General features: G+C 41.0%; 1 long non-coding RNA gene and 6 gene segments (V, D, J or C); 1 reads left to right on the top strand and 6 right to left on the bottom strand.

Annotated features, from left to right (window-relative positions):
- Positions 1 to 27,554: 27,554 nt before the first annotated feature.
- On the bottom strand, positions 27,555 to 28,298 carry LOC117084350. The segment is given in 2 exon segments: positions 27,555 to 27,976; positions 28,138 to 28,298. Coding segments are annotated over 2 exon segments (456 nt in total).
- A 10,175-nt stretch (positions 28,299 to 38,473) lies between these two features.
- On the bottom strand, positions 38,474 to 39,167 carry LOC117084329. The segment is given in 2 exon segments: positions 38,474 to 38,811; positions 38,937 to 39,167. Coding segments are annotated over 2 exon segments (378 nt in total).
- On the top strand, positions 39,095 to 80,158 carry LOC117084344. 2 transcript variants are annotated; one of them, XR_004437408.1, is made up of 3 exons: positions 40,394 to 40,467; positions 71,827 to 71,887; positions 78,770 to 80,158. It is a non-coding gene; the product is annotated as an uncharacterized LOC117084344 (long non-coding RNA). The 2 variants fall into 2 exon arrangements; XR_004437411.1 differs by lacking the exons at positions 40,394 to 40,467; positions 71,827 to 71,887 and adding an exon at positions 39,095 to 39,174.
- LOC117084336 lies at positions 58,248 to 58,786 on the bottom strand. The segment is given in 2 exon segments: positions 58,248 to 58,585; positions 58,711 to 58,786. Coding segments are annotated over 2 exon segments (372 nt in total).
- Positions 64,641 to 65,211, bottom strand: LOC117084330. The segment is given in 2 exon segments: positions 64,641 to 64,978; positions 65,095 to 65,211. Coding segments are annotated over 2 exon segments (378 nt in total).
- On the bottom strand, positions 79,895 to 80,430 carry LOC117084331. The segment is given in 2 exon segments: positions 79,895 to 80,226; positions 80,347 to 80,430. Coding segments are annotated over 2 exon segments (372 nt in total).
- Positions 80,431 to 96,129: 15,699 nt separating this feature from the next.
- LOC117084342 lies at positions 96,130 to 96,721 on the bottom strand. The segment is given in 2 exon segments: positions 96,130 to 96,455; positions 96,664 to 96,721. Coding segments are annotated over 2 exon segments (360 nt in total).
- Between the last annotated feature and the right edge of the window lie 4,963 nt (positions 96,722 to 101,684).

The following is a 101,684-nucleotide window of genomic DNA, read 5'->3' as shown; positions in this document are numbered from 1 at the left end:
TTGCTCACACAAAGCCAGTTTGGTCTCTTCACACAGACATGCGTGAAAGATTTCAGCCCTACTGCATTAGCTCTGTGAGACTTTAACATTAGCTCTGTGAGACTTCTGACCTCCAGAACTACAGGGTAATACATATATGTCATGTGAAATCAATAAGACTGTGACAATTTAAACAGAAATATTGGAAACTAATGCAAGGAGAAGAGACATCTTTCACCTCACTGAGAGCATGGTTGTCCTCTGTTCTTGGAAATATTTCCACCTTCTTATCTGGTGTCAATTATGACACATTTTCTACTATTTAAAGAAAAGATCTGCTACCCTAAAATTCTACGTCCAGTAAAAGTATTATTTAGAAATGAAAAAGTTGAGAAGTCCTTAGTTGTAGAAAAACTAAGAGTATTTACTGCTAGTGGATCCACTTTAAACATAGCCAAAATAAGCCCCAGAAAGGTAAAACTAAGGATAAAGAGGGGATATTAAATAATGTTAGGGACAAAAGGCTACAAAAATGAGAAGGTAGATGGATATAATGCATTGCTAAATCATGTGTGATAGTTGTGTATCAAAGTTATAATACTGTTTTGTTCCTAGTATGTTCAGAGAAATTACTTTAAAAAACAATCTATTTATAATGGAGAGGAAAAATGACATAAAAAAGGTAAAATTCTGTATTTATTTTAAATGGTAATGTATTGATGCCAACATACTGTGGGAAGCTATGTATATAAAGGAAATACCATGACAACCAATTAAAAATCACTACAAAAAAGAGATACCACAAAATTTGGTAAAATTAAAATGAAATTGTAAAAATGTTCAAGTAACCCAAAGGAAGGCAGCAAAAAGAGAAACAAAAAAAAAAGATACAGCAAAAACGTAGAGTACAGACTTAATATTTAATAATTATCAATATAATAAATATGTAAAGTATGAAATTTTAAAAAAGAACAATGGATGAATCAAAAAGAAATGTCCCAACTCTATGTTGTCTATAAGACACTCACATCAGCTCTAACAGTACAAGTAGATTGAATATAAAAGGAAGGAAAATGGTATACTATGCAAATATTAATAGAAAGAACCAGTAGCAAATACTAATAGCAGATAAAGTAGACTACAGAGCCAAAGATGTTACCAGGGACAGAAAAGTACATTACATAATGAAGAAAGTCATTTTGGAAAGAAGACAGAGCAGTTCTAAGTGCATAGACACCAAACAAGAGAGCAATGTAGTGCATGTGGCAGAAACTAACAAAACAATTACACTTGGAGACTTCAAAACTCCCTCTTAATTTTTAATAGGACAATTCATAAAAAATTGGCAAGGATATAGAAGAACTCAACAATATCACCAACCCAAGGCATCTAACTGACATTTATAGAATACTCTAATCCATAACAATAGAAATGCACATATTTTTCTTCCACGTGCCCACAGAACACATACCAAGATAGGACATATTCTGCCCACTTAATGTCTCAACACATTTGCAGTAATTAAAATCATAGTAAATGTGTGCTCTGACCATGGAGGGATCAAACTAGAAATCAATATTGAAACTGTAACCCCCAAATTTTCAAATACATGGGAACTAAACAACATTGTTCTTTCCAAAGAACCAGTCTTTGGTTTGCTTGGTGTTTAGTGTCGCTTTTTCTGTTTGCAGTTTTATGGATTTCTGCCCTAATATTTATTAATTTTCCTCATATTCTACTTCAGATTTAAATTGCTTGTCTTTATGTAGTTTCATAAGGTGGAAGCTGAGATTATTGATTTTACCCCTTTTTTTTTTGAAAAACACTCATATGCATATGTTCATATACGTGCATACACATGCATAAATATGTGCAGATGCATATGCATACATGAGGGTTTAATACCATTAATTACCCTGTAAGCACTGCTGAATACCTATGTGTATTTTCTTTCCTCTGAGCTCACACTCCACTCACTTGCAAACATGCCACTTAATCTGCATGTTCACTGGCATCTCAATCTAGAACTAAGCAAAAATAACAAACTCCTTTCATTTTATCTCGATTTTCTTGACTGCTAATACGTTTAACATCAGTAAATCCGAATCTATCTAATAGATTAAGGCTAAAGCTTCTGGGTCGCTCCTAATGTTACTCTTCTCACAGCAAGGAGTGTAATTGACATTGATTTAAAAATATGTTATCATCTGCTTATGTCTCCAGTACTCTTTACTGCTGCAAGACTAATTTATGCAAGGATTCACTTTGTCCAGATAAGTATCTCTTCTGCTTCTCATAGCCCAACTAGAGTCATTACTCTGTTAAAAAAGAAATAGGACCACGGAGGTACTTTGCTTAAAAAAATTCCCAGAATGTCCTGCTGTGCTTAGAAAGCATTTGCTCCCCAAACAGAAAATGAAAGCTTCCTCAATTTCACACCAGTCATATGTGGTGATCTTTAAGACACTGAGAGAAAATGGCTCTGACCTGCCTCCTCACAGACTTTCTCTTTTTTCCCTTGGTTAAGTCACTCTCCTCATGGTACTTTTCTTTGTCATTCACATGTTCATACTGTGTTCCTTCTAAGAGCCTTGATTGTCATGAACTTCTATGCCCTTCAGAAACTTCTGTTCAGGACAGTTGTTCTTATCCTCCAGGTCAGTCACCTCCTCAGAAAAAGTAGCCTCTGCCTCCCCAACTAACTGACTCCATTTCCTCATTAACCACTTCCTCTTCCCTTGTCATTTTTTTCCTTTATGACCCTTAACTTTTTCTAGAATCTTTTTGTTGATTTATTTTTAATTAAACATGGCCTTTTTTTCACCAGAAAAGATATAGGTAAAGGAGAGTCAGACAGTGACTTTCTCAGGGGTGCAGCCTAGATATATTCCTGGTCCAGCATAGTTGCTCAATTAACACTTTATTGAATGAATGAATGAATGAATGAATGAAAAGTTAATGGGCAAGAAACTCCAAGACATAATCAACACTCGTGATCTATACACACTGAAAACAACCCATTGAATGTAAAACATGGATTATTCTGAGTAGTGAGAAGTATGAATAGCAGTGTGCTGCTCTTCATAGTCAGAAAGAATGAGAGGAAATAGAGGGAAGAAATTGTTTTCCCAGCTGCATTTTGCATTTGCCGGGGAGATAAGGAAGATATCCAAAGTCCATGATAATCAGGTATGAGTTTTCTTATCTTTTTTAAAAAAACAAGCAAATAGGCTTTGCAATCACAAAATTTTGAATAAATAGGACTACATTGTCACTTAACTCTATTGCCTCCTGTTCACAAAAACAGGTTGTATTAGTTAGCTCTTCTTGGAAAACAAACCAGCTCCAAAGAAAATACCATAAAATGAGCACTACAGTCCTCCCTCAGTATCCATGGGAAATAGTTTCCAGGACACCCTGCAGATATTCTAATTTTTGGAGACTCAAAACCTTTATGTAAAATGTACAATATTTGTGTATAACCTACACATATCCCCCATACCCTTCACACCACCTCTAGCCTACTTATAATACTTAGTACGATGTCTACACATGATTTAATTTGTGTGGATTCATCCAAGTGGATTCATCAGCATATGAATCCACTGTGGACTCATTAGCATATGGCAAAGTCAAGTTTTCCTTTTTGGAATTTTGTGGACATTTTTTCTAAATATTTTTGATCCAGGATTAGTTGAATCCATGGGTGCAGGCCCCATGGATAGAGGGTTAACTGTACAGTTCCTTATAATTCTGAGGGTCAGCTCTGTGGTTCTTCCATTCTGGGCTGGCTCTACTGATCTCTGCTGAGTCCGCTCATGTGTCTGCAGTTACCCTGTGGTTCAGTTGTGACTGGATGGTCTGATGTGACTTCTTTAACCTATCTGGAAGCTGGTTTGATGTGAAGGTTGGACAACATTTGGCATCACTTTACGTGGGTCAGGGAGATGGGTCCTATTCCCCAGCCTCTGTTAGATTTGTTCCCAGATCAACTCTGGGGTTCAAGTCTATTCATTGTGGGTTGTTTGGGAGAAATTGTACATAGACCATTGTTAGTGAAGAAGCTGAACTGCTGTCATTTATTGCTGTTAGCAGTTATTGTTATCCTCTGAAATGCATCTTATATAACCAAGATCTCCCAGGGTGACCCAACAATGCAGCTCAGCTCAGCCCATCCAGTCACTTCCCTGGATGCCTGCAGGTGTGAGAAAGGCAATGTGCTCAGTCACAGGAAAGGCAGGGGCCCACCCTGGTGCTGGAACCTGCAGACACAGCTTTCATGCCGTTTCGTTGCAAAATACAAAGACTTCATTTTCTTTATACTTAAGATAGTCAAACATTTTTTTCTATAATATCCCCATGCTTTTTAACTAATTTGAATTTTCAGAACTGGATGTATTTATTATTTATGTGTTAGGTGCTCTTAGTCACTTCTGGCGAGGGTGAGTTAATAGAGACAAGATATGAATTAGTCATGGAACAATAGAGAAGTGTGTGGATTCAGATAGGATAAAGAGCAAAGGGGTGAAAAATACATTATTTTGCAGAAGCAGATTCTCATAGATCACCAGCAGTCAAGGTCCACATTCAAGGTGCAGTGGCGTGTCAGCCACATTTTGCAAATGGTCAGCTCTGCACAGTAAACTTGGCTACCACATTATAGGACCAAAATTACCTAAAAAGATATGGGGAAAATAAACCATTGTGGAAATAATAATTTGAAGGAATTCTCAGTTATTTATACTTGGGTATAAAGCAGAACACTACAATGAATTAAGCTACAACCTAAAAACCTTAAGCCTTTTAAAGAGATTTATTTTTCTCAGGGTATTTATCAGCAAATAATGATAAAAATTTATGAATAAACTACTTGCACAATTAGCCGCAATAAATCCCTTCCCTGCACTCATGCTTGGTTGGCCTCATTCTAAATGGATGCAGGTGTTGCCTATGTGTCTTGCTCAGGCCATTAGGATATAGCAGATGTGACACAATTGGAATGTTGGAAAGGGCTCGCACATCAAAGTTTTCCTGTCTCTCACAGTGCTTGAAAACCCTAAGGTCATAATGAGAATAAGCCTGTGCCCATCTATAGTCAATGTCAGTGGCATGGCTGCTCTTAGGTCTACTATTTGTTCTTAAAATGTGTGTTAAGTTTGTTATGGCCATGTAATAAATTACCACAAATTTATCAGCTTAAGACTATACCCATTTATCATCTCTCAATTTCTGAGTCAGCAGTCGGGACATGGCTTTGTTTGTTCCTGCCCATCCATTGGGTTTCACAAGACTGTGCCGCAGTGTAGACTGGGCTTCATTCTCCCCTGAGACTTCCTGAGAACACACATGCTTCAGAGCTCTTTCAGGTAGTTGCAGAGCTCATTCCTTAGCACTTCCATGACTCAGGGCTTCAATTTCTAACTGACTCTTGGCTCAAGGCTGATCTCAGGTCCTAGAGGTTGTGGACAATTCCCTGCCATGTGATGCTCACACAGGCAATGTCCACATGGCTGTTTGCTTGTTCAAGGGCAGCAAAATGTTTCATAGAGTGTCTCTTTCCAGTCTGCTGTGACAGAGGCTTATAGAATACAATACACTCATTGGGAAGACATCTCATAACTTATGACATACCATATGGGTTAGAAGCAAGTCTAGGTTCCGCCTATTCTCTGTGGAGGTAGATTACACAATTCTGTGCTTCACTGGGGAGAGGGTTCTGCTAGGGTGTTCTCACATCTTTAGTTTCCTCAAATAACAGGTACCTGTACTGCGTGTGAAATCTGTCCTGCATTTCCTGGCATTGACTAGTCCTGTGACCCCTAGGAACGTCTTGGGAGGCATACTTTATATGTTTCAGGATAACCTAGCTTCTACTGGTGAAGCAGAATATTTGCAAAATATCCTAGTCTTTGTGAGTTCTAACATGTCCTCAAGGTTCCTTAATAGCAATTATCATAAGCCAATTATCTAAATATCCTCAAAATTTATATTTAATAGTGGAAAAATGAATTATTAAGGAGTCTGTTAAACAAGACTCAGGGAAATGATGTCAATACCCAATTGCTGCTGCCCACTGCTAGACCATGTGAGACAATTTTCATGAACAATAGAACAGATACTGCATGCTAGAAATTGCTGTGGGCACCACTGGCTTGCTGTCTCTAGAAATGTGTGCAGAATGAGGACAATTGGTATGAGTCTCAAACGAGAAACTTTTTTGATTATACTTTAAGTTCTAGGGTACATGTGCACAAGGTGCAGGTTTGATATGTAGGGATACACGTTCTATGTTGGTTTGCTGCACCCATCAATTCATCATTTACATTAGGTATTTCTCCTAATGCTATCCTTCCCATAACTCCCCACTCCCCTACAGACCCCAGTGTGTGATGTTCCCCACCCTGTGTCCAGTTGTTTTCATTGTTCAGTTCCCACCTATGAGTGAGAACATGCAGTGTTTGGTTTCCTGTCTTTGTGATAGGTTACTGAGGATGATGGTTTCCAGCTTCATCCATGTTCCTGCAAAGGACATGAACTCATCCTTTTTTATGGCTGCATAGTATTCCATGGTGTATTTGTGCCATATTTTCTTAATCCATTCTATTATTGATGGACATTTGGGTTGGTTCCAAGTCTTGCTATTGGGAATAGTGCTACAATAAACATATGTGTGCATGCGTCTTCATAGTAGCATGATTTATAATTCTTTGGGTAAATACCCAGTAATGGGATTGCTGGGTCAAATGGTATTTCTAGTTCTAGATCCTTGAGGAATCGCCACACTGTCTTCCACAATGGTTGAACTAATTTATGCTTCCACCAAGAGTGTAAAAGCGTTCCTATTTCTCCACATCCTCTCTAGCATCTGCTGTTTCCTGATCACCCTTCTAACTGGCATGAGATGGTATCTCATTGTGGTTTTGATTTGCATTTCTCTGATGACCAGTGATGAAGAGTATTTTTTCATGTCTCCGTTGACTGCATAAATGTCTTCTTTTGCGAAATGTCTGTTCATATCCCTTGCTCACTTTTTGATGGGGTTGTTTGTTTTTTTCTTGTAAATTTGTTTGAGTTCTTTGTAGATTCTAGATATTAGCCTTTTGTCAAATGGGTAGATTGCAAAAATTTTCTCCCATACTGTAGGTTGCCTGATCACTCTGATGGTAGTTTCTTTCACCATGCAGAAACTCTTTAGTTTAATTAGATCCCATTTGTCTGTGTTGGCTTTTGTTACCATTGCTTTGGTGTTTTAGTCATGAAGTCCTTGCCCATGCAAGTAATCTGTAAATTACTTAGGGTATTATGGCCTGAATGGTATTGCCTAGGTTTTTTTCTAGGATTTTTATGGTTTTATGTCTAACATTTAAGTCTTTAATCCATCTTGAATTAATTTTTGTATAAGATGTAAGGAAGGGATCCAGTTTCAGCTTTCTACATACGGCTAGCCAGTTTTCCCAGCACAATTTATTAAATAGAGAATCCTTTCCCCATTTCTTGTTTTTGTCAGGTTTGTCAATGATCAGATGGTTGTAGATGTGTGGTGTTAATTCTGAGGCGTCTGTTCTGTTCCATTGGTCTATATTTCTGTTTTGGTACCAGTATCATACTGCTTTCGTTACTGTAGCTGTGTAGTACAGTTTGAAGTTAGGTAGTATGATACCTCCAGCTTTGTTCTTTTTGCTTAGGATTGTCTTGGCAATGCGCCCTCTTTTTTTGGTTCCATATGAACTTTAAAGTAGTTTTTTCCAATTCTGTGAAGAAAGTCATTGGTAGCTTTATGGGGATGGCATTTAATCCGTAAATTACTTAGGGCAGTATGGCCATTTTCACAATATTGATTCTTCCTATCCGTGAGCATGGAATGTTCTTCCATTTGTTTTGTGTCCTCTTTTATTTCATTGAGCAGAGGTTTGTAGTTCTCCTTGAAGAGGTCCTTCACATCCCTTGTATGTTGGATTCCTAGGTATTTTATTCATTTTGATTAATCTATGAAGTGTATTTAAATTCTCATTCTATAGAAATAAAATCCAAAGTACCTGGAAAAGAGAAATCTTGCCATGAGATACACAGTTCTTCAGTTTCAAAACAGAGATTATCTCTCAGATATTCTGGCTCATACAATTTCAGTACACTGCAAGACAGAAGATATGAAGACAACACTACCCAATTGGCCTTGCACTTGCTTTGCTCACTGTTAACTACATCCATTACAAAAAACAAAACAAAGCAAAAAAGATTACAATAAAACACATTGTCAATGAACTGTAACAAATAAATACATCTTTAGAAGCACATGTAAAGTCTGTACATAGAACATTACTATAATTCCAAAACATTTTAACCCACTCTTTTGGAATCAACTTGCTTTCCACCACACAGATCAGGGAATTTTGATCTGCTTATTGTCAGTACAGATTCCATTTTCTTTTTAAGAGTTTCACGTAAAAGAAATATAGGATGCGCTCTTTTGCATCTGGTGACTTTTGTGCAGCCTAACTGTTTCTCTGATTCATTCAGATGTCCTGTGTTCTAATTATGTGCTCCTCTTTATTTTTTAGTATTATTTAACTGTTCAGTAATTTTATAATGAATCCCTTCATCTGTTGATGGCCATGTGTGTTGTTTCCACTTTGGGCTATTATGGAAAAAACTGCTATGAATGTTCTTGAACAAGACTTTGCATGAACAGATGTCTTCATTTCTTTTAAGCTAATACCTAGGCATGTAGTTGCTGTGTCATACAGTAAGTGTTTAATACTCCGTCCGACTTTTCCCAAAGTGGTTGTAACATTTTACATGTCCACCAATAACTTATTATAGCTCAACACACTCCAAAATCTGTTTCAATTTTTTTTTAAGATTTCATCTAATTGTCACTCAACAGTAACCAGAATAGCAAGCAATTATTAAGTTATGTTTTTCTTACCATTTTCTTGTCAATTTTGAGAACTGGTGTGTTACAGGATGTTGAGAACAGAATCAGTACTGTCCTAGTTCCCTCTCAAACACTTTTATCAAGACATAATATTTAGGATGGTAACATGACATATAAAGGGAGTATTGTAGTAGTAATAAGTATTTTCAATATTTATTATTATTATCCTCCATAAGGCAATATATCTTCAATGAAATGGCATTTAACTAGACTTATGGTAGAAAGGTCCTCATCTCAAACCTAGTGTTCAATATTAGCAACAGTTTGAGGGAAAAAGTATTCATATAAGCCAGAGAGTGTTTTGCTGGTCAAGTAACACTGCAGCACTGATGCTTTTCTAATGCCAGGTCTTCACAATAATTTCCACTCAGAACATTTGGTTACCTCCTTGCCTTGTTCTCCTTATGGGACTTCATGCTGAGGGCATGTGGCATCACAGAGGGAGCAGTGCACTTGGGTGAAGAAATATAGCTTAGGAGATTGTTTTACCTTAGAGGTGGCTGCAATGGAATACACATTTTCAAGGAAGTTCCCTGTTAAACCTCCTGGTAAACTGTTAGTTAAGACCAGGTGCAGGGGCTTATCCCTGTTATCCTAGATGTTTGCAAGGTCAAGTAGGGAGGATAGCAGAAATCCAGGAGTTCAAGACCAGCATGGAAAACATAGGGAGACCCCCCCATCTCTAGAAAACATACCACTGTTTGTGAAGATGTGGTGTGAACAATGGCATCTCTAAGTGACTATTAACATATGCTCAGAAAATTAGAAAATAAAATGACGTCTTCTGATCCAATAATATCATAATAAAAATGTCAAGTTTTTGAACAATGGTAAATATAGTTGCCCATCTTAGCCGTTTTTACATGTATAGGGCAATGGCATTAAGTATAGTCACATTGTTGTGCTAGCATCAATAATATCCATCTCCAGGACTCTTTCCATCTTCTAGAATGGAAACTCCATAGCCATTAAATGAAAACCCCCTCCCCATTTTCCCTGCTGCCAGTCCCTGGCAACCTGCAATCAAATTCTGTCTCTATAACAGTGACTACTGTGAAGCAGGTTCACTGTGCACTGGTTATCAACTTATCAGAGTCCAGGGAGATAATCATATATAACAAACTACAAGAATCTGGTTTAGTGTTTACTGGTGGCCAGCAAGGGACTGCAGAAGCCTAGGATTTATTGTGAGTCTTTACCCTGAGGCACAGGTATGTGGGGCTGATGGAATCTTGACTGTGTGTGCCCCACTTGAATCAGAGCTAAGGAACCCTGGAAAGAAGATGCTCTGGGTTTTAAACCCTGGTGTCACAAGACACATGGAGTTAAAGTACTGGAGGACTTAAGTACAGGAGGACAGTAGTAGAGGGAGCTAGAACAGAGACTAGGCTCTTCTGACCAGTCCCTCACTATTTCAGAATACTACATTTCCAGCACATTCTACAATTATTCTCGAGAAGTGTAAGAAAGAGAGTAGGGAAAACTAAGTGAGTCCAGGACCATCGGAGGACTGTAGTGAAGTCATCTCCCAACCCAGACATCCACCTTAGACAGTTATTCCATTTTATATGCCCACCAACCACCCTGAACTGGAGGTGAAGGTGTGCCTTTCCAGACTGATGAAGCACCTTGACTAACACAATCTCAAAACAACATCATTGAGCCAGAGTCAGAATGCATTTCACTGGGTCAATGAAAAATACTACCAGAGGCAGGATGATCAGACCCACCTGAAGCAGTTATGTTGCCCAGGATCCCATGATGGACAGAAGAATTAGCTAAAAGGGTGGAAGAAGAATCCATCAGGTGGTCCCATTTTCTGCAATTCTGAGCCTGTTTCCAGATCTCCTCTACTTGAATTTCTAGGATAGCTGAGGTGTTTATGCAGGTACAGCTGGAGGTGTTGGAAATTGTATACAATCCTCCCAGTTGGGATTTTTAAAAGTCTAGAGCAACACCGTTATCTTAAACATCCTTCCTGAAGGACTTAAGGGATGTCTGCTGGGCTACCAAGGCAGTGTCTATAGAGGAGGAGCAATATCTGCCACAGTCAGGGACAAGTTACTTATCATTTCGCTTTTTTTTCATGAGCACCGACTCCTATATGTAGTACCAAAAATATCATAGAAGACATAAAGCTATCATCTGTTATACCTTCTGGAAGATCCTTTGTAAGTCTGAGGTACAGCTTTGGGCTGCAGGCTCAATGATTCACCTAATTGTAAGGAGTAATATCCAGAGACAACTCCAGCATTCGCAACATGCAGAACCTCACCATCCCATAATCATCCAGAGATGGCATCAACATCCTGCATTTTGGTCACTCCCAGACCATTCACAAAGAAAAATGTAGCCCTTGGGTACATACAGCCCCCTTTCTCCCATTTTTGTTCAATCACCCAGTCATGGTTATGCTGGTATCGGTGTGTTCATTAGCCAAGTCTCACTGATGGCAGAGTTGCATGAGCAAAGTTTGCTCATACAATATTGTCTGTAGACAGAGGGTAGCATTAGTCCAGTCCTTGTTTTGTCATTGCCATTGGGACATTTCTCATCCATGCAATCAAAAAAATATGGTGCATCAAAATACTAGTCCACCAATGCTTTTTTAATTGTGGTCATGACATTTGACAGAGGCAATTAAGTTAAACAGGGGACCTCTAGTTTCCTCCCATGTGGTAGGTGTCAGATCCTGACTTCGTGGGCCAGTGCTGGGGTACTTTTGATGTACACCGTAGTATTAGGAATGTTGGTGTAATTCACCCTTGGTAGAATGAAAGGGAACCTCTTGTTAATGACAGAATGAGGTCAAAAAAGGAAGATTCACTATTTGGAAAGATTACCCTTGGTGACGTAAAATAAGCTAACAAAGACGTTATGCTTCTAGGCCTTTGCTGCCTCATCCTTGCGAAAATGCAGCCTGACAGGTTAGTGCATCATCTCTCACCCATCTCAGGGTCTCAGGTGTCCCATACCGATCTAGAAGGATTGAGCTGTGTTGGTGTAGGAACCCAGTCTGGCTGTCCTTGCTCTGTGAACAATCCATTGCCTTTGTCACTTGAGCCAGACATTTCAGTCCTGATTGTCCACTCCAGGAAGGGAGATTATGCCCTGTAAAAACTTGACATATTTCATGATACCACCAATACTAAAGGAAGGATAAGATGTCCCTGGCACCAGAAAAGGGTCCCTTGCTTCCTCATATTTCTTAGTCTTGTTATGCATCATTGTGGGATCTCGTATAAAGGAACACCCAGAGGAAACATAATCCTCATACTAGAGTTAGGGTGCCTGTCTGGGGTATTGTAAGGGCCTGAATAGCAAAGCACCCTAGGGCATACATTCTAAAGGAAAAGAAGGAAAAAATGGCTAGGAACACTGAAATGGCTTTCACAGGTCCAGACTAATAAAATGTCTACCTGGTGTACCTTCACTTCCACCCATCTCTGTGTTTCTCAGCATGTACTATTTCCCTTTTTCTGGAGTATGATCTTTAATGTCCATATTTCTCTAGTCAGATGGGGTACCACCCCATTAACAGACTTTCTAGATGTGCTTTCTAGATGTTGCTGGATGAGTCCACTGATCTACCATTCACTAGATTCATTGGCCTGTGGATGCAGGGTGCATGGAAAATTCATCGTGTTCCATGAGAGGGTGCCTATTATCAGATTGCTTGGACAGCAAAAGATGCTCCTTTGCGAGTGAGAAGTCTCATGGGGTATCCAAAAATACGACATAAATTGCTCTCAAGGATTAGCTAAGTAGTCCCAGCATCCAATTAGTAAACCTGATCAAGAATGTGCCATTTCCATGTGATAACATGGTGGCTGTGTTCAGATTGTTCACTTTTACTAATGGTGTTTGTAAGTATCCAAGTGAGAATGGACATCTAAGGGAGCAGTGTCACAGTCACACATGGTGCTGAAGCCTTAATATATTCAGTCTCCATCAGTGCCTAAGAGCAAGCAAGGAGTTGCCATTCAATAGAAGCACATTTGTTGGCTGCTTCAGGCAACTTATGTGACCTAAAATTGAGAGGCTGGTGCACTCAGTGACAATTGTCTGTGGCCATATGCTCCACTGAGTATGCAGAGAGGTTGTGGATACCTGGACTTCCATCGGGTTAGCAGTCTATAAACATCTTAAGTAAGTGACTGGGCTAGGCCTTGTTGAACAGATTCCAAGGCTACTGTTGCAAAATGCCTCTTTCAACGTTGGCAACTTTGTTCATGATTTTGACTAAGGGAACCAAAAGAACACCCAGGTGAGGTTTATGCTGTCTCCCATTCGCAAAGGGGCCTACCAGCCATTGAGTCTCCTTTTATTCAGTGGGTGTCACAGAGATCAATGTTTCCAGCTGCTCAGTTGGCATAATAATTAACTATGAGTACACAGCTCACTTTCAAGATACGTATATTCCTTGATGGAAGTAATAGCATCATACATGATTAGTGTGTCAGAACCTTCACCACATCTAATAAGATACCAATTCAATTACCTAGGGTTTGTGTGTCAGTTTTGCTTGACTGAGAATATGTTTTCTCCTTTCTATAGAGACAGCTGCACCTGTGCAGGTGATAAGATCATGAATGCACACTTTGCCTTACTTTCTTTGTTGTAAATAAGTTGCCTGATTCAATGCCATATTATGGAAGAATTTCTTAACTGTGATGAAAGCACTTAGAAAGTCCTCAAATAATTTTTCATGTAGAAATGTAACTGACAAGAAAGACAAATGCATATACGGGAAAACATCCGCTGCTCTCCTCTTGTTGGATTAGGACTGCTAAACACACCCGACACCAGCTGTTAGTCTGATCCTTGATGTCTGGTACAATCTTGGGTTATTCTACTTGGAAAGGTGGATGCTCAGAAGTGCCGGTATCCCTGTGAGTCCCAGTTAACTGAAATTCATATTGTGGAGCCCATGCATGGATAGTTATGACATCAGTTCATGAGACCCCCTGGGAAAGCTGGGAAAGGTAACTGACTGAAGTCAGTGTTTTGAATTATTTTAATTATTTTGAGCTCCTTCTTCTAATAGCCTTTAGATAAGTATTCACTTAGAAAGCATTTATTTTTCCTAATGGTCCTTTTTCGGAAGGTCCAGTCATACCTCCTCCAGAATGACTTTGCGTCTAATCCTTCAGATGTGTTTCCTCTAAGGGCTGATGATCTGTCAAAACCACTGGTCAATATTGTGATATTGTTTGCAATATCCAGAGGAGGGAGAGGACAATAGTACTCCCAATATCGCGGGAGGTGTCCACCCCTCCTAGTGTTATTGTTCGTAATATCCAGGGTGAAACAGGATGACATTACTAGCAATATCGCGGGGGGTTTACATGTCCCCCCGCTTGTGAGATTCTTCCTAATATCTGAGGGGAGACTATATTATTCCCAATATATATCTTTGGGGGTATACACCCCCCTTGTGATATTATTCATAATATTCAGGGGGTGAGATGACAATATTACTCCCAATATTGTGGGGGATGTACACCTCTTATTTTGATATTGTTCATAAAATCCAGGGGCAGAGAAGACGCCATTACCCCCAATATCGCAGGGAGTGTACAACACCGTTATGATGTTGTTCATAATATCCAGGGAGAGAGGACGATATTACTCCCAATATCATGGGGAGTGTACACCCCCCAGTTGTGATATCGTTCATAATGTCCAGGAGGGGAGAGGATGATATTACTCCTAACATCGCCCGGGCTGTAGACGCCCCCATGTTCATTATAGCCATGGGGGAAGGGGAGATTATACTACTTCCAAAATCGTAAATACGTTGTGTGTAAACCCCCCAGTGATATTGTTCGTAATATTCGGTGGGGGGAGAGGAAGATATTATTTTCAATATCGTGAACGCTTTGTGTGTACACCCCCTGTGATATTGTTCCTAATATCCGGGGGAGAGAGGTGATGTATTACTTTCAATATCGTAAACAACTTCTGTGTACACCCCCTGTGATATTGTCCATAATATCCATGGTGGGAGAGGATGATATTACTTGCAATATCACAGTGGCTTTCCACAACCTGTAATATTGTTCATAATATCCAGGGCTTAAGAGAAGGATATTACTCCAGTATCGCGGGGGGCGTGCACAGCCCCCTGTGACATTGTTCACAATATCCAGCGGGAAATAGGATGACATTACTCCCAATGTCGTGCGGGATGTTCACCCCACTGTAATAGTTTTCTTAATATTTAGAGTGGAGAGGATGAGATTAATCATAATACCGCAGGGGGTGTACACCCTACTGTGATATTATTTGTAATATCCAGGATGGTTGGAGATGATACTAGCTTAAATATCGTAAATACCTTTTGTGTACACTTCCCTGTGTTAATGTTCGTAATATCCGGGGCCGGGGGCGGGGGGGGAGGATGATATTACTCCCAAAATCGCGGGGAGTGTACATGCCCCTGTGACATTTTTCATAATATCCGGGGGAGAAGATGATATTACTACTCATACTGCGGGGATGTACACATCCCTGTGATATTGTTCCTAATATCCAGGGGAAGAGGAGATGATATTACTCCCAATATCTCAGGAGGTGTACACTCCCTGTGATATTGTTCCTTATATACATGGGGGGATTGGAGATGATATTACTTTCAATAACGTTAACATCCTGTTTGAACATCCCCGTTTGATATGGTTTGTAATATCCAGGGGGGTAGAGGATATTACTCCTTGTATCGTGGGACAATTACACCTCCCTGTGATATTGTTAGTAATATTCAGGGAAAGAGAGGATGTTATTACTCCTAACATTGCAGGGGATTTACACCTCCCTGTGGTATTGTTAGTAATATCCAGGGGTGAGAGGATGATATTACTCCCAACATTGCAGGGGATTTACACCCCCCTGTGATATTGTACGTAATATCCAGGGGTGAGAGGATGATACTACTCTCAGTATTGCGGCAGGGGATACACCCCTGCGATATTGTTTGTAATATTCAGAAGGGGAGAAAATGATATTACCCCTAATATCATGGAGGGGGGGTGTTGTACACACCCCTATGATATTGTTTGTAATATCCTGGGAGGGAGAGGATGGTATTACTTCCAATATCGCTGGGGCTTTACACACCCCTGTGATTTTGTTCATAATATCCAGGGGTGAGAGGATATTATGCCCAATATCACGGGGAGTGTACACTACTGTGTGATATTGTTCATAATATCCGGGGGAAGGGTGGGAAAAGGATGATATTACTCACAATATCGTTCCATGTGTACACCACAATGTGATATTTTTTGTAATATCCAGAGTTGTAGAGGATGACATTACTCTCAATATTGCAGATGCTGTAAATCTCCCTGTGATATTGTTCGTAATATCCAGGAGGGAGAGGATGATATTACTTCCAATATCACTGTTGGTGTACACCCCCATCTGATATTGTTTGTAAACTTCAGGGGGAGAGACGTTGATATTACTCCCAATATCGCAAGGGGTGTACAGCCTTCTGTGATACTATTCATAATATCGAGGGGTGATTGGAGATGATATTAGTTTCAATATCATAAACTTTTTGTGTATACACGCCCCTGTCCTATTGTTTGTAATGTACAGGAGGGGAGAGTATGATATTATTCCCAATACTGTGTGTGTGGGGGGGTGTACAACATCTTGTGATCCTTTTTGTAATATCTGGGAGGGAGAGGATGATCTTACTCCCAGTATCACAGGCAGTGTACTCCCCGCCATGATATTGTTTCTAATACCCTGTGGTGGAGCCACCCACGTGACATTGTTCATAATACTCAGGGCAAGTCTTTCCCATGTTTGTCTCATGATAGGGAATAACTGTCTTGAGGTCTGATGGTTTTATAAAGAGGAGTTCTGCACAAACTCTCTCTCTTTGCCTTCTGCCATCCATGTAAGTTGTATCTTGCTACTTTTTGCCTTCTGCCATGACTGTGAGGCCTCCCCAGCCATGTGGAAGTGTAGCTTAATTAAACATCTTTTTTTTTTTTTTTTTTTTTTTGTAAATTGCCCAGTCTTGGATATGTCTTTATGAGCAGTATGAAAATGGACTAATACAGTCAATTGGTACCAGGAGATTGGGGCGCTATTGAAAAGACACCCAAAAATATGGAAATGACTTTGGAGCTGAGTAACAGGCAGAGGTGGGAACAGTTTGGAGGACTCACAAGAAGACAGGAAAATGTGGGAAAGTTTGAAACTCCCTAAAGACTTGTTGAATGGCTTTGATCAAAATGCTGATAATGACATGGACAATGAAATCCAGGCTGAGGTTGGCTCAGATGAAGATATTGTTGGAAGCTGGAGCAAAGGTTATTCTTGTTATGTTTTAGCAAAGAGATTGGTGGCATTTTGCCCCTACCCTAGAGATCTGTGGAACTTTGAATTTGAGAAAGATGATTTAGGGTATCTGGTGGGAGAAAGTTCTAAGCAGCAAAACATTCAAGAAATGACTCAGGTGCTTTTAAAGGCATTCAGTGTATAAATGTCCAGAAAATTTGCAGCCTGACAATGTGATAGAAAAGAAAATCCCATTTTCTGAGGAGAAATTCAAGCCTGCAGCAGAAATTTAAATAAGTAATGAGGAGTCTAGTGTTGTTAATACCCAAAACAATGGGAAAAAAATGTCTCCAGGGCATGTCAGAGGTCTTCATGGCTGCCCCTCCCATCACAGGCCCAGAGGTCTAGGAGGAGAAATAGATTTTGTGGGCCAGGCCCAGTGCCGTCATGCTGTGTGCAGTGTAAGGACTTGTTCTGCATCCCAGCTCTTCCAGCCATGGCCGAAAGGGGCCAATATAGAGCTCAGGCTGTGGCTTCAGAGGCCCCAAGCCTTGGCAGCTTCCACATGGTATTGAGCCTGCAAGCACACAGAAGTCAAGAATTGGAGTTGGGAAACCTTTGCCTAGATTTCAGAGGATGTGTGGAAACACCTGGATGCCCAGGCAAGAAGTTTGCTGCAGGGGAGGGGTGCTCATGGAGACCATCTGCTAGGCCAGTGCAGAAGGGAAATGTGGGGTTGGAGCCCCCACACCGAGCCCCTACTGGGGCACTGCTTAGTGGAGCTGTGAGAAGAGGGGCACTGTCCTCCAGATCCCAGAATGGTAGATCCACTGGCAGCTCACACTGTTCACCTGGAAAAGTCGCAGACACTCAATGCCAGCCCTAGCAAGCAGCCAGGAGGGGGGCTGTACTCTGCAAAGCCACAGGGACAGAGTTAGTCAAGACCATGGAAACCCAACTCTTGCATCAGCGTGACCTGAATATGAGACATGGAGTCAAAGGAGACCATTTTGGAAGTTTAGATTTAACTGCCCTCCTGGATTTCAGACTTGCCTGGGGAATGTAGCCCGTTTGTTTTGGCCAAGTTCTCCCATTTGGAATGGCTGTATTTACCCAATGCCTGTACCCCTAGTTGGGCCTAGGAAGTAACTATCATGATTTTGGTTTTACAGGCTCATAGGTGGAAGGGACTTTCCTTTTCTCAGATAAGACTTTGGACTGTGAACTTTTGAGTTAATGTTGAGATGAGTTGAGACTGTGAGAGACATCTGGAAAGGCATGATTAGTTTTGAAATGTGAGGACATGATATTTGTGAGTGGCCAGGGGCAGAAAGATATGGTTTGGCTGTGTCCCCACCCAAATCTCATCTTGAATTCTCACAGGTTGTGGGAGGTACCTGGTGGTTGGTAATTGAATCATGGGGTCAGGTCTTCTCCATGCTGTTCTCATGATAGTGAATAAGTCTCATGAGATCTGATGGTCTTATAAAGAGGAGTTACCCTGCATAAGTTCTCTCTCTTTGCCTGCTGCCATCCATGTAAGATGTGACTTGCTACTCCTTCTGCCATGGTTGTGAAGCCCTCTAGCCATATGGAACTGTAAGTCCTTTAAACCTCTTTTTTTTTTTTTTTTTTTTTTTTTTTTTGGTGAATTTCCTAGTCTCAGGTATGTCGTTATCAGCAGGGTGAAAATGGACTAATGCAGGATGCAGACAGATTTAGAATTTTAATAGCTTCTTGATGGATTTGCCCATTTATAATTACAGAATGTCCATTTTTATCTCTTGCAATTAAGTCACGACCTATTTTCTTTTGCTCAGTTGTGCATGATATGTACTTTTCATTCTTTCATTTTCAAAGCCATTCTATATTCTTCCTATAGTGTGTATTTAATAATTAACACACATCTTTGATTTTAATCCTGTCCAATAATTTTGTGATTTACTTGGAAAATTTGTTTATTTATGATGCAATTATTATAAAGTTAGGGTTAAACCTACCATCTTTTTCCCTCCGATTTTCTTGACTCAAGCTTTCATTTGAATTCGTTAGTTTAGTTACAGCTTTTTTCTTGTATTAACTTGCTAAATATGTAAGATTATTATACACCACACATCCTCAACTTATTACTCCCTAATACACATATAGTGTATTATAATTTCTCTTTCAAATTATTTCTAGGTAAATCATGGAAGCAGAATCAACCCTTGGAAGCTCATCTATGTCCTGCTGTGTTGACCTGGAATGTGTGATACGACCTAAGGTAACTTTGAGCCACTAATGACCTAGAACTCTGTATGGTGCAGTACTTCCTCTGGAGCTTGCAGTGGCATCAGGGCCCCGCCTTGAACACCAGGCAGGAATCTCTCAACTCTGTGATTCTTCCTAGGAAATACATAAGAACTTCCATCTGGGTTCATATCTCAAACACAACCCACCAGTCTCTCATGTACTGCCCTCTGCTCAAAGTCTTCAGATGGTTATTTTCTCACTGGGTAAAAAGTTGGCTTATATATTGTCTTGTAATGATCCAAATTCTGTTTAAGATGCCATACATATGTTCCTTTATTCTCTCAGACTTGGTCCTTATTGTTGAAACCAGCTTTGGAGTTCAGAAAACTACTTTTTTACTTCAATATGCTGTTTTTGAGACTGTGCAAAGACTTTTGGCACTAGGTCTTTATTTTTGCATACATTTGCTGCAACATATCTAGTAATTAAAAAATCTAGACTGTGAAGAATATTATTTGGGTACTCCCTGAAAAAAGTAGGATAAAGTATAGTGCCTGCTGCTGTCCTGGTCAGGGGTCTGCCTTACGAAAAGTCATGGGTGGAGGTGGAGAAGGGGAGATAAACTGTTTTAATATCACTAAACTTATCAATATGTATGTATTCTAGTAACTGCTAAACCAAAGAATACCAAAAGAATGTATTAGATTTGTGTTGCCAGCAATCAGTCTCAATTAGGTGCCTGTTATGCAGAATGAATTTACTTGATGAATGAATGTAGGGAAGGAAGAGAGAATTAGAATGAGCTCTCATTGAGCTTTCTCTTCTCTCATGTCTCATTGCTTGAAGGGCACGGGTACCTCCTCCATTTTACAGACTCTGTTATGCAAAGGCTGCTGTAGCTGATGGGAACTTAAAATGTGGTGCCTGAGGTGTAGCTGAGAAATGTATGGTCAAGAGCCCTTAGCTACACCAAATCCTCTGAGTTCTCCAACATCTTCCTCTTTAGGCATCTAAGAGAATCCTCAGTGCATTCTCTCCACAGAAACAACACATCTGGCCAGCTGGGCCACAGCAAGTAGGGAGATTTGTGTTCAGGACTGTACCATTGTGGGACAATAATGTGTACTTTGCTGGCAGCAATAGACCTCAACATCCTCAGCATCCATCCTCCTAATTTTAAGCCTGAAATTTATCACTGACTCACTGCCACTGAACCTTTCTGGGATTCCAGGTTCCCTGTTGGAAACCAAATGAATCGGGAGCCGTGAAGGCTGGCCTGGCTTCTGTAGGTCCCAATACAAATAAGTGTATCCATTACTGTGAAGGGGGCTGTGACTAGGCCTGCAGGAGATGGAGGTTGGCTCTTCAGGGTTGACGGGCAGGGAGAGGGGAGGCTGGGTCATCACAGCAGCTCCATTGGATCCTGAAATAATGAGAGAGAAGTGCAAGGTTATGTACAAATATTGTGAGTCGTTTTAATAACTTTCTGTCTGTTCTTTACGTTTTGCTCAATTATTTTTTGTGTGTGATTTTGGTTAATACTCCCAAACATACAGGTTTAAAAAGGACCAAGATTTGCAAAGTACAAAGGGGCCCCTAGGAATCACCTACCCCATCCCCCTCTTTCTGTGTCACAGCTTTCACTAAAAGTACATGTCCTTGCTCCTTCTGGAATCTTCCTCATTCTCACGGATCTAGACATCACATGCCCCATCCTGGAGGACAAGACACATGTAACACAAGGACAGGAAACACATGAGAGGTGGCAGGGCCCACAGAACTCAAGCCCTGACCCCATTGTCCTCCTTCATCTCCCTTTTGCCCTTACCATGGACCCAGAGTATTAGCTCCAGGAGCTGAGCAGGGAGCCTTATTGTGGGAAGGTGAACTAAGGAGTCCTGATCAGTGAAGGCAAGGTTAGTTCTGAGCCTTTATCTCAGACTCAAAAGGGAAGATCCTCCCTAGGGGACAGTATGCAAATACCCTGGTGGGTGCAGTGGGGTGGAAACAGCCAAGGAGAAGGTGGAGGGCCTCTCTTGTGAGCAAAATGACATAAATATATTTTATATTTTTATGGAAATTAAGAGAGATAAAATCTGTGTTGCCTGAGTGGCAGAAGGGACACATTTGGATTTTTCCTGCTCTTTTCTCTACCAGATTTCTAGTTCTTTAGGACTTTCTCAGGCATGTTTTACACTTCTCTTTAATAAGGTTGAGCTTTCATAAATATTTGGTGATTCTTATTTTTGGTTCACATTTATTTGAAAGAGCCTAGGTTTGTTTTATTTTATTGTATTTAAGGTAAAACACACCATGCAAAGGGTTCAAATCTTACGGATACAAATGAGTGTCAAGATCCAGATCATTTCATGTCATGATCCATATCAAAACATGGAAGGTTTCCAATTCTCTCACTGCCTTCTTTATGCACCTTCCCAGTCAGCAACTGAACCTCAAAACACAATCAATATAACTGATATTGTGACATTTATTATAATTGTTTTTTTTTTTCCTGGACTTAATCTTTATATCAGGTAAACATTATTTGTAGCTTCCTTCTTATTTCTTTCATTTTAAGGGCTTGCTTTCCTTCTCTTCAATTTGAATTGCTGTCTGCTGTCATTCCCTGTTATTCTGAAGAATTTTCTCTTGAATTTTCCACAAGGCATGTATACTATTAATGAATTAGTCTTTGTGTATGAAGGAACATTTCTACCTTGCTTTTATGTTTAAATGATTGTTATGCTGGATATAGAATTTGTGGCTGACTTTTCTCCCCCAGCATTTAAATATATCATTCCACTGTCTTCCCACCTCCATTAGTAATTATGAAAATTTAGCCAATTGCTTTACTATTGCTTCCTAGTATAGAGTAAGTCGGTATTTTAGTGATGCCTTCCAAATTCTGTGTCTTTGTCTTTCAATATTGGTACTATAATGTGTATAGTTATGAATTGCATTGTGATTATCCTAAAAGGGTTTCACTGAGCTACTTTCTGGTATAGATTAATGTGTTTCATCACTGTGAGAAATGTTTTTCATTATTTCTCCATTTTTTTCTTTTTCAATTTTTATTTTAGAATCAGAGCATACATGTACAGATATGTTACAAAGTTATTTTACATGATGCTGAGGTTTGGAGTATGAATGAAATTATTAACTAGGTAGTGAACATTGTACCCATAGGTAGTTTTTCAGCCCCTGCCGTTTTTCCCTTTGTGTTCCCTCTAGTAGTCCCCAATGTCTATTGTGCCCATCAGCTGTGGATTTGATAAAGAAACGGTGGTATATATGCACCATGGGATACTATGCAGCCCCAAATAAGAACAAAATCATGTCCTTGCAGAAACTTGGATGCAGATGTAGGCCATTTTCCTAAGTGAACAGATGCAGAAACAAAAAATAAAAAAACATATGTTGTCACTTACAAGTGGGAGTTAAACATGGAGTATTTATGGGCATAAAGATAAGAACACATGTTTAGCTTCTTCTATCTTCTCCTTTGTGATTCCTAATACAAATGTGTTGGTATTCTACACATGGACTTACAATGTCTGAGGTTTTATTCATTCTTCTTTATAATTTTTTCCTTCTTTATATGAGATCATTTCTACTGACTAATTTTTCAGTTCACTGATTCTTGTGTCATGTTAAATTGTTGTTGAGTCTATCTAATACATTTTCCAATTGAGTTGTTGTACTTTTCATTTCTAAATTTCCCAGTAAGTCTGTTTTCATAGTTTAGTCTCTGTTTGAGAGCCTCTATTTGCTGAATTGTTGTCTTTATAAATTCCTTTTTAAGTCTTTTATTATAGGTTAAAATAATTCTTTGAACATATATTTGATAAGGGTGGAGCACATAGACACCATGGAAATGGAACATAAGGCAGGCAGCTCAGAATTAGATTAGGTGAATTTGGAGTTTCTGACTATATGATGCTCTTGTGGGCTTTAATTATTTCCCATGTTTTATGTTTCTCATATTACAAATAGCTTTTACTTTTAAGATAGTAACTATGTATACAAATTCAGTTTATTAATCCCTGGAAATTTCTAGCCGAAAAAATTGATGAAAAGATGGTTTTTCTTAGGCCCCCACAGCAGCCTCTGCCTGGAACCTGACTTTGCCTCTGAGCCAGTGGAATCTGTGATGAGGTTTTGAGTTGGGCAGTGAAACTGCGTCAGGGCAGGCTGTGCTCTGGCTGCTGTGGAGGACAGGAGGACACTCCTTCAGGGTCAGTGATGCTGAGGGTTCGAGAGGAGACTCAGCATGGAGCTGCCTGTGAGTTGCCGCATTAATCCTGTTTGGAGAGTGATCATCTCACAGGTGTACTCAGATGCCAGTGGATGGCCCAAACGTGGGCTCAGGTTGGAGAAGGACAAAGCCACAGGGATGAATATATAAGATTCATTTGATACTGTGAAATGTCAGCACAACCTTTATGAATTATACGGGAAGATAAAGGAGTCACAAGGTTGTGATTTTTTATTTGATATTAAAATATATCCCCTCTGCTCATTTTTTTCCTCCAGGATGTACCTACTGATATACATTAACAAAAGTCACTGTTTTTAGTTGTTGTTTTAGTAACTGACAGCCTGTGTGCAGAGTTCCTAAGTAACTGGGAAGCCAGACTATCATTCCTATGGGTGAAGCCAGGAAGTAACAGTGGATGTGAACAAATATGAGTTTCATATGCACTTCTCCAGATCCACGGGCCACTGATCTGGGGAGAACCCACAGTCATTTCACTTTCCCATACCCAGATGAGAGGACACCTTGATCTGTGTTCATCTGATGAACTCTAAACACTGGACCATATTCTGAAGGTGTAGTTCACGCTTCTTTTCTGTGCTGAAGGGACTCTCTCACTGACACGTATTGTATCCTCTGCATAGGACAGTCTGTGTTATAACTTGTTAGCTGGTAAATACTAATCAATCATGTCATTTATAAGTCTTCCATAGGTGTTACCTGACCTATGGCTATGGGGTCTTCCAAAAGAATGGGCCAGAGGTAGAGCTGTCAAACTGTAGCTGGATAAAAAGTGTAAATGTCAAGAAAGGGTAATTAAAGTAATATTCCAAATTAGTCTGGGCTCTTGGCTGTGATTACTGGTTAGTGTGAAAGAGTCTAGGTTTGGTTTTTATTAGTTTTATTTCAATTGATAAAGTAGCCAAAGTGCGTAAATCTTGAATGTGCAACTGAATAAAATTTATGTGTAATTCATTGTCCCAGTGGAATGAGAGAGTATTTCACATTCCCTTGTGCTTCCCTCATGGACAATTTGTCGGTTGTCACCCCTCCCACCCAGCAAAAGTAACTGTCTTTCTGACATCTACGCAATCATTTAGGTTTTCCTGTCTTGAACTTTGTATAAATAACATTAAGTGTATTTTTATCCTTTTAGACTTATTGTTCCTTACAACTTTTGAGGCCATCATTTCTTCCAGAGGAGCAAAGTTCCTGTCTCATGTCATTTCCTGTGCTTCTGAAGGATTTTCTCTCAAATGTCTTGCAAGACAAAGCTGCTATGAATGAATGTATTTTGTTTATCAAATAATTTTTTTGCTTTTTTCTTTAGATTTGAAGGGTATTTTCACTGGATATAGACTTCCTGTTTGTCTTCTTTTTTTTCCTTTCAGCATTTAAATATGGCATTTCACTCCTTCTACCCTCTATTGGTCCTGATGAAAACTCAGCCAATGGCTATGTTGTTGTTTCTCTGTATAAAGTATCTGCTTTCATTCTTGATGCAATGAAGATTCTCTTTGTCTTTCAACATTTTAATATAATGTGTTCAGTTATTAATTTCTACTGATTATTTAAAAGGTTTTTATTAAATTTTTTCATTTGAGATTTTTTGTATTACTTTTGAAAAGTTGTTGTCATTATTTCTCCAAATATTTTTTCTGCCACTTTCTCTTTCTCTCCTCCTTTGTGACTCTCATTATACATTTTTTGGTATCCTTCACTCTGAGCTATAAATCTCTGAAGTCTTCTTTTTTTTCTAAATATTTTCTTTAGACTCAATAATTTCTTTTCCTCTATTTTCAAGTTAACTGATTGTTCTGCCATCTCAAATTGCTATTAGACCTAGGTAATAAATATTTAAATTAGGTTATTGCAGTTTTCATTTCTAGAGTGCCTATTTGGTCATATTTTATATTTTCCATGTCTTTTCTTGAGGTCCTCCTATCCGAATCTTCTTTAAAAAAAAAAAAATTCCTTTTTATATTGATGATCATAGTTTTAAAAATAATTATTTGAACACCTGGATATTAACTGCTTTGTAGTCTTTGCTAAATCCAATAATTAGGGCAAGTTAGAATTAGTTTTCATTGACTATTTTCCATTGTTATTATTGTAGCTGCTTTATTTTTGTTCCTTTGATATTGTTCATACTTCTCTGTTTTTTTCCAGGAGTTGTTAAACTGAAAATTATACATTGTTGATAGCATATTATAGTACCTCTCTTAAGATTATGGGCTTTCTTATTTTAAACTTATTTTTTTTAGAAATAGGATCTTACTCTTTCAGCCATGCTGGAGTGTGGTGGTGTGATCATAGCTTGCTGCAGCCTCAGCCTCTTGGGGTCCAGCTGCTCTCCCGCTTCATCCTCCTGAGTAGCTGGGACTCTAGGGACATGCCACCACTCTCTCCTATTTTTTTTTTTTTAATTGTAAGATAAGTGTGTCACTATTTTGCCCACCCAACCTGGTCTCATTCTCTTGGCATCAAGTAATCCTTCTGCATCAGCCTACCAAAGTACTGGGATTGCAGGCTTGAGCCAGCATGTCAGGCCTGGAATTGTTTTTTTCTGATCATATTTTAATTTCTTCTTAGTTACTTGTCTGTACTTACTGATAGTGCCTGACTTATGAGAGATGGAGTTGTAATTTTTGACTTTCATATCATGTGAATGTGATATGCATTCAAGTAGAAACAGAACTTCTAGTATTCATACAACTATTTTCTCTTTCAGTACAATATTCAATAAATTACATGAGGTATTCAACACTTTATTGTAAGATAAGCTTTGTGTAAGATAACGTTGACCAACAGTAAGCTAATGTAAGTGTTCTGAGCACATTTAGGATAGGATAGGCTGAGCTATAATATTCAGTGGATTAGATGTATTAAATGTATTTTCATGCGTGATATTGAAAAATCTATTATCTCACATGGTGTTTGACCACGGATATCTCTGCTTCTTTTTATTCTTAATATTAATCCTTAGCTTGAATTTATAGGAACTGTACATGTATCTGCATAGCGAAGTGGTCAGCAATGATTTGAGATGTTTTGCTGAAATATCTGGAGGTTATAAATCTGTCTTCTGTCAACCCATCTGTGTGTAGTTTAAAAAGCAAACTGCATGCAAAATGCAGCTAGTTCTTACCTCCCTCTTGTTTTACTTTGAACTGGAAACTCCTGGGTCTCATCACGCATATCTATAGCTTCTAGGTCACTAGGAATGTGTGCAGAGATTGTTTCAGCAATATGGGTCTGTCTTATCCAGGAATCTGCTATTTGCCATCAGCAGATGTACTACTTGACCCCAACAGGGCATCATCTTGGACTAGCAAAGCTGTGGGCTTTTTCTGTTTATTTCCTATGGAGTTCTACATGTTTAACTGGAAACACTGAAGAATTTTTTTCCACTCCTTGACTTTACTCAAGTCCACCCCCTTTGGCAGCAAGCTGCCAGTTTCATTTGCTATCCTCACACTGGTAAAACTCCAGTTCTGTAATTCATGTTGACTGAACTGGGAGTAGAAGGGTGCTGTCACAGGCAAAAGGTTACAGACTTTTTCTGTCCTAACTCAAAACACTAGTACTTTTGTTTTCTATAAAGAATATGCATCCTTAATTATTTTATGCTTTGCCAATTTTCAGAGTGCTGAAATAGTTTTGATATTTCAGCTTTAAAAGTGTGTTTGTTGTTGATTTTTGCACAGAAGGTTTATTAAACTCTTTGTGATGCCACAAACAGAGATGCCTTCTAAAATGCATTTAAATGAACAAAATAGCCACGCTGAAATAGAGTGATGCAATGGACTAACATAAGTAATTTTGGACTTGACAACTTGAACTCTAAAATGTCCAAATAGACCAGAGATGCTAAAACTGAGTGGCCACCCCACTAGCTGTCTGTAAAGGAAGCAGCTGGTGTAATCTAATAAACATTGATGGTCTTGTCAAGGTTTTTGTTTCATGTTGAATCACTGTGGGAGGCCAGTCATTATACTGCTGACAGTAATAAATTCCAACATCTTCAGGCTCCAGGCTGCTGATGGTGAGAGTGAAGTCTGTCCCAGACCCGCTGCCACTGAACCTGTCTGGGATGCCAGTGGCCCTGCTGGATGCACCATAGATGAGGAGCCTGGGAGCTTGCCTAGGTTTCTGCTGGTACCAGGCTAAGTTGCTGCCAACACTCTGACTGGCCCTGCAGGAGACGGTGGCTCTTTCTCCTGGAGACAAAGACAGGGTGGCTGGAGACTGCGTCATCACAATTTCTCCGGTGGTATCTGAAATTGGAAAGAAAACAGAAATGCACTCATATAATCAAGATCAAACCCACTGTCTTTGAGTAGAGCCAAAATTGTTGATCTACATTGAATTTTAATTATATTTCTATAGGTGTCAGGAGATTTCACTAATGTGCAAAACCACCTGATATTCCCCTCACCTGAGAGCCAGAGTAGGAGGAGAAAGAGAAGCTGTGCTTGGGCTTCCATGGTTCCCTCTGGGTCCTAACTGAGCAGTTCCTCCCCAGAGCTCTGATCCAGGCATTGATAAGGGCTCTGGAAGGTAGGGCAGCCGGGAGGGACATGCAAAGCAGCTGGGGTGGGAGCTGGGCTTCCAGCTGCAGGGACCACCTGCTTCTTCCTCTCTGCCCTGAGCATCCTGCACCTCCCTGGTTGTCAGGTCAAAAGAGTCTGTTGGCTCAGTCTGAGTGTAGAACTTCCCCCTTGTGCTCACAGAATTTCACTCCTGTGTCTTTCTTCTCCTTAATCACCTAAATCCACCCAGATGATGTTTGGCACAAGGCTGTTAAGAACAATATTAGAGGCCTTGTTTTCATTTCTCTCTTCCTATCCTCAATATGGCCAGTCATCTCCCTAAGTGCATTATTGGGTCTATTGAAATGAAGAGTCTGTTAAAACTTAATCTTCCAGATACACTTTTCATTTGCCTATTAGTAATGTTTTGTGAGGGTCTTGAAGCTTTCCATTAACCCAGACACACACCCTCTTTGAGTCAAAAGTGAAAAACTTCTGTTTACAGTCACATGTCCTGGCAGGCCCTGACATAGATGCTCCATGGCTTGCAGATTGCTTGAAATTGATCAAGTAACTTAACTTCCCTGTGTCTGAGTTTCCATATCTGTGTGACTGTGACAATAGTGGTACCTACCTTACAATGCTGTAGACAGTTTATAGAAAATAAGATAAAACATTTACAATAGTATTCAGGACATTATGTATGCGACAATTAATTTTGTTTTTATTGATTAAATATTCAGCACTACAGTCATCATTATCATAAATATACTTACTTAGCACAGAAAAGAATCTTCAATCTAGTCCAAGAATGTTTTATCCACAGCCAGATTTAATTCTAAGGCTTTTCCTTCACTAATTCTACACAACTCTTTAAATCCTAATGATTTGGTCTTAATCTGTGCTAAAGTACTCAGACCTTCAATCATTCTCACCCATCCCTCTCTAACTCATTACTTCTCATCATCCATTATCAAGATGTTACCCTATAAAAGGTTACCATGTACTGTTGCTGCCCTTCTTTCTTATGTAATCTTTGTAATCTTTATTTTTTTTTGTAACCTTGTTATCTTTTGTCTTATTCTTGCCTCAGGACAATAAGGATAAGTTACCATCATTACTTGTGGACTTGCTCCAATATAATTTTGTCAGGCTTGTTATCTTGAAAATGAAGACTATGTCTTGCAAAAGAAACATATTCATTGGGTCATTGTGTTATCAAATAAAATATTTTATCTACTGATGATCCAATAATTAATTTAGATTGACGTGAACAGATTTTTTTTTAATGACAAATAGGGGAAGATGATATAAGAGGAAAATACAATAACAACAGAAAACACAAGCTATTGTAACTCTTGCATATATGGATTTCTACATATATAATAGACATATGCTGGGTATATGTGTGCAGTGGTGATCCAAAAACTGAATGGTAACCGGCTTAAGGAATGCCTGTATTACACTGGATCTTGTCTGCTTTTGCAATTATGAACAGAAAGCTACAGTACTATTTGTAAGAGTATGAAACCTAGCTGCCTGAGATAGATGTAGAGGAGATTTACTGAGACAAAAGCCTTGGAAGTAGTAAACGTTTGTCCTATCATGTTACAGGTGTTGCTGTGGTTGTTGTTAGGAAATACAGTGGGAGTAAAAGTAAGTAGAAGATTTACAAGCTCTGGTCTTCCTCATACTCACAACCCCCTCTAGAGATGGGCAGATATTGGTACAGGAATCTCTGACACCTCTAAGGAAGTCTTTCTTGCTCTTTCCAGAATCTTTCCTGACAAGTATTGTTTTGAGCCACAGATTAGGTGGAACTAGGTGTAGAAGAAAGGACTAGAGCAAAGGAAAAAGTTTTTCAATCCCAGGTAGTAGTTGTAGGCACAGGGAAATGGAATTTTTCATAGATTTATGTCACACTTGTATCATGTTGGGGAGAGAGGCATCAAACCAGGTTCATTCTTGAAAGAAACATTGCATTATTTTAAAGAGAAGGAACTGTGAATTTCTAGTCAAATAGATGTTTAAAATTCCAAGCTTCAAAGCTACAATTTTTTTTTTTTTTTTTTTTTTAATGACAGTATCTTGCTCTGTCGCCCAGGCTGTAGTGTAGTGGTACGATCTTGGTTCACTGTAACTTCCATCTCCCTAGTTCAAGAAATTCTCCTGCCTCAGCTTCCCTACTTGGGAATCCCAAGCTACTTGCTGGGATTACAGGCATGTGCCACCACACCTGGCTAATAACAGGAGGCAGTAAAGGGCCACAAAAGAATGTACACAAGAGACGACTTTTCTTCTTTTTTACAGAATAAGTCAAAATGTAAAATAGTATTATAACGTACGGAATCATGTTTAAGACAAGTCTCTTGGTTTTCTAATTTGTGCTAAACCCAAGCAGTGTTGTGATAGAAAGAGTTTTTTCTTTAAGTTGCATTTGAATTTGCTCCAATAACCTAATAGACACCCTAGTGGCAGGTCCTCTGTGATGCTCACCATTGTTCCCAATTCTAACAAGTTCTACTGGAAACAGAAGTTTTTCTAAGTCCAACAAGAGGAAAAGTGACCGGGCCATCATTGTTTTCATCTCAGATTTCCACTTCCTGTATAGAAGGTGTACATATAGTTAGCAAGACATTCTGAAAGTGGAATGTAAGCATTTGTTAGTGAACAAAATATGACTAAAGCAGTATTTTTATTTTTTATTTTTAAATTGTTATTTATTATTATTATTTGAGACAGACTGTCCCTCTGTCACCCAGGCTGGAGTGCCATAGTGCAGTCTTGGCTCACTGCAACCTTCACCTCATGGGTTCCAGTGATTCTCGTGCCTCAGCCACCCAACCAAGTAGCTGGGATTATAGGCATGTGCCACTACGTCTAGCTCATTTGTTTGTATTTTTAGTAGAGACAGGGTTTTACCCTGTTGGCCAGGCTGGTCTTCCTGACCTCAAATGATCCGTCCACCTTGGCCTCCAAAAGTGCTGGGATTACAGGCATGAGCCACCGCACTGGGCTTTAAGCAATATTTTTATTAAGTAAAATGTAGAAGAAAAAGTGTAAATAAAGTGACAATAAGAAAACAATTATGGAAAATGATAACTTTAGGGCAGAAAATAAGAAAAGGCAAACCAAACCAAGATTCCTGTAGGTTGAGCCTCCAATGCACAATCCAAGGAGGAATGTCAAGGCTGAAAACTCTGGAGCATCTAGATACAGGCCTAAAATACCAAATGCTGAAAAGCCAGAGTACCCAAGTATTAGCCTAAGAGTGTCCCCACACCAAATGCCAGGAAATCCTGGAGTATCCAGGGACTGAACAATGCAGAAAATCCTGGAGCTTCAGTGGGGTGGCCAACAGTGAGCCCCAAAGGCCTGGTTGGGGCCATAGAACAATGTGACTCTGGCTTCTTAGAGTCAACAGAACAGAAGAATTCTTACATCCAAGTGTCCTGACTTAAACAATTGCACAAACCTAATTAGCAGTGAGCCAAAGTCAAAACTGCAAACCAAATATATATATCAGGGCAGAAAATAGGATAAATGGCTGATGGTTAAATAAAATGGCAATGGAGGAGAAATGACTAAGAGAAAGAGCAATGAGGATGTAGTCAGGTGTGCTATGGGGGACTTCAAATGGACTATCTAGCCAAAGGCCTTATTCCCTGGATCATCCGATATAGGACAAGTGGGCAGAGGGGACCCTTACAGGTATGCAGGAGCCAAAATGGTGCCAAGCAGTCTCTAACGTGGGGCCTGCGTGAAGATCTCTCCAGGGTCCCCAGCTTGGGTGCATTGGGCTCCCGTGGGGGAACTGGAGCACAGAGCGGCTGGCCTGCATGACACAGTGGCTCTGTGGCCACTTGCCCATCCCCAGGGCCCCACCGCCTGTCAGGAAAGATGATGGCTCTTAAAATAGCCTCTGGCCAGTGCTAACAGCTCTGCATTGCTAATGTTAGCAACTTTGTAGCTTCGATGACTGTAGCGCTGATCACTGTCTCGCCCTCTCTCACTGGTCTCTGTATTGCCACGTCTCCAATAGCTGTCTTGCCCATTGCTGATCACTGTGTCCTTCTTCTCATAAAGTGCCATCTCGTGCTGTGTCTTGCTGTCTTGCTTCTCCGCTGTTTCTGCCATCTCATTGCCACATCAAAGGCTGCCTCTCACCATCTCTAGTGGTGAGTGGCTGACTCAATATTGACGCAAGGCAAATTCTCAGCTTTGCTCAGGAAGGAATGAAAGAGTAAGCCGGTGATAGAAGAAAACAGCTTTATTGAGGCGGCAGTGGTGTTACACTCTGTGACTACTCCTGCAGAGCAGGGTTATTTCATAGGCAGAGGGCTGAGAGGAGCAGCCAGGGGCAGTTTTACAGTGACATCTATACCTACTTTTAATCATGTGATAATTAAGGGGCGGGTTGTTCAGAAATAGCTAGAAAGTGGGTGGTGTGCCCCAGCTTCCAGGTGTTGCCATGGCAGGGGCAGGAATTTCCAGGTGTTGCTATAGCAAGGGGCTGTGACTTCTGGATGTTGCTATGGCAGTGGTAAACTGTCCTGGCATTAGTGAGCGTGCCTTATGAAGAGGGCCTTTCAGAACCCTGTTCCTGTTTTGGCCAGCCTCACATCTGGTCCAGAGTAAAGTCCTGCCTATGTCTTGCCTCAAAAGTGACAAGAAAGCTGTAATAAAAAGTTACCCAGAAAAAAAACTCCAACTTTATATTTGGTGTTTAGTGACAAGCTGCTTATCAAAATTACACAAAGATTCATGTGAACCAAAAAAATACTCTCAGAATTATTATAGGAGGTCATAACATCCTGTAGTCCAAAAATTAATATGGATATAACCAAACAAAGAAATTAAAGACTGGCATCTGTTATGAATATAAAAAAACTTAAGAAAAAAGAAAAATGGAGTCCATCTGTATATCTAAACATTTAGTGAACACACATTGTAAAAAGTATTACAGATTTTATAAGAACTCTTGATAGGTAATTTTAATTTACGAAAAATGTATATGAACCATAAGATATGTTGGGTTTCTTTCCCTAACTTAAAAAATATTTCCTTGCATTTAAATTCTTTACTAATTTTTAATCACTTTTTATTGTTTAGAATTTTAGCTGATATAAATAAGAAATGTATATTAAAAGCCTACCATTTTGATTTAACCTGTGAAATACATTTAAATTCTTGGAAAAATCCAAAAATACCTGGAAAAGGGAGCTATTGCCAGAAGAGACACAATTCTTTAGTGTCAGGCTGTGATTATCTCCCAGAAATAACTTTTGGCTCATGTAGCTTCCAGTACACTGCAAGAATAAAAGATGTGAAGACAACGTTACTTAATTGGATTTGCAATTACTCACTATTCACTGTTAAACAATTTTATTGAAAAAAAAAGATTCCAATCAAGTACACTGATTTTAGGCGTACTGTTAAATAAGGTTTTATAAATAAATGCATTCTTGTAAGCAAAATCAATACACACAGCATTTCTACAACTCCAAAAAGTTTTGTTCTGCTCTTCAGGAATCAACTTGCTTTCCACTTCACAGAACAGAAAATCCTTGGTTGGCTTATTGTTCATATAGATTCCACTTTCTTTTTAAGGATTTCACATAAAGAGAACATAGCACATGTTCTTTCTTGGCTGCTGACTTTCGTGCAGCATAATTGTCTCCCAGTCTCACTCATGTCGCCCTCACTCACTCATTGTCTCCTAGTCTCACTCATGTCATGACAGCTGACCAGGAGGCTGTCTCTGGTGTTTACCCCTCCATATCCCACTATGCGTTTCATCTTCCCTTTGCTTCACTGGAGATCCAAGTGCACGGAATGCCTCACATGACTGTGATCCCTAGAACTTCATCCTGATGACTGTTGAAATCTTCTCTGAGTTTTACCATGGAAATGGCAATAAATAGAAGCATTCCAGAAGGTCCCCTAGGGTCCATATTTTCTGTACTTCCTCTCTAAAATATAGAACATCAATTCTATTTGCTCTTGCTTTATATGGGCTAGACCTATGACTGCAGCACATACCCTAATGCCCTGTGTTGTCAGCTTGTCCAGTATTGTATTAAGTCTAAATGGTCACATGCTTATCATATCGTTTCTTCCAATTTAATGAAACAATTGTTATGTCAACTCTTTGGATTCAGAATCATCAACCAGAAAACCACAGCCCTGAGAAAACAGAAATCGAGTATTTCAAGCTGTTCAGTTGACATAACAATGATGGGTCTATAGCTCATTTTCAAGATATAAATATTCTGTTTATGGGAGTAAAAGCACCATTCACACAGTTAGTGTTTTAAAGCCTCCACCACATCTGACAGCATAGCAATTCAATAGAACTAGGGTTTGTGTGTGAGCTTTGCTCAACTGATAATGGTATTTTTCCTGTCTATAGGGAAAGCTGTACCTGTGCACATGACAAGACCATGAGCTACACTTTGCTTCACCTGTTTTGAGTTAAATAAGTTGCTTGATCCAAAGCCGTATTATGGAAGAACTTCCTGACTCTGATGAAAACACTTTGAAAATCCTCAAATAATATTTTATGCAGAAACATAACCGAAAAGGAAGGCAAACTCATATATAGTAAAATAACCACTGCCCTCCTCATGTTACAAGAGGTCCACTGGAATCACCCGATACCAGGCCCTGATGTGTGGTACAATGTTAAGGGTTCTGGAGGGGTCAGTTTTCTTGGCAAATTAGGTGTTCAGAAGAGCCAGTAGCCCTGTACATCTCAGTTAGTTGAAACTCATATTATTGAGTCCCCACAGGAACCTCCATAACATTGGTTCATGAAACTCTCTGGGAAAGCTGGGAAAGGTGACTGACTGAAGTCCATATGTTGAATTGTCCTCATTGTTAAAAGCCCCTGCTCATTAATGGCATTTCAATTAATATTCACTTGGAAAGCTTTATTTTTCTCCATTATGGTTCATTTTTGAAACTTCTAGTGATAGCTCTTGCGGAATGACTTTGTCTGAAATCATCTTGTTGCCTTTCTTTTAAGGCCTGATGATCTATGAAAACCAACAGCCAATATTATTAAATTGCTGTTCTCTTTGCAATGTCATCATCAAATGTAATCCTTGCAGTTTACCCATGTTATGATTTTTACATTTCCAGGGCTTCCTTGACAATGGCAATGATGTGACTCCATCCAGCATCCATTGTTGTGAGAACTCTATTTGACATATCATCATTGTGAGCATGAACATAATGGAGACTTTCATAGGATGCAATGGTTAATATTTAACATTAGTCAAAATTTTCTCTAGTCCTACCCTTGGACCTCTACTGGATTGGAAAACATTTTAGGTAAGGACAACGATTTGGTAAAATTTTTTTTTTTTTTTTTTTTTTTTTGAGGCGGAGTCTTGCTCTGTCGCCCAGGCTGGAGTGCAGTGGCCGGATCTCAGCTCACTGCAAGCTCCGCCTCCTGGGTTCCCACCATTCTCCTGCCTCAGCCTCCCAAGTAGCTGGGACTACAGGCGCCCGCCACCTCGCCCGGCTAGTTTTTTGTATTTTTAGTAGAGACGGGGTTTCACTGTGTTCGCCAGGATGGTCTCGATCTCCTGACCTTGTGATCCGCCCGTCTCGGCCTCCCAAAGTGCTGGGATTACAGGCTTGAGCCACCGCGCCCGGCCTGGTAAAATTTTAAAAATAAAGGCCACAAAGAATTTTCTGTAGCAAGAGTATGAATTATATGTTGTCCAGAATACCATTTATTTGTGGAATGTAACAACAATTATTTAAATGTATATAATTCAGATATTTTATAAATATGTATATATTGCATATATAATAGAATGAATGTAAATATGAATACTCTACATATTTGTAGCCAAAATTTTATCAAATAAATATATATTCATTTCTCTGTATCTTAAATATATACACACATTTTTCCATAAATAAGGTAAATTTTAATTTTTTATTGAAAACTAATGTTTTAATTTTGTATTTTTCTCTTAATAACTTCATAATTTGATTATAAAATATTCCCATTTATAGCACCAATTTAAGAAAAAATACATATGTTTATATAGGAAGAGGTGTAAATACTGTATCTGGAAGCATTTATGCATTAATTATTGGTAACTGGTTAAATACACAACTCAGTGGCTGATAACAGTAAACTTTTATTTTCATGTTCATGGATGCTCATGTTCACAGTCATCTGGCTGATCAAGGAAGGGCTCTGCTGAGTGGTTCCTCTACAGGACACTGAACTTGTATTCAGCCTGTAGATATCAATTGTTTAATGACAATGCTGAACAGCAGTGACTAAACATTACACAAGATTCTTGTGACAGGTCACAGGAGACATCAGCCTCCCAAACCAAACCACACAGTTGAATTTAAGTCCAATAATTTGTAACACAGCTTCACGAATGTTAAATATATTCCTTTATTTCAATAAGTACAAATTTTCAAGAAAATATTACTCCATTCAATTATAGAGGGGTTTGATCATTCCATGGACAAATAAATATGTTTTCAAGCTTTACAATCCTGAAAATATTTGCAAATGTAAGTTTGCATTAATAAGAAAACAAAACTGGATGTGTTTTCAATATGTGGCTTCAAACATAATTTTTTTAAATGGCCTTTTTGGGAGAAAATCATTTTAACGTATGTAAATATCCCTCCTTAATTCTCGTGTGCTATAGAGTTGACCAATAAGAGGTCCCCCCATGAGATTTGGAAGTCAGAAAAGGAAGACTCAATATTATCCATTGGTACCTAAGACAGGCACAGAGACAAAGGTGAGGACTGGAGAAACACCTGGAAAGATACTCTAGGAAGCTGAGAACTTCAGCAACCCCAGACTTAAGTTTCCAGACACGACTGAGGACCACACGGTTAAATAGCCCGTACTTCAGGGGCAGATGCATTCTGTTTTCTGAGGGAGCACCAGAGAATCCTGTTTCTAATATCAACTTTCCTAAATACTATATCCTTGGCTTTTAAAGGTTGTAGTGTCAACATTAATCATAGGAATTGGGTCATTATGTCATACACAACAAAGACAAGAAATCAGAGGAGAAAGACACTCAGGGTGAAAAATATTGTTTCTAGAATGCAATTGAAATAGGCCCTATTATCCCACAGAACTAATGTTTATGGTTTTTTGAATAAACATAGAAATTGACTTCCTCAGTCTTAAAACTCAAGAGAGTTACATCTGTCTTACCTGAGCTGTTTTTTCGGTAAACCAACCATCAGGTCTCCCAGATACTATCAAGGAGCTGAAATTTATGTATCACTCAATCAGTACAGTGAGACGTCAGAACTGTCACCCATTTTGATTGCCTAACTGACCTCCTGCTTCCTGTTGACCAAATTCTCTTTCTTACCCCTCCATAATTCTTGTTTTCCCACATTTCTTCCTTGCTATGTAACCCCTAATTTTAGTAGTTCAGGGAGATACATTTGCGAATGATGTCCCGTCTCCTCGGCTGCAGCACCTGATTAACGCTTGTTCCTTGGCAATGCTTGTTGTCTTAGTGATTGGCTTTCTGTGTGTTGAGCTGCAGGATCTATCTACACCAAATCCCTGATATTTCAATAACAAAATTCTCTGCAAGCTTCACTGCTTTGGCTTCTTGTAAGCTGAAATCAAATTGATCCACAACTTCTGAGATAACTTGACATAATTCTAGGATTCACTTTGTCCACTACTGCTTACCAGCCTGAGCTTGCCAGTTTGGAACTCTTCCTCGTGCCAATGAACTTTCTCAAAGAGCCATAGGTAACATTTTTCTTCTTTCATAAAATGCTACCTTTCTCTTTGTTCTTCCAACATATTGAAGACCACTGATATTTCCTGTATGTCCCATTTGAGAAATATTTCTATGCAAATAAAACAAATTTAGAGATTCATCTCCACATTTTATTTAGACTTCAGTAGTTTATTCTAATTCTCTGTATTAAGACAATTCCTGCTTAGAATATCTACACTGGCTTCTTCTGTGTTATATAAACTCCAACTGAAGTCACAAACTAGACTCCTCAGGTGTCATGATCTCTGTCTTTAGTAAATCAGGAGAGGCATTGCTATGTCTGTGCAGTTGGGGCTGAGAAAGAGAAAAGAATTAGGGTCCAGAGGTGACTTCATGTCCCCCTCTACCAACACCATCAGAGTGTGGCCACATCTGAGGAACACTCTCAGCTGATGGAGGCATCAGGAGGAGCAGCTGGGGCAGCCCAGCCTCACACATCTGCTTCCCTGGGGGTTTATGTTCGGGTGTGTAACACTGTGTGAGGGGCACTGTTATACTGTAGACAGTAATAAGCTGCAATATCTTCAGGCTGCAGGCTGCTGATGGTGAGAGTGAATTCTGTCCCAGATCCACTGCCGCTGAACCTTGATGGGACCCCACTTGCCAAACTGGATGCAGCATAGATCAGGAGCTTAGGGGCTTTTCCTGGTTTCTGCTGATACCAATTTAAATAACTGCTAATGCCCTGATTTGCCCTGCAAGTGATGGTGACTGTGTCTCCTACAGATGCAGACAGGGAGGATGGAGACTGGGTCATCTGGATGTCACATCTGGCACCTGAGATTGGAAACATAAAAACAAATGTCCACACAATTAATCATGTTGTTAGAGAATTTCCCTGAATAGTGAAGTAGTACCCAGAACCCTGGGCTGTGTAAACTCCTCTTGTTCTCCTTCCTTACCTGGGAGCCAGAGCAGAAGGAGCCCCAGGAGCTGAGCGGGGACCCTCATGTCCATGCTATGTCCTGACTGGGTCTGACTCCTACATGAAGTGTGACCAGCCTATTAATAAGTCTTCAGGGCAGGAGGATGTGCTCTGGGAACATGCAAATGAGCAGGGGATGGGGCAGGCTGGGCACAGCTGCAGGGCTGGCTCATGTCAGTAACTCAGCACCTGCTCAGTGTCCCCAGGTGTCCCAGGTAAGATCAGGGTAGCAGAAATTTGTCTGCAGAGAATGTGTTTGTACTGGGGACTATTTGTTACGAGAGACATTGTTTAGATTTTTTTTAACAATTTGAAATATTCCTCAGGAGTCGATGGAGTAACGTATTTCATTGGTGTATGGGGAGTATTTAGGGGGATATTCTTTTTTGTAGGAAGCACATAGTAAAATTTTAGATGGTACAATTCTAAGGTATTTAAAAGACTCTCCTCTGATTCTGGTTAGGGAAGGGGGTATTTGTCATATACTTGCAACTTTTCTGTAAATTTATCATTGTTCCTTTAAAAAAAATTAGAAATAAAATACATTGACATGATGCTCCATATATTTGTAAGTATTAGGTAATGGTGTTATGCCATTGTTCTTACCAGTATTAGTTCAAGCAATTTACTCCAAATACACAAAGATGACACTAAATTTTCTCAATGCATGCAGCACTCACAGATTCACCATTATCAAGAGTGACAGGTCTCTTTAATATCCAGAGACTAAATGAGCTGCACCTTATTCTTGTTTTGGGCACCTTCATAGTCTACCTTCTTTTCTGCCATTGAGTATTATTTCCCAAAGTTCATCTTTCTTAATGAGGGTGGCCACTGTACGGAGCATGTCCCTGCCATGCACCATCAATGACATTTTCCTCTTTTACATTTTATCAGTGACTGGGGACATCATCTTGACCCAGACACCAGCCTCCCTGTTAACATCATTAGGAAAGAGACAGTCTTTTATCACACAACTGCCCATGTACATGGAGAAATCAGTTGGATCCAGATGAAACTGGACAGGAATTTGCACTCATTATATCTAATATCTCTAATGTGCCCAAAAATGTCCCAGCCTGGCTCAGTAGCAGAGGAAGTGGATCCAACTATGTCAGCATCAGTGGGCTGCAGCCTAGGCCCCTACAAAATTTTACTGATGCCTGACTAGTGGAGCCAAATCACAATGCTGTAGCCTGTGCACAAACCTTCCTGCTGCTTTGTAAGCAGCCTGAATTTTAAGAGAACTGGTTATATTGGGAGAAAGGAAGAAAGTTCCATTTGTTCTCTAATTGCTTGCTGAAAATTAACCAACAAAAGAAAGATTAATAAGAGAAAATGGAAACAAAATTAACTTAAAGTGCAGTGGGATATCATCCCAGGGTGATGACCTGATAAGTCAATGAAATCCAGGTGTTTATATTTCTTTTCTACGGAAGAGGGAATTGGGAAGTGTAGGCAACTGGGAGAGAATAGATGAGAATAGAAGTGCATCCTCAAGAGAACAGGTAAGCACCTGCCTGGTTAAAGTATCAACTTCCAGTCTCTTCTATTTTTGTTCCTGTTTTATGTTAATCTTCCTGATAAAAATTCTCAGGAAGAATTTTCTTGAAAATATGTTTCCTTCTGAAAAATTTGGTTATAGGTAGATAAGGGATATTTAGGAAAAGTCTTTTTGTGCATTTGCTGTTTTCTAAATGCCGTGGGTTTTACATATCATCATACAAATTCAGCATAGCTTGAGATGTTATTTTCTGGATTCCTTTACTTGCAACCCACCTGCCAAGATGCTGTTCCAGAGAGATGCAGCTACAGACTGAAAAAGCAGTTGACCCCTGAACAACGTGGAGGTTGGGGCACTGAGCACTGGTGCAGATGAAAACCTGTGTAGAACTTTTGCATCCCTAACTTAAGTACTAATAGATTACTTTTGACTGGAAGCCTTAGTGATAAAATAGTTGATTAAACCCTTTTTTAGTTATACAATTGTAAACTCTATTTTTCCAATAAAGTATGCTAAAGAAAAAAATGTTATTAAGAAAACCATAAAAGTCAGAAAATATATTTACTACTTATAAAGTGCTTGCTCACAGGTAACACACACAGAAGAAAATATACATGAATCTGCAAATTTAAAACCCAAGTTATTCTAGGGTTAACTGTACCATGATGAATGTAGCAGTCCCCATTTGTAATCTAGGGCTTTCCCCTTTGTTGTACCTGTGTTCACTTCCAATGGCCGTATATTTGTCTAAGGTTCTTTATGTCCTTGGGCAGAGAGATCTGCTTGCCTGCCTTGCTAGCCAGATGGCCTGGAATGTGCATCTCTTAGGAAAGTGCTATGGTTTGACTATGTCCTCCAGTATCCATCTGTTGTAAAGTTAAATCTCAGTGTAATGGCATTGCCAGGTGGGGCCTATTGGGATGTGTTTAGGTCATGAGGGTGGAGCCCTCTAGAGGAATACATTAATGACACAATAAACAGAGCTTATGAGGCTGGAATCTTTTTCTCTCTTCTGTTCATCTGTCATATTAAGACAAGGCCTTTCTTTCTTTGAAGGAGTCATTACTCCAGCCATCATCTTGAAAGCAGAGAAAGCAGACCTTAAACTGCCCATGCCTTGATCTTAAATTTCCCATTCCCCAGAAGTGTGGAAAAATTCATTTCTGTTCTTTATGAATTACATGGTGACAAGGAACCTTTTATAGTAGCTTGAAATGGAACAAGAGGGACAGCTCACAATCAGTGAGGACAGGATGAGGTGTATACATACCCCGGCTTCATCATCTATCAGGTGGAACACCCCAGAGGAATTTAGTCCATGTTTCCACATGTGGTTGATCTTCATTTCTCTTGAGCCAGGTGGGTTGTTGATGTGTCTTTTACCATTCATATTCTGTTCCCTTCCTCATTTTCCTCCTTCCCAGTAAATTTGCTGCCTAAACAGGAATCCTCATTGCTGGTGGACCCGAACTAAGATAATAAAACAAATCGTTCATCTTTTCTATGAGAGGTATTTCCCATCTTTATTCTTATCACTTCTCTCTCTTTGACATGTAGGAATATTCAGGAAGCGCTTAATTTTTTTAAACCAATCTATTTTACGTTGAATTTATGAGGTGATTTTTTGTTATTGTTGTTCTGTTGTTAAAACAAAAAGATAAGTTGTAATCCACCAACCAGCTGAAAAGTCTCCTCTCCTGGCAGAGATAACTTCAAAGAAAAAAGAAAAACTAGGTTAGGCCATGACAGGCAGGTGGGTTTAGATGTGCCTCATTATACTCTTCTCCCTTTGGAGTTCAGACACAACTGACCAGCATTACCATTACAACAGAGATCTTTAGACTGACAAAACAGATGCTTTGTAGCAATAAGATACCATACTCCAACATGACAGAGAATAGGCCCTGAAGAAAATCTAAATATTTTACTCTAAAGATTTTTCTTCATTGTATTCTGAAGTGGCCCTGCAAAGTTGCCTGTAGTGAGGGAAATTTTCATTCTTGAGGAATCTCTTCCCCTTACTAAGTCTATTCCAAAGAATCTGACATTTTTTTCTTAACGTCTGATAGGCATCATTCACCATCTACTTTGCTACCCACAGGATTCTTCCACATGACAAGAACCATGGCTTCCATGCACCCTTATCTAAACTCAAGTATTTCTTTATGATGAATTCAACTCTTTAGGCAGAGCTTAACTCTTTCAACCAGTGGCCAGTCAGGAAACCTTTGAATCCATGTATGACCTGGAAGCCCCTGCTTCAAGATATCTCACCTTTCCAGGACAAACTAACATATATCTTCCATGTATTGATTTATGTCTTTCCTCGTAATTTCTGTCTTTCCAAAGTGTTTAAACCCAACGTGTAATCCTATCACCTTGGGCACATATTTGCAGGACATCCTAAGGCTGTATCACAGGCCATAAGCTTTACCTTTGGCAAAATAAACCTACAAATTGATTGAGACCTGTCTCAGATACTCTTCTGTTTACACGGGGTCACAAACTTAAAAATCCTCTAAAACTGTCTACACATCAATAAATCTACATTAGAGACAGTGGAGTGATCATACCTCAACAGTTACAGCTCACAATTTAAAGAAACCTGAGTCTAAGATTTGGTCCAGCTCTCTTGTTTCATAAAAATACTTTGCGATTTTTAAAATTTTACTTTGGAGAGGGACAATTTTGGGGAATATGTTAATGGCAGTGGAATGAATGATGTCCCCACCCCAAAAGATGTCCATGTCCTTGTCTCTGGAACCCAAATGTTATAGGAGTTATTAAGGAATTATTATAGGCAGATAGAGAGGAAAAGGGGTACTGGGGAAGGTTTTCCTTCTTTAAAGCAGCTCCAGAAAATTTTCTTGTCTAGCAGGAAAACCCTGGCTCCTAGGGCCAGGTTGGCAAGCTTTGATATGCAAATTCTGCCCATTAGAAACTGAGTCCAGCCAAACATGGCAATTCCCACCATCTTCTTCCTTGCTCCCACGTATGCCTGGCAACATGGCTGTCCCCACATGTCCCCATGTGTATAGAATATTTTGGCACCCTGCGTTTGCATATTAAAAGACTATGGTGAGAAGACCAGTTACATTGCAGGCTACATGAATGACATGCCTGGTCAAACCAATCCCCAGAGTCCTTTGCAAATCAGACATCATTTCCTCCAGCCTCCTCATATGGAAGCCTCTTTTCTGCTGCACATGGAGTTTTCTCTTGGTTTGAATCCTGCCTTTCTCTGTCTCTGTATGGGGGAACTGGTTTCTTCTTCCTTCCTTCTTGCATATTAAACCTTTCTCTCCTTAAACCACTCCATCCACTCGTGTCTTTGTTGTTTTACCCAAATTGTCGTGAGATCAAGAACCCTGGTGTTCCTCCAGTCATCAGAGCCATATCATACAAATTCTACCTTACATAGCAAAAAGACAACTTGACAGATGTAAGTTAAGGACTTTGAAAATAAGAAACCTGGCTATCGAGATGAAACCAATATGACCACAAAGGTCCTTAAAAGAGAGGAGGACGCTCACAGTCAGAGAAGAGCTGGGACAATGGGGAGGGATGTGGTTTGAGGAAGGGAGGGGCCATGGAAGCAGAAATATGGGAGCACCTGGAAGATAAAAAGCAGAGAATACAGTTCTCTTCTCTGCAGCCTCCAGAAGTAATACAGACCTACTGACACCTTAACATTGACTCAGTGAGACTTCTGATCTCTAGAATTACAGGGTAATACATTTATGTTGTGTGAAGTCAATAAGACTGTGGCGATTTAAACAGCAGCATTGGAAACTAATGCAAGGGGAAGAGATGTCTTTCACCTCACTGAGCGCATGGTTGTCCTCTGTTCTTGGAAATATTTCCACCTTGTTTCTGGTGTCAGTTTTGTCAAGAGACAGAGAAAATTTTTCTGAGAGAAGAGCTAGCACAAGAATTCTTTTTAGTTAGAAAATGTCTTGGGTAAAATTGATGATTATTTCCTATACCATCTGGGTATCACAGAGTTTAGGAGTCAGATCTTACAGCACATGATAGGAGTAAGAGGGTTTTGTTTGTTGGTTTGTTTTCGTATTAGGAGGGAAAATTAGATTTTCAGGACACAGTCTGTGAGGGACAGACTGAGTCAGAGCTATTGTAAGAGAAAGAGGAGATGTGGAAGGAGTCAGGGCAATGAAACATGTGTCCCTGCTCCCAAATCAAAAATAAAGTCATTGATTTTAGAAGGTGAAGCAAACCTCTTCACCTTCCATCTTCTTAGGAAGGATTGAATTTTTCCCCAAGTCCCTGCCCCTCCTTCACTCCCCTGACATTGCATTGTGGAGCTAATCACATGTGCCCTTAATCCCTGCTCCTGTCCCAGGCTGGGAGAGGCTCACTGTCCTTACCATACCCAGCAGGATAAAGCTGGTGCCCTAGACACCAAAGGAGAAGAAGATGGCTTCTGTGCAGGCGATAAAGGCTTTACCATCTGTTACATTTCACTATTATTCTAAGTAAAGTTGTGTGGAGAGGAGTGAACATATGGGCAACTTTACCTGGTGGGCTTGGAAGAGGCCAGGCTCTGAGAATGACAATGAATTCACATTTCTAATTTTCCAGGTGGCAAATGCTAGCTTTTACAATTATGGAGTTGTGGACTTTGAGTTTAAGAATAAGACAGACTTGGCCGGGCGCGGTGGCTCAAGCCTGTAATCCCAGCACTTTGGGAGGCCGAGACGGGCGGATCACGAGGTCAGGAGATCGAGACCGTCCTGGCTAACATGGTGAAACCCCGTCTCTACTAAAAAATACAAAAAACTAGCTGGGCGAGGTGGCGGGCGCCTGTAGTCCCAGCTACTCGGGAGGCTGAGGCAGGAGAATGGCATAAGCCCAGGAGGCGGAGCTTGCAGTGAGCTGAGATCCGGCCACTGCACTCCAGCCTGGGCGACAGAGCCAGACTCCGTCTCAAAAAAAAAAAAAAAAAAGAATAAGACAGACTTTCAGGTACTGCAATAAATGAGAAGACATTTGGAATAGGGTCCTTAGCCCAGGGCTAAGGTCAGGCTAGAAGTCCCTGAGAGCTGCCAGGTGCTGGCACTGAGCTGTGGAGGAAGCATCTGCTCTCCTGAGTCACAGGGCTGAGGACCTGGGAGGAACCACAGGCCCTGTCCACAGGGCTGCCCTGCAGTGGCTTGAGGGAAGGAAACTGCTCACAAATTCACAGGTGCTTCTTTAAGCATATATCCCACAGTCTGGGAAGAGTGAAAGTCTCAGGACCCAGACCTCAGGACTGGTTCTGGATTCCTGGGATGGGTGCTGTCAGCTGTGCCCTCCCTGGTCCTGAATGACTGGGACCCTGTTGGAGCCAAAGAGGGACGGTTAGCAAATGTCCTCAAAGTCTTTACTTAGCCTGACTGTGTTCTGCTTGGAAAGAAAAGGACCGCATACTACACAAATAAACATAAAGTTATGTGTGTATGTAATATGAATATCTAATATAAACTTAACATATTGAATACATATAATCCTTTAGAAATAAGTTATATTTCTATATTTGTATATACTATGTATCTGTTTATGAAAAAATATGTGATATATGTCTATATATAAAGAGAACTTTGATTGCTAGTATGAGGTATAGTTTTAAACTTTAATAAATTGAACGTGAACATTGAAAATGAACACCAGGTGCAACACCTGATAGCCCCTTTCTTACCACAGTCCCTGAGAGTGATAAAGCTCAGGATCCTCTTCCATGTTCCCCTGGGCTGAGAGCAGAGAGCTGCTCATTGCTGAGGATGATGAGTGACCTGATGTGGGGTGTGTGGAATCACAGAGCAGCAGATGCCCAGGAGATGGATAGTGAGTCTGGGCCCTGAATGGAGGGAAGTTTTTTCACCAGAGCTCAGCATAGACAAGTCCTCTTCTGATCATTTCCACCAAAGAAAGCAGCACATGTGGCTCAAAGGCTGCATGGTCACAGGATGAAGACCCTCCAAGGCTCATTTCCAACTTCTCCTCTGGCTGGGGTGATGTGGGATCTCTCTGCCCAGCTTTCATGGCTCACCAGCTGCTGGGACTCTGTTGACAATGGTCTATGTCTATTTCATGCACAAGCTTCTCAATATTTGACATTTTACTTTCTGGTCTCCAGTAACTACAACTTGCCAACTATGACCCTTCCACAGAGATTCATGGAGTAGGGCCACACCCATGGGTTCAGCAATGTGCCGGGCCATGCACATAAGAGAAACAAGGCATGGCCCACCGAGGTATGAAGTGAGGATGAATTTGCATCATGAATTCAGAGTAGGAGGTGGGAGAAAACATCCTGACATGCTCCAGGCAGTGATGCCCACAAGATACACTAGAGGTGTCCATAAAGGACGTGGGAAGAGGATGTGAAGCAAAGAGGGGACGTGAATTCAGAGGTGTCCCCCAGCCTGTTTCCCTCAGAAGATTTCAGATCCTTAGCAGCTCCTGTGCAGAGCCATTGCTAGGGAAGATTTCTGCCTGACAGGGGACAGGAGGAGGGAGCACCTACCTCTGAAGGTATCTTGGTTGCTGATGGCCAGAGTGACATCTGTTCAGGCCCATTGCCCCTGACCCAGGAAGGGATCATGTCCAGCGGGGCAGCAGGAGCCAGCGGGAGCTCAGAGTAAGGCCTGGTTTACACTGGTGCCAGACTAGGATGCTGTTCATAGTCCAGCCAGCCTTGCAGGTGACAGTGACCCTCTCACTTGGGACACAGGGAGGGGGCTGGAGATGGCATCCACACAACATGCTGACTATTATCCAAGTGGGAACCAAACATGCAGATCCCCAGATATTAATACGAAGTAAGCAGTTCATTCAATTTGATGCAATTCTGATCAGAAAGAGAAAAAGCAGGCTAACAACTTCATCATCAAAGAAATGTTCATGTTTAATACAAACCATCTGAGGATGAAGCCCCAGTCCCCCTTCCTCACCAGGCAGCCAGAACAGAAGGTGGAAGAGAAGAAAAGATGGGTCCAAAGTCCACAAGTTGCCTCCTGAGGCTGATCCTGCTCAGAGAATGTAGGGGCAGTAGATTGTCTGCTGGGACTGCCACACCAAAATTCCCTGGGCTGGATGGCTTAAAGGAAGGACACTTACTTCTAACAGTTTGGAAGGCTGGGAAGTCCAAGATAAAGATCCAGAAAGATCTGCTTTCTGCTGAGGACCCTCCCTCTGATTTTCAGATGCCACCTTCTGTCCATGTCCTCACATGGCCTTTCCTCACTGCATGCATGGAGGCTGGGGGTGGAGGAGAGCTGAATGGGGTCTCTTTTTATAAAGACACTAATCTTGTTGAATCAGGGCCCCACTCTTATCATCTCCTTTAACCCCAATTACCACCTTATATGCTTTATCTTCAAATGCAGCTATACTGGAGGTTAGAGATTCAAGATAAGAATTTCCAAAGCACAATTTGCTCCATAGTAGGTGGACTTTGGGGACACAGCCAAGGCAGGCATGAAGGCAAGGCTGGGCTTCTAGTCTCAGAGCACAGAGCACAGAAGTGGTTCCCACAACTCAGGACACTGGCAGCTCCTCCCAGGTACTCTAGGTAACACAGAGACCACATTCCAGCCTTAGGGGCTATTGATAATGAAACATTATCACTCCTAAGCTCTCCCAGTATTTCTATGATCACGCTTAGATCTTAGGGTTATTATGGGGTTTGTCTACCATCTAGTGTCAGGATTGTGGCTTAGCATCTTATATAGAATTACAGATGCTGAGTCCCAGTGAGTCTTGACTGTGAGTCTTTTCATGGATATTAATGAAGGGGATCTCAGGCCAGATTCATCCATCACTAGGCCAGATTCACAAAATAATTTCTCTTGTCAGTAAACTAGTTACATAGTTGAGGACAAAAGATATTCAGAAAAGTTATTTGTCAGAAAAATATTATGAGCTAGATTCTATGACCCATATGAGATGTCAAAGGTTTTGGAAGAGATGATGGGCCACGAGGAATCCCACAGGACCTAATGGCAGGAGTGGGAATGGGAAGCACAAGGTACTGTTCTGGAACTGTCATCCCAGTCTCCTTCCTCCCATGCAACAAACCCTTTCAGAGCAGCTCTGAGGACCACTACAGCTAAAGAGGTGAAAGGGGGATCCTTCAGATGCCCCATTGTCTGCAGTCATTGAGCCTGTGTCAGGATCACCTCTACTTGTATTTCTAGGATACCTGAGGTGTTTATCCAGGTACAGCAGGCAGTGTTGGGTGTTGGTAATTACATGGAACATCCATTGTGTTCCACGAGAACGTGCCCATTGTCATGTTGATTGTGCAGTGAGGTTGTTTCTTGGTCAAAGTGAAGTCTCATGGAATATTCAAAAACATGACATAAATTCCTCTCGAAGGTGGCCATAGTAGCCCCAGCATCTAATTGTGTGACATATATTTAGGTGTCCAAGAAGCAAACTATTGTCATAGTCCTTTTCCCTGCACAGGGGATCCTTTAATAGTTCAGTCACTCAGTTGCTATTTTCCTGACCAGGTAGCTGGATTGTTGACAATGGCCCATGATTTAGTGGAAATGGAGTAAAATACAGCGTAAGGGGGCAGCCTGCATGGCTACTATCATTGCATGTAGTTTGGCCCATTGGGCAGGATGTCCATGTTAGTGTCAGTCAAAAGATGCCATTCCCTGGCTGGATGGTGGTTACACCCAGCGGACCCACTGGTGTCTTTTTTACAATCATCAGGACCCCCCATACCATACCGACACAGACATGTCTCTGAATCTTTGGCTCATTGTGGCCAAAGGAGAAGCTAAATTGTCCCCTATGGCCATTTGTTCCCTTTTAGGAAGCTTGGCATTTGTTTATGGACATTCATTCCTTTGCACATGGATCCTATGGGAACTGGGTTAGGTTGAATTCTGACTGCATCATTTCCATTTAATAATTTGGATCTGTTGGGCCTGTCCAGCTTTATTGATTGTGTTTGTAGGCACCAAAGTGAGAATAGGTAGTTAAGGTAGTGGTGTCATGCCTGATGCTCTAGCTCTCAGACACTCAGACCCTATCAGTTTCCTACAGTAAGCAAGGAGTGGTCTTTCAAAAGAGGCACTCCTGGTGTCTGCTGTTGCCACAGGCTTCAGTCAGCATGCATAGAAATGGTGGACACCTGTATTTCCATCAAGGAAGCAGGCTCTAAAGGTTTTAAAGAATTGCCTCAGTCATGCCTTGTTGAACAGATTCCACGGGTACCTTTGCAAAGGGCCTCGTTCAAGGATGGCAACTTTCTTCGTGATTTTGACTAATGTGACCAAAAGAACACCCAGGTAAGGTTTCTACAGTCCCCAGTACCCAAAAATACCTAGTATCTTCTGGGTCTCCTTCTTATTAGTGGATGCCACCAGGACCAAAAACAATTAACTATACCTGGGATACCTCCTCGGTTTCCTTTTCAGGTCGCCTTGGCATTCATCCTTCAACAGTCCATCGTTGGTCTGCCAAAGTGGGTCGTTCCATTGTGACACCAGGCTTTGTGACATTTTAATCTTTTTGTAGCGACTATTAAATTAACTAGGTAGTGTTCCAATATCCATTGAATATGCAGTCCTGCTTTTGCTGAATAAGGTTCTGGGGCTTGGGAAGCTTAGGTATCAGGCAGGAGTGGATATGCCCCACTGTCATGCCTTGAATACTTATCTATGAGTGGGGATAGCCCCTTAGGCAGCAGTGATGTTCTGTGGCACAGTAGCAAAATGTCAGTACCTCTATTGCACTCTGCAGTGAGAACCATGGTCACCAGCACCCAACATGGCCCAAAGGGAATGGTCCATGTGCAGATCAAGACATGAGCACATACTCACCACGGGGTCCTCATTTGTCCTGACACCTTCTGATGTCATCAGTTTAATTTCTTCTGACAGGACCTGGAAATATTGTCAGGTGGATTACAGCATATAAAAATCCCAGAGAAGTCTGAATTCCCTTTTTTCACCTTTCACCTTGAGAGGAAAATAGGGCCAGTGGCCTCTGGTGGAGACCTTGGCCCTATTCCTAACTGTGCTATTCAGACAAAGACATTTGGTCTGTAATGTGGCTTAACCAAACAATTACACCAACCAGGATGCACAAAACTTCACTGGCCTTTTTCCATGTCTCTTTTATAGAGAGTGAGCCTCCGTTTCTGTGAAGGCCCTTTTTGTTGATTTTGGTTCCTTCCTAGATGCTTCAGGGACCACTGAGAGTATCTTTCTTGTTTCATTTTGGGTGACTCAGGGTCCATCTGATTACCCATGTCCTGAGCTCTCTGGCCCTAGGAATGAGCAGTCATACAACTGTCTCACCACTAGAGAACTGTGTACCCCATTCCTATTTCCACATTCTTTTCTCTCTGTCTCAATTCAGTAAGCCAGCTGATCCTTATTAATGGGAGGAGGACAAATGTCCCATTTATCCTCCCTCCTCATTAAACATCCATCTGTATGTCCAGCCCTGGCATCCCCAGGCTGATGTCTCTGTCCCGGGCCAGATACTGGAGAGTATTTTTCCTCTAACTTCACCAATAAGCCATGGTTCTCTCAGATCAAACCTTCTCACTGCACCAATTTTGCCAAGAAAGTTTGCTGTGCACAGGTCACCAACTTACCCAAATCTAGTGAGACAGAACACCCATGCACAACCAGTTACATAAAGTGAATTATTACTTACAGAGAGTCAGCATGAGAGAGCACAAAACTGCCTGGGCCTGATTGACTCTAGACCATGCATACCCCACAAGGACTGCAGCTAAGGGGCCCTGGAATGCAGCCCACCCTCGGTTTTATGTCTTGGAATCACATGACACACTGACCTAGTGTTGAAGGAATTACTGTTTCCAGTAGGGACAGAAACAGAGCCCAGGCTATATTGGCCAATCTTGCCCTATCTCAGAATATTACATTTCCAGAACATTCTACAGTTATTCCTGAAAACTACTAGCAAGAAAGGGAAGGAGACTGAGTTGATTCATGACTAAATGGAAACTGTTCTGCAAATACCAAAGTGAAATCATAACTCAGTATTTTTGTGACTGAGTTATTTTACTTAGTGTAATGTCCTCTAGTTTCATGCATGTTGTAGCATGTGTCAGAATTTCCCTCAATAATATCCTATTGTATGCATATACCACATTTGGATTACCAGTTCTCTCCTTTGTGAAGATGTGAGTTGCTTCTACTTTTTGGCTATTATGAATAATTCGGTTCTGAATATGGGTAGACTAACATCTTCTCAAGTTAATGTCTTTAATTAATTGGGTATATGTCCAAAAGTGTAATGGCTGAGTTATATCGTATTTCTATTTTTAATTCTTTGAGGAATCGCCATATGGTTTCCCACAGAAGGTGAGCCATTTACATCACCACGACAGTGTCCGCAGTAGTTCCAAATACCTATATTCTTATCAAGGCTGGTCAGTCTCTGTTGGGGAAAAAAAAAAAAAAAAAAACTCCTAATAGGTGTCAAGTGGGGTTTCTTTTTATTTTTCTAAGGATTAATAATATTGAACATCTTTTTCTATGCTAGTTATCTAATTATCTCTAAATAGTCTTCTTTAGGGAAATGTCTATTCATGTACTTTTTATTTTTATTGTTGACAGGTAGGACCTATGTTTGTACAATAGATATTATTAACCCCCATCAGATATATGATTCACAAATATTTTCTTCTATTCCACATGTTGCAATTTCCCGGGGTTGATTTTGTATTTTGATGCACATTTTAAATTTTTATGTAGTCCAATTTATTATTTTTCTTTTGACTGTATGTTGGTGTTAAAAGTGTCAGTGTTTAAATGTCTATAAATACTGACTTACTATACTGAGGAGGTCACACTAGGCCATCTCTCTGATGGTGGAGCTAAGATTTTACACTCTTCCATTTTGTACCAGGGGACAGTGCAGATACATGAGAACCCAGTGGTTTTGCCGAGCTTATTTGTCTTGCATTTTTGGTGACATGGATTGTTCACGTTGGCTTCCTCTGGCAGGTCCACCTGGAAAGCATTATATTTAGCGAGAAAAAAGGAGGGAGTGAATGATGGCCCTGTGGACTGTGTATATTCTCTGTTGGAAATGTCAAATCCATGACGCATAAAGGGATTTACTAGAGATATTAAATTCCTTACAAATTGTTGAAAGGCCATAAGGAACAGGCTCCAGGCAAAGACACTAGAACAATTCCAAGAATGGTACTTGGAGCGCAGGCTGGGGAGGAGCTCCTGCTGCCTGAAACTCCACATTTGAGCTGTCTCCTGCAGAAAAGAAAGCAGCACTTCTTACCAATGTCCCCAGAAGGACAGCAGTTCTGCTATCCACTGCTAGAGACCTGACCCCTTTCTCTGCAGCCCTGCCTGTGTTGATTACATCTTCATTTCAGTCTCATGTAGATTCATCTGTTTTCATGGGTACAAGGGTTATTTCTGCCCAAGTGCATCCTGTGTCTTTATATTATAAATACACATCTTCCTACACTTCAATTTCCAGGCATTACTAGTATCAACTGCAGCATGCTACAACCTAACATAAAGATTTTCTTTACAAAGAACATCATGGTACCCACATAACATTGTCCTCCCCAAAATGTGGGGAAACTCCAATCTATTCAGCCCAATGCCATCTAAGAAAAAATGTTCTTGTCTCATGAGCCATTAATTTGTTTACTTATTATTTAATTTGTGGTCTAAATTGTAAAGGTGGCTAAAAATAGCACTTTGATTTTTTCTAAAGAAAGGGTGTATAGAAAAGATTAAATTATTTAACACACATATATGAATGATTCATTTCATTATTGTCAACAGCTTCTTTCATATTTATTTTATTCTCTATAGTTTCTAGCAATACTTTTTCTATGGTAGCATCTGGAAAGGCTACTCTTCATGTCCTTGGCTTCCTAAGACCCAGATGTGGTGAAGAATGCCCATTAGCTGTGTTACTACACCATGGTTTATAATTGAGATGAGGGAGGGAAAGTGCCTGATCTCACTCAAATGTGCTCATTTTCCTGAACTGGATCACAGCCAGGCAGCACAGTCCTGTGGGCACTTGCCACATTTCTATCACTATATCTTCACTTGCCACATTTCTATCAACATGAGTGTGTCTTCCTTCACTGTGGAAAACACAGGGTGGGCAGGGCCAAGGAATATCAAAAGGAGTACTTGGAGTTGCCTGAGCTTCCACTCTGGTTTCCCCAAATGTTTTCGATCCATTTAATTTATGATAATAAACACCTTTCTGCCTAACCAGACATAACTGCTTTTCTCAGATCCAAATGATTCAGTGATAAAACTATATAGAAAAATAAATACATTTTTCAACGTTTAAGCTGACCAGGAGGCTGTCCCTGGTGTTTACCCCTCCATATTCCACTATGCGTTTCATCTTCCCTTTGCCTCACTGGGGATCCAAGTGCAGATAATGCTTCATATGTCTGTGATCCCTAGAACTTCATCCTGATGACTTTAGAAATCTTCTCTGAGTTTTACCAGTAGAAATGACAATAAATACAAACATTCCAGAAGGTCCCCTAGAGTCCATATTTTCTGTACTTCCTCTCTAAAATATGTAAACTCAATTATGTTTACTCTTGCTTTATATAGACTCGATCTATGGCCCCAGCACACACTCTAAAACCCTTTGTAGACAATTTGTCCTGTATTGTATTAAGTCTAAATGGTCACATGCTTATCATATCATTTCTTCCAATTTAATGGAATAATTGTTATGTCAACTCTTTGGATTAAGAACCATCAACCAGGTCAGCGTCGTGGCTCACATGTGTAATCCCAGCTCTTTGGGAGGCAGAGGTGGGCGGATCATGAGATCAAGAGATCGAGCCCATCCTAGTCCATATGGTAAAACCATGTCTCTACTAAACATACAAGAATTAGCTGGGTGTGATGGCGTACACCTGTAGTGACAGCTACTTGGTAGGCTGAGGCAGGAGAAAAGCTTGAACCCGGGAGGCAAAGATTGAAATGAGCCGAGATGGTGCTAATACTCTCCAGGCTGGCAGCAGAGCAAGACTCCATCTTAAAAAAAAAAAAAAAAAAAAAAAAAAAAAAAGAACCGTCAACCGTCAACCAGAAAACCACAGCCCTGAGAAAATAGAAATCGAGTATTTCAAGATGTTCAGTTGGCATAACAATGATGAGTCTACAGCTCATTTTCAAGATAAAAATATTCTGTTTATGAGAGTAAAAGCACCAATCCCTGTGAGTGTTTCAGAGCCTCCACCACTTCTGAAGGCATAGCAATTCAACAGCACAAGGGTTTGTGTGCCAGCTTCGCTTGACTAATAATGAGTTTTTCCTTGTCTATAGGGAAAGCTGCACCTGTGCACATGACAAGAGCATGAGCTACACTTCGCTTCACTTATTTTTTGAGGTAAACAGCTTGCTTGATCCAAATCCATATTATGAATGAATTTCCTGACACTGATAAAAGCACTTGGAAAATCCTCAAGGAATATTTTATACAGAAACATAACCGAAAAGAAAGGCAAATTCATATGTAGGAAAATAACCACTACCCTCCTCATGTTACATGAGGTCCACTAGAATCACCTGATACCAGCTGTTAGTCTCAGCCCTGATGTGTCATACAATGTTAAGGTTCTTCTTGGCAAATTAGGTATTTATAAGAGCCAGTAGCCCTGTAAGTCTCAGTTAGTTGCAACTCATATTATTGAGTCCCCACTGGGACCTCCACAACGTTGGTTCATGATACTCCCTGAGAAAGCTGGGAAAGGTGACTGACTGAAGTCCAAGTGTTGGATCATCCTCATTATTAAAAGCCCCTGCTTACTAATGGCATTTCAATTAATATTCAGTTGGAAAGCATTTTCTTTGATTATGGCTCATTTTTAAATGTCTAGTCATAGCTCATCCAGAATGGCTTTGTCTGCAATCATCCTGTTGCATTTGTTTTGAGGCCTGATGATCTGTGAAAACCAACAGCCAATATTATTAAATTGCTGTTCTCTTGGCACTGTGATCATCAGATGTAATCCTTGCAATTTACCGACTGTTATGGTTTTTACATTTCCAGGGCTTCCCTGACAATGGCACTGATGTGACTCCATCCAGCATCCATTGTTGTGAGAACTCTATTTGGCATATCATCGTTGTGAACATGAGCAAAATGGAGACTTTCATAGGATGCAATGGTTAACATTCAATATTAGTCAGAATTTGTTATAGTCCTAACCTGGGAACTCTACTTGGTTGGAAAAATATTATAGGTAATGACAAGCATTTGGTAGAGTTTTAAATTAAAGAATACAAAGAAATTTTCTTAGCAAGAGCATCAACTATATGTGGTGCACAATGCCATTTTTGTATGGAACGTAACAAAGATTTTTTAAATGTATATGAATACTATATATATTTGTAGCCAATATTTTATCAAATAAATGTATTTTCACTTCTATGTATATTATATACATATATGCACATTTTTCCATAAAGTAAATTTTAATTTTTTATACTGAAATACTAATTAGTTTTAATTTTGACTTCTATTTTCCCTTAATAACTTCATAATTTCATTACTAAATGTTCACATTTTTACCACCAACTTAAGAAAAATATATTGTGTATATATAGGTAGAGGTATAAATACTGTATTAAGAAGCTTTCATGCATTAATGATTGGTAACTGGTTAAATACACAACTCAGTGGGTGATAACAGGAAACATTTGTTTTCATGTACATAGATGTTCATGTTCCCAATCATCTGGCTGATCAAGGAAGGGCTCAGCTGAGTGGTTTCTCTGAAGGGCACTGAGCTTGCCTTCAGTCTATAGATATCAATTTTCTGAGGACAAGGCTGAACAGCAGCAAGTACACATGACACAAGATTCTTGTGGCAGGTCTCAGGAGTCAAAAACATCCCAAACCAAACTGCACAGTTGAATTTAAGCCCAATAATTTCTAACTTGGTTTCACACATTTTAAATATATTCCTTTACTTTAGTGAGTACAAATTTTCAAGAAAATGTTAACTCCATTTAATTAAAAAGGTGTTTGATCATTCCATGGACAAATAATTATGCTTTCAACCTTTACAACGTTGAAAATATTTGAAAACGTAAATTTGCATGAAGAGGAAAATAAAGCTGGATGTGTTTTCAACATGTGGCTTTAAATATATTTTTTTAATGGCCTCATTGGGGAAGAAAACATTTTAACTTATATAAATGTCCCTTTTTGTCTCTCTCTTGTCCTATAGAGTTGCCCAATAAGAGGTCCTCCCATGAGATTTGAAAGTCAGAAAAGGATGACTCAATATTTCCACTGGTACTTAAGACAGACATAGGGACAGAGGTTAGGACTGGAGAAACATCTGGAAAGATGCTATAGGAAGCTGTCAGCATCAGCACACCCACCCTTACACTTCCACACAGGATTGAGGACCACGTGGTTAGAAAGCCCATAATTAGGGGCAGATGCATTCTATTTTCTGAGGGAGCACCAGAGAATCCTGCTTCTAATATCTTCTTCATGACTACTATACCCTGGGCTTTGAAAGGTTGTAGTGGGAAAGTTAATCATAGGAATTGGGTAATTCTTGTCATAGCCAACAGAGCCAAGAAACCAGGAGGAAAGGCACTCAGGGTGCAGAATGTTGTTTCTAGAATGCAATTGAAATAGGCCGTATTATACCATGGAACCAATGTTTATGGATTTTTGAATAAATGTAGAAATTGACCCCCACCCCAGTCTTAAAAATCAAGATAGTTAGATTTGCCTTATCTGAGTTCTTTTTTCAAAAAGCCAACCATCAGGCCTCCAGATACCATCAAGGAGCTGAAACTTACATATCACTGAATAAGGACAGTGAGATCCTTAGCCCATTATGATTGACTAACTGACCTCCTGCTTCCTGTTGACCAAATTATCTTTCTTACCCCTTCCTATTTCCTGTTTTCCCACATTTCTTCCCTGCTCTATAAACCTCTAACTTTAGTTTCTCCCAGACATACATTTATGAATGGTGTCCCATCTCCTTGGCTGCAGCACCTGATTAAAGCCTGTTCTTGGCAATACTTGTCTTAATGACTGGCTTTCTGTGTGCTGAGCAGCAGGATCTACACCAAATCCCTGGCATTTCAATAACAAAGTTCTCTGCAAGCTTCACTGCTCTGGCTTATTGTAACCTGAAATCAAATTTACCCACAACTTCTGAGATGATTTGATATTATTCTAGGATTCACTTTGTCCACCACCGCTTACCAGTCTGAGCTTGCCAGCTCCCAACCCTTCCTTGTGCCAATGAACTTTCTCAAAGAGCAATAGGTAATATTTTCCCTTTTTCATAAAATGCTAACATTCTCGTGTTCTTCCACCATACTGAAGACCATTGAGTTTTCCTGTATGTCCCGTATGGCAAATACTTCTTTGCAAGCAAAACATTAAATTTAGAGATTCATCTCTCCATTTTATTTAGACTTCAGTAGTTTAGACTCTAATTCTCTGTATTAAGACAATTCCTGCTTAGAATATCTATAGTGGCTTCTTCTGTGTTATTTGAATTCCAAACGAAGCGATAAACTAGACTCCTCAGGTGTCATGATCTCTGTCTGTATTAAATCAGGAGAGGCATTGCTATATCTATGCAGCTGGGGCTGAGAAAGGAAAAGGAATTGGGATGCAGAGGTGACTTCATGTACCTCTCTACCAATACCAGCAGAGTGTGGCTGCATCTGAGGAACACTCTCAGCCGATGGAGGCATCGGGAGGAGCAGCTGGGGCAGCCCAGCCTCACACATCTGCTTCTCTGGGGGTTTATGATCGGGTGTGTAACACTGTGGGAGGGGCACTGTTATACTGTAGACAGTAATAAGTTGCAAAATCTTCAGGCTGCAGGTTGCTGATGGTGAGACTGAAATCTGTCCCAGATCCACTGCCACTGAACCTTGATGGGACCCCACTTTCCAAATTGGATGCATAATAAATCAGGGGCTTTGGGGCTTTCCCTCGTTTCTGCTGATACCAGGCTAACCAGCTGCTAATGCCCTGACTCGCCCGACAAGTGATGGTGACTCTGTCTCCTACAGATGCAGACAGGGAGGATGGAGACTGGGTCATCTGGATGTCACATTTGGCACCTGAGGTTGGAAACATAAAAACAAATGTCCAAATAATTAATCATGTAGTAAGAGAACTTCCCTAAAAAGGCCAGCAGTACGGAGCTTACTGGGTTAGGTAAACTTCTAATATTCCCCTTCCTTACCTGGGAACCAGAGCAGCAGGAGCCCTAGGAGCTGAACGGGGACGCTCATGTCCAAGCTGTGTCCTGACTGGGTCTGACTCCTGCACGAAGCATGTCCAGCCAATTAAGAAGTCTTCAGGGCAGGAGGATGTATTCTGGGAACATGCAAATGAGCAAGGGACAGGGCAGGCTGGGCACAGCTGCAGGGCTGGTTCATCTCAGTAACTCAGCACCAGCTCAGTGTCCCAGGTGTTCCAGGTAAGACAAGGGTAGCACAAATTTGTCTGAAGAGAATGTGTTTCTACTGGGGACTACTTTGTTATGAGAAACCTTTTTTCAGGGTTTTTTTTTTTTTTTGAAAATTGGAAATATTTCTCAGGAGCCGATGGAGTAATGTATTTCATTAGTGTGTGGGGATTATTTAGGAAAATATTCTTGCTTGTAGGAAACATGTAGTAAAACGTTAGATGGTAGGATTCTTAGGTCTTCAAAAGACTCTCATATGATCCCAGTTAGTGTAGGGGATAAGTGAGCTATACTTGCAAAATTTCTGTGAGTTTAACATTGTTGATTTCTAAAAACATTAAAAATAAAATTTATTGACATGACATATATATATATATATATATATATATATTTGTAAGTATTAGGTAATGGTGTTATGCCATTATTCTTACCAGTTTAAGATCAAGCAATTTACTTCAGATACACTAAGTTGATACCATGTTTCCTCAATGCATGCAGTGCTCACAGATCCACCATTATCAAGAGCTACAGGTCTCTATAATAACTGGAGACTAAATGGGCTGCACCTTATTCTTGTTTTGGGCTCCTCCACAGTCTACCTTCTTTTCTGCCATTGAGTATTATTCCCCAAAGTTCTCCTCTTTTAGTGAGGGTGACTACTGCACAGACAGAAGATGTCCCTGCCATGCACCACCAATGCCACTTTCCTCTTTTACATTTTATCAGTGACTGGTGATATCATCCTGATGCAGACACAAGCCTCCCTGTTAACATCTTTAGGAAAGAGACACTCAATCTTGTATCAAGCAATTGCCTTTTGTACATGGAGAAATCAGCTGGATCCAGATGAAACCGGACACAGGTTTATATTCGTTATATCTCATCTCTCTAATGTGCCCAAAAATGTCCCCGTCTGGCTCAATAGCAGGGGAAGTGGATCCAACTATATCAGCATCAGTGGGCTGTAGCCTAGGGCTGTACAAAATTTTACTGATGCCTGACTAGGGGAGCCAAATCACAGTGCTGTAGCCTGTGCACAAACCTTTCTGCTGCATTTTAAGCAGCCTGAATTTTAAGGGAATTTGCTGATATTGTGAGAAAAGGAGAAAGCTCCATTTGTCCTCTAAATGTTTGCTGAAAATAAATTGACAAAATGAAGAATAATAAGAGAAAAGGCAAACAAAATTCATTTGAAGTGCAACAGGATATCACAGCAGGGTGATTACCCGGATAATTCAGTGAGATCCAGTTGTTTATATTTTCTTTCTAGGGAAGAGGGAATGGGGAAGTGTAGGCAACTTGGAGAGAATAGATGAGAATAGAAGTGCATCTTCAAAAGAACAGGTAACAGCCTGCCTGGATAAAGTATCAATTTCCAGTCTCTTCTATTTTTGATTCCTGCTTTGTGTTAATCTTCCCTGATATAAAAATTCTCAGGAAGAATTTTCTTGACAATTGGTTCCCGTCTGGAGAATCTGCTTTTAGGCAGATAAGGGATATTTACAAAATGCCTTTTTGTGCATTTGCTGCTTTCTAAATGCCTTTGATTTTTCGTAATCATCATACCAATGCAGCATAGTTTGAGATGTTATTTCCTGGATTCCTTTGCTTGCAGCCACCTGCCAAGATGCTGTTCCAGAGAGATGCAGCTACAGACTGAAAGAGCAGCTGACCCCCGAACAATGTGGAGGTTGGGGCACTGAGCACTGGTGCAGTTGAAAACCTGTGTAGAACTTTTGCATTTCTAACTTAAGTACTAGTAGCTTACTTTTGACTGCCAGCCTTAGTGAGAAAATAGTTGATTAACACTGTGTTTAAGTTATTTATATTATATACTCTATTATTCCAATAAAGTATGCTAAAGAAAAAAATGTTACTAACAAAACTATAAAAATGAGAATATATATTTGCTACTTATTAATTGCATGCTCACAGGTGACACACAAAGAAGAAAATATAAGTGGATCTGCAAATTTCAAACCCAATTTATTCAAGTGTTAACTGGCCCAGGATGAATGTAGTAGTTCCCATCTGTAGTCTAGGGCTTTCCATTTGCTGTACTTCTGTTAACTTAGAATGGCAATATACATGTCTTATGTTCTTTACGATCTTGGGCAGAGAACTCTGCCTGTATGCATTGCTGGCCAAACGGCCTGGAATGTGTATCCCTTAGAAAGTGCTATGATTCAACTCTGTCCTCCACAATCCATCTGTTGTAAAGTTAATTCTCAGTGTAATGGTATTGCCATGTGGGGCCTATTGGGATGTGCTTAGGTCATCAGCGTGGAGCCCTCCAGTGGAATACATTAATACCACTATAAACAGGGATTGTAAGGCTGGGATCTCTTTCTCTTTTTTCTGTTCCTCTGTCATGAAAAACCATGGCCTTCCTTCCTTTGAAGGGCCCAAAACTCCTGGACTCATCTTGAACATGGAGAAAGCAGACCTTAATCTGCCCATGCCTTGATCTTAAATTTCTCATTCTCCAGAAGTGTGATAAAATAAATTTCTGTTCTTCATGAATTGCACAGTGACAAGGAATCTGTTATAGTAGCTTGAAATAGAACAAGAGAGACACCTGACAATCAGTGAGGACAGGATGAAGGGTATACATACCCCAGCTTCCTAATCTCCCAGGTGGAACAGCCCAGAGGAATTTAGTCCATGTTTCCACATGTGGTTGATCTTCAGTTTTCCTGAGTCAGGTGGGTTGTTGATGTGTCTTTTAGCATTCATCTTCTGTTCCCTTGCTCACTTTCCTCCTTTCCTCCCAGTGTAAATTTGCTGCTTAAACGGGAATCATCACTGCTGGTGGACCGAAACTGAGATAGTAAAAAAAAAAAAAAAAAAAAAAAAAAAAAAAAATCATTATTATTTTTTGTATGAGGGGTATTAATCATCTCAAGTCTTATCATTTCTTTATCTTTGACATGTAAGAATATTCAGGAAACAATTTGTCTTTATCAATCTATTTTAGAATTGATGCAATTATTTTTTTTTCTGGGTGTTAAAGCCAAAAATTAAGTTGTAAGCCACCAAACAGCTGAATGGACTCCTCTCTTGGCAGAGAGAACTTCAGAAAAATCTGAAAAACTAGGTTAGGCCCTGACTGGCAGGTGGATTTAGATGTGCCTCATTATGCTCTCCTCCCTTTGGGGTTCAGACACAACTGACCAGCATTATCATTACAGCTGAGATCTTTGGACTGATAAAACAGATGCTTTGTAGCAATCAGATACCATACTCCAGCATGACAGATAATAGGCCCTGAAGAAAATCTAAATATTTTACCTTAAAATATTTCTTTGACCTATTCGGAAGTGGCCCTGCAAAGCTGCCTGTTGTCAGGAAAATTTGCATTCTGTAGAGAGTCTCCTCCCATTACTGAGTCTTTTTTAAAGAGTCTGACATTTTTTAAAGGTCTGATAAGCAACATTCACCATCTACTCTATTTGCTACCCATAGGATTCATCTATGTGACAAGAACTTTTGCTTCCACACCCCCTTTTCTAGACTCAAGCATTTCTTTATGATGAATTCAACTCTTTAGACAGAGTTTAACTCTTTCAACCAGTAGCCAGTCAGGAAAGCTTTGAATCCACCTATGACCTGGAAGCCCCTGCTTGAAGCTTTCCCACCTTTCCAGGACAAACTAATGTATATCTGATATGTATTGATTTATGTCTTTTCCTGTAATTTCTGTGTCTCCCTAAAGTGCATAAAACCAATGTGTAATCCAACCACCTTGGGCACATATTTACAGTACCTCCTAAGGCTGTGTCACAGGCCATAAGCCATATTTTTGGCAAAATAACTCTGTAAATTGACTGAGACCTGTCTCAGATACTTGACTCAGTTATTTTTGGCAAAATAACTCTGTAAATTGACTGATACCTGTCTCAGCTCTCTTGATTCATAAAAATACTTCGTGATTTTTTAAATTTTACTTTAGAGAAGGACAACCCTGGGGAATATGTTTCTTGTTGGTGGAATCAATAAGATATCCATGTCCTCGTCTCTGGAACCCAAGTGTTATAGGAGATATTAAGAAATTATTTTAGGCCAAGAGAGAGGAAAAGATGTACTTGGGAAGGTTTTGTTTCTTTTAAAGCAGCTCCAGAAACGTTTCTTGTCTAGCAGGAAAGCCCTGGCTCTTAGAGCCAGGCTTGGAAGCTTTCCTATGCAAATGCCAGCCATTAGAAACCGAATTCACCCAAACATGGCGATTCCCACCATATTCTTCCTTGTCAATGCTTGTGCTTGGAGAAAAACCTAGAAAGATGCTGTAGGAAGTGGAGAGCAGCAGCACCCCACCATTAAGCTTTCAGACAGGACTGAGGACCACATGGTTAGATAGCCCATACTTCAGGGACAGATGAATTCTATTTTCCAAGGGAGCACTAGAGAATCCTGCTTCAACTATCAACCTTCCTGACTACTATATCCTTGGCTTTGAAAGGTTGTAGTGTAAAAGTTAATCGTAGGAATTCAATCATTCTTGTCATACCCAACAGAACCAAGAAACCAGGAGGGAAAGACACTCAGGGTGCAAAATACTGTTGCTAGAACTCAATTGAAATAGGCCCTATTATCCCATGGAACTAATGTTTATGTTTTTTTGAATAAACATAGAAACTGAATCCACTAGTCTTAAAACTCAAGATAGTTACATTTGTCTTATCTGAGTTCTTTTTTCAGGAAACCAACCATCAGGCCTCTAGATACTATCAAGGACCTGAAAGTTATATATCACTGAATTGGAACAGTGAGACATCAGACCCTTTGCCCATTATGATTGCCTAACTGACCTCCTGCTTCCTGTTGACTAAATTATCTACCTTATCCCTCCCTAATTCCTGTTTTCCCACATTTCTTCCCTGCTATATAAACCCCTATTTTAGTAGTTCAGGAGATACATTTGCGAATGGTGTTCCATCTCCTCGGCTGCAGCACCTGATTAACGCTTGTTCCTTGGCAATGCTTGTTGTCTTAGTGATCGGCTTTCTGTGTGCTGAGCAGCAGGATCTTCACTGAATCCCTGGTATTTCAGTAACAAAATTCTCTGCAAGTGTCACTGCTTTGGCTTCTTGTAACCTGAAATCAAATTGATCCATAACTTCTGAGATAACTTGACATAATTCTAGGATTCACTTTGTCCACTACTGCTGACCAGCCTGAGCTTGCCAGCTCTCAACCCTTCCTAATGCCAGTGAACTTTTTCAAAGAGTCATAGGTGACATTTTCCCTTTTCCGTAAAATGCTTACTTCTCTTTGTTCTTCCAACATATTGAAGACCATTGAGTTTTCCTGTATGTCCTATTTGGCAAATACTTCTTTGCAAGTAAAACATTAAATTTAGAGATTCATCTCTCTATTTTATTTAGACTTCAGTAGTTTAGACTCTAATTCTCTGTATTAAGACAATTCCTGCTTAGAATATCTATAGTGGCTTCTTCTGTGTTATATGAATTCCAACTGAAGCCATAAACTAGACTCCTCAGGTGTCATGATCTGTCTTTGTTAAATCAGCGGAGGCATTGCTATGTCTGTGCAGCTGGGGCTGAGAAAAGAAAAAGAAATTGGGATGCAGAGGTGACTTCATGTCATCCTCTACCAACACCATCAGAGTGTGGCTGCATCTGAGGAACACTCTCAGGCCATGGAGGCATCAGGAGGAGCAGCTGGGGCAGCCCAGCCTCACACATCTTCTCCCTGGGGGTTTATGTTCGGGTGTGTAACACTGTGGGAGGGTCACTGTTATGCTGTTGACAGTAATAAACTGCAAAATCTTCAGGCTGCAGGCTGCTGATGGTGAGAGTAAATTCTGTCCCAGATCCACTGCCGCTGAACCTTGATGGGACCCCACTTTGCAAAGTGGATGCAGCATAGATCAGGAGCTTAGGGGCTTTCCCTGGTTTCTGCTGATACCAGGCTAACCAGCTACTAATGCCCTGACTCTCCCAACAAGTGATGGTGACTCTGTCTCCTACAGATGCAGACAGGGAGGATGGAGACTGGGTCATCTGGATGTCACATCTGGCACCTGAGATTGGAAACATAAAAACAAATGTCCACACAATTGTAAGAGAAGTTCCCTGAAGAGCCAGGCTGTACTGAATACACTGGGCCACGTAAATTCCTACTGTTCTCCTTCCTTACCTGGGAGCCAGAGCAGCAGGAGCCCTAGAAGCTGAGCGGGGACCCTGATGTCCATGCTGCGTCCAGACTGGGTCTAACTCCTGCACGAAGTGTAACCAGCCTATTAAGAAGTCTTCAGGATAGGAGGACGTGCCCTGAGAACATGCAAATGAGCAGAAGATGGGGCAGACTGGGCACAGCTGCAGGGCTGGCTCATCAGAGTAACTTAGCACCAGCTCAGTGTCCCCAGGTGTTCCAGGTAAGAGCAGGGTAGCACAAATATGTCGGCAGAGAATGTGTTTCCACTGGGGACTATTTTGTTATGAGAGACAGTTTTTAGGTTTTTTTTTTTTTTTTTTTTTTTTTACAATTTGAAATATTCCTCAGGAATCGATGGAGTAATGTGTTTCATTGGTGTATGGGGATTATTTAGGAGAATAGTCTTGTTTGTAGGAAACACATAGTAAAACGTTAGATGGTAGGATTCAAAAGACTCTCCTATGATTCCAGTTAGTGAAGGGGGTAAGTGAGCTATACTTGCAAAATTTCTGTGAGTTTATCATTGTTTCTTTCTAAAAATGTTACAAATAAATCTTATTGACATGATGCAATGTATATTTGTAAGTATTAGGTAATGGTGTTATGCCATTATTCTTACCAGTATAAGATCAAGCAATTTGCTTCAGATACACTAAATTGATATAGTGTTCCCTCAATGCACGCAGCGCTAACAGATCCACCATTTTCAAGAGCTACCGGTCTCTATAATACCCAGAGACTAAATGGGCTGCACCTTATTCTTGTTTCAGGCTCCTCCATAGTCTACCTTCTTTTCTGCCATTGAGTATTATTTCCCAAATTTCATCTCTTTTAATGAGGGTGGCCACTGCATGCAGGATGTCCACGCCATGCACCATCAATGCCACTTTGCTCTTTTACATTTTATCAGTGACTGGGGATATCATCCTGACCCAGACATGAGCCTCCCTGTTAACATCTTTAGGAAAGAGACACTCAGTCTCTTATCAAGCAATTGCCCATGTACATGGAGAAATCAGCTGGATCCAGATGAAACTGGACAGGGATTTGCACTCGTTATATCTCACATCTCTAATGTGCCCAAAAATGTCCCAGCCTGGCTCAGTAGCAGGGGAAGTGGATCCAACTACATCAACATCAGTGGGCTGCAGCCTAGGGCTCCATAAAATTTTACTGATGCCTGACTAGGGGAGCCAAATCACAGTGCTGTAGACTGTGCACAAACCTTCCTGCTGCTTTGTCTTTGCCTGTGATTTCTGTGTCTCCCTAAAGTTTATAAAACCAATGTGTAACCCAACACCTTGGGCACAAGTTTGCAGGACCCCATAAGCCTGTGTCACAGGCCATAAGCCTTTTCTTTGGCAAAATAAACCTATAACTTGATTGAGACCTGTCTCAGATTCTGTTTTATTTACACTGGGTCACAAAATTTAAAAATCCTCTAAAACTATCTATACATCCATAAGTCTACAGTAGAGACAGAAGAGTGAGCTTACTCCAACAGTTAAAACTCACAAGTTAGAGGAAGCTGAGTCTAAGATTTTGTCCAACTTTCTTGTTTCATAAAAATACTTTGTGATTTTTTAAATTTTAGTTTAGAGAAGGACAATTTTTGGGAATACGTTTATGGCGTGGAATGAATAATGTCCCACCCCAAAAGATGTCCATGTCCTTGTCTCTGGAATCCAAGTGTTATAGGAGTTTTTAAGAAATTATTTTAGATAGAGAGGAAAAGGTGTCCTTGGGAAGGTTTTGTTTCTTTTAAAGCAGCTCCAGAAACGTTTCTTGTTTGGCAGGAAAGCCCTGGTTCTTAGAGCTGGGCTGGCAAGCTTTGATATACAAATATCGCCATTAGAAACTGAGTCCAGTCAAACATGGCGATTCCCACCTTCTTCTTCCTTGCCCCAACATGTGCCTAGCAACATGGCTGCCCCCACATATCCCCATGTGTTTAGAACATTATGACACCCTGCATTTGCATATTAAAACGCTAGGGTGGGAGGGCCAGTTTTTTCTCAGGCTACATGAATGACATGCCTGGTCATACCAAACACCTAAGCCCTATGCAAATCAGACACCACCTCCTTCAGCCTCCTCATATAAACAGCCACTTTTCCGCCGCACATGGAATTTTCTCTCTGTTCGAATCCCCCTCCCTCTGTCTCTGTATGGGGGAACTCTTTTCTTCTTCCTTCCTTCTTGCGTATTAAACTTTTCGCTCCTTAAAACAACTTCACACGTGTCCGTGTTGTTTTAAACAAACAGGAGTGAGACTGAGAACCCTGGTGTTCCTCCAGTCATTGGAGTGGTATCATAACAATTCTACATTATATAGCAAAAAAAAACTTGACAGATGTAAGTTAAGGACTTTGCGAAAAAGCAACCTGGTTATCCAGATGAAATCAATACAATCACAAAGGTCATAAAATAAAAGAGCAGGCTCGCAGTCAGAGAGGAGCTGGGACAATAGGGAAGGATGTGGCTTGAGGAAGGGAGGGGCCATGGAACCAGAAATGTGGGAGCACCTGGAAGATAAAAAGCAGAGAATACAGTTCTCTCCTCTGGAGCATCCAGAAGGATTATAGACCTACTGACACCTTAGCATTAATTCAGTGAGACTTCTGATCTCCAGAACTACAGGGTAATACATTTATGTTGTGTGAAGCCAATAAGGCTGTGGTAATGTAAACGGCAGCTTTGGAAACTAATGCAAGGGGAAGAGATGTCTTTCACCTCACTGAACGCATGGTTGTCCTCTGTTCTTGGAAATATTTCCACCTTGTCTTCTGGTGTCAGTTATGACAGGAGACAGAAAATTTCTCCGAGAGAAAAGCTAGCATGAGAATTCTTTTTAGCTAGAAAATATCTTGGATAAAGTCCCACGATTATCTCTTATACGATCTGGGTGTCACAGAGTTTAGGGGTCAGATCTCACAGCACGTGATAGGAGAAAGAGGGTTTTGTTCATTGGTTTGTTTTCATATTAGGAGGGAAATTAGATTTTCAGGACACAATCTGTGAGGGACAGACTGAGTCAGAGCTATTGTAAGAGAAAGAGGAGATGTGGAAGGAGTCAGGGCAATGAAACATGTGTCACTGTTCCCAAATCTAAAATAAAGTGATTGATTTCAAAAGGTGAAGCAAAGCTCTTCACCTTCCATCTTCTTAGGAAGGATCAAATTCTTCCCAGAGTCCCTGCCCCTCCTTCACTCCCCTGACATTGCATTGTGGAGCTAATCACATGTTCTCTTAATCCCTGCTTCTGTCCCAGGCTGGGAGAGGCTCACTGTCCTCACCATGCCCAGCAGGATAGAGCTGGTGCCCTAGGCACCAAAGGGGAAGAGGATGGTTTCTGTGCAGGCGATAAGAGTTTTACCGCATGTTACATTTCACTGTAATTCTAAGTAAAGTTGTGTGGAGAGAAGAGAAGATATGGGCAACTTTATCTGGTGGGGCTGGAAGAGGCCAGGCTCTGAGAATGACAATGAATTCACATGTCTAATTTTCCAGGTGGCAAATGCTAGCTTTAGAAATTGTGGAAATATAGACTTTGAGTTTAAGAACAAGATAGACTTTCGGGTACTGCAATAAATGAGGAGACATTTGGAATAGCGTCCTTAGCCCAGGGCTAAAGTCAGGCTGGCAGTGCCTGAAAGCTGCCAGGCGCTGGTCCAGCACTGTGGGGGAAGCATCTGCTCTCCTGAGCCAAGGGCTGAGGACCTGGGAGGAACCACAGGCCCTGGCCACAGGGCTGCCTGGCAGGGGCTTGAGGGAAGGAAACTGCTCACAAATTCAGAGGAGCTGCATTAAGCATATATCCTGCAGCCCGGCAAGAGTGAAAGTGTCAGAGACTTTCCCTGGGCTCCAGGGTCCTGAATGACTTTGACTCTGTTGGAGTCAAAGAGGGAGGGTTAGCAAATGTCCTCAAAGTCTTTACTCAGCCAGACTCTGTTCTGCTTGGAAAGAAAAGAAACACCTGCTACACAAATAAACATAACATTATGTGTATGTGTAATAAGAATTTCTAATATAAATTTTACATATTGAATACATATATTTTAGAAATAACTTGTATTTATATATTTGAATATTCTATGTATCTATTTATGAATAAATATGTGGTACATGTTCATATATAAAGAGATATAATTTTGGTTGCTAGTATAAGGTATAGTTTTAAACTTTAATAAATTGAATGTGAACATTAAAAATGAGCACTGGGTGCACCACCTCATGGCCCCTCCTCACTCCAGGGCCTGAGGGTCATAAAGCTCAGGACTCTCTTCGATATCCCCCTGAGCAGAGAGCAGTGAACTGCCCATTGCTGAGGATCATGAGTGACCTGAGGGGTCTGTGGAATCACAGAGCAGCAGATGCCCAGGAGATGCATAGTAAGTCTGGCTCCTGAATGGAAGGAGATTTTGTCCCCAGAGCTCAGCATAGACAAGTCCTCTTCTGGTCATTTCTGTCAAACGAAGCAGCACATGTGGCTCAGAGGCTGCATGGTCACAGGATTAAGACCCTCCATGACTCATTCCCAGCTTCCCCTCTGCCCAGCTTTCATGGCTCACCAGCTGCTGGGACTCTGTTGACAACAGCCTATGTCTGCCTCACACACAAGCTTCTCAATAGTTGCCATTTTATTTTCTGGTCTCCAATAACCACAACTTGGCAACCATGACCCTTCCACAAAGATTCATGGAGTGGGGTCAGAACTGTGGGTTCAGCAATGTGCTGGGGCATGTATGTAAGAGAAACAAGGCATGGACAGCCCATGTCTGAAGTGAGGATGAATTTTCATCATGAATTCGGAGTAGGAGGTGGGAGAAAACATCCGGACATGCTCCATACAGTGATGCCCACAAAATACACTAGAGGTGCCCATAGAGGTGGTGGGAAGGGGGTGTGAGGCAAAGAGAGGATGTGAATTCAGAGGTATGCCCCAGCCTGTTCCCCTGATAACGTTTCAGACCCTTAGCAGTCCCTGTGCAGAGCTGTTACTAGGGAAGATTTGTGCAGGACAAGGACAGGTGGAGTGAAAACCTACTTCTGAAGACATCTTGATTGCTGATGGCCAGAGTAACATCTGTTCACACCCACTGTCCCTGATCCAGGCAGGAATCATGTCCAGGAGGGCAGCAGGAGCCAGCAGGAGCCAGCAGGAGCCAGCAGGAGCTCAGAGCCAGGCCCAGGTTCTGCTGGTGCCAGGCTAGGATGTTCTTCATACTCTGGCCAGCTCTGCAGGTGACAGTAAGCCCCTCCTCACCTGAGACACATGGAGGGGGATGAAGATAGCATCCACATCACATGCCCACTGTCATCCAAGTAGGGGAACAGACATGCAGACCCCCAAACATTAATACCAGGCTTGTAGTTCATCCAACTTGGTGCAATTCTGATCAGAAGGAAAAACAGGCTAACAATGTCATCATCAAGGAAAGTTCATGTTTAATACAAACTATCTGAGGCTGAAGCCTCACTTCCCCTTCCTCACCAGGCAGTCAGAACAGCAAGAACAAGAGGAGAAAAGCTGGGTGCCAAAGTCCACAAGGTGCCTCCTGAGGCTGATCCTGCTCAGAGAAGGTGGCGACAATGGATGAGTCTACTGGGACTGCCACACCAACATACCCTGAGCTGGATGGCTTCAATCACAGACATTTATTACTAACTTATTAGACATGTATTGTGAATGTATTAGAAGCCTGGAAGTTTCAAGACCAAGGTCCAGAAGGATTTGCTTTCTGGTGAGAACCCTGTTTCTTGTTTCCAGATGTCCTCTCTGGATGCATCCTCTCATGGGTTCAGCAATGTGCTGGGGCCTGTGTAGGAGAAGCAAGTGCATGCTTTCCTCGGTGCATGCTTGGAGGCTGGTGAGGGGTTAAAGAACAGCTCAATGATATTTCTTTTCTATTAGAATACAAATCCTATTAAGTCAAAACCCCATTGTTTTGACCTCATTTGACCCTAATTTCCTCTTCATAACCTCTATGTCTAAGTACAGTAATATTGGAGTTTGGAGATTCAAAGTATGAATTTGTGAATCAAAATTCAGTTCATAGCAGGAGCACTTTGAGGATACAGCCAAGGCAGTAGGAAGGACAAGGTGAGGCTTCCAGTCTCAGAGCACAGAGGGCATTTTCCCACCACTCAGCACACTGGCAGCTCCTCCCAGGTGATTCAGGTCACACATGAGACCCCATCCCACCTTGGGGGCAGCCTGCTGATACTGGAACAATACCACTCTTAATTTCACTATTTCTAAGATCAGACTTCCTATCTTATTTTATTACGGGGTTTGTCCAACGGCAAGGTTTTTGACTTACCCTTCAATGGCAGGCTTATGACAAAAAATCAAATAGAATTTTAGATGCTGCTTTCTAATAAGACTTGATTGAGTTTTTTCATTGGTTTTCATGGAGTTGATTTTATTACATCCATCAATAGGCTGCATTCTATAGGGAACACAAAATGATTCCTCTCCTCAATAAACCAGTCACCTTGTTGAGGATAAGGTGTGTTCAGAAAAGATGATCACAAAAAAAATTCGGAGCTAGAGTCTGTGATCCATGTGAGATGCCAATGATGTGGTTCTGGAAAAGAGATAGTGAGGTTGTGAGGGGCCCTGGAGGGCACAGTGGAGGGCTAGGCTGGGGAGTAGAGGGCCCCTGGTCTGGATGTGTCTACTCAGCTTCATTCCTCTCATTCTTGAAACAGTGGCTGCACCAGCCAGGAAGCATCTGAGACCACCTGATTCTCTGGAATAACAGCTGCTGAGGTTTGTGCTGTGAGCTATAAAACTGTGTGTCAGTGTAACCATTTAGATGAGCACTAATGAAAATAATTTTTTAAGATGATGAAAAGTCTAGATTTATGCTTTGCAAGGGTAGCCATTATATGTCATATGTGGCTCCTGAGCACTTGAAATGTAGTGAAAACAACTAAGGAACTACATTGTTAATTTTAGTTAATTCTAATGTACATGTTTGTGGCTGGGCACTGCTAGTGTTTGCATGGGAGACAGGGAAGTTTGAGACAGTCACAAACAGCAATGTCATCAGGACAACCAATCTGCTAAATGTTAAGCAGAGATGATCCCAGGACCATCGCACCAAGCTGGGGTGGACAAGGTGGAAAGAGCATATGAGTGAATCTTTGGAACCTTTCCCAGATTCTGCTGCTTCTAGATGGATGGTGTAAACTCTCCATCTTGAAGACACTGAAAGGGAAGCTAGCAACTGGGAAGCTGAGTGTTTCTCCCGTAATTTGAGGTAGAAACAGAACACAAATCTTCCCTAGTATTACTGATGTCCCTCTCTGTAGGCTTCTGAGCAGAGTGGTGCTGTCTGATCAAGTGGGAGGTGAATGCTGTGCTCCCTAATCAATAGTATTTCTCAGTTCCATGAGACATATGAACCCTGTCATATGCAGCCCCCGCAGTTGAAGCCAGAGCACCATGATCAGTGTCCAGTGCTGTCCCTACCTTAGGTGATCCAACCGCACAGGACCTGGTGATGAAGGCTTGAGTGACAGGGAAGGGCTTTGGGGAGTCTGCCAATTAGCAATAAGGGTACAGACCTGGGCTTCCAGCTTCTGAGCAAGGGAACATTCTATGTCCTGGGTGTGATCCAGGTCAAGGTGTTTGATAAAAGATATTACAATAAATTATATTCTTAAGAAATTGAAAACACACAAGGCATCTGATTATTATAGGACTGTTGGGTTTTATACTACTAAAGTGGTAAAAATAAATTTTTCAATGTGCAGTGGTTTATTGGGAATCTCCCAACCTCTGCCCTTCCCATGATGACTCCGTGGTCTCTGCAGGTTGTATGGTCACTTGGCTACTGCCATACCACTCAGATGGATCCTCAGTACAACCCCAAGATCTTCCCCAAACAGCTTAAATGAACAGCTTCTACCTCCAGATACCACATACCATTGCCTAATTTTTATGCAATTTATTAACTATCGAAATTATTCTATTCAGTTTCATTATATAGTTATTGTTCTGTGCATGGCTCATTCCCCTACTGAATATTAGTACTTGGAATTAAAAATTATCTTATTTATTTACATGCACTTGACCCTCAAATGATAGCATTTATTGGTTCTGAAAACTCTGACATTAATTTAAATCCCTTAAAAGCAACTATATACTTCTTTTTTTAATTAGAAGAAATATGGTGCGATCTCCTCAACTAAGGAAACTAAACGACTTTTACAGTTGAAAATGATTAACTAGACATGGGAAAACATATTGACAAAAGTAGCAAACATTATCCTGATGTTAAATAAACATAGTTGGCATGTAAAGTATACAATTATGATTAATTGTATTCAACACAGGAGAAAGAAAGGCCCTCATAGTTGGTGGAACTTGCTGGAAAGGGTGGGGGAGTCAGCCCTTAGAAGCAGAGGAGGAGACGATGAGTGATCTCAGGCAGGCATCCAAAACCAGGACCTAATATGATTCATCACAATGTTCTTTTCCTTAAGGTTTAATATTTTAAGGAAGTCCTGCTGGAAAACTTTTGGGCACATTCAGAGAATACATGGAATAAAGATTAAAAACAGTATATTTCAAAATACTATTAAACAACTCAGATACACAGAAACTAAAGTATCTTATAAAATATAATATCTTCCTCACCCATTCTTGATTATTTGGGTTTAACCAATCATGGCTCAAAATTTGACATCCTCCACATTGTGTTCTCCAACTTGAAACATCATATGCCTGAAAACAATGTAGACATATTTTTTAATCACATTTTTCACTTTGGAATAAAATATGTGTTGTATGGTAAAAAAAAAAAAAGTTTATTGAAAAGTGATATAGCTTTTTGTGACCAAATATGATGAAAATCATTAATTAAAGTGTCACTTACTGTGATGTCAGTCTGCATCGCTAATGACTACATCATATCCCCAAAGTTATTTTTGAATGCGTAGATAAGTGCACAACAAACACGTCAAACAAATGAACTTAGTTTACATTAGAATCACCAAGTGTTCACAGTAGGATACTGGTCTTACAATTAAGTACGGCAAAATTAAAAAAATACATCTTCAAACAGCACTTTGGATTTTAGATGAGAATGAAAGAGGAGAGAGACAATGTTTCTGATGTGCAGAACAGAAATTCTCTCTAAGGATCATGGGTGATCCTCCTGTAATTCCTATGTCCAGCAAGATATGAAACAAAATGTCCATTTAGTTTTATCACCTTCTTTAAGCTCCAAAGTTACATTCTCTTGCTTGGGAGTGCCTTGGTACACTCAACTTTTGGTGATGCATTTCACATTGAAGAACTGAGGATTCTTGATTTCAACCTCTTTAGGCCTGGAGCCCTATCTTGCTCCTAAGACTGGCAATAAATGATTCATTTCTTTTTTTACTTTAGATAAATATTATTTTGGAGACAGTCTTCTTTTCAAAAGCCCTAGCTGAATGTCTATATTTATATTGCCTATGGGCCAGTTTTCATACATGAAAATCTAAATATCCATTGCTTCCTGAACTCCCCGTTGACTCCTACACTGATGAAAGTGAACCTTAATGTTAATCTGACTTATAAAGCCTCAGGCTTCAGGGGATTTCTTTGGAAATGAGATCACTGTGTGACTCCTTTGAACCCACACTCACTGACACCTGAGTTCATGGGCTCCTTTGTCGCTACATCTCCAGGCCATCACCTATTCCCCTTCTAATCTTTACCCTTTAAAACCTATTTGCCATAAATGAATTACTATTTCTCTGAAGAAAAATCCGAAGTTTGTGTGTGTTTGTTTGTTTTTTACCAACTTGTAGAAAATAGTTTATGTAAGTCTATGGAAGGAAAAGGGAGTGGTAATCTTCAACTGCTGTGCACATATTCTGAAAAATACTGTTGTTAAAGACGAAGTTATAAGACAGTGACTCTTGGGTTTCAACTCTGCTGGTTGTGGCAGATGTCATGGTATTGCATAGATCATTGCCCCAGATGCCCCTACAATGGTTAGAAGAACAGGGTGTCCGCAGTTTCTCTGTTCAGCAAGGCTGAGCTCGTTTTTGTTCTGGGTTGTAACTCGGTGTAAGGAAAACTATTGCTCTGCTGACAGTAATAAGTTGCAGCATCTTCACCTGGAAGGTGACTGATGGTGAGGATGAAATCTGTCTAAGATCCGTTGCCAGTGAACCTCAAGGGGACCCCCGACATGGACTGGAAAGTAAACTTGATGAGAAGCTTTGGAGCTTGATTTCGTTTCTGCTGATGCCAGTGTAAGTTACTGCTAATGCCCTGACTGACCCAGCAGGTGATGGTGACTTTCTCTCCTGGAGTCCCAGACAGAAAGGCTGGGGATAGGTCAGCACAATATTACCCCTGGAGGCTAACAACACACAGAAAATACTAACATGCCATAACTGTATGTATATCAAAATCACCACTAATCTAGTTAAAGGAGGAAGCATATGCATTACTTTTTATAAATTCACATTAAAAAAGCACGTTAAATTTCATAAGAGGCAGAGTTCCTAATGAAAAAATAAATCACTGATTGAAATAATGGTCCCACTTTTAGCTTTGTCCACACATTCTCACCTGGAACACAGAGTAGCAGAAACCCCAGGAGTTGCCATGGGGACATCTCACTCGCTGCTTTTGACTTGCAAGTTTTGCTTCAGCCACATCTCAGAGAAAAAACCTCTTATAGACACTGAGAGGTGGGACCACTTTAGATGTGAGAAGAGGGATACATGCAAATTATGGGGCTTTCTTACTGATTTAAATACACAGACATCACCCTTGCCAGGAGATCGCCCTCCCTGCCCCTTCCATGAGTGTGAGAAGCGCCCTCTGCTGGCACCTGCAGATGCATGGTGCTGAGGCTGTGACAGGGCTTGACCAGACCCACCGCCCAGCTGCAGAGTGAAGACAGAGTCCATCGCAATCTCTGGGAGGTTCTGCAGTAATCTGGGGTGAACAGGAGCTCATATCCTCAGTCTTGGCCCAGGGCTACATTAACTCCCCTGCTCTCTGTCACAATATAGGCCTAAGAAACCTTGATCCTGTGGACCTTTCACAAACCAACACTCCGCACAACAATATGTTGATGAGATCATGCAATAAGCAGAAAATAATATGGATTCTCAATATACAATGAAAACACCTGAGGAACAGAGGATGGGATTCATCCCTACAAATTTAAGGGCCTGTCACGTTGGGGAAGATATCAGGGATTTAGAGAAGGGGAGTGAGTCATGCTGATCATTCCTTTCAAAGTAAGGGAAAATAATTTCATCTTGCACCTCCAACCAATGAGAACAAACCACAGTGTTGGCAAGCCGACCCTGTAGTGTCGTCACAACACATTCCACGCTTGGATCTACTATACTATCTTGTTTATCAGCTTACTGGCAAGGCTGTCTGTTTGGAGTGTGTTCAGAGAACGAGAAGTTCTGTGGCAAGTTTGGGTTCTGATACAGGTGGCTCTGTTGCTTGGGTCGTGTGATCCAGCACATTGCTTGGGTTAGATGCATCTGTATTAGATGAGAACACTGTGAACTCTCTTGCCAGCTCCAAAATAGAATCACAGCGTCAATCTCTGGGGTTCTAGGGGAGGATAGTGTAATGCACAGAAAACAAACAAACAAACAAACAATTTTCTGTTTAAAATTCAGCTCTCAGAATATCTCAGGGTCCTAGGAGATGTGCACATGAGGCAATAGGTAACTATGTGACTGAGCTGCCCCTCATCCACTGGGAATTTTAGTCTCAAAAATTCATATGTCCAGGTGATGCTCAGAACTACTCAGTATTACCATGGAGTTTGCACTTTCAGAATTGGTTGAAAAGACATTCAGAGAGAGCGTGCTTCCCTTAGAATGACAGGTGTTCCAGTTTCCCATATAACTTTCCTCTCTTATGCTAATGTTCAGTGACCTCGTGGATTTTCCCATTCAGCTAATGCCAGAGGGGAAAAACATAAAAACAAAGGCAAACAAACAAAACCACAATGACAAAGAAAAAAGCTAGGCTTCTTCTTGAATGAATCTACACCATACATTCGTGTAAATAGGAGTGAATTCCTCCCACACTATGGCCACAATCATAGGTGGCTGTGAAATATTACCTGGAGTCAGAAGGTAGTTGAGCAGGACACACGGTAATCAAACTAATGTGAATAATGAAGCGTGAGTTAATTATATACATGGATTCCTGGGAAGCTGGTTGGCCAGCATCCTAGAAAACGGATTGGAAGATCAGAGACAAGAAGCCCTAGAGAAGAGACATGTCAGTGCACTCATGGGAGTAGGAAATTATGTGTGCAGAAATTTGTTTATTGTATCAAAACAACAGAGAATGTCTGCCATAGGTGAAACAACAGCAAACAATCCATGCTCATGAATCATTCACCTTTACACGGATTAACTGAACCTAGACTTTTCCCTTAACTCCCACAGTATTTGCATAATAGTTGTTTATACAAAGCAGCTGTGGTGACCTGGAGTGCACATGTGCAACAAAGGAGCTGTGACTTTCCATCACCATCTGCACCAGTGCTGATCCAACTGTTGCCACTTCTGGGTGCCTGACTTCTCAGCAGCAGAGGCAAATAACCATCAGAAATTTGGTGATAATTTGGGATATTAGATCACTTTCCCTGGAGGTGGCTGTAACACATTTGTACTAGGATTCTTCTGTGTTCTAGATAAATGTTTGCCTTTTCTGCTCGCCTATAATTGACTATTACCGTGTTTAGAGTCTGTATGTTTTATTGATATGGGAATATTTCATAATCAGGGCACTAAAACATGGGGAAATAAATGAAATAACAGACATATGATCATGGCATCTATTGGTCCTATCAAATACTTCACCCAAGGAAGTCCATGTGGGTATGACCTTATGACCTTCTACTGACTTCAGATATTCTCCTTCAACATGTGCTGAATCTTTTTTTTTTTTTTTTTTTTTAAGACAGAGTCTTGCTCTGTCACCCAGGCTGGAGTGCAGTGGCCGGATCTCAGCTCACTGCAAGCTCCGGAATCTTTAAACTGATGACCATGTCAACATGAAGCAATGCTTTAGGAAGTCATAGGTCAGAAGTAGGAGCAACCTCTCTTATGATTCACAGGAACACAGCTGGGTTACATGGGTTTCCAGTCATGCAATTTTAGACCTTGCTGACCACAGGGCCTAGTACAAAGGAATGAATGCCTTTACGTGTATCCTCAAGTACAATATATAGAATATTCTAAATTGAGACCCAAAGCTATGGTGATGCAGGGTTCCCCCATGCCAACACACACAAGGGCAACCAAATAATTACCTATTTCAGCAAAGTTAAACAGTAAACCTATCATGAAGTGATAGTTCTCTGTTCCTTATATGGTGACAGGAGTATGTCAGGGAATATGTCTGGACTGAAAGACAGTGAAGAACACATGTCAAAATCAGATGGTTATCCTCAAATTAATATAAAGTAAAACTAGGAGTCATTAGAACAAAACTGATAAAATAAAACATTTTTAAATAAATCCAAGACTGATATGTGGCCCAACTTTGGCTCCAGCTCTTCCAGAAGATAACAGCTCCAGAGCTCAACAAATGCATGCTTATGTTTTTAGTTTGGTACCAGCAACATGTGTCATATGTGCTCATTTTCTGTTTCAGACCTTAAACTACAAATCAACCTTTTCAAAGTAACCCTGGCCACATACTGGGACTCATGGGGATACCGGCACTTCTGAGCATCCACCTTTCCAAGAAGAATAACCTAAGATTATACCAGACATCAAGGATCAGACTAACAGCTGGTGTCAGGTGTTTTTAGCAGGCCTTGTCCAACATGAGGAGGGCAGCAGATGTTTTCCTGTACATGCATTTGTCTTTCTTGTCAGTTATATTTCTGCATGAAATATTATTTGAGGATTTTCAAAGTGCTTTCTTCACAGTTAAGAAATTCTTCCATAATATGGCATTGAATCAGGCAACTTATTTACAACAACAAAAAAAGTAAGGCAAAGTGTGCAGCTCATGATCTTATCACCTGCACAGGTGCAGCTGTCTCTACAGAAGGAGCACCATAGAATCTCCTGTTTCTAGTATAAAGCTTCCCAACTTTTATATGCTGGACTTTAAAAGTTTGTAGTGTGGAAGTTCATCATAGGAATTGGGTCGTTCCTGCAATACCCACCTAAAACAGTCAAGAAGCCAGGGTGAAAAAGCACTCTGGATATGAAACACTGTTCCCGGAATGTAATTCTCTGTAAGCCTGACTGCTTGTTGTAACTTGAAACCAGTTTTATCTACATCTTCTCAGATAACTTGCTAAAACTCAAGGACTAATTTTGCCCACTAACATTGCTTACCAGTCTCAGTTGCCAGCTCCAACGCTTACCTGTGCCAGTTAACTTTCTCAAAGAGTAATACCTAACATTTTTCTTTATTTTTAATAAAACCTCTTCTCTTTGTTCCTCTGACATATGTAAGACCACCCAGTCTTCCTGTATGCCCCATATTGCCACTCTGTCTTCCCAAAGAAAATAATAAATGTAGAGATCAATCTCTACATTTTATTTTGACTTCAACAATAGTTCAGACAATTCTCTGTATTCTAATAAGTCCTGCTTAGAATATCTATAGTGACTTTTCCTTTGCTGTATGAATCTCAATTGAGTCCATAAAACAGAATCCTCATGTGCAATCATTTCTATCCTTCATTAAATCTGCATCTAAGGAACACTGGAGGCACCAGGAGGAGCAGCTGGGGCAGCCGAGCCTCACACACCTGCTTCCCTGGGAGGTTTATGTTTAGGTTTGTAACACTGTGGGAGGGTAACTGTAATACTGTTGACAGTAATAAGCAGCAACATCTTCAGGCTGCAGGCTGCTGATGGTGAGAGTGAAATCTGTCCCACACTTACTGCCACTGAACCTCGAAGGAACCCCAGATTGCAAACTGGATGCACCATAGATCAGGAGCTTAGGGGCTTTCCCTAGTTTCTGCTGATACCAGGCTAAACTACTACTAAAGCTCTGACTTGCCCGGCAAGTGATGGTGACTCTGTCTCCTACAGATGCAGACAGGGAGGATGGAGACTGGATCATCTGGATGTCACATCTGACTCCTGAGATTGGAAACATAAAAACAAATATGCACACAAAAAATCATGTTATAAGACCTTCCCTGAATGGCTAGGCAATACTGACCACACTAGGCTGAGTAAATTGCTAATGCTTTTCCTTACCTGAGAGCCAGAGTAACAGGAAGCCCAGAAGCTGAGTGAGGACCCTCATGTCCATGCTCTGTCCTGACTGGGACTGACTCCTGCACAGGGTGTGACCAACCCATTAATAAGTCTTCAGGGCTGTGGGCTGTGACCCGGGAATATGCAAATCAGCAGGAGATGGGGCAGGCTGGACACAGCTGCAGGGGTTGGTTCTCAGTAACTCAGCATAGGCTCAGTGTTCCCAGTGTCCCAGCTCAGACCAGGATAGCACAGATTTGTCTGCAGAGATTGTGTTTCTTCCTGGAGACCATTTCATAAGAAACATTTTTGAAATAGTTGTCAAAATTAGAAATATTCCTGAGGACTAGCTGGAGTAATGTATTTTATTGGTGTATTGGGCCTATTTAGGAGAATATCTTGTTTATAGGGAACACTTTGAAACTGCATCTGCAAAAATTGTAACTGAGGGAATTATGACAGTGAAAGAGATCAGACCTAAACGACTCCATCTTGCTTCTAACCTAACCTTTAAGCTGTCCTTGTGCATTCCTGGAAATGGGCTGAACTGACCTAGAGAAGGAATTTAGTTTATAGTTTGACTCTGAAACAAAATTGATAATAGCCTTTTCCTGAAAAGACACCCTTCTTGCCCTAGGATCAGTTTGCTTTTGTAGGACTTAAAAATTAGCTTCAAGATTAGAAATTATGGTTTAGGGGTCAAGCATCCTCTGGCTGCAAGAGTCTGAACCTCCCCAAATTGCTCCTGGGGATAACATCACTATTGTAAAACCTAAGAGATTAGTGCTGGAGACATTTTGCAGACGCCGCACTTGCTTGGTCAGCTGACACTACCCAGACAGGTAATCTGAATCAACCAGTTCAGTGATACCATCCAGGAATGGATGACAGCAAGAAAACCTCACTTCAACCACCCCCACGCCCACATGATTCCATCTTCAACCTGACCAATCAGTACTCCAATTCCCAAGCCCCTACCTGCCAAATCATCTTTTAAAACATCCCCAAATATTCTAGGAGACTGATTTGAGTACTAATAAAAGTCCAGTCCCCAACACAGCCAATTCTTCGCGAATTACTCTTTCTCCATGGCAATTCCCCTATCTTGATAAATCAGCTCTGTCTAGGCAGCAGGCATGGTGAATGCATTGGGAGGTTACAACATGGTAAAGTGTTAGAGGGTGGGGTCATCAGGTTTTCAGTATAGTCTCGAATGTTTCCAGTTACAGGAGGGGGTACTTTGTGCTGTACTTGCAGCTTTTTTATGAATGTAAAATTGTTCCTTTCTTTAAAAATTTAAAAATAAAATGTATCAAAATAATGCTAAATTACTGAAAATATCTTGTAATGGTATTAAGTCATGCTTCTTTCCAGCATAAGATTAAGCAACTTACTGCAGATACACAAAAATGACAGGCTGTTTCCTCAATGCGTGGGTCCTCAGAGATCCATCATTATTCAGAGCTATAGGTGTCTTTAAAACCCAGAGTCTGAATTAGTTGCACCTTAGTCTTGGATTGGGGACTTCCATATTCTCCCCTTTTCTGCTATTGAATATTGTTTCCCACAGTTCATCAGCATGAAAGGCTGAATAATGATGCAGATCTGATTACTTCAACAAAAGTCACTGTATTTGCCTCCAACTGTAGGAGCCCGACCTAGGATAAACTTGAACCCCTGGGCTAATAAAGGCTCCAGTGATAATTATCTCCAACATAGAAAGATAAAGATCATATTTCCCGGCTAATGCTGTGAGCTGCACTTTCCACCAGCATGTTCCTGAGGACTCAGAAGCAGCTCTCCTGGAACCTGGCAGTTGAGGGAGAGGGCCTGGGGAAACAGGCCAGGAAACTCTCCCTCCAAACAAGCGCAGCTGCTGCTCTGTGCATGTCCCTGTCACGCACCATCAATACCACTTTCCTTTTTTGCTCTTCAGCAGTGAGTGAGGACATCACCCTGACCCAGATGTCAGCCTCCCTCTTGGTGTCTTTAGGTGAGAGAGGCTCCATCTCCTATCAAGCAATTTCCCATGTACATGGATAAATCACTCAAATCCAGATACAACTGAACACCCATTTTGTCTTACATCTCCAAAGTTGCCAAGAGCATCATGACCTGGCTCAGCAGCAGGGGAAGTGGACCCAACTGCATCAGTACAAGTGGGCTGTAGCCTTGGGCTCCAGGGAGCAATACTGATGCCCGACTATGGGAGTCAAATTATAGTGTTGTAGCCTGTGCACAAACTTTTCTGCTATCTTGTAAGCAGCCTGAATTTTAAGGGAAGATACCTGTGTAAGGGGAAAGAAAGAAAGTGTTTTCTGTCCTCTAAAGGTTTGGTGAAAGTAAATGGACAAAAGACAGATTCATAGGAGAAAAAAGACAGTTTATTTAACATGCAGGGAAAAAATCACAGAATTATCACCCAGATATTACAGTGAGTTCTGGGTGCATATACATCCTTTATAGGTGAGAGGGAAGTGGAGAGTTCAGACAACTTAAGGAGAATAAATGACCTAAGATTTTTTTTTTTTTTTTAAGTGGACCTTTAAAAGAATAGGTAATAGGATGTCTGGAAAAAAGTGTCAACTTTCAGTCTCTTCTAAGTTTGACTTCTGTTGAGTACTAACCCTCCCTGATAAAAAAAATTCCCAGAGAGGATTTTCTTAACAATTGTTTTTCTCCTGGAGAATCTGACTTTAGACAGATAAGGGAGATGTAGGGAAAAGCCCCTTTGTGCATTTGTTGTTTTCTAAACATTTTCAGTCTAAAATAATCATCATACCATGTAGCATTTTAAGAGATGTTATTTCCTGTAATCCTTCACTTGCAAACTACCTACCAAGATCCTGTTCCAGAGAGATGCAGCTCCAAATTGAAAGTACACTTGACCCTTGGACAACATGGAGGTTGGGTCACTAACCACTGGTGCAGCAAAAAATCTGTGTATCACTTTGGGATCCCTAAAACTTAAGTGCTAGTAGCTTACTGTTGACTCAGTGATAATATAGTAGATTAACACAGGTTTTTATGTTGTATTTATAATATACTATATTCTTACAACAATGAAATAAGCTGGAAAACAGAAAATGTTATTTAGAAAACCGTAAGGATGAGAAAATATATTTACTACTTATTAAGTGCTTGCTCCTTCACAGGTGGCATAGGCAGAAGAAAATTTAACTGTTGATGGACCTGTAACTTTTAAGCCCGTGTTGTTCAAGGGTTAACTGTACATGTGTTTTTTCCTTGATGAATGTAGCAGTCTCTGTCCGTACTCTAGGCCTTTTCCCTTCACTGTCCCCCTACTGACTTCCAGTGACCACATATGTGTCTTCTGTTATCTGATCCTGGAGAAGGTAACTCTGCCTGCATGCACAGCTGGACAGAGGGCCTGGAATGAGGATCCACCCTCATGAATGGGTTAATGCCATCATAAACAGAGATGGTGGGAGTGGGCTCCGTCTCTCTCTTCTGTTCTCCTGTCATGCCGGGATATGGTCTTCCTTCCTTCTAGAGGAACTCAGCATTCAGGTTGCCATCTTAAACTAGATAAAGCAGAACCTAACCTGCCTGTGCCTTGATCTTTAACTTCCCATCCTCCAGAAATGTGACAGAACAAATTTCTGGTCTCTATGAATTACCCAGTAATGGAGATTATGTTATAGCAGTTCAAAACAGAAAAAGAAATTTGTGAGGACAGAAGGAAGTTTATACATACCCCAGCTCCCTCCCCTCTCAGGTGGAACAGCCAGAGGCATTTTCTCCATGTTTCTACATGGAGCTGAGCCTCAGTCATCCTAAGATTTAGGTGGCTTGTTGACGTGTCTTTCACCATCCATCTTTTCCTTGACCAACCTATTTTAGATTTAATTTGTGCAGTAATTTATTTTTTCTGATGTAAAGCAAGATTTGAATTTTAGGCATCCCCCAACTGACCGAATGGACCCCCTCCTGGCCAAGGGAACCTCAAGGAAACATAAAAGACTAGTTTAGATCATATTGGGAAGGGGGTGTTGGCCATGCCTCATCGTACCCTCCTTCCTTTGTAGTTCAGACACAACCAACCAGTATTGCAATTAAAACAGAGATCTTAAAATTGACAAAGCAGACTCTCTGTAGCAATAGCACACCAAATTCCAACATGACTCTGGTATAGCATCACATGAAAGTTAATAGGCCCTGAAGAATATCACAGTATTTTACCCCAACACATATTTCTTTGACATATTCCGAAATGGCCTTACAAATGTGTCACTTGTAGGAAAAAAATTGCATTTTGTAGAGAATCTCTTCCCCTTACTGGATCTTTTGCTGGAGAGTCTGACAACTTTTAAGTTTTGACAAGAGATATTCACTAGCTATTCTCTCTGAAGCCTGCTATGTGGAGGCTTCATCTACATGACAAGAATTCTGGCTTCCACATCCCCTTTATCTAAATTCAAGCATTTCTTTATGAGGAATTTAACTCTTTAGGCAGAGCTTAACTCTTTCAACAAATTGCCAGTCAGGAAATCTTTGAATCCACCTATGACCTAGAAGTCCCTGCTTCCAGTTGTCTGGCCTTTCTAGGCCAAACCAATGTAAACCTTACATATACTGACTGATGCCTTTGCTTGTAACTTCTGTCTTCCTAAAAAGTATAAAACCAATGTGTAACTCAACCATTTTGAGCACATGCTCTCAGGACCTTCTAAGGATCTGTCACAGGCCATCATCCTTAACTTTGGCAAAACAAAACCTGTAAAATGATTGAGACCTGTATCAGATACTGTTTGGTTTACACTGGGTTACAAAAAAATCCTCTAAAACTATCTACACCTCAAGAACTCAAGATTAGAGATAGTGGAATGAGGATACCCCAACATTTAAAACCCACAGATTAGATAGCATTGAATGTAAGATTTTCTCCAGCTGTCTTGCTTCATATATGTGCCTTGTAATTTTTAAAATTCTACATTAGAGAATAACAATTTGGGGGAAGATATTTATTGTCCGTGAAACGGAAAATGCTCTCATCCCAAAATATGTCCATGTCCTAGTCTCTAGAACTTACGAACTCTACCTTACATAGTAAAAAGGGATTTAATAGATGTGATTAGGAATGTTTTGGATAGAAGATCATCCTAGTTTATCCAGGTGAGACCAATATAATCACAACGGTTTCTATAATAGGTACAGGGGAGAGTCACAGTCAGAGAAGGGCTGAAACAATAGGAAGGGATGTAGGAGTGACAGAGAAAGGGGCCATGGAAGCAGGAATGTGGAGCACTTTGAAAATAAAAAGTAGAGGATCAAATTCTCTCCCCTGAAGCCTCCAGAATAATTACAGCCCTATTGACACCTTGGTATTAGCTCAGTGAGACTTCTGACCTCCACAACTATAGGGTAATACATTAGTGTTGTTACAAGCCAGTAAGATTGTGGTAATTTAAATGGCAGCATTAGAAACTAACACAAGGGGAAGAGCTATGCTTTACCTTAGTGAGTCTGTGGTTGTGTGCAGTTCTTTCAAACATTTCCACCTTTTTATTATCTGGTGTCAATTTTGACAAGAGATAGAAAACATTTTAGTGAGAGAAGAGCTAGTAAAAGAATTCTTCTTAGGTAGAAAATCTGTTGGGTAAAATACCTCCATGATCTCTTATACAACCTGTGTATTGGAGAGCTTATGCGTCGGGCGTGGTTGCTCACACCTGTAATCTCAGCACTTTGGGATGCTGAGGTAGGCAGATCACGAGGTCAGGAGTTTGAGACCAGCCTGGCTAACATGGCAAAGCCCCATCTCAACTAAAAACACAAAAATTAGCTGGGCATGTTGGCACGTGCCTGTAGTCCCAGCTACTTGAGGGGCTGAGGCAGGAGAATCACTCGAACCTGGGAGGCAGAGGTTGCAGTGAGCCGAGATTGTGCCACTGCACTCCAGCCTGGGTGACAGAGCAAGACTCCATCTCAAAAAACAAAACAAAAAAAAGTTTATGGGTCGGATCTCATAGCACATGATAGGAGGAAGAGGATTTTGTTTTTCATATTAGGAGGGAAAATTAGATTTTCAGGACACAATGTGAGAGGAATCGACTGAGTCAGAGAAATTGGAAGGAAAAAAGGAGTGTGGAAGGGGTCAGGTAATGCACGATGGCAAGATGTGTCCTTGCTCTAAAATCTAAAATAAAGTCATTTACAGTTTGTAAAGGCTTTTAGAGAGTTGTGTTTTGATGAGAAGACTGAAGGTGGGACTAGTTTAAGATTTGAGTCAGCATGGCATTGTTACCAGAGAGGGGTTCCTATCCAGACCCCAAGCGAGGGTTCTTGGATCTCATGCAAGACAGAACTCAGAGCGAGTCCATAGAATAAAGTGAAAGTAAGTTTATTAGGAAAGTAAAGGAATAAAAGAACGGCTACTCCATAGGCACAGCAACTCTGATAATTGCTGGTTGCCCATTTTATGGTTATTTCTTGATGATCTGCTAAACAAGGAGTGGATTATTTATGCCTCCCATTTTTAGGCCATATAGGGTAACTTCTCGGTGTTGTCATGGCATTTGTGAACTGTCATGGCACTGGTGGGAGTATAGCAGTGAGGACGACCAGCTGTCAATCTCATTGCCATCTTGGTTTTGGTGGGTTTTGGCTGGCTTCTTTATGGCAGTCTGTTTTATCAGCAAGGTTTTTATGACCTTGCTGTAATGTGTTCCAACCTGCTGTCTCATCCTGTGACTTGGAATGTCTAACTGTCTGGGAATGCAGCCCAGTAGGTCTCAGCTTCATTTTACCCAGTCCCTAATCAAGATGGATTCACTCTGATTCAAACCCCTCTTACAGCATGAGACACAGGTAGCAGAGAGGTGTGGATTCTACACTGTCATTGTAGTCGCTTCTCCCTCTTTATAGGCTGTGGGATCATTTCTGGGATGAAGATGGCCACATGGAAGGAACATACTAAGGTCAGACAGTCTTGGGTCCAAATCTCAGCCCCAGTATGTGCTGATCATGTGACTTTGGGTATACCAGTGATGAGCTCTGATAACTGGTTTCCTCGTCTGTGAAATGGAGCACTGTGCATATCATGGGGTATATTAGTTGGTTTTCATGCTGCTGATAAAGACACACCCGAGACTGGGCAATTTACAAAAGAAAGAGGTTTATTGGACTTACAGTTCCACGTGCCTGGGGAGGCCTCACAATCATGGTGGAAAGTGAAAGGCACATCTCACATGGCGGCAGACAGGAGAAGAGAGCTTGTGCAAGGTAAGTCTCATTTTTAAAACCATCAGATCTTGTGAGACTTATTCACTCTCACAAGAATAGCAAGGGAAATATCCACACGCATTCAATTACCTCTCACAACATGTGGAAATTAAAGATGAGATTTTGGTGGAGACATATCCAAACCCTATCATGGGTTATTCTGAGGGTTTAATCAAATGGTGCATATTGAACTGCATTTGTGTGTGTGTGTGTGTGTGTGTGTGTGTGTGTACACATACGAATATATATACTCAGTCTCCTTTTTCTACACTCTTGAATGAAGATATGTAAGATATTACTAGTATTACTAGCCAACTATTATTTTCAAACCGAAGTCTTCAATATTTATTCTATAACTAACAGGGGCAGTGGGGACATAGTGCAGTGAAATCCCACTATAGGCACTTATATGTGCATTGTTCCCACCATAAAAACTGTCACCAATCCATTTATGCAGATTAGAAAGATAAACAAGGTTACAAACAACCATAACACCTTTAGTCCACTTTTTTTCCTAAGCCACTTTTATGTTAGCATTCATCCTTGGGCTCCTAAAGCTGCAGTCAAAAGTCTAAATTCTACATTCTTTCTTCCCACACCCACAGCCTTTTTCAGTGCTGTCTATGGCCTCCTCCATGCTGGGAATCCAGATCCACCCTCCTGCTACCCTCGCTTGAATCAAGCACTAACTTCCAGGAAGCTTTTCTTTGTCAGGAACAAAGAAAACCTCTGCCAGGAACCTTGCTAGAGCAATCAGCATCTTCCCCATAAAAAACAACTGAGAAGGGCTGGGAGTGATGGCTCACACCTGTAATCCCAGCACTTTGGGAGGCCGAGGCAGGAGGATCACAAGGTCAGGAGATCGAGACCATCCTGGCTAACACGGCGAAACCCCGTCTCCACTAAAAACACACACAAAAAATAGCCGAGCATGATGGTGGGCACTTGTAGTCCCAGTTACTCGGAGGCTGAGGCAGGAGAATGACATGAACCCAGAAGGCGGAGCTTACAGTGAGTTGAAATTGCGCCACTGCACTCCAGCCTGGGCGACAGCACGAGACTCTGTATCAAAAAAAAAAGGGGGGGGGGGGGCAGCAGGGAACCTGCAAACCCCATGGTGGTGTTGAAGAGATGCATACAATCTTGAGATTTTATGTCTTCTCCATGTGTTCTTGACAACAACTCTATTTTTATGACCTTGGAGGAGGGAGGAATTAAGGACAAACAGGGAATGTTTATGCTTAAGATATAAAAAGAAATGGAGACAAGAAGAGAGAAGAATTTATAAACTCTTTGAAGAGATCTGGTGTCTCTAGCCATGGACACAGGAGGACCAAGATGCCAGGGGAGAACATCACTTATTGTGGTTCCTGCCCTACATGCCACAGACTCCCCCACACACACATGCACATAATAATGCATTTCTTCTCCTAAAGAACATGTCTTTGGCCTGCTCTTAAGTGTTTTTTATGAATAAGTTAGATAATTTTAGAGAAAAGTGAAAGAAAGGATAGCAATGGCTTAAGCAATGACAAGAAGTCTAAATTTCAGGATATTTTGGTATGATACAGCAGCTTGGTGACAGAAGAAATGTCCCAGGTTCTTTCTACATTCCTGCTTTGCCACCTTTATCACTTTGAGTTTTCAGATGTGAGCTCAATGTGTCATGGTCTCATGGTCTCACAAAGGCTGCAACATCTCTAAGCATCACGTCTTCTCATATGTATTCACGGAAAAGTGCAGAGCAAAGCTCTTTACCTTCCTTCTTCTTATGAGGGATCAAAATCCTTCCTGGAAGCCCTGTTCCTCCTTCACTTCCCTGACATATTATTGTGGAGCTGATCACATGTGACCCTAAGCCCTGCTCCTGTCCTGGGCTGGGATAAGCTCACTGTCCTAAACACCAGGACAGAGCTAGTGCCCTATGTACCAAAGAAAGAAAGATGGCCACTGTGTTGGCGCTAAGAGCTTCCCCACATTTTAAATTTCACTGTGCTTCTAAGTAAAGTTGTGTGGAGAGAAGAGAACCTATGTGCATCTTCAGCTGGTGTGCTTGGAAGAAGCTAGGCTTTGAGAATGACAATGGATTCCAATTTCTAATTTTCAAGGTGGCAATGCTTAGTTTCAGCAATAGTGAAAATGTAGTCTTTTAAGTCTTAGAGTTTAAGAACATGACAGGCTTTCAGGTGCTGCAATAAGTCAGGAGAGATTTGGAATAGAGTCCTCAAACCAGGGCTAAGGCCAGGCTTGTGCTACACAAGAGCTGCTGGGCTCTTGCCCAGGGCTGTGGCAGAAACAGCTACTCTCTTGAGCCATGGGGCTAAGGACCTGGGGGTAACCAAAGGCCTTGCCCATGGGGCTGCCTGGCAGGAACTCCAGGGAAGGAAACTGCTCACACACTCATGGGTGCTGTAACAAGCATGGAGCCTGTGGCCAGGGTGAAAGTCTCGGAGATCAGGGCCTTAGGGCCGGGCCTGGGCTCCTGGGCCAGCAGTCCTCACTGGTCCCGAGTAGATAGGATTCTGCTGGAGCCCAAGAGGTCAGCAGATGTCTCCAGAGTATTTTCTCAGCCAGATTCTGTTCTGCTTAGAAGGAAAAGGAACACATGCTACATAAATAAACATAACATTATGTATATGTCTATATGTATTTCTAATATAAACTTGACATATTAAATATATCTAACGTTTTTGAAATAAGCTGTATCGATACATGCATATATACTAGGCATCTATTTATGAATAATATATTATGTGTATTTATATATAAATGTCTATAACTTTAACTGTCAGTCTAAGGTATGATTTCAAACTTTAATAAATTGGGTCTGAATACTGGAAAGCAGCAATGGGTGCTCCACCCCGTGGACCTTTCCTCACTACAAAGCCCAGGGTCATGAAGCTCAGGAACCATCCCCATGGCCCTGCTGGAATGACAGCAGTCCCTATTCATTGCTGAGGATCAGGAGTGACCCCAGATAGGTCTGGGGAACACAGCAATGAGTAATGGGGGCAGAAAAAGTGGGTCTGAGCTCTGAATAAAGGGCTGTTTTGTGTGCAGGGCTCAGGGTAAACAAGCCCTCCTCTGGTTGTTCCCATCAGACAGAGCAGCGCACGTGCCTCCACGGCTGTGCAGTCACAGGATGAAGCCACCTCATGGCCTGTTGGCAGTTCCCCTCTGACTGGGGTGATGTGGGATCTCTCCGCCCAGCTTTCATGGCTCACCAGCTGCTGGGACTCTGCTGACAATGGTCTATGTCTGTCCCATGTGCAAGCTTCTTAATATTTGTCATTTTACTTTCTGGTGTCCAGTAACCACAACTTGCCAACCATGACCCTTCCACAAAGATTCATGGATTGGGGTCAGAACTAGGGTTCAGCAATGTGCCGGGGCATGTATATGAGAGAAACAAGGCGTGGACAGCCCATGTCTGAAGTGAGGATGAATTTTCATCATGAATTCAGAGTAGGAGGTGGGAGAAAACATCCTGACGCTCCGTGCAGCGACGCCCACAAGATACACTAGAGGTGCCCACAGAGGAGGTGGGAAGAGGATGTGAGGCAAAGAGGGCATAAGAATTCAGAGGTGTCCCCCAGCCTGTTCCCCTGAGGTTTCAGACCCTTAGCGGCCCCTGGGCAGAGCTGTTGCTAGGGAAGATTTCTGCGTGACAGGAGACAGGAGGAGGGAGCACCTACCTCTGAAGGCATCTTGGTTGCTGATGGCCAGAGTGACATCTGTTCAGGCCTGCTGCCCCTGACCCAGACAGGGATCATGTCCAGTGGGGGAGCAGGAGCCAGCAGGAGCTCAGAGCCAGGTCTAGTTTCTGCTGGTGCCAGACTAGAATGCTGTTAATACTCCAGCCAGACCTGCAGGTGATAGTGACCCTCTCACTTGGGACACAGGGAGGGGGCTGGAGATGGTATTCACACCACAAGTTCACTGTCATCCAAGTGGGTAACAAACATGCAGATCCCCAAATATTAATATGAAGCAAGTAGTTTATTCAATTTGATGCAATTCTGATCTGAAAAAAAAAGCAGACTAACAACTTCATCATCAAAGAAATGTTCATGTTTACTACAAACTATCTGAGGATGAAGCCTGAGTTCCTCTTCCTCACCAGGCAGTCAGAACAGAAGGAAGAAGAGAAGAACCCTGGGTCCCAACGTCCACAAAGTGCCTCCTGAGGCTGATCCTGCTCAGAGAAAGTGGGGGCAGTAGATTGCCTGCTGGGACTGCCACACCAAAATTCCCTGGGCTCGATGGCTTAAAGAAAGGAAACTTATTTCTAACAGTATGGAAGGCTGGTAAGTCCAAGATCAAGGTCCAGAAATTTCTGCTTTATGCTATGGACCCTCTTTCTGATTTTCAGATGCCACCTTCTGTCCATGTCCTCACATGGCCTTTCCTCACTGCATGCATGGAGGCTGGGGGTGGAGGAGAGCTGAATGGGGTCTCTTTTTATAAAGACACTAATCTTATTGAATCACAGCCCCACCCTTATCATCTCCTTTAACACTAATTACCACCTTCTATGCTTTCTCTTCAAATGCAGCAATATTCGAGGTTAGAGATTCAAGATAAGCATTTCTGAAGCACAATTCCCTCCATAGTAGGTGGACTTTGGGGACACAGCCAAGGCAGGCATGAAGGCAAGGCTGGGCTTCTAGTCTCAGAGCACAGAGCACAGAAGTGGTTCCCACAACTCAGGACACTGGCAGCTCCTCCCAGGTACTCTAGGTAACACAGAGACCACATTCCAGCCTTAGGGGCTATTGATAATGAAACATTATCACTCCTAAGCTCTCCCAGTATTTCTATGATCACGCTTAGATCTTAGGGTTATTATGGGGTTTGTCTACCATCTAGTGTCAGGATTGTGGCTTAGTCTCTTACACAGGATTACAGATGCTGAGTCCCAGTGAGTCTTGACTGTGAGTCTTTTCACAGGTATTAATGAAGGGGATCTCAGGCCAGATTCATCCATCACCAGGCCAGATTCACAAAATAATTTCTCTTCTCAACAAACTAGCTGTATAGTTGAGGACAAAAATTACTCAGAAAGCTTATTCATCACAGAAGTATTATGGGCTAGATTTTGTGACCCATGTGAGATGCCAAAGGTTTTGGAAAAGAGATGATGGGCCACGCGGAATCCTGTGGAACATAATGGCAGAGGTGGGGATGGGAAACACAGGGCCCTGGTCTGGAACTGTCAGCCCAGTCTCATTATTCTCATCCAAGAAACCCTTCCAGAGCATCTCCGAGGACCACAGTGGCTGCTCCAGCTAGGAAGGACCCAGGGCCACACTGCCCTCTGAATGAAAGCTGCTGAGGCTTGTGCTGTAAGCACAACTCTGAGTGGCCACATGTCATCACTGAGGTCAGCACCAGCCAAAACAATTTTTCCAAGATGATGAAAATGTCTCTATTTATGCTCTGCAAGGGTAGCCGTTAATCATATGTGGTTATACTGAGCCTTTGAATACAGTGTGTATAGCTAAGAATCTACATTTTTAACTTTAATTAATTCTAATTTGCATATTTGCAGCTATGCATTGCTAGTGTTAATCATGTGAGACAGCACAGTTTTAGACAATAATAACCAATAATGTCATCAGGACAACTAGGTTGCTAATTAACAAGCAAGGGTCTTTTCCAGGACCATTGCATCAAGCTGGGGCCGTGTGTTGGTCAAAGCAGAGCACACGGGTGGATCTTTGGCACCTTTTCTGGATTCTACTGCTTCTAGGCAGGTGATAGAAACTCTTTCTCTTGGAGACACTGAGGGAGAGACTGGACACTGGGGTCTACAGTGTTGCCACTAGAATCTGAGGTGGAAACAAAATATAGATCTTCCCCAGTATTAATGACATCTCACTCTGGGCTTCCCAGCAGAGTCCTGCTGACTGATCCAGCAGGAGGTGAATGCTGGGCTCCCTGAGCAATGGACTCAATCTCAGTCCCATGGGACATATGAACCCTGTCACACAGAGTTCCCACAGCTGAAGTCAGGACACCAGGACACTAAGGGTCAGAGTCCTATGTCCAGTGTCCAGTGCTGCCCCTCCCTCAGATGGTCCCACCCCAAAGGCAGCGACCAACACACCAATAAGGGCTTGAGTGCAGGGAGGGGCTTTAGGAAGCCCACAAACTAGCAACAAAGGAGAGATCTGGGCTTCCAACTTCTGAGCAAGAGAACATTCTATGTCACGGGTATGATACAAGCCACGGTATTTGGTGAAAGATATTAGGATAAATTTTATTCTTAAGGGAATAAAATGACAGAAGGCATTTGATTATTATAGGATTGGCTGGCTATTACAGAGGTTTAAAAAAATACTTTTTTCAATACACAGTTGTTTATCTGAAATTTCCCGGTCCCTCACCTCCTCATGGTGATCTGGTCACCATGGTCACTTCGTTGTCTTCTCATCACTCAGATACATCTTCAGTATGACCCTGAGACCTTCCTTCCCCTATCAGCAAAAATAAGTGGCCTCAGCCTCCAGATACCACACATCATTGCCTAATTTTTATGCAGTTTGTCAACTACTGAAAGTATTCTATTCAGTTTCATTATGTGGTTATTGTTCTCTGCATGGCTTATTCCCCTATGGAGTATCAGTACTTGGAATCAAAATTTGTCTTAATTATTCACATGCAACTAACCCGCAAATGATGGCATTTACTTGCTCCTGAAAAATCTGATATTAAGTGAAAATTCATTAAATTAAAAAAATATGTCTGTCTTTCTTATTGGAAACATACATGGTGCATTTCCCTCAACTAGAGACACTTAACTACTTTGACAGTTGAAAAAGATTTATTGGACACGAATTTATAAAAACACATTTAGAGAAGTAACAAGCATCATTTTGAAAATTTACTTTCTGTGTAAAATGTCCAGTATGATTGATTGTACACAACACAGAAGGAAGAAAGGTTCTCACAGTGGATGGGACCTGACAGAGAGAGTAGGGGAGTCAGTTCTTTGATGCGTGGGGAGGGTCTAAAAAGTGACCTCAGGCAGGTGTCCAGATATTTCTAATTACAACTTTATTTTCCTTAAGGTTTCCGCATATCCATAGAAGAAGCGGAATACAGGTTGAAAGCAACATGCTTCAGAACACATACAAACAGCCCACACACATAAAAACTAAAGAATCTTACAGAATGTTGTCTCTTCCTCAGCCTTTCTTGACATTGGGTTTAACCAACCATGGAACAAAATTCAAGTTTTTTTCCAGAAGATGTTCTCTAACTTGAAACATCTTGTGGAGAAAGTTGATGGCAGTGTCTGAAACACATTATTTCTTACAATGCATTTTTTCACTTCTTTGGAATAAAATATCTGTGTTATCAAAAATTTGATAGAAAATTGACATAACTTTATGTGACCAAATGTGATGAAAATCTTTAACAAAAATGTCACTGAGTATCAGCCTGAATTCTCAATGACTGCACTGTATTCCAAAGTTATTTTTAAATAAATGAATAAATACACAGGAAACAAACTAAAAAAAATGAATTTAGTTGCTCTTGGTATTAAAAAATGTTAGCAATAAGATACTGGTCTTTCAATCAAGAATAATGAAAATTTTTAAAATACATTTTTTTCAAACTGCAGTTTGGATAATAGAGGTGGAAAAAGAGAGGAGACAGACAATGCTTTTGATGTGCAGAAAAGAACATTTCAAGGATCATGGGTGATCTCCCTGTGTTTCATATATCAAACAAGATATAAAATCAAATGTCCTTTTCGTTTTTACATCTTACTTGAGTTCCTGAAGCTACTTTCTCTTTGTAGTTTTTGCTTTGGTACACTCAGATTTTGGTGAAGCAGTTCTTATGGAGGAATTAAGAGTTGTTAATTTCAACCTTCTTCGGCTTGTAGCCCTGTCCTGTTTCTAAGACTGGCAACAAAAGACGCTGATTCCTTTTTTATTCCAGGTAAATATTGTTTCTGGGATAGTCCTCATTTCCAAAGCCATAGCTAGGTATTTACCCTGTTCCTGATGGACCAGTTTCATGTATCAAAACCCAAATATTCAGTGAAAGTGAACCTTAAGTGTTAATCTGGTTTAACAAACGTCAGACTTCACAGAGCTGCTTTGGAAATAGGAACAATGTCTCATTCCTTTGAACCCACAATGGCTGAAACCTGAGTCCATGGCTCTTCTGTCAAAAGAGCTCCAGGCCATCACCTGACTGTTTCCTAATCTTTACCCTTTAAAGCACTTTTGTCATAAATGAATAACTGTAGCCCTGAAGAATAATCCAAAGTTTTTACCAACTTGTAAAGGACAATTTATGTACACCTATGGAAAGAAACAGAAGAAGTAATCTTCAACAACTCTTCTCCTAGTTTGAAAGTGACTGTGGCTAAAGATGAAAGTATGAGGCACTGACTCTTGGGTGTCAGCTCTGCTGAATGGGCCATACGTGATGGTATTTGGTAGATTATTTCCCCAACTGCACCTGCAAAGATCATAAAAACAGGGTATTGCTCAGTTTCTCTGTTCAGCCAGGCTGAGCTAGTTTTTGTTTGGGTTATAGCACGGTGTGAGGGTGCTTATTGCCCTGCTGACAGTAATATGTTGCAGCATCTTCAACTTCCAGGCTACTGATGGTAAAGGTGAAATCTGTCCCAGATCCACTGCTACTGAATCTCGAGGGGACCCCTGAGATGGGCTGGGAAGCATACTGGATGAGGAGCTTTGGGGCTTGATCTGGTTTCTGCTGGTACCAGTGTAAGTAATTGCTAATGCCCTCACTGGCCTGGCAGGTGATGGTGACTTTCTCCCCTGGAGTCACAGAGACGAAGGCGGGAGACTGCGTCATCACAATATCACCCCTGGAGGCTGAAACCATACAGCAAACATTAGCACAATATAAGCATCTGCTTAATGAAATCACCACTAATCTAGTAGGACAAGATGAAAGAATATGCATTACTTAAAAAAAAAAATCACATTTAAAAACAAGGCAAGTTCCATATGGTCCTTGGTTCCTAATTAAGAAAATTAATGATTCAAAGAATTAGTTTCAGCTTTTTCTAAATAGTCTCACCTGGAACCCAAAGGAGCAGAAGCCCCAGGAGTTGCAATGGGTACACCATCTCAGTGCTTTTGACTTCGGTTTTGCTGAAGACACATCTAGGAGAAAAACTCTCTTATAAAATACTGAGAAGCAGGACCACTTCAGATGTGGGAGGAGGGATACATGCAAATTATGGGAATGTCCTGTGGTTTTAAATACACACGCTTCACCGTTGTCTGGAGAACGCCCTCCCCGCCCCTTCCGTGAATGTGAGAGGCGCCCTCTGCTGGCACCTGCAGATGAGCGCAGCTGAGGCTCCGGCAGGGCACGACCAGACCCAGGGCCCAGCCGCAGAGTGAAGGCAGAGTCCATCGCAGTCTCCGAGAGGCTCTGCAGTCATCTGGGGTGAACAGCAGCTCACATCCTCAGTCTCGGCCCAGGGCTATCTTAACTTTCCTGACAACACATTCACAATGAGACTGAAGAAACTTTGATCCTGTGGACGCTTCACAAAGCATCACCCCATACAACACAATTTTGACGTCATCATGGTAACTAGATAGGATCAGCAGAAAATAATAAGGACTCTGGATGTTCCGTGAAAGCGCATGAAGACCAGAGTGTGGGATTCAACCCTACAAAATTTAAGGGCCTGTCACATTGGAGAAGGCATCAGGGATTTAGTGAAGGTGCGTGAGTAGCAATAGCTCATTCCCTTCAAGGTAAGGATAAATAACTGTACTTTGCAGCTCCAACCACTGAGAATGCAGCACAGTGTTGGCAAGGCCTGCTTAGAGTGTTGACGCAACAAGTCCCACACTTGGGTCTACGCCACCTCCCCACTTACAAACTAACTTGGAAGGCTGTCTTTTTGGAGTGGGCTCAGAAAAAGAGAAGGTTTTGCAGAAGGTTTTTGACTTTGATACAAGTGGCTCTGTCATGTGATCCAGAACATTGTTTGGTGCTAGATGCATCTGCATTAGATGGGAACACTTTGTGAACTCTCTTGCAAACTCCAATAAAACTCATGGCACAAATCCCTGGGATTTTAGAAAAGACCAAACAATGACCAGAAAACAAATAAAAAATTTCTTGTTCAAAATGCAGAATATCACTGTGTAATGGTAGGTAACCCATGAGGCATTTAAAAAGTATGTGACTGAGCTGCACTGCATAAGTGGAGGAGGCCAGTCTCACCAATTTTTAGGGTCAGGTGGGGCTCAGCACCATTCAATATTAGGATGAACATTAGGTACTTTTGGGGTTTGGTTCAAGTAGATTCAGAGGCCATGCTTCATTTACATGGACATGTGTTCCAGTTCCTCCTATCATTTTTCTCTCTGACTCTAACACCTTTGCATCGGCTCACTCCAGTGACCTCATGAGTTTTCTCAACCAGCTAATAGTATATGGGGAAACAAAAATTACAAACAAATAAAAGAAGAAAACCAAAACGGCAATAAGAAAATCTAGGCTTTTTGAATAGGTCAGCATCATATATTTGTGCAAGTAAAAGTGGGCTGCCTCCACACTATGGCCACAATCATGGGTGGCTGTGAGGTATTATCTTGAGTTAGCAGATATTTGAGGACAGCATGTAGTCATCAACTTAGTGTAGAGAGAGAAATGCACCAAGTCAGGTATATGCATGAATTAGTGATAGCTGGTTGGTCACAGTCTCTGATAAAGAAAGTTGGAAGATCACAGAGAGGAAGTGCCAGAGGAGAGGTATGTGGATGCACTCATATGAATAAGAAATACATGTGCAGAATTGTATTTATTTCTGCAAAAAGCAGAGCATATCTTCCACAGATAAGATGCCAAACAACCAACCATACTGGAAGGCTTATCCACTTGTAAGCAGATTAACTGAACTCAGTCTTTTCTCTTAACTTCCACAATATTTGCATAATAGAGTCCGTAATGAAGTAGCCATGATGGCCTGGACAGGGCTATGAATGTGTAAAATGACATGAGCCATGCCTCACAACCACCATCCCCACCTGTGTTGATCCCACTGTTGCCACTTCTGGGTATGCAACTTCACAGCAGCAGAGACAAATATCTTCAACCAGTGGGTGGTAATTTGGGATATCAGATGACTGTCCCCTGGAGATGACTGTGATGCATCCTTACTAGGATCCTTCTGTATTCTAGATATATGTTTACCTTTCCTGCCCAAAGATAATTGGCTATCTCGGTGCTCTGAGTGTGTTTTTTTGTATTAATATGGGAATATTTCAGAACCACGTTCCTACATTGTGGGGAAAGAAACAAAATAATAGCCACGTGATTATACAAAAACATCCATTGGTTCTAACAAATAAATCACCCAAAGAAATCCACAAGGGTATAATATTTTGCAGATTTTAGATGCTCTCCCTCAAGGTGTGCTGAATCTTTAAGCCAAAGGCCAGAGTAGAATGAGGTAATGGTTCAGCAAGCCAAGGGCCAGGAGTACAAGCAGACTCTTTAGTCACCCTACACAGGAACCCAGCTGGTGGACACGTGTGTCCAGTGATGCAACTTTAGACCCTGGAGACCACAGGTGTCTACTCCTGGATATCCAGGAACAGATGCTTCTACTTGGGACCATTATAGAAAATCCTAAAGCTAAATCTCAGACTATGGTAATGCAAGGTTCCTTATGCCAGTAGACAAGAAGGCAACCAAATGTACCTATTTCAGCAAATAATAAATCAGGAAAAGATTGTTTTCTGCTACTTTTTTAGTTAGAGGAGGAATATATCTGGGAATATGTCTGGATTGAAGAACACATACCATAATTAGATGATAATTAATCCTCAACTTAATGTAAAGTAAAATTACAAATAATTAAAAGAAGGCAGGAAATGGAAAATATTTCTAAGTGGCTCCATTGCTCCAGCTCTTTCAGGAGAAGTGCTGCTACAGCAAGAACTTCCAAGGCTCAGAAAATGCATGGAAATTTTTTAGTTTTGTGTCTTATGATACACTTCCCTCAACAACATGTATCGTGTGTGTTCATTTTGTATTTCACACCTCAAAACTGTGAATCACCCTTTTCAAGGTAATTCTAGCCACATACTAGAATCAAATGGAAATATTTTAAAAGTATTGCTGCCTGCTCTTATCCTAGCCTAGTTGGCTAAAAATACTTGACTGGAGTTCAGTTAGCCACATGTTTAGAAATCTTCCCAGAATATTTATAGATGCAAGTAGGATAGAAAACCTCTTATCTAATTGGCTCTTTGCCTCTGTAGTCCAGCAGCCACAGCATTTTAATTAACTGGGAACTTGTTAGAACATTCAAAATGTTAGGTCTGGTACTATAACACAACACCTATAAGGTCCATATATCAATGAAATTGCACTCTTTATACCAAAAATTAAGAAAATCTCAACTTGAATGGGAAAGGAAAGTCAGTAGCTATTTAACCCCTACATGACAGATATGTTTAAATTACCTTAAAAGGAGTCAAATCAGTAATGCAAAAACATTCAAAATTGCCACAAAGAGAGATAAAATACCTCGGAATGCAGCTAGCCTGAGAGGTGAAAGATCTCTATAAAGAGAACTATAAAACACTGCTCAAAGAAATCAGAAATGACACAATTAAATGGAAAAACATTCCATGCTCATGGATAGGAAGAAGAAAATCAGAGTTGAACTGAAGGAGATAAGACACACAAAAAAATTCAGGAGTTCAAGACCAGCCTGGTCAACATGGTGAAGCATTGTCTGTACTAAAAACACAAAAACTAGCTGGACATGGTGGCATGTGCCTGTAATCTCCGCTACATGGGAGCCTGGGGCTGGAGAATTGCTTGAACCCGGGAGGTGGGGCTTGCAGTTAGCGGAGATCACATCACTGCACTCCAGTCTGGGCAACAGAGTAACACTCTGTCTCAAAAAAAAAAAAAAAAAAAAAAAGAATATATATATATATATATGTATATATATATATATAGAGAGAGAGAGAGAGAGAGAGAGAGAGAGAGAATAGGAGGAGGGACTCCTCCCTAACTCATCAGTATCATACAAAACCTGGCAGAGATACAACAACAACGACAACAAAAAACTTCAGACCAATATGGTTGACGAACATTGATACAAAAATCCTCAGCAAAATACTAGCAAATCAAATCCAGCAACATATCAAAAAGCTAATCCACCATGATCAAGTAGACTTTATCCCCAGGGTATACATTTGGTTCAACATATGCAAATCAATAAATATAATTCATCACATAAACAGAACTAAACACAGAAATGGCTTGATTATTTCAATAGATGCAGAAAAGACATTTGATAAAATTTAACATCCCTTTATGTTAAAAACTCTCAACAAACTAGGTATTGAAGGAACATACCTCAAAATAATAAGAGACATCTAGGACGAAGCCACAGCCAGCATCATACTGAGTGGCAAAAGTTAGAAGCATTTCCCTTTAAAACTGTAACAAGACAATGATGCCCTCTCTCCACCAATCCTATCAACATAGTATTAGAAGTACTGACCAGAACAATCAGGCAAAAGAAGGAAATAAAAAGCACCCAAATTGGAAGAGTGGAAGTCAAACTATCCTTGCTGCATACAAAATGATTTCTTTTCTTTTCTTTTCTTTTCTTTTTTTGAGACAGAATCTTGCTCTGTCACCCAGGCTGCAGTGTAGCAGAATAATCTCTGCTCACTGCAACCTCCACCTCCTGGAGTCAAATGGTCCTCCCTCCTCAGCCTCCTGAGTAGCAGGAATTACAGGTGTGTACCACCATGCTCAGCTAATTTTTGTATTTTTACTAGAGACGAGGTTTCACCATGTTGACCAGACTGGTCTCAAACTCCTGATCTCAAGTGATCCACCCACCTTGGCCTCCCAAAGTGCTGGGATTATAGGCACTAGCCACTGCACCTGGACGCACATGATTATATCTCTAGAAAACCCCATAGTCTCAGCCCAAAAGCTACTTAAGCTGACAAACAACTTCAGCCAAATTCCAGGATACAAAATCAATGTACAAAAAGTACTAATATTTCTATGCTCCAAGAAGAGCCAAGCTGAGAGTCAAA

This window comes from Trachypithecus francoisi, unplaced genomic scaffold (genome assembly GCF_009764315.1).
Source record: "Trachypithecus francoisi isolate TF-2019V2 unplaced genomic scaffold, Tfra_2.0 Contig00477, whole genome shotgun sequence".
Classification (NCBI taxonomy): Eukaryota; Metazoa; Chordata; class Mammalia; order Primates; family Cercopithecidae; genus Trachypithecus; species Trachypithecus francoisi.
Note: the sequence above shows the minus strand (reverse complement) of the source record. Positions and strands in the feature narration are given on the sequence as shown.